Source organism: Triticum aestivum, chromosome 5B (assembly GCF_018294505.1).
Source record: "Triticum aestivum cultivar Chinese Spring chromosome 5B, IWGSC CS RefSeq v2.1, whole genome shotgun sequence".
Taxonomy (NCBI): Eukaryota; Viridiplantae; Streptophyta; class Magnoliopsida; order Poales; family Poaceae; genus Triticum; species Triticum aestivum.
Window position 1 is genome coordinate 146,107,437 of NC_057807.1, and position 144,179 is coordinate 146,251,615.

Consider the following 144,179-nt stretch of genomic DNA (forward strand, 5'->3'; position numbering starts at 1 on the left):
TTTGCATGATATCAGAGATCTAAAATATAAAAGTAGGTTCTGTTAGTATAAAGTTAGAATGTATTACTATATATTATAAATAGCGAGTGTGGAATAATGATGGGTCGGTGTGCGGAATTGTCCTAAGCAATTGTTAACAAGATCGGTAGTAATTATTGCAATTTCATATGAGGGAGACGCATAAGCTAACATACTTTCTCTTCTTGGATCATATGCACTTATGATTGGAACTCTAGCAAGCATCCGCAACTACTAAAGATCAATAAGGTAAAACGCAACCATAGCATTAAAGTATCAAGTCCCCTTTATCCCATACGCAACAACCCCCTTACCCGGGTTTATGCTTCTGTCCCTCAAGCAACCCACTATAAGGAAATCATGAATGTACTGCAACACCCTACATCGGGAATCCTCCACGTGTGCGCAGCACGGAAGGCACCATAGGAACATCAATATAAAACATACAACTCAAATTGTCGTGGACTTAACACGACAGATGTCCTAGCGTAAGGACTTAGTCGTGGAGCCATCACAACTAGGTTAGATTAAAGGGGTTAAATGGGAAAAAGGACACAGAGAGTTTATACTGGTTCAGCCCCTCGCGGTGGAGGTAAAGGCCTACTCCAGTTCGGGATTGTATTGCTTTGATTTCGATTACCAGGGAGCGAATACGCTTGACCTAGTTCTCAATCTCTTGTTTCTTGCCCTTAACTCGCCGCCGGGTCACCCCTTTATATACACAGTTTGATGCCCGGTGGCTTACAGAGTCCCGACTGGCTCATATACAACGTGTCCGGCTCGGTGACTAAATAAGCTTGTCTTACAAAACAAGTTATACATATAGCGATTCATCCTCTTGGGCCTCAAGTCACCTCTGGGTCTTGGGCCGTCAATAGGCTTGCTATGACCCGCCATCTTCATTGATAAGTCCCCAATGGTATAACCCGGCCCCTCCTGGGCGGTTCATACCCAGTAGCTATATCCCCAACATTAGGCCCCATGTTGATTTGAACTTGTTCACATCAATCTTCAATACCTAACTTGTCAAAATCTTGCATCGCCTGTTTAACGAATTTGTTGTAACACACCATGACGTCAGCTCATAGAATTATGTTAACCCGCCATGACGTCATTTCACTTTAACTTTGCACGCTGCCCAGAACATCTTTAACTGATCCATATATGTAATAATCATCCCGAAAATCAAGGCATCCATATAGCCACATGAAGATTTCGGCCTCCTCGATTCCCGTGCATACCTTGTATCCATCCTCTTATAAATAGGGACAGGGGTCTTTATCATTTCCCCCCTTGCCTCCTCGTCTTCATCTTCCTCTCACAACTCCTCTGCAGCCTCGAGCTCCGTCGCCGCTGTCCTTCGTCCGCTGCACCAACTTAGGCTGTTGCATCGAGCTGACGGGACCAGAGAACGCCGGCGCCCCACCGCTGTCCATCTGCATCCATAAGTATTCATCTCCTTATACGTCAGATCTGCATTAGAGTTAGCCTTGTTCATCGGTGTTCTTCGCCGTTCTTTGCTTTCTCCTTTAGTTCGAGTAGCTTTTGATCTGAACATGATGTGAGACTTTTGCGGTAGTAGTTTAGCATCAGAATACCTCCTCTCCATAGAAAATCTTATCAAAGCACACAAACTTTTCTACTGCCGCCACCTTAGGTTTAGAATTTTACTGCTTTTTCTGAACCGCGGTAGATCCAAAATTATTGCTCTAGCCTGCAAAATCCGTTTGTCCAACACTTCACAAAATTTTCACCGATACATTTGAAGTACCATAACTACTATGGCAGTTTGTACAATAAACCAAGACCCATCATGCAACATCAGGCCCCGTTTAAGCTGCCATCATACGCTTCATATTTTGTATAATCCGACAATCTTTCCGGCTTAACCATGCTTGCTTATTTATTTTCATAATTTGATTCTGCACCATGCACTTGGCTTTTTACCTTTGGTCGATTTAACAACATAATCCTTAACCTGATAGGTACCATTAGCCTCCTTTTAAACCGCCAATATGAATATCCGTGTACTTCAATGTTCATTGTCCGGTTCAACACATCAGTTGTTTATAGCGCTTTATTTTTGAATAACAGGTCCGTGTTAAAAGCATAATCTTAAACCGATAATATTGCTTTCTTTTAGGCCTTTTTCCTCAAAATGGTCAAAATTGTCACTGCCTGCAACTAGGTTGTTTCCCAGGTCATCGAGGAAGACTTGAACGAATATGTTCAGGCTGGCGTCCTAGCCAAAAAAGATGTCATCCATTTGAGGGTTCCAGGCACTGAAACCCCTCCTGAGCCCAAGGATGGTGAAGTAATTGTCTTTACTGATCATATGATTTGGGGCTTGAGCCCTCCCGGCTCAAAATTCTTCTGTGATGTGCTACCGTTTTTCAAGCTTCATCCCCAAGATATCGGACCAAACTCCGTTTCAAACATCTGCAACTTCCAAGTATTCTGCGAGGTGTATCTTCAACAGGAGCCCACCATAGAATTATTCTAGGAGTTTTGTTACTTAAACCGCCAGAATGAGTTCACCGATGGGCCCAGCCTAGAGCTAGGCGGCATTTCTATACAGCGATGGAAAGAAGCCACTTTCCCAGCCGCCACTCTGCCCAATCATCCCAAACACTGGAACCAAGCCTAGTTTTATTGCAAAGACACTTCACCAGAAGGGGAAAATCCTCTGCAGGGTTATCGCACCAGCCGGCTTAGCAACATGCATCGTCTTCTAGATCGCATCAGTATAGTAGAACAAAAGAAATATATGCCAGTATTTTCAAAAATCCGAGCCTTGATGGCTAATGGCTTGACTGGAATTGATCTGGTTCGATGTTGGGTCGCCTGGAGAGTCTTGCCTTTAAGCCGCCGACCCGGCTTAATGTGCGAGTACACCAGCGAGTTAAAAGATCCTCAACACCACTATCAGATTGGAATGACTGATGAAGATATCAATAATATGATCAAAACTCTGATAAATGAGAGCTTGGAAGACTACAGCAAAGTCGGATTGAATCCCTTCTACGTCCTTAACAAACCGCCAGCTATAAGCTTTTAACCAACTTCACAGTTGACTCATACCTTCCCTTCAATTGCCTTTTCATACCCATTTAACTTTTTGCAGGTCGATTCACCTTTTTGGACTAGGAAGCTGCAGGATAAGCAGGCCAAGAAAACCCGGACGAAGAGCAAAGCTATCAAAAAGCCTGCTAAGAAGAAATGCAATCCTACCGAGTTATTCAACTTGGATGATAAGGATGATGATGACAAGTCGGAGGTAACACTTGACTCCCTTGGCTCTTTTTTTGTACATCTTATTGATAATGATCACTATCAAGATGATGCGAAGAGAATCCAAGCCAATGCTGAAGAGGTAACTATCCTTTCCTCCGACTCTGAACCTCTGCCAATGCAGAAAATTCGTCAAGCAAGCCGGAAAGTAAAATTTTCCCATCCTTTAGCTTATTTGGGTCCCAACATTCTTTTGAAGAAGCAGCAACATGAAGCTCGCCGCACAACCCGGAATAGTGGCGGCGGAATTCTTTCCTCCGGCTTACCAAAAACCCAGCACCTCACAAGGTCGGCCGAAGGTTTCAAATATTTCTGATTTATCTCATCCCAAGGCAGGTCTTTTTTGACAACCTCTTAATCCGTCTGATTCAAACTATCAGGGAACATCTCATTCCTCCTCCGGCAACTCAACTGGGACTCGAATCCGGGCTTTCAAGACTGTGCTTGGGTGAGAATATTAAGTCTATTCGCTTTGAATCATGCACTTAATTGTCATACTAACTCTGTCTTATGCTTCCTTTTCAGTACTATGGCAAAGCCCAGCAAAAAGCAGAAAATTGACAAACCGGGTGAAGAGCCCAAAAATATCGATCAGGAACAACATGCCACTAATGAGACTTGGCATCAAGTGTCAGAAGCTGTTATGGATGATCCTCCTTCAGAAGACCAACCCGTTACCCAAGATGCCATAGATGTTGATCCAAAAAATGATAAACCACCAAGTCCTGCTCAGCCGGCTCAGCAATCTAATGATATAATGATCAGTGGGACGACTTATCAGGCCCCAGCCAACCATATTGCCCTGTCCAAACACAATGCCAAGGAGGAGTTCTCTGTTGTTCACAAGGGAAAATGGAAAGTTGACTTAGAAGCCTATGCTCAATTTAGTGCTCAAGAGATCCACTCTGGTTATTTGAACCGTCTTCACACCAGCCATGACTTCGAAGACGGCTTGGTCAACTTGATGAAGGAGCGTTTTGAGGTAATCCAACATAATCCTACTCATAAATATAGCTCTATCAGCCACCAAGTCTATAGAACATGATAGCATTGAATGTACTGTTGACTTTTTAGATAGTCAAAAAATATATGATCAAACTAGTAGCCCCCAAGGGCCGGATTAAATTGTCAAATTAAGCCGGTACTTCAATTAGTAGTGATCAAATTTGCACCTGTAGCCCCGAGGGCCGGTTTAAGCAGGATGAATAAACCGGGACTTATCACCATCACTGTAAATAAAATCCAATTATGTAGCCTTTATCCACTAGATCACATCATTTTGCCCAGGTCATCAGATGAACTTCTCTTTGAAAAGAGCAATAGGCATTAGCCCCCAAGTGCCAAGGAAAAATACTTGTATTGTGCTTGGGACTTCAAAAATAATCATGATTACAATACCTTCCATGTTGTTCATGTCGCAAACTGAACTAAATGAGAAGAAATCCCAAGTCAAAGATCTAAGGGGCAATATTCAAACTCAACAATCTAAGACTTCAAAAGCTAAGTGAGAGCTGAAGACTGCATTGGAAAACATTGAGCAGTTGAAATAGAGCTTCAGTGCTGATAGAAACGGATGGGAAACCGAGAAGGCAGCTTTACTAAAAAGAGCAGAAGATGCTAAAGCAGCCCTTAAACCGGTGAATGACGAATTGTCCGGTTTAAAGCATCAGATCAACAGCATGACTTCAACCATCTTCGGTAAGTAACAAAAAATACTTTGCTTTGCACCAACAGTATATCATAATCATCCTCCAGTTTACCAATAATTTTACTTATGTAGGCTCCCGAAGCGCCAAGTTAGGGTCAGACATGCGCATCAAGCTCAAAGATGTCTATACTCTGGTAGAGCAGCTATACACTGGTGCTCAATGGTCAATCTGTGCTGCTATTCATAAGAAACAGCCGTCCTCCCTCATCAAGGAAACACTTGAAAAGCTATCAGCACTGCCCCAAAGGATTGAAGATTTAAAGCGATCCGCTGCCAGAGCCGGCGCCATGACTGCCCTAAGCCGGGCAAAGGCATGGCAAGCAGACCTTGACCCAGAAGATTTGGCTAATGGTTGCCCAAGTGTAAAATAAGATATGTCTCCCTTCAGCGCTGATGACTTTGGAAAAATAGCAAGGGAAATGTGTCCAGTAGCAAGCAAACTGGCTGAAGACACAGATCTATCCCAATATCAGGAAACTTATGATGCTGATAATAAGAAGGTAAAGGCACCGGTTCATCAAGAAGTGGATCTCATCCCGCCGACTCATAAGCACACCTTCGCTCCTGACATTGATGCATCAAGTCTTATAGATGACGAGGCTGTGTTTAGGGCTTTGACTGGTATCAACTGGGCTTCGCCTGACTTCCAGCCAATGGATAACCAAGGAGAAGAAGAAGCAGTGCAGGATGACCCGGAGGCTTCGACCCGCCAAGACTAGAAGTCTTAATTTATGAGTCGGTTTACCAGTTGTAGCATTTGGATGCTATGTCTCAAAAACATTTGTCCTTTTGGGCCATCAGATGCCTTGTAATAGGCTAGTTTAAACAATTCTGATCTGTCATGCCATCGTGCGTGTTTACTTGCATAATACTTCCGATCCAGCATTTGAAGATCTGCCACTTATGCTTATAATATCATCAACTATGCAAACCATGCTTTATCATTTTTTTTCCTGCACATAACCAGATAACATGTGCCCTGGCAGTTTTCCCTAGGGCGGGTCACAATACCCCATAAAAAACCACTGATGACTAAAATAGTCCATAACCAGGGTCGGCTCATCAAAACCTCATATAATCACAACAAAATAAATATCATACCTTGTGATATTTGTTCATACTGTCGGCTTATCATACGTCGTGCAATAAGGGTAACAGCCCAAAGACAGAGCACAACACCCTGTTCAATCTTATTCATACCGCCGACTTACAACACCATAAGCAGCAAAGGGTAGCATCCCAAAAACTAAGAGCCTAGTACTCCAAGCACATAATCATCATACCCTGGCGACTTAAAGTCCAAAACCAGGCCGGGTTAATAAAACTCCGGATAAATTCATACATGAACCATAAGGCACCATGGGCCTCATCGGTTTTCAACCATGTATTAATATGTCACGAAAGATGAACCTCAAAAAATGTTTGAATCAAATATAAATCAGAAAACAAGGCTTCCATAGGCGGCCAAGCCTCAATGTCAAGTGCTATTCAAGGGCCGCACAGCCGCTGAGTTAAACCTTAATTCAAACCTGTAAGCCAAACCTCACATGACCAATCGCCGTTTTAACTTTGAGAAATTCATGGTCTTTACAAGATTGATTGTCAAGATTACGGCGAGTCATTCCAGGATTACCTAGTCAGAGTGGCAAGCAAACAAAGGCATGATAACCCGGATTTTTTAATGAATACACCTAGCGTCCAAGCCTATTACAAGGGTCAAAAAAAGCTCTGTTCATTAACAAGGAGCCCCCAAGTAATATTTCATTCCAGACGTATAAGCCGGATCAGCAGGGTAGTCATAGCTATGCTCAATGAGGAGGAAGCTCCCAAGTATTTTGTAATCATGGCGTACAAGCCGGATCAAGAGGGTAATCATAGCTATGCTCAATAAGTAGGAAGCCCCCAAGTGACCGTATGAAGTGACAATAAAGACTCATATTCTCAGAAATGAAACGACAGAGGCCCTGAATTTAGGGATGCCGGCTTTATTATATTCATCATAATATATACATTGACAATGTATGTTCATAACAAGAGCCGGTGGCTCAGGTGTAATAAGGCCGAAGATGAGCAATATTCCACGGCCAACGGGTCTCCTCCTCCGACGTGCATGAGTCCTTGTGGTCTTGAACATCGATAAGGTAGTATGATCCATTGTTCAAATTTTTCCTGACCACAAAGGGCCCTTCCAAAGGTGGGGATAACTTGTGCAGGTCATTTTGATCCTGGTGAGCTGAAGCACCAAATCTCCTTCTTGAAAGGTCCTGGTTTTAACCCGACAGCTATGATAACGATGCAGATCTTGCTAGTAAATCGCCGAATGAGCCGCCGCACGGTCCCGCTCCTCATCCAACAGGTCAAGAGCATCCTGACGTGCTTTTTCATTATCAGCTTCAACATAAGCCGCCACACGGGGCGAGTAGTGACGGATGTCACTAGGGAGAACCGCCTCTGCTCTGTAAACAATGAAGAAAGGCGTGTAACCCGTAGAACTGTTGGGGGTAGTATTGATACTCCATAATACTGAGGGTAATTTCTCCTCCCAAAAACCCGTTGTCCTCTACAAAGGGACCATAAGCCGGGGCTTGATGCCTCTCAAAATTTCTTGATTGGCTCTTTCAGCTTGGCCATTGGACTGGGGGTGAGCCACTGATGATACATCAAGACGAATATGATCTCGTTGACAGAAATCTTTCATAGCACCCTTGGACAGATTAGTGCCATTATCAGTTATAATGTTGTGGGATAACCAAAACAGAAAATCACCTTTTTGATGAATTGAACTGCTATCACCGCATCACACTTACTGGCCGGCTCTGCCTCAACCCACTTTGTAAATTTGTCAACCGCCACCAAAAGGTGGGTCTTTTTTATCCTTGCATCTTTTGAAAGGTCCAACCATATCAAGCCCCCAAACTGCAAATGGCCAAGTAATTGGAATCATTCTCAATTCTTGAGACGTCATATGAGCTCGTCTTGAATTTTTTGACAACCATCACATTTGCTGACCAAATCCTCTGCACCAGCATGAGCCGTCGGCCAATAAAATCCATGATGGAAAGCCTTGGCTACGAGGGACTTAGAGCCAGCATGATGACCACAATCTCCTTCATGAATCTCGCGTAGAATCTCACAGCCTTCCTCAGGAGAAACACAACGTTGACACACCCCTGTGACACTGCAGTGGTGCAACTCTCCATTGACAATACTCATTGATTTAGACCACCGGGTTATCTACCTGGCCAAAGTTTCATCATCAGATAACTCGCCCTGGGTCATATAAGCCAAATATGGAACTGTCCAATCAGGAATAGCATGAAGAGCCGCCACCAACTGCGCCTCCGGGTCAGGAATAGCAAGATCTTCCTCCGTAGGCAATTTGACTGAAGGATTATGCAGAATATCAAGGAAAACATTAGGTGGTACCGGCTTACACTGGGATCCTAGCCAGCTCAAAGCATTAGCTGCCTCACTTTTTCTATAATCAACATGTTCCACTTGATAACCTTTGAAATGACCAGCAATAGCATCGACCTCTCTATGGTAAGCCGCCATGAGTGGATCCTTAGAATCCCAAGTGTCTGAAACTTGTTGCGCCACCAAATCTGAGTCTCCCAAAGCACCTCACCCGGCTTAGATTCATCTCTTTAGCCATCTGAAGACCGTGGAGCAAGGACTCATACTCAGCTGCATTGTTAGTGCAAGGGAACATCAACCTTAAAACATAACAGAATTTATCACCTCGTGGGGAAGTCAAAATAACTCCAGCCCCCGAGCCTTCCAACTGCCTGGATCCATCGAAGTGAATAGTCCAATAAGTAATATCTGGCTTTTCCTCAGGCATCCGCAACTAGGTCCAATCATTGATAAAATACACGAGTGCTTGAGACTTGATGGCTATGCGAGGCATATATTTCAAACCATGGGGTCCAAGTTCAATGGCCCACTTGGCTACCCGACCAGTGGCCTCTTTGTTTTGAATAATATCTCCTAAAGGAGTAGAACTAACCAAAGTGAGGGGATGACCAAGGAAATATTGCTTGAGATTTTGACTAGCCATGAACACACCATATACTAGCTTCTGCCAATGCAGATACCTCTTCTTGGATTTGAGCACCTCACTGATATAATAAATCGGCCGCTGAACCGGATGTTCCTTGCCTGCTTCTTTCTGTTCCACCACAATTGCTACACTGACGGCTCGGCCATGGGCAGCCACATATAACAACAAGGGCTCTTTATCAATGGGAGCGGCAAGGATCGGCGGCTCAACTAACTGTTTCTTCCAGGTTTCAAACGCCTGATCGGCAACATCACTCCAGATAAAGTGATCTGTCTTCTTCATCATTTGGTACAGAGGAATTGCTTTTTCACCCGACCGGCTTATGAACCGGCTTAAGGCTGCGATACGACCTGCCAGATGCTGAACATCATTAATACACGCCGGTTTAGCCAAGGAAGTGATAGCCTTGATTTTCTCCGGGTTAACTTCAATGCCCCGTTTAGAAACCAAAAAGCCCAAGAGCTTGCATGCTAGTACACCAAAGACACACTTGGCTGGGTTAAGCATCATCTTGTACACCCGGAGATTGTTAAAGGTCTCTTTCAAATCATCTATCAGGGTTTCCTTCCTCGATTTCACAACAATATCGTCCACATAAGCATGAACATTGTTGGATTTCCGGTTCCGCAAACCCTTGATAGGTTCGAACTCTGGGGTGCATGCGGAAATCTCAACCTATCCAGCCTACCTACTCGCGATCTTCCTAAGCCTAGCGTGTCGACCTCAAAGGGGCAGAGAGACACATCAATTTATCCTGGTTCGGGCCACCTTGCGGTGTAATACCCTACTCCATCATTTTGGTGTATTGCCTCGAGGGGCTGAAGATGAACTAATATAGTGGATGAACTGGCCTCACGAGGTGAGGTGTTCTTGAGCTCAAGAGAGCTGGTGAGGTGGTTGGATGAGAAGGGATTTGATCTGTTCGCCCCCCCTCTTTGGTGGTGGCTAAGTCTTATTTATAGTGGCCCTTGTACTCTTCCCAAATGTTGGCGGGAAGGGATCCCACAACAGCCCGATTTGAAGGGGGACAAGTAGTACACCCTATCCTGACAAAAGTGGTCTCTGCCTATGAAAAGCCTCTGGTCGTGACACTGCAGTGGGCTCGGCGATGACCTTCATCCTGACGTCCTGGCGGTCTTGGTCTTGCTGCACCAGAATGGAAACCTTTGACTGATTCCTTGGGACTCCGCACCTGCCGCTTGCCTCCTTTGCACCAAAGGGGAAATTGGTGCTTTGCGCCTGCCTGGCGCCCGCCTGGCCTTAATCGTCATGGCTCACATCAGCTGAGCCTCGTGAGGTGCATCTTGCATAGAACTCTCCGCCCCTCGGGAGCCAGCCTGAGGAGGCCGATCCCCTCGGGGGTCTTGGCGTCGTCTGCCACGCAAGGCTTGGCCCCTCGCGAGGGTCTTGAGTTGTCGATGTCAAAGCTGGGCCATACCAGGCCGCCGATGGATCCGCGCGGTGGGTCGCAGTCAGGCAAGTCTGGGTACCCCCATATCCAGAACACCGACGGTAGCCCTCGGGCCCAAGGCGCACTCGGACTTGGCTTCTAGGCAAAGCCAAAGGGCAAGTGTGGAGCGCTGCGGGCCCTAACCGCCTGCGGCCTTGACCGACGCATGGTGATTGATGGGACATGGGCGTCTCCACTTCCCCATGCCGCCTCGACAACCATTCAACCTGACGGATCGATGCTGCATGCAGAAGATCATCACTGCGTGAGGTCGTCGAGGCCGGCGGCTGGCCTCCTTCCAGCTATAAATGAGAGGGAGGGGTAGAGCCCCCCTTGCTCATTTCTTCCTCCGTCTTCTCGCTGCTCATTTCTTCTCCTGCTCCATATCGCTTCCATGGTGCCGATCGGGAGGTTTTCTGCGATTGAGAAAGGAAAGGCCCCTCAGGAGGGGCCCGATCCTCTCCCCCGAAGAAGCGGTTTTGCCTTCTCACGATACCGGCGTGAGGCAGGACGTGACCAAGCCTTGGAAATCGAGGCCTCCACCCGGCTTTCCCCTTCCTCTGTATGCCCGCGCCCAGGATGAGGATGTGCATCATCGAGCTATCCCAAGCGGCGAAGGTCGAGCCGTCATTGTCCTGCCTGCCGAGCAGCGGACCCACACCAAGGGTAGCTCATGTGAGTTCGTGGTGTGGGCAGCGATGCCGCCCGACTCGTGGATCCGGCTCGCGAGGTTCTTCGCCGACGAGCTGCCTCCAAGGGGGCCTCTTGAGCTATGGCTGCTGCATGCCAGGTGTTGTAGCCCAGCCACCGGAGCCGAGGTCGAGGTGGTGCCCCCTGGGGATGTCTTCATGACGCGTGGATGGGGCGAGGTCGCTCGAGCCTACCGAGCAGTGGGGGACCTTGCGATCCACTTTGAATACGACGATGCCTCCACTCTGTTCTTCAAGGTCTTCGACGAGGAGGGCCGACGGCTGGAGTGCTGCCCCGGGGGAAGCAGCCCGCGGAACACGACCGAGGGTGCAGACCCGCTTCTGTCCCCGCCAGCACGTCCTCCTGGAGCAGCAACGACTCTTGGGAATCCAGCGATTCTCCTGAGCCCAGTGAATCTCTGGAGTCCAGCGACGACAGCTACGTGCCGCCATGCTCCCGCCGCTGTTGGAGCGCGGCAGCGCCTGCCGCTCAACATTGTCGGCGATGCGTGCTGGCCTAGTCAAAACCTTTATCCTTTTGCTTCCCTGTGCGGAATTAGAACTAGCCCCGTGGTGCGTGTATGGATCGACATGTTTTAATTCTAGCATCACTGTTTTGGTTTTATGATGAAATTGTGTGTCCCAATCTGGCATGATTCCTCCCCTTTCTTCCCCTTAGGCAGCGTAGCGCTCTACGCTGGCGGGACCCAGTCCCCAGGCAGGCTTCAGCCATCGCTAGTATGCCAGTACGCGATGCCGTGGTCAAGTCTAGGAGGTGAGCGGATCGAGGTCCATGAGAACTCGAGAGGCACGATGCTCACGAGGTCCACCTTGGCATGCAAGCAGCTGCCCAAGAAACGAAAAGGGGAGTAAAGCTGCCGGAGTGGGAGTGCGAGACTAGGGCGAGTGGGTTGCAAGTCTCATTTCACAGTGCATGCGACTTATCTTTTAGTAGACTCGTCGTGATTTCCATGACTGGTGCCTATTCATGCACCTATGGTAGCGTCACCAAGCGGGGCCCATGATGATCACCCTCTTCCCTTTCTTACCTAGGTGCTCTATGTCCTCGGGTCCCGGCTCTCGAGCAGGCTCAGCTGCAGCTGGTATGCCAGGTCGCGATGCCGTGGTCAAGGCCAGGAGTGAGGGTTGGAGAGCCTGTAGGAGCTCCTGAGGCGCGATGCTCAAGAGTCCCCCCTTTTAACGCGCAAGCGACTCGAACGGTAAAGTGGTGACCATCAGGGTCTGCCAGTAGATTGGCCTCAGGCAAACCTACAGGTTAGCTGGCAGGAGAGATTGCAATTCCTTACGGGGCAGACTGCCTGTTCCTGGACTCTTCGCAGGAAGAGGAAGGCACCAAGGACCTGGTGAGATGGTGTGCGCGAGGCGGGCTGCCAGCCAGAGCTCGGTCCTTTGGTTTGTCAGCATTGCAGGGGTGAACCCAAGCACAAGTGTCGTGCCAGTGTTGGTAGCCCCCGTTGCGGGACGGGCAAATGACAAGTCAACAAGCATAAGGCGACCACGAGGCGGTTAAGATTTGACGTGAGCAGGCAATGATCATAGATAAGTTCATGAGAGATAGTTAGGTGACTCCGACTGATGCAAAAGGATAAATGCTGCAGGGATGGACCCACGCGACTTGGGGATAATGCAGCCCGAGGGGCACCCCCAGACTGAACAAACTAAAAAGATGTCACCTGGCACCATTTCTGAAGTGATGTTGGGATAGAAGAAGACGCACACCACTGAGGCCGTCCCTCATGAGCTGCCTTAGCCCTGAGCCTCGGGAGGCCCCGGGGGCCTGGGGGCTCCTGAAGGTGCATCTCCATATCCACCAGGATCACCTAATGCCTAGCCTCCCGAGCCGCCAGGACGTCCCACATGCGGTGCCGGAACACCACTGCCCCGCTCGGCAGGCCGAAGGGCATGCGAATGTAGCTGTGAGGTGGACCCTCGCATCGGCCGGTACGAGACGGCCAAAAGAGCTGCCGAGATGTGGCCCTGTTGAGCCCTAAGATGTCAATGTAGACATGGAACTCCTTACCCTCTCCAGGGTAATGAGCCGTGCCCTGTAGAACCCTTGCCTCTTGAATCTCCTAGACTGCCTTGCTGATGAACTCCTGAGCGCCCGAAGCCTTATGTCCTGCGCCTCCTCCTAAGAAGCGTGCGCTGAAGCATGCCTCCACATGGTGCCCGAGTGCCTCCCTCACGATGATGGCTAGGTCTAAGGCCCTCCAGAGGAGAGCCCCCGAGCCCAGCCTGAGAGGGGCGCCGGGCACGCCTTCCTATGCCATAGGTGACGGTGCCCCATCTAGGGGCACGAGGCTCAGTGCAGCGCTGTCGGGTGATGCTTTCTCGTGAGATCCCTGACCCAGCTACAGCTTCTTCATCTTGGGGGTGACCTCAGGAGGGAGGACACCACCCTCGTCTTCAGGGTTCTCAACTGCTGCGTCCTAGTAGGCGTGCTCGAGAGAGCACACCACCTCCTTCGCCTTGCAGGCGACCGTGATGATGCCGCCGCTCCCTGGCATCTTGAGGATGTTGTAGCCGTGGTGCGTTTCTGCCATGAACATGGCCAGTGCTGGGTACCCGAGGATGGCGTTGTATGGCAGACGAATGTTGGCGACGTTGAAGTCGATGAGCTCGGTGTGGTAGTTGTCGTGCTCGCGGAAGGTGACAGGGATACAGATTTGCCCTATCGGATGCGTGGAACCCTCGGTCACTACTGAGAACGGCTTGGTAGGCTGAAGCTGGTGATATGGCACTTGGCGTCTGTTGAACGTCTGGACAGAGAGAACATTGAGACCTGCTCCACCATCGATGAGGGTCTTGGTGACGACTACGTTGCTGATGACAGGCGAGCAGAGCATTGGGAGCGCGCCAGCAGTGGCCGCACACTTGAGTGGATTGGAGGAGTTGAAGGTGATGGCGTATTTGGACCACCTGAGCGGGCGAGTTGCCTCAGGCTTGGGGAGCGAGACGTTCACCTCGCGCGCGAACTGTCTGAAGATGCAGTGAGAGGCTGGGGCCTGAGAACCGCCCAGGATGCATGCGATGGCTCGAGGCTCCTGGAAGCCCCCAGCCCCCTCGTCCTGGTGATGATCTTCGTTCCTTCTCGGTGGTGGAGGCAGTGGAGGAAGAGAAGCGTTGCCCTGAGGACGATCCTCGCGAGGCTAGTCCCTCCAGGCGCCCTCGCGAAGCTGGCCCTGCCAGCGGTCCTCCCGAGGCTGGTCGCGCCACTCCTGGCGATGGTCTCGACCATCCCAGCGTCCTCCACCTTGGCCACCTCTGCGAGCGTAGCCTCGATCGTTGCACTCGGGGCGTCGATCGAGGCACTTCATGGAGGGCCCTGAGCTCCTGGCAGTCGTTGGTGTTGTGTTGTGGATGTGTGGAAGACGCAGAATGGTCGGTTGCCCTTGGATGACCCAGGGTGGTCGTAGCCGCACTTCATCTTTGGCTCGGCTGCAAGCACAGCTGGTCCCTTGCGCTTCACGTCCTTGGCCTTGGCTTTCTTGTCTTCTGGGTCTGTACCAGGGAGCTCGAGAAGGGAAAGGCATCCCTCCTCAGCCCTCGCGCATTTGTTTGCCATGTTGAACATCTCCAGGGCTGTGTAGAGGTTGTCGTGAATGGCGAGCTCCTCCTTCATCTTGACGTTGCGTACGCCATCAGTGAACGCTGAGATGACGGCCTCGTCCGACACCTTGGGGATCTTGAGGTGAACATTGTTGAAGCGCTAGATGTACTTCTGCAGGGTCTCTCCTGGCCCTGGAAGTTGGCGATGAAGCAGTCACGCATCTTGTCTCAAGAGGAGACAGACCCCACGGGGAGGTCCAGGAGCCAGGAGCGCGCGCCATCCTTGAGAGCCATGGGAAACTAGTTTGCCATGATCTTCTCGTCGCCGCTGGCCGCCTCGATGCTCAGCTCGTAGAGCTGCAGGAACTCGGCGGGGTCGCGGTGCCGTCGTAGCGTGGGGCAGGTCAGGCTTGAACTTGCCTGGCCAAACACACTGCGAAGCTCCAGGGTGAATGTGCGGCACCCTGCTGTGGTCATGGGAGCCCGTCGAGGAGGTGGAGCCTGGTCTTGGTGCCCGCGCGCCACCACCATCATAGGCGGCACACGGTCTTGATGTGGGGGTGCTGGAAGCATACGTGCATATTCTTGGGGCCGCTGCACCACTTGGCAGCTCGCCTCTTCATGCACAGGTGCCTGGCACGGCGGGTCGTGCCATGGTGCCACCCACCTTGGTTTGACGATGTCGCCCTGGCTGGACGTGGTGGAGGTGCCCCATGAGCCACGTCGCTCGCAGCAGGCAGCGAGCGGGCCAGCGCAGTGGAGTCTCCGGTGGCGCCGACGAGCTCGGCGATGCGCTCGAGCCACTCCTCGTAGAGGTCGTCGATTGGGCGGTAGCGGAGGAGCTCCCACGCCATGAGTAGAGAAGCTTGCGCGTTTGCTGGGCCGCGATGCGTGGGGGAGGACGAAGCAGCCGGGCTCAGTGATGGAGTGGCAGTGCGCCCGTCATGGTGCACCGAGGGGTGGAGCGATGAAGCTTGCTGCTCATGGCCAGCAGGGCCCGTGACAGTGTTGGCTGCTGGTGACGGAGGATGACGGGGACAACCATCGCCTGCCGGAGCTGTCTGAGTGACGCGAGCAGCAAGCGCGGCCCGGAGCTTTGCGCGCGCCCGACACGCATCGGCGATGGAGTTGTCAGAGCAGCGGTGGATCGATCGACGAAGAGAGGATCCGACGCACCCCTACCTAGCGCACTAAATGTTGGATTTCGGGTTGCACCAACCCTTGATAGGTTCGAACTCTGGGGTGCATGCAGAGATTTGAACCTACCCAGCCTGCCTACTCGCGATCTTCCTAAGCCTAGCGCGTCGAGCTCAAAGGGGCAGAGAGACACAACAGTTTATCCCGGTTTGGGCCACCTTGCAGTGTAATACCCTACTCCAGCATTTTGGTGGATTGCCTCGAGGGGCTAAAGATGAACTAATACAGTGGATGAACTGGCCTCAGGAGGTGAGGTGTTCTTGAGCTCAAGAGAGCTGGTGAGGTGGTTTGATGAGAAGATATTTGATTTGCTCGTCCCCCCTCTTTGGTGGTGGCTAAGTCCTATTTATAGTGGCCCTGGTCCTCTTCCCAGATGTTGGTGGGAAGGGATCCTACAATGGCCAGATTTGAAGGGGGACAAGTAGTACACCCTATCCTGACTAAAGTGGTCTTCGCCTTTGAAAAGCCTCTGGTCGTGACGCCGCGGTGGGCTCGGTGATGACCTTCGTCCTGCCATGCTGGCGGTCTTGGTCTTGTTGCACCAGAATGGAAACCTTTGGCTGATTCCTCGGGACTCCGCACCTGCCGCTTGCCTCCTTTGCACCAAAGGGGAAACTGGCGCTCTGTGGCCGCTGGCGCCTGCCTGGTGCCCGCGTGGCCTTGGTCGTCACGACTCACGTGAGCTGAGCCTCGTGAGGTGCACCTTGCATATAACTCTCCGCCCCTTGGGAGCCAGCCTAAGGAGGCCGATCCCCTTGAGGGTCTTGGCATTGTCCGCCTCGCGAGGCTTGGCCCCTCGCGAGGGTCTTGAGCCGCCGATGTTGAAGTTGGGCCGTACCAAGTTGCCGATGGAGCCGCGCGGTGGGCCGCAGGCAGGCAAGTCTGTGTACCCCTGTATCCACATAGCTGACAAATATTGCGTCCAATCTGACCATGAAGGCAATTTTGAACACACTGCTAGTAAGTCGCCTGGACACTCTAGAGCCCAAAAGGCATAAATACATAGCAGAAGGCCCCAAAGGGAGTGATGAAGGCTGTCTTCTCCTGGTCCTTAACTGCCATCTTGATCTGAGGATATCCAGAATAAGCATCCAAAAAACGCAAACGCTCACAACCCATCGTAGCATCAGTAATCTGATCAATACGGGGAAGAGCAAAAGGATCAGTTGGGCAGGCTTTATTAAGGTCTATGTAATCCACACACATGCGCCAAGTACCATTTTTCTTAAGCACCAGCACCAGGTTAGCCAATCATTCAAGATGAAAAACTTCAACAATGAACCCAGCTACCAAGAGCTAGGCCACTTCTTCACCAATGGCCTTACACCTCTCTTCGTTGAAGCGACAAAGGAATTGCTTGACCGGTTTAAACTTTGGATCAATATTGAGAGTGTGCTCAGCAGGTTCCCTCGGTACATTTGGCATGTATGAAGGCTTCCATGCAATGATGTCCCGGTTCACACGGATGAAATCGAGAGTGCGCTTTCCTATTTCAGATCCAGATTAGCACTGATACTGAATTGCTTGGATGAATTGCCAGGAACAAAATCAACCAACTTAGTGTCATCTGCCGACTTAAATGTCAACAGAGGGTCATGGTCTGTGGTTGGCTTCTTCAAAGGTGTCATATTTGCTGGGTCAACATTATCTTTGTAAAACTTCAACTCTTCTGTTGCACAAACAGACTCAGCATAAGAAGCATCGCCCTCTTCACATTCCAAGGCTATCTTCTGGTTCCCATGCACTGTGATGGTGCCCTTGTAACCCGGCATCTTAAGCTGCAGATAAACATAACAAGGTCTTGCGATGAGCTTAGTATAAGCCGGCCGCCCAAACAAAGTGTGATAAGGGCTCTTAATTTTGACCACCTCAAATGTCAATGTCTCAACTCTGGAATCATGATCATCACCAAAAGCCACTTCCAAAGCTATCTTACCCACTGGATATGCTGACTTACCAGGCACCACCCATGAAAAAAAGTGTTAGACGGCTTAAGATCCTTGTCAGTCAAACTCATACGATGAAAAGTTTCATATTAAAGGATATTGATGCTTCTGCCTCCATCCATGAGCCCCTTAGTGAACCTATAACCTCCAACCTGAGGCGCCACCACTAAAGCCAAGTGACCCGGATTGTCAACCCGGGGCGGGTGATCCTCACGGCTCCAAGGAGTTGGATGTTCAGACTATCGCAAATAATGGGGAATCGCTTGCTCAACTGTGTTTACCGCCCTTTTATGAATCTTCTGGTCTTGTTTACATAGACTCATGGTGAACACATGATACTGTCCACTATTCAACTACTTTACTCTGATAACCAGACTGCTTTTGTTGATTCCCTTGTTGGGACTGCTGATTGAAACCACCTTGATTGCCTTGGCCCTGGAAACCAGAGTTTGAACCGCCAGGACCAAAGCCAGGCTTGTGAGAGCCGGATCCTAAACCGCCATTCGGGCCATGATTGTTCTGGAAAAAATTGGAATTCCTATACTCCCTCATGATGAAGCAATCCTTCCACACATGAGTGACCGGCTTCTCGTGCGTACCATGCTTTGGACAAGGCCGATTCATCATCGCCTCAAGGTTAAATTTTGGCCCTCCAAGCCGGGGCGGCTTTCCCTTGCGATGCTGGTTATTATTCTGCGTATTGGTGTTAGCCACAAAGTCTAAATTGCCATCAGCCTTTCGCTTACCATTGCCACCTTGACCTGTCGTATTATGCTGCTGCTCCTTCATATTGTCGCTCTTCTTCCCCTTACCATCCTTCTCTTCATCAGACTCAGGGTCTTTGGTACTATCAGAGTCGGCATACTTGACGAGAGCCGCCATGAGCTCCCCCATGTCATTGCAGTGGCGTTTAAGCTGCCCCAGTTTCTGCTTAAGGGGGAGGAAACGACAATTTTTCTCCAACATCAGGACTGCTGAACCGGCATTGACACTATCCGATGAGTGTATAACACTTGAGATCCGGCGCACCCAATTAGTTGTTGACTCGCCCTCACCTTTGACACAAGAATCCAAATGCAGGATCGACATAGGCTGCTTGCACGTGTCTTTAAATTTTTGGATGAAACAAGTTTTCAACTCCGCCCATGATCTAATGGAGTTAGCGGGCAACCCTTTCAACCAAGTATGAGCCGGTCCATCCAACATCACGGTGAAGTATTTAGCACATGCAGCATCACTAACGTCCAACATCTCCATGGCCATCTCATAGCTCTCAATCCAAGCCTCAGGGGGCTGATCCACCGTGTAATTAGACACCTTACGAGGACCCTTGAAATCCTTAGGTAAGCACTCATTACATAGAGCCGACACTAAACATGGCACACCCATGGTTCTCGAGGTCACTCGTGCCTCCACCGTCGCTGATGGATAAACCGAAGATTGTTGTTGAGCCGCCAGCTGAGCCACCAGCTCAGCCTCCTGACACACTCTGCCCTGATCCACCAAGGTCTGAGCATCGACACCATCAAGCTCCGGGTCATGCCCACGTGGTTGGTTACAGCGCTATTCACTGCTCGAAACTGTTGGCGAGTCAATGTGCCTGCTATAACTCCAACTTGGTCAAGGGGTTGAGTGAATCCTTTCACGGTTGTACGAATGAGCCGCCTATTGATCTAGTGCTGTCTGAAGAAGCTCTTTGTCCCTCCATGTCTCTATCGCAGCCGAAGACTCGCCTTCAACTAGGAGAGCCGCAATCGTGTCGCCGTAGCGATCATATTATCCAAAGGGTTAGAATAATGACCCGGCAGTGTCGGAACAAGCTGAGCCAGAGTAATATTCAAACATGGCGGATCCATCGCATGAGGCTGAATCAGCGCTCCAGTCACGGGTGCCTCAGCTGCCCGGTTCACCACCGGTAGGTCACTGGTCCCTGCTCCAAGCGTGTTGAATAGGTTTCTCGCATCATAAACCGGGGGTAAATGAGTCTGGTGCCTCCTTCTTATGATTTCATTTGAAGCGTTTTGGTCCAAGGTGAGCTGGAAAGAGTCTGCCTGGATTCGTTGTGCCTGAGCATCCAAAGCAGCTCGCTCCGTGGCCATCCTAGCATTCTCAGCTGCCAGCTCCTCCTTAGCTTGAGCTATCTCATCCCGTAGCTTCACAACATCCACCTTATGGTATTCTTGAGTATCCGTGGTTATCTCCATCCCCATCAAAGTCGCCAAAAGCCTCCAACAACTCTGTCAAAACCTGAGCCGGTGGGCGCGCAGAGCCGCTAGCACCAACCGCCACCGCAGCAGTTGAGCTAGAGGTCACAGCCGCGATGGTTGTTAAACAGAGCGCCGCCCGTGTCTCGGCCATGAAGATCGCCACCCTGTTCGGCGGCTCATAGGGGTCCGGAATACTATCACCATCGGAACAGCCTCCAAGCCGGCCATCCTGCTGTTGATACATTGAATTGGTTTCACCGGTTGACAATTCACCATCAGAGTAGATGGCCGTCTTGCCGCCAGGCACATATCCTTCCTCAAATTCCGCCCCATGGATGCAACGAACAAAGGCATGCTTCACGACGGCTTGAACCTTAGCGGGTCATGCACGCTGAGCCGCCTCGATGATGTCGGTGCAGATGTCCGGCTTAGGGCCCGATTCACTGATCTTGCCGACGAAGACGTGGATTCCGCCGAAGGGGACCCCGTACCCGTACTCAATTGAGACGTCCTCGGGGCCCCAGACTGCATCGTTGATGTAGAGCTTGCCGCGATGACTCTTGGTCATCCGGCCCATAGTGTATCCCTTGATCCCTGCGAAGCTGCCCTTAAAGAACTCGAAACCACCATGCGCTGGCCCCATGGTGGGCGCCAACTGTCGTGGACTTAACACAGCAGATGTCCTAGGGTAAGGACTTAGTCGTGGAGCCATCGCAACTAGGTTAGCTTAAAGGGGTTAAACGGGACAAAGGACACAGAGAGTTTATACTAGTTCAGCACCTCGCGGTGGAGGTAAAGGCCTACTCCAGTTTGGGATGAATTGCTTGGGTTTCGATTATTAGGGAGAGAATACGCTTGACCTAGTTCTCGATCTCTTGTTTCTTGCCCTGAACTCGCCGTCGGGTCACCCCTATATATACACAGGATGATGCCCGGTGGCTTACATTGTCCCGGCCAGCTCATACACAATGTGTCCGGCTCGATGACTAACTAATCTTGTCTTACAGAACAAGTTATACATATAGCGGTTCATCCTCTTGGGCCTCAAGTCGCCTCTGGGTCTTGGGCTGTCAATAGGCTTGCTATGACCCTCCATCTACATTGATAAGTCGCCAATGGTATAACCCGGCCTCTCCTGGGCGATTCATACCCAGTAGTTATATCCCCAATAGGAACCAATCTAGATCATCAATCAACCCAAAAGACAAAAGAAATCTACTCAAAACATCATAGGATGGCAACACATCATTGGATCATAATATGTGACATAAAGCACCATGTTCAAGTAGGGATTACAAGGGGTGCGGGAGAGTGGACCACATAAAAGAGATGAGGATGGTGATGAAGATGGTGATGTTGATGAAGACAATCACCGCGGCGATGGTTCCCCTGATGGCACTCCGGCGCCACCAAGAGAGAGGGGGAGAGGTTCTCCCCCATGTGCTTCCTCCTCATGGCCTTCCCCCTAGATGGGGAGAGGTTCTCCCTCCGGTCCTTGACCTCCATGGCGATGATGGCCCCCTCCGGGATCCTCCTTCATAGCCTCCGGTGATGATGGCCCCCTCCGGCATGGTACCAGAGAGGCCCTAGATTAATTTTCATGGCTACAGAGGTTTCCGGCGGCGGAACTCCCGATCTAGGTTTCGTTGTGAGGTTTTCGGGTTTTTATACGAGGTGTTGGCGTCGGGACAAGTCAAGGGGGTCGCGAGGTGATGACAAGGCAGGGGCGCGCCCCCAACCTTGTGGTTGCCCCGGGACTCCTCTCTGGTGTCTTTTCGCACCAGTATTTTTTATATTCTCCAAAAATGTTCTCCGTAAATTTTCAGCCCATTCCGAGAACTTTTATTTCTGCACAAAAACAACACGACGGTAGTTCTGCTGAAAACAACATCAGTCCAGGTTAGTTCTAATCAAAACATACCAAAATCATGTAGAATTGTCGTAAACATGGCATGAATACTTCATAAATTATAGATACGTTGGAGACGTATCAGCATCCCCAAGCTTAATTCCTGCTCGCCTCAAGTAGGTAAAGGATAAAAGAAATAATTTTTGAAGTGTGAATGCTAGCATAGGGTATAAGTTTGATCAATGATAGTTCCAAACACTTTTTCTAGCATCATTATATATCGTAAACAATAGCTCGTCTCATAAAACTTCTCATGATCAAGTAGCAAGCTATTCACAAGTTAAAGTATAGGCCATAAAGTTTCTTGAAAACTAAAAAACCATGTTCTTAGTCATCAAATAATTGCAATTCATCTTATTTTCAGGAAGGGTCTATGTAAGAGCTTTGATTTAGGAAATTCCACATACACAACTATCATATAGTCTTCCATGATTGCTAACACTCAAAGCATATTTTTAGAACAAATAGCATCTGTTAAACACAGAGAAAGAGAGGGGCTTAATGTTTTTCCTCCCAACTTATTTATCATATAGATAATTGTCAACAATAATAATTCATGATAAAATATATTTGAATGGCCATATATGCTTGGATCTTTCCCCACCACATGATGCTTGCCAACTGAAGAATAATTGAGGTTAAAATAGGAAGGGATACTATTTCCTCCTTCATCAAAGTAAATACATGAAAGTAAAAGATAGGCCCTTCGCAGAGGGAAGCAGAGGTTGTCATGCACTTTTAAATGTTGGATGTGCAAACCCTTAATGCAAAGGAACGTCACGTTGTATTGCCCTTTGTGATAGCAACCTTTATTATGCAGTTCGTCGCTTTTATTTCTTTACCACCACAAGTTCGTACAACGCTTATTTTCCCTTACAATAAAAGATCCTACATATTTAGGAGCAATTTTTATTGCTTCTTGCACCGATGACAACTTACTTGCAGGATCTTATTCAATCCATAGGTTGATATGGTGGACACTCATGGCATGAAACTAGGTTTAAGGGTTTTGGATGCACAAGTAGTATCTGTACTTAGTACAAAATTTTGGCTAGCAAAAGATCCTAAGCAAGCACCACATGTTAGAGGATCCATAACAATATAACTTCTATGCAAATATACCCAAACATAACTCTTTACGTTGTCTTCATTGTCCAACTTCAACTGATTTGCTCAAGTTTGAAAATAATTAATGGGGCTGACAATCATAGAAGTCCAAGATAGTATATTTATATGTGAAATCTCTCTTCCTTCAATATTCTTTCATGAATTGTTCAAGTGACCAATGTTGAGTTTGCTAACTTTCAATAAATTTTACCACCTATACTTCTTATAAGTGAAGTCATTACTCCCCATGGGATAAGATCTATGATATTCAATTCATTCAACCATTTACTCATAGGATATATGTGAAGCACGTGAGTAAATGACAAACTACTCCAAAAATATATGAGTGAAGAACAACGAGTATGTCAGGACCCCGATCCTAAGCCACACCGATCTAGCATGTAACACATCATATCACTTTGCGGCCTCACGCACGATATTCCCACGGGTGCTACCTTACCTGGCCCGGGACCGTTTCCGCCTTTTGGCTCATGTATATGATTGTGTCGATAGCATCCATATGACAGAGAACCCGGGCCGACGTGACTAGTCATAAACCAAGGTGGTACAAACTTACAGGAACAAACATACATGACCCAGCAACGAACGTGTCGGTCATCAACGAGTGAATCCGGGCTGTACCAGCTGGGCTAATAGGACTCCGGAGAATCCGGGCTGTAGCAGGCTAACAGGACTCCAGTAGATACCGCGTGACATTTCCCCGAAGGGACAGACACAAAAACGAAGAAGGACACATGCCAGCCAGCCTAAGTGTTCCGGAGCAGTAGCAAGCTACCATGGCTCAGTGGAAGCACTAGGATACATTTTCCCATAAGAGAGGCTACCAAGAATAAACAACTAGGTTGTCAGATCCCACACATAGCAATACACATTACATGTACGCATAACATGCAAGTATGTGATGTACAACATGGCATCACAACATAACTCAACAACTCATATAGATAAAGACTCAGAAGAGCCATCATAGCATTTATTACAAACAGGGGTCACATGACCCAATATTCAGAGCATACAAGCAACAAGCGGAAGCATTACATGTCTGAGTACAGACATCTAGAAATGAAAAAGGCTGAAGAGCCTGACTATCTACAACATCTGATCAAGATCGTAGCTGAGGTACAAGCTACTTGTCGAAGTCGACGAGAACACTAGTAAGACCGAAGTCTCCGTTGCAAAAACATAAATAAAGCAACATGAGTACAAAGGTACTCAGCAAGACTTACATCAGATCCTATCATACATGCATTTCTATCAAGAGGGTAATGTGGGGTTTAGTTGCAGCAAGCCAGCTTTGACTCAGTGGCTATCCTGTTCTATGACTAGGAGAACTTCTTTGAGGTGAGGCAGCGCACAGGAGTCCACTATCCACCACACAATACACTACTGTGGATTCATCCCCGTCTGCCTACGAGAAGGCCATCCATAGCACTCACACTTGTCTTGAGAATTTTAGAGTATCCACTTCAAGTTGTCTATGTACCATGTGAGCATCCAAGAGTTCCATAACCGCGGACTAGGCTATATGAATAGATCATGTTAACCCTGCAGGGTTGTACTTCTTCACACGTGCTCTCGCCACTTACCTCCATGTACACATCATATATCTCGGCAACCTTCAAGCGGAAGCCCGGCGAGGGTGTCGGCCACGACCTGACTAACCACACAAGACCCTAGTCCAGGTTTATCGCCTATTCGGGTTCTATCCGCAAGGGAGTCCGGCCGAGGTTTCCATCACGACCCCAAATGATGTGTGCAGGGTTCCCGAGCCCACCATCCGGGTGCCACTCGGTACACCAGGCCACGTGTGCCTAGTCTGTCCCAAGCCCACCCTGTCGGGTGCCACTTGGTAGAAAAATAACACTACCTACAAACACTATAAACTAGTTGCGACTCCTGGACAAAGATCAAGTCGGTTAATAAGTCGAGAGGGCTTGGAGCACCCGGATCCCAATGGGTGGTAGTTGCTAGTCATTGGACAACTTACACAGAACTCAGTGCTTAAGGACGGTTCCAGTGAGACAACCCACCATGTACTCCTACATGGCCTCTCACCGCTACCTTTACCAAATCGTGTTCACACACTTTACACTCAGCATCAGAACATAGAGCACCGCACTCCAATTCATTCCCAATGAATCAGACCTGACACACTCTAAGCAATAGCATGCATGGCATGGTAGGAACACAACAATGGCTTCAATCAACTCCTACACATGCTAGTGGGTTTCAACTATTTACTGTGGCAAAGACAGGTCATGCAGAGGAATGGGTTCAGCTACCGTAACACAAAGTAGCAGTTGAATCGTTGTTGTCCTAATGCAATAACAGAGAGAAGGAACGAGAGTGTAGGATTGTATCAGAATGAAGAAGGGGGTTTATTGCCTGGTAGATCAACAAGGGAGGCACTACTTCACAGACAGGTACTCTTGAGCACTCTCCGGAGCAGGACCTATCAAGAAGGAAGGGTGTCGGCAATCAATACACAAGCATATGCAACAATATGATGCATGATCATCGCATGAAGATGTGATGTTGTTTGAGCTAATGCAACTAGCATCCATTTGGTTGAAAGTCCATTTGAACCATGAGTTCAATGCAACTCCAAGTTAAGCCTTTATAAATCCCATTTATATGTTTTCACTTATACAGTACGTATAAGTTGGTTTCAGATGGATAGATTGAATTTTTCTAATAATTTTTCATATATAAATTATTTCAATCTAAGCTACGGTTGAATTTCTATGAATTTTTGAAGTTTATATCATTTTCTGGATTTTCCTGGTTTTTTTAATACCAGAAAATAAATAACTGTGTCATGCCTGCGTCAGCAGGTCAACGGCGCTGACCTGGTCAAACCTGATGTGTGGGGTCCACACGCCAGTGTCTCTGTTAAATAACATGGTTAGTTAACACTAATATTAACCTAACTACAGATTAGCTGGGAAGGGGCCACATGTCAGTGTTAGGGGGGGGATTAGCTAAACAGTCATTAGCCCTAAGCTAATCACATGACTCACGGGGCCCACCTGATGGGCTGGCGCGGTCAAAACGGTCAACCCCACTGATGTTTAGCCGCCGGCGAGGCCGAACGCGGCGGAGGGGCTCAGGATCGTCGCTCCGGCGACCACACGCGCGGCGGAGACCACCTACGCGAAGCCCAGGCTCGCGCGCATCCAGTGGGACGCGCTGGAGACCTTGGGGTGGTCAGAGGTCACCAGAGCAGAGCTCGCGGTGGCGGCCGGAGCACGGCCAAGTGCGGGCGAGGTGCGGTGCGTGGGGAAGCGAGCGGAGAGGCTCTACGCCCTCCTAGCGTCACTAGGAGCATGATGACGTACTCGATTGTGAGCTGCGGCGGCTAGGGCGACGACAGCGACATGGACGGCGGCGAGGAGCTACGGCCGTGGAGGGGGATGGAGCTACGGTGCGCAAACGGCTAAACGGAGAGAGGAGGACGGGGCAGGAGCTCAGGGTGGTTCCAGTGGAGTCTTCAGCGAGCTCGGGGAAGGCCGGACGCGAGCGGAACAACGAGGAAATCTCCGATGGCTGGAGATGAAGACGGCGGCGATGGCGGCTCTCTAGGGCTTCCCGCGTCGCGTGGCTAGACGGAGAGGTAGACAGAGACGTGGCGGAGCTCCTGAGCTTGTCGGAGAAGCGAGGCCGTGGCAGTGGGCGCGACAATGGCGAGCGGCGGCGATGTTGGAGCTCGGGCGGGTCAAGAGAGAGGGATCCAGGGGTGGAGGGAGAACGGGAGAGAGTGAGAGACGTGCGGTGCGGCTTGTGGCGTCGCGCGGGTGTTCCAGGCAGCGAGGGGGAGGACAGGCAGGCAGGTAGCGTGGCGGCACGGTAGTGCGCACGCGCCGGCCACAAGCCTGGCCGACTGGCGCCAGGAGGACGACGATGCTGGTGGGCTGGCCCAGCTGGGCCACACAGTGTTGGGCCAGCTGAGGCGCCAGGGCTGCACGTGAGCACATGTAGGTTTTTCCATTTTGTTTTCTTTTCTATTTTTCTAACATTTGTTTGATTTAATAAAAATACTAAACCATTTTATTTTCTTATGCCAATTTTTGTAGGGGCTAGTGGTATTATTCCAGATCTCCTCAACAACTGGCATAATTTTTGGACACACACACACACACACACACACACACACACACACACACACAGATATATATATATATATATATATATATATATATATATATATATATATATATATAGGACAACACTATTCTGATCCTGGGATCAGAATAGTTATTCTGATCACGGTCCGCCCCCTATAGGGCCCGACGTGGTCTTCCCGAACCCGTTAAGAAAAACCAGAGCCACGACCCACATCCTGCACGACCCACCTCCCCCGATTGTTCCGCACCACCCGCCCCCGATAGATCCCCCACCCCAATCGGCGCCTCCGGCCGCGCGCCGCCCGGCCCCTGCCCCAACGGGCACCGCCGGCCCCGCGCCACCCACACCCCATCCCAACCGGAGCCTCCGCCCCCGCACCGCTCGCACCCCGCCCCAACCGGCGCCGGCACTGCCACCCCAACGGGCATCGCTGTAGGCCCACCCCAACCGAGCGTGCCGCCGATGGTTGCCTCGCACCCCGACCCTGGAGGGCACCACGCGCCTCCGCCGGGCCCTGCCACCTCTGCTGGCTCCCGCTTGGATCCGGTGATGCCATCGACCATCGGAACCGATGCCGCTCGCACCCCGGTCACCTCTGCCGCTAGCACACCACCGTTGCGCGCCGCCGATGCAGGACACATACTGATGCTCTGTTGCTGTGCCGCGGATGACCAAGAGTGACCTTATTCCACCTCCCCAAAAGCCGCCACTCGGGACCCCCGCACTCAGGCCCTCCCCTTGCCGCCGCAAACTTCTCCCCTACCACCGTGACCTTCTTTCCCTTGCGCCGCGACCTTCTTCCACCTTCCTCCTCCACCCTTCGGTCGTGAGGCAACGCACCAACTAGCCAAATGGGTCACCGCCCACCACCCGCACGCCATCCAACACAGATCGATACCAGGCAACATGAGATATCCCTCCTCCCAACGCGTCTCTACCATCCTGCAGGTATTTTCCCTCCCTGTCTTCTCTGAACTCTCACTTTGGGAGTATTTGACCTTCTTTGAGTATTTTTTTTGAGTTTGTTCTCTGAAAAACTAAACTTGGAAGACCCCTTTCATATATCTGATGGTGGTTTGAGATTTGAGCATAGCTAAACTGCACTTTGACAAAAAATGTGAAAAAATGCAGGTTTGTCCCATTTGTTTGGTCACGACGGTGCTCTCATTTGAGCAGCCATAGCATCACAGAAGCTCTTCAAAAAATGGACCTGATGGTGGTCCATGTGAGCAGCCATAGAAAACAATCTCTACCAGATATCTAAATTCTTCAAACATAGCAATGTGTTATCTTTTTCGTTTGTAGGCTGCTTTGTAGAATTTGTAATAGTAGCATGGTCAGATTCAGATTATAATGTGCCATTCTGTAACACACTATGTGCCATTTTTAGTTCAAAGTCTAGCAGAGTTTAGGAAAAGGTTTTTGTAAATTACAGTATGAGCCATTTCCAGCTCATGTTCAGCAGAGTTTTCAGTTTCATGAAAGATTTTGTAGAAAAGAAACGATAAGCCATTTTCAGTTCAAGTAACATGACATGTGCAGCATGAAACCTAGTTGACACAAAATGAAATGTGCGGCATATATTCCAGTATGTGGACAAATAGAGAATGACGAATTTTATGATTACTTAGTGATGCATTTGCCGAGCCATGATGGTAGAAAGTTCATAGGAAGTTCAAACAAAAAAATAGAGTAGTTCAAAAATAAAAGAGCATTTAGAAGCGGATATTCCATAGTTTCTAAAAATAAAAAAACAAGAAATTCGAATTTTAAAAATAGAGAAGTTCAAAAATCATAAAAGGGACCTTTCATCGTTTCTAGAATTAACAAAATTCTAGAAGTTCAAATTAAAAAAACGGGCGGTCCAAAATTTATTACAAAACTAGGATATTTCCATTACTAAAAGAAATAATCAAGAAGTACAAATTACAAAAATAGAGAAGTTCTATATAAATAAAAAACTTTGATTTTCCTCGTTACTAAATAATAAACCAAGAAGTTCAATTTCAAAAAATGGAGGAGTTCAATATTTATTACAAAAACTCGAATTTTTCCCGTTACTAACGAATAAACCGAGAAGTTCAGTTCGAAAATAACCAAGAAGTTGTATAATGTTTATTACATTTCTAAAAAATACACAATGAAGTTGAAATAAAAAGGTAGAGCATTTCAATGCCTATAAAAAACTCACATATTTTTGCGTAACCGAGAGAAGTTCATCTTGATAACTGTCAGAAGTTCACGTACTACACGGTGTGCATTTGGTATGAAAAAAAGAATGAAAAAGCAAATGGCTAAAAGTTTTGATGCTAGAAGTTAAAGTCATCGGCCCGAGAAAATTCAAAAATTCTTGTGTGAGAGGTTGAACAAAAATACGTGACAGAAATTCAAGGTGAAAACAACAGGGAGTTCAACTACTACATGGAATGCGCTTCACATAAGAATATAAGAATAGAAAACAAAAGGCTTTAAAGGTCTGTTGCAAGAAGTTCACATGCTCCTCCGTGCAAGGTTCGGAATTTATATTGCGAGACGTCCGACTTCCAATTACATGTTTGAAATAAAAAAGCAAAAAATGATGTCCGACCTTCAATTGCGTGTAATTCAACGTATACACAAAAATGTGACAGAAGTTCATAGTGTAAACAACGAGAAGTGTAAGTACTGTAAGAAATGTATTTCAGGTGAGAACAAAGGTATAAAAAATAAAAGGTTAAAAGGTTTGCTGAAAGAAGTTCAGGTGCTCTGTCAGGAGAAGTTCAAAAATTCTTGCGAGAGAGGTTCACCTTGTATTTCCATGTTCGATTTTTTTCTGTATAAAAATCGAATACAATTCTTTACTCAAAATATAAAAAGGTGAAGTTCAAATTGAAATAACAGAGAAAAGGCAAAGTCCAAAATATGAACCACGTGTGTGTTTCATATGAGAAAAAAATGAATAAAAGGCAAAGTCCAATTTTTTTGTTGTTATAAGTTCAAGTCCTCGGTCGAAAAAAGTCAAAAAAAAATTATTATGAGAAGGGTTTGTACAAAATCATTTGTGTAACACTAACGAATGGATGAGAAAAATTACAAACAAAAACACTTGATAGAAGTTCAACGTGAAAATAGCAGGAAGTTCAACTACTACATTGGATGAATTTCACATGAAAAACTTTTAAAACCCTCGCGAGTATGAAAAAATGATCAACACGGGAAAGTTGCGTGTCTACAGCAGCTTTCCATCGGTATATCACTTGCTCAATTCCGGTGAGTGTTCCGGTGCGTGGATGGAGAGCCACGGGCAAAAAAAGCACGTGAAAAAGAGAGTGAAGTTCAAGGTTTCATACCGAGAAGTTCAGGTACTTCACGCGATGCATTTTTCACGAATCTGTTTCGCGATAAAGACAGAACGAATGATCTCACCATTTTCCAGATTACTTGAAAACGGCAGGGAATCACAGAAAACCGTCAACATGAAAAAGTTTCGCATTTTCCTTAGCTTTTCAATGGTATATTATTTGCCCCATTTCGATAAAATTTGTGGAAATTACAGCGAAAATACGTTTTTAGCCATTTTGAAAACTGACATAAAATAGTAAGGAATTGGGAGAAATAATATATACCAAAAAGTTTCTCATTTCCTGAAGCTTTCCAACTCCATATGATTTGTTGCATTCGGACATAGGGTTAAAAAAATACATCGAAAATACGAACTCGGTGAAACTTGTACCGTTTTCTAAATCACTTTTAAACCATTCAAAATTAGAAAAAACTTTCTACATGAAAAAGTAGTTCATTTTCATAAGCTTTCCAACGCCATATCATATGCCTCAGTTGGTTTAGCCGTTTAGAAATGACATCGAAAATATGAACTCGGCTGTTCGGTTTGTGAAATTTTACGATTTTCCAAATTACTCTTTAACCGTAGGGAATTAGAGAAAACTTTCAACATGTGGAAGGAGTGGTTTTGCAGCAGCTTTCCAACGCCATATTACTTGCCTCATTCCGATAAACGGTTTAGAAATGCGATCGAAATTACGATTCACGTTTTTTGTGTGAAGAAAAAACGGTTTTCAAAACTGCTCTTAAACCGCTTACATTTTGCGAAAAATTTAACTTGGGTCATGATACTCGTGTCCATAGCTTTCCAACGGTATATAGCAGGCCCTATTTGGGCAATGTTGTGGGAAGTTCAACCTAGCACAGGGGGAAGTTCAGGTCGAACAACTCAGGCAGTAAAATCGCAAAAAACGCGAGTTCTTCATGACCCGAGTGCAAAATCCGCCTATGAGCGAGATTCCTATCTAAAACGAGTGTTTAGTTGCTAAACGGTTTAGAAATGTGATCGAAAATACGATCCACGTTTTTTGTATGAAGAAAAAATGGTTTTCAAAATTCCGATAAAGGTCGGGTTCGTACAGAGGGAAGTTCAGGCGCGTGTACAAACAAAAATACATCACAGAAGTTCAATGTGAAAATAGCATGAATTTCAACTACTACGCTGAATGAATTTCAGATGAAAAACTTTCAAAATCGTCGCTAGTATGAAAAAATGATCAACACGGGAAAGTTGCGTGTTTACAGCAGCTTTCCATCGGTATATCACCCGCTCAATCCCCGTGAGCGGGATGGAGAGCTACGAGTAGTGAATGAAGATCTACGAGCAAAAAAATCACGTGAAAAACAGAGTGAAGTTCAGGTACACGCACCGAGAAGTTCAGGTTCTTCACGCGGTGCATTTTCGAAGAATATGTTTCGCGGTAGAGGCAGAACGAATGATCCCTCCGTTTTCGGAATTACTTGAAAACTGCTAGGAACCAGAGAAAACCATCAACATGAAAAAGTTTCGTATTTTCCGTAGCTTTTTGACGGTATATTATTTGCCCGATTCCGATAAAGTTCGTAGAAATTATGGCGAAAATACTTTTTTCACCATTTTCAAAACTGACTTAAAACCGTAAAGAATTGGGAGAAACAATGCATACCAAAAAGTTTCGCACTTGTTCAAGCTTTCCAACGCCATATCATTTGCTGCATTCGGACGCATGGTTAAAAAATTAAATACGAACTCGGTAGGACTTGGACCATTTTCTAAATTACTCTTAAACCAATCAAAATTAGAAAAAACTTTCAAGATGAAAAAGTAGCGCATTTTCATAAGCTTTCCAACGCCATAGCATATGCCTCCATTGGATTAGCCGTTTAGAAATGACATCAAAAAAACAAACTCGGCTGTTCGGTTTACAAAATTTTACGTTTTTCCAAATTACTCTTTAACCATAGGGAATTAGAAAAAACTTTCAACATGTGGAAGGAGTTGTTTTGCAGCAGCTTTCCAAGGCCATATTATATGCCTCATTCTGATAAACGGTTTAGAAATGCGATCGAAAATACGATTCATGTTTTTTGTGCGAATAAAAAACGGTTTTTAAAGCTGCTCTTAAACCGCTTATATTTTGCTAAAAATTTAACTTGGATCATGATATTGGTGTCCATAGCTTTCCAACGATATATAGCAAGCCCTATTTGGGCAATGTTGCGGGAAGTTCAACCTAGTTCACAGAGAAGGTCAGGCGCGTTACTCAGGCAGTTCAGGTTGTGATCAGAATATTATTCTGATCCCGTGATCAGAATAGTGTTTATGTATATATATATATATATATATATATATATATATATATATATACATATATATAGGACAAATGTTTCCTACAAGCAGTGATAGTTACCACCACTTGCATTTTGTATGTTGTATGTAGTATCTGTCGAAACCGAGAGTATGTACGTGTAGTATGTAGTATATAACAATGTTTAGGTAGTATATATACAAATTTTTAGGTAGTATGTATCATATTTTGAGTATGCTCTTTTTTACGTACAAATATGTACATATTTCACAAATATAAGAAAAACTATGGACTCATATGCAATTTTTTCATGTAACTTGTTTTGAAATATATCTTAGATATAGTGTACGAACATATTTAAAATAATAAAATAGTATATATAATACCGCATGGTAGTATATGAGATATGTGGGGTAACTATCACCGGGTGGTAGGATGGATTTTCCCTATATATATATATAACATATATATATCCAAGGCAAAATAATTACTAGATTAATCCAAGTGGCCAAAATAAATACTTACAAGCTCCTAAAAATATTGGTTTGATTTTTATCTCTGTCCAATATTTTCAGAGAGCAACATTAACATTTTCTTGGACCTTTTTGGAGGACTTTTTATTTGGATCATTTCTAGAAATGATTTCTGAGGGTTTCACAAATCCCCATTTCAAAATTTAAATGGAATTTAAACATGATGCACACATGACTAGCTAGCCTTGAGCATACCAGAACTAGGGATGTGACAACTTGTCCCCACTTGAAAGAATATCGTCCCGAGATTCAGGGGTCGACGGAAAGAAAGTGGGGTACTCCAGTCGAAGACGATCGTCTCGCTCCCAAGGAGCTTCCCTCTCCGAATGATGAGACCACTGAACCTTTAGAAACTTGATGTTTTGACGTCGAGTGACACGCTCTGCTTGATCAAGAATGCGAACCGGTACTCTCGGTATGTGACATTATCTTGGAGATCAAGCGTTTCATGGTCCACTCTGCGGATGGAATCCGAGAAGCAATGCCTGAGTTGAGAGACGTGGAAGACATCATGAACTCGAGAAAGATGTGGGGGTAGTTCAAACTGGTAGGCAACCTCTCCTCATTTAGCGAGAATGCGAAAAGGACCAACGTAACGAGGATCTAACTTGCCCTTGATACCGAAACGATGGGTACCCTTCAAAGGAGTTACCCGAAGGTAATCTTTATCGCCAACTTCATAAGTGATATCCTTATGATGACGGTCATACTAACTCCTTTGATGAGACTGGGCTGTTTTCAAATTCTCACGAATGATGCGAACTTTCTCTTCTGCCTCCTGGATCATGTCCAGTCCAAAGAATTGTCTTTCCCCGGTTTCTGACCAGTTGAAAGGTGTTCGACATCTTCGTCCATAGAGAATCTCAAAAGGAGGTTTCTTGAGACTGGATTGATAGCTATTGTTATAAGCTAACTCGGCAAAAGGAAGACATTTCTCCCAATCCATACAGAATGAGATAACTCAAGCTCTAAGCATGTCTTCGAGAATTTGGTTGACCCTTTCCACCTGACCACTCAACTGAGGGTGGAAAGCGGTATTGAAGGAAAGATGGGTTCCCATGGTAATTTGGAAACTCTCCCAGAAATGAGAAGTGAAAAGACTACCACGGTCTGAATTGATCTCTAGTGGAACACCATGAAGTGATACTTCAAGAAATATGTAAGTTAGCGAGCTGACTAGCAGTGATACTCTCTCGAACAGGTAAGACGTGAGACACTTTGGAGAGTCGATCAATGACTACGAAGATAGCATTATTCCCTCTCTTGGTCCTGGGAAAGCCGGTGATGAAGTCCATACCAACTTTATCCCATTTCCCCTCAGGAATAGCTAAAGGATGAAGGGTGCCAGCAGGTTTTTGATGATTTGCCTTCACGCGACGACAAACATCACAGTTAGCAATGAACTGAGCAATTTCTCTCTTCATCCTAGTCCACCAGAACCTCTAGCGTAGGTCCTGATACATTTTAGTGCTACCAGGATGAATTGTGAGAGGAGATTCATGTGCCTCCTTAAGAATCAATTTTTGCAGATGTTGATTCTTGGGTACCACCAAGCGATTCTCAAAGGAAACAACACCTCGATCATCCATAGAAAAACATCCACCAACTCCCTTCTTAATGTTTCTCTTGATCCGGGAAATTCCCGTGTCCTGCTTTTGAGCAGCGATAATCCAATCCTCAAGATCAGGTTTCGCCACCAGGGTAGAAAGAAATCCGTGAGGAGCAATGTGAAGGTTAAGCTTCCAGAATTCCTCATGGAGAAGTGGTTGGCCCTACTGCAACATGAGGTTGTTGCAATAGGATTTATGGCTTAGAGCATTAGCCATGACATTGGCTTTGCCTAAGGTGTAGGTAATCCCTAGGTCATAATCTGAGATCACCTCCAACCAACGTCTTTGCCTAAGGTTCAAATTTGGTTGGGTGAAGATATACTTGAGACTCTGGTGATCTGTGTAGATCTTGCAACGTTTACCAAGAAGGTAATGTCGCCAGGTCTTGAGTGCATAGACTAAGGCTACAAGCTCTAGATCATGTGTAGGATAATTTTCCTCATGTGGATGCAACTATCGAGATGCATAGGCAATCACATGGCAATCCTGCATAAGAATGCAACCTAGTCCCTGTCATGAGGCATCGCAGTAGGTAACAAAGTCCTTAGTGAAATCTGGTGGCACAAGTATGGGAGCAGAAGTCAGGCATCTTTTCAGTTCCTGAAAACTATACTCACACTGTGGGGACCACTCAAACTTTTTATCTTTCTTGAGAAGTTCCGTGAGAGGTTTGGCTACTTTTGAGAAGTTTTCAACAAAGCGGCGACAATAACTGGCTAGACCAGGGAAACTCCTAACTTGTTTCACTGTTTTAGGTGGAGTCCAATCAAGAACGGCCTGAACTCTCTCGGGATTGACAACAATGCCCTTACCAGAGATCACGTGGCCTAGGTAGCTCACTTCTGGCAACCAAAATTCACACTTGGAGAACTTGGCATAAAGGCGGTTGTCGGCGTTCTGGGAACGAGGGTACCCAGACTTGCCTGCCTACGGCCTGCGGTGTGGCACAAGGAGTGGCCCAGTACGGCCCATCTTCGTCAACACACGCTCAAGACCCTCGCGAGGGGCCAAGCCTCGTGGGGCGGACGACAGTAGGCTTCCTCAGGCACGGCCTCGTCAGGCTGGCTCGCGAGGAGGCAGAGAGATCAAAGCGGGGTACCTCACGAGGTGCCCGTGATGCAAGCCATGACGACCAAGGCGCATGCAGGCGCCAGGCGGACGCCGGCCTGCGCAGAGTCCTTGTTTCGCCTTTGGTGCAAAGGGGGCAAGCGCAGGCAAGGGTATCAAGCAAAGGCAACCATTTCGGTGCAACAAGACCAAGACCAGCAGGACGGCAGAACGGAGATCATCGTGGAGCCCAAGCCAGCGTCATCGTCAGGGTCTTTTGGCAGGCGAGGACCAACTTTAGTCAGGATAAGTGTACTAGATGTTCCCCTTCAAATTGGCCAATTGTTGGCGCCCTTCCTGCTCAATATTTGGGAAGAGGCCCGGGGCCTTCGCCTATAAATAGGACTAGCCACCCACAGCGTAGGGCAGCTGGATCTGGACCTGATCAGATCCACACCCAAGACAGAGAGAGAGAGAGGCGACCGAACTCCCCTAGCAGTTCATCGTCTCAACCAAGAACACACCCTCACGAGGCGGTTCTTCCCTTGTACTATCCTTCAACAGCCCCAGAGGCAATCCACACACCACAAACTGGAGTAGGGTATTACACCACAATGGTGGCCTGAACCAGTATAAATCTTGTGTCCCTAGTGTTGTTCTTCGTGTAGTTTAGATCCTAGCAAGGCGGTGAAACATGGGTAGACTGAGGGTGTGATCTCCACGCGCACCCCAGTGTTCGAACCTCAGGGTCTGCTGGAACCTAAAATCCGACATTTGGCGCGCTAGGTAGGGGTGTGCCGGAATCTGCCTTCCGTCGCCTCGTGTTTTTGCCGCCCATGCCATCCATGTCAAACGCACGTCGTGCCCGCGCCGAGCGCCGGGCCGCTCTCGCCGCTTGCGTCGCCCAGACAGCCCCCGTCGGCGGGCGTCCCCGTCGTTCCCCGTCGCCTGCCGTCAACGCCTGCCACCGGCCCGGTGGGGAACGAGCAGCAGGCGTCGTCCCTGCATCCATCGGTGCGGCGAGAAGGCCGCACCGCCACTCCGTCGTTGACTCTGGCCGGCTCCTCGTTCCACGCCCGTTGCGACCCTGCGGACGCGCACGCCGCGCTGCTCCTAGCACGGGAGCTCCTGCACTACCGTCCCGTCTATGACCTCTACGACGAGTGGCTCGCCCACATCACGGAGCTCATCAGCGCTGCTGGGGCTCCCCTGCACCGTCCCTCTCGTTGCACTGCGCACTGCCCTGCGCGGGCGACGAAGCTCCGGGGGCGCCTTAGCCGCCTCCACCTCAAGAAGGCGCCTTGGCTCCAAGGCGCATGGCCCCTGGGCGGAACCCGCTCCGTCCGGCGCCAACACAGCAAGACAAGAGCTGCCAAGAGATCCCTCGTCCTCAAGAAGCCTCCCGTGTGCTCCCCGCACCGGCTCGGCACGAGCACGCGCCTGCTCCGGCGCATCAAGACCCCGCGCTGCACCTCGCCGCAGCGCATAGAGACCTGCAAGGTCAAGCTCTCCATCACCAAAGGGCTCCCGCGGCCATTGCAGGCTGCCATGCCTTCTCCTCCGAGCTGCGCAGCATGGCCTGGCCGGGCAAGTTCAAGCCAGACCTGCCCCCGCGCTACGATGGCACGGCTGACCCTGCTGAGTTCCTCCAGCTCTACGAGCTGGGCATCGAAGCCGCCAACAAAGACGAGAAGGTCATGGCGAACTAGTTCCCCATGGCGCTCAAGGACGGCGCCCGCACCTGGCTCCTGAACCTGGCTCCTGGCACGATATCCTCCTGGGACGAGATGCGCACCTGATTGATCACCAACTTCCAAGGCACTCGCGACTGGCCCCCGGCCATGAGCGACTTGCGCCGCATCAAGCAGCAGTCGGGGGAGACCCTGCAGAAGTTCATCCAGCGCTTCAACAACGCTCGCCTTAAGATCCCCAAGGTGTCTGAGGAGGCCATCATCTCAGCCTTCTCCGACGGCGTGCGTGACGTCAAGATGAAGGAGGAGCTTGCGATCCATGAAGACTTGTGCACCTCCCTGGAGCTGTTCAATCTGGCGACCAAGTGCGCAAGGGCTGAGGAAGGGCGCCTGTCTCTCCTCGAACTACCAGCCGCTGACCCAGAAGAGAAGAAGCCCAAGACCAAGGACGTGAAGCGCAAGGGGGCTGCCGTGCTTGCAGCAGAGCCAGACACGAAGCGAGGCAGGGATCAGCCTGAGTCATCCAAGGGCAGCCGGTACTTCATGTACCACGACCTCCACACCCACAACACCAACGAATGCCAAGAGCTCAGAGCCGTCCGAGATGTGCGTGCCGGCCGACGCCCTGAGCGCAGCGACAGGGGCTATGGCCGAGGAGGAGGAAGAGGTGGAGGACGATGGGAAGACCGTGGCCCTCTCCAAGGGTGGCGTGACCGACCTCGCGAGGACCGCTGGCAGGACCAGCCTCGTGAGGGAGGTTGGAGGGACCCACCTCGCGAAGGGGGTTGGATAGATCAGCCTCGCGAGGATCGCCCACAAGGCAATGCGGGCCTCCCTCCTCTGCCACCACAGCCAAGGAGGAATGAAGACCATCACCAGGACGAAGGGGCTGGAGGCTTCCAGGAGCCGCGCGCAATCGCTTGCATCTTGGGCGGTGCACAAGCCCCGGCCTCTCAGCGCATCTTCAAGCAGTTCGCCCGCGAAGTGAATGCAGTCCTCCCCAAGCTTGAGGCCACACGCCCCCTCAGGTGGTCATCGTGCGCTATCACGTTCAGCTCAGCGGATCAGCTCAAGTGCGCGGCCACAGCAGGAGTCCTCCCGATGCTTTGCTCCCCAATCATCAGCAATGTGCAAGTCACGAGGACCCTCATCGATGGCGGAGCAGGGCTCAATGTCCTATCCGTTGAAACGTTCAACAATCTCCAAGTGCCATACAATCAGCTGCAGCCAACCAAGCCCTTCTCAGGAGTCACGGATGGTTCTACGGTTCCGATAGGGCAGGTCCACCTTCCTGTTACCTTCGGGAAGCGCAACAACTACCGTACGGAGCTCATTGACTTCGACGTCGCTCACATCCGTCTACCGTACAATGCCATCCTCGGGTACCCAGCCCTGGCCAAATTCATGGCCGTGACCCATCACGGCTACAATGTCCAGAAGATGCCAGGAAATGGCGGAGTCATCACTGTGCCTTGCAAAGAGAGAGACGCTGTGTGTTCCCTGGAACGTGCCTTTCAAGCCACATCAATTGAAGACCCGAATCACAGAAACGGGAGGCCTCCCGAGGCTGCTCCTAAGAAGAAGAAGACATCGCCTGGCCCGACCCCTCGGGAGGCTGGCCCTCAGGGTCAGCGCCCGTTCAGGGGGCACCTCCATCTGTCGCATAGGGAGGCGCGCCCGGTGCCCTCCTCGAGCAAGGCTCGGGGGCTCTCTCCTGGAGGGCCATCAACTTTGCTAAGATTACGAGGGAGGCGCTCAGGCACCACTTGGAGGCGTGCTTCAACGCACGCTTCCCTCAAGAGGAGGCAAGGCAAGGAGGGCCAAACCCTTAGGAATTCATTAGCGAGATCATTCAGGAGTTGCAGGAGTCAAGAGTCATGAGTGGCAGCCGCCGCTTGCCCGCCGTAGCTCCCCATCCAGGCGAGGATGGTGGGCTGCGCATCTGCATCGACATACCAGGACTCAACCGAGCCGCCTCTCAGGAGCGCCTCTGGCCCTCACGCGTGGGGCGCTGCGAAGGCCCACCTCACAGCTATGTTCGCATGCCTCACGGCCTGCCGTACGCAGCTGCGGTGCATCAGCGCCTCATGAGGATCATCTTGGAGGCTCAGGCGGTCAGGCACTTCACAGTCCTGGCGGAGACGGAGATGGTCCGTGAGGAGCCGCTAGCGCACCCGAAGCCTCCCGAGGCCCCTGGACTTGGGGGCTTGTGAAGATCGTCTCCCGTAGCGCACACCGTCCGCTACTTCAACATCCCTCCATCTTCAGCATCATCAGGTGACATCCTTCGAGTTTCATTTTCAGCTGGGAGCGCCCCCCAGGGCTGCATCATTCCCAGGCCGCGTGGGTCCGTCCCTGCGGCGTGTATCCCCTTTAGTTCATGTTTTCAGCTTGCTTTATCGGGGGCGCCCCTCGGGCTGCATTATCCCCGAGCCACCCGGGCCAGACCCGGTGGCACGTATCCCTCTCGCGTTTATTCTGGTCGTGCATTTGACCCATCGTGATCATTGTTTGATGCTTGCCTATGGCACCCTTCTTTCTTCATGTCGGCTGCTTTCACGTTAAAGGGGGGGTACCTGAGCATCGCGACTCATGGGCTCTTACTGGCTCTCCAGCCCTCACCCTCTGGCCTTGTCCACGGCATCGCGACCTGGCATACCAGCCACGGCTGAGCCCCGCTCGAGGGCTGGGACCCGAGGACATAGAGCACCGACATCTAACCAAATCTGCAGGGACACATCACAAGTAAAGGCCCAGAGCCAGGCGCAACCTGCCTTGAGGTAGGGCCCCGTGAGTCCCGTGCTGGCTCACGGGTGCCCAGATACACCTCGCCAGGCCCTACCGTGCCAGCCATGTGTCAGGGCGGGGCTGTATACGCCCCGGGGGCTCCTCCCGGAGGGGAGCCCCCTCCCACGCACCAGTGGAAGCACCATGCTCCGCGCTGGCTGACGACACTACCGAGGAGCGGCTATGCCCGTACACATACGGAAGCGCTATGCTCCGCGCTGGTGATAAACAACTGAGGGTGGCCCCCGGCTGCATCAACCTCAGGGAGCCCAGAGCTCAATGTCCGGCCTCGTTGTAACGCCTCCCCTCGGGAGTGCCGCGTGAGGGGGCTGGGCACGGGGGCTGCGCCTGAGTCACGCCCAGGTGCACGCCACCCAGCCAGGCCCCTCGGGCCTGGTTCGTCGCACGCCTATCCCCGAGCGGAGCCAAGGTACGAAGGCCGTTTGAACATCAAGGGGACTCCTGAGCATCGCGACTCAGGAGCCTAACTGGTCACGTAGCCCCTCACCCCTTAGTTCCGAAAGGCTAACGGCGGTTGAGGTATGCGCGGGGCCGGGCTCTGCCGACGTAGAACGGTAATCTCACCCATACATTTCACCTCCCTACTTGTTGTTCGTGTGTCAAGGGGGACTCCTGAGCATCGCGACTCAGGAGCCTAACTTGTCACGTAGCCCCTCACTCCTTGGTCCCGTGCTGGTTTCCGGTCGGGGCTAACGGCGGCTGAGGTATGCGCGGGGCCGGGCTCTGCCGACATAGAACACAAGCAAGTAGAAAGGAAAAACGCAAATCTCAAGAAATTCAAAAGCAAATATTACAGTCCATAGAGTACTTTGACAACGCCAAACACAAGTTTAAATGCCTCCACGAGGCAGAATGCCTGTTCCCGGGATTAAAAGCAGGACGGGAGCCGCAAAGGAGTCACTTTTTGGTGGCGCCATCGCTGGTGACGGTGCCACGCTGGGCAGCTTCGCCTCGAGGAGCCTCAAGACCGGCAGCGCCTAGCTTCTTCTTGATGCTGAAGGCCTGGAACTTCGCCAACAAAGCCTCCGCGCGACCCTTCATGGCCTCAGCAGCGACGGCGGCAAGGTCGCTGCTCACAGGCTCCAGCAGACTGTCGAGGTCAACGCTGGGGTCGCGGAGGTAGACGTGGGTGAAGACGCGCGTCAGCGCCGCAGAAGAAAGGGCATGCACCTCAGCCTCAGCTGTGGGGCCAAGGCCGAGGGTGATATCTTCGAGGGCACGGACCAGGAAGGGAAGCAGCTTGGCGGGGCCCTCCTCGGCGCCGGCCAGCGGGCTTTCTAAGCCGCTGTCATAGAGCGACTTCAGCAGGGTGCGAGCCTTCACCTCGAGCTTCGTGAAGGCCACGCGGTCCTCGGCCAGGACCCGCGCCTTGCCATCCAGCTCGATCTTCTTCGCCTCCAATGCCTGCTCCAGCGCATCCAAGCGGCCTTGGCGTTCGTCAAGCTCAGCATCCCGGTCCTTGGCGGCAGCCTCGCGAGCCTTCATGTCTTCCTCCTTCTCCTGGCGGACACGGGCCTCCTTGACAAGCTGGTCGTGCAGGCCTTGCAGTTCGCTCTCCATCACCTTGTAGCGGCCCATCCGCAACCTCACCCAAGGCGGTGTTGCAAGCAGCCTTCGCCTCGAGGATGGCCCGCTTCTCCTCGTCGCAGGCTGTCATGGCCTGGGCCAGTGCCGCTCGGACTGAAGCATTGGAGCGGACCCAGCCAGAGACCAACTCCAGGTGCCCGACCACCAAGCGAGGGTCGGTGCCCAGAAGATCTTTCCACAGCCGGTCCAGCTCAGCAGCGGCACGATCTAGAACGGTAGGAGGAGCCGGAGAGATAGCGGTTGGCGGAGTAGGAGGCGAAGACGGTAGCGTGATCACAGCACCAGGGGTCAGGACCTTCCGCGCCCCAATGACTGCGGCAGTGACGTCAAGCACGGACGCCTCGGGAGTCGCCTGGGCCATGGGGGCTGAGCTTGCTCCAGCTAGCCCAGCCAGGCCTCGCGAGGATGACCGGGTAGGAGAGGCCCACATCTTGTCGTCCCCTTCTCCCGTGGATGGGGGTGCTGCCTCGACGAAGCCTCAGGAGCCCCCTTCAGCCTCTTCGCCGCAGGCACCAGCCTAGCCAAGGAATATGGACGTCAAGCCTCAACAATAAAACAGGAAGCAAAACGAGAGTCGAGCACTTACTCGTCGCCGCCAGCAGGCTCAAGCAACCTCCGGCAGAACTTGAAGCCCGAGAGCCGGATGCTGGGTTCAACTTCAAGAGGCTCGGGAGCAGGAGGCGTGTCTGCGGATCGCCTCGGAGTCGAAGCGGACCCACGGGGAACCATCCCCGTCCTGTCCTTCTTCGGAATCAGGGGAGAGCTCTCGCCACCCCACTTGTTGCCATCCTCGTCATCATCCGGCATGAGGCGAAGAGTGCGGGACCTACACCGAGGGACGAGCGTCCTCGACTCCCCGTCGGTCGCCTCCGAATCGGGCTCCTCGTCGTCCTCCTCCTCCTCCTCATCTTCCTCCTCTCCGCTGGAGTCACTGGAGGATACATTCACCGTTGCCAAGGCCGCCGGGGCCTCAGGAACCTCCGCGGGCACAGGCCCACCCTCATTGGAATCGGACATGGAGTTCACCACCTGCTCCCAGTCACCCCGAAGGAACAAGGGCACGGGAGCATTCTCCAACCTCGCCACATTTCCCCCAACCAAGGATTGGAGGACCGCGGCCAGATCCCCGTCGGCCAGGGCTTCGGGGTTTGAGCGGAGGGTGGCATCAGCCCTCCCAAGCTTCCACAGTGGGAGCGGATGTTCCCGGAGCGGGGCCACCCGATGCTCCAGGAACTCCCTCAGGAGCGACGCCCCGGTCAGTTACGCCGTCGCCATGTTGTCCGGCCACAGGTCCGCGTCCATCTTCTCCAGCACCGGCCTCGCGCGAGGATTGACGAGCTCCGCGCGGGCCCAATCGTCAGCAGACTTGGGCTGCCCCGTGGGCAGAATCAGCCGGGAGTGGGTGCGCCCAGCATCCACCATGACCCACTTGCTCCTGAAGCCCTCAATTCTCTTCCCGGGCTTTGAGATGGTGTTAGAGCTGCCGTGCGCGATAAAGCTCGCGCACGCGGTGATGGAGCCATGGGAGACTCGGAGGTAGAAGTAATGGCGCAGCAACGCCATCGAAGGCCTCACCCCAACATGAGCCTTGCAGTAGTAGGAGAAAATCGCCAGGAGAAGACCGGAGTTGGGATGGAGGTGCAGGGCTTGCAGATTGTAATGGTTAAGAATGGAAAGGAAGAACTCGAAAAAAGGGGGCACCAGACTGGCGGTGATGGCGCTCACGAAGAGCGGGTAGAAGGTGCTCCCTCTGCCCTCAGGAAGGGCGGTGCCGACCTTGAGCGCGGCCGCCCCGTCGTGGCCTTGCGTCGCCATCATCTGGCGCGTCCGAGCAAGACTCTTCTCCGACACATTCGGAGGATCCAAAGCGGGCGAGTACCATGCTCCGGCTGGGGTCTGGCGAGGCGCCATGCCTTGCTAGGATGCAGAGTTGGAGTGGATTTGGAGATTTCGGAAGCAAGAAGGACAGGAGCAAGAAAGGGGATCTGGGCAGTGAAGGAGAAGGCAAAGAAGGTAAGCCTGGACAGGTACCGCTCCCTTATCAGCTTATGCAGTTGCCGAGGCATCATGGGGGAGCCAGGACACCCACATCCAATCAACCGCCACGCGGCGCCCAAGGCCACAGGCTATTGGGGCCCGCGGAGCTTCGCACTTGCCTCTTCGCTTCTCTGCTAAGCCAAGTCCAAGTGCGCCTTGGGACCGGGGCTACTGTCGGCGTTTTGGGAACGGGGGTACCCAGACTTGCCTACCTGCGGCCTGCGGCGCGGCACAAGGAGTGGCCCAGTATGGCCCATCTTCGTCAACACACGCTCAATACCCTCGCGAGGGGCCAAGCCTCGCGGGGCGGACGACAGGAGGCTTTCTCAGGCACGGCCTTGTCAGGCTGGCTCGCGAGGAGGCGGAGAGATCAAGGCGGGGCACATCACAAGGTGCCTGTGATGCAAGCCATGACGACCAAGGTGCAGGCGGGCGCCGGCCTGCGCAGAGTCCTTGTTTCCCCTTTGGTGCAAAGGGGGCAAGGGCAGGCAAGGGTATCAAGCAAAGGTAAGCATTTCGGTGCAACAAGACCAAGACCAGTAGGACGGCAGAACAGAGGTCATCGTGGAGCCCAAGCCAGCGTCATCGTCAGGGTCTTTTGGCAGGCGAGGACCAACTTTAGTCAGGATAAGTGTACTAGATGTTCCCCTTCAAATTCGCCAATTGTTGGCACCCTTCCCTCTCAATATTTGGGAAGAGGCCCGGGGCCTTCGCCTATAAATAGGACTAGCCACCCACAGGGTAGGGCAGCTGGATCTGGACCTGATCAGATCCACACCCAAGACAGAGAGAGAGAAAGAGAGAGGCGACTGAACTCCCCTAGCAGTTCATCGTCTCAACCAAGAACAGACCCTCACGAGGCTGTTCTTCCCTTGTACTATCCTTCATCAGCCCCAGAGGCAATCCACACACCACAAACTGGAGTAGGGTATTACACCACAATGGTGGCCTGAACCAGTATAAATCTTGTGTCCCTAGTGTTGTTCTTCGTGTAGTTTAGATCCTAGCGAGGTGGTGAAACATGGGTAGGCTGAGGGTGTGCTCTCCATGCGCACCCCAGTGTTCGAACCTCAAGGGTCTGCCGGAACCCGAAATTCGACAGCGGTGCTCTCGAAGTTTTTCTAACACAAGTCTAAGATGTTCGACATGCTCTTCCTCGTTCTTTGAGTAAATAAGAATATCATCTAGGTAAACCACGACGAATTTATCTAAGTACTCCATGATGACCGAGTTCATCAAGTGGGAGAATGTAGCTGGAGCATTGGTTAGACCGAAGGACATTACTGTGTGCTCGTACTGCCCTTAACGAGTGACAAAAGCCATCTCGGGGATGTCCCCGTTTCTGATCTTGATTTGGTGGTAGTCTAACCTCAAATCCATCTTAGAGAAGACTGAGGATCTAGCGAGATGATCATACAAGTCGTTGATCCTGGGAAGCGAATATTTGTTCTTTATCGTGACCAAATTAACGGGACGATAATCTACAACCATCCAGTCCGTACCATCCTTCTTCTTGACGAAGAGGACGGGGCAAGCTCAAGGAGAAGAACTGGGACGGATGAAACCCTTTTGCAAGGACTCATCAAGTTGTTTCTTAAGCTCAGCTAGTTCTAAAGGTGCCATCTTGTAAGTTCTCCTAGAGATTGGAGCGGTTCCTGGGATAAGATCTAAGACAAACTCTACATCTCTGTCAGGTGCAACACCTGGCAGTTCCTCTGGAAAGACATCCGGAAAGTCACGGACTACCGGGATATCTTCAAGGTCTGGAAGGGGGCTGACATTAAGAGAATAGAGCTGACGCTTTGCAACTCTAGTGGAGACAGTGACTATCTTGCCAGATGGGTGTGTAAGCTGAACAGACCTAGTGTAACAATCAACCTTGGCATGATGAACTGTCATCCAGTCCATACCCAAGATGATGTTAATATCTGAGGACTTGAGGGCTACAAGTGATGCAAGGAATACAAGTCTGTCCACAAGGATTTCATTACCATAGCTTATTCTGGTAGTTTGCCATCTAGACCCTGGGGTTTGGATTTCAAGTGGAGTTGGCATATCACAAAATGACATGTCGTGCAAACGAGCATAGCCTTCAGAAATGAAGGAGGGAGATGCTCTAGTATCGAACAGAACCGATGCTGGATGACAATTTACAAGGAGTGTACCAAGAATGACATCTAGATCATCATGAGCGTCTTTAGTTGAGACGTGATGCACATGTCCACGTTCAGTGCGTGCTAGCTTGGCATTGATCGTCTTGCTTGATGGCTTAATACAGCCAACAGACTTCTCGGGTTGGGGTGGAGCATAACTAGCCTGAGAGCAGTCACGTGCATAGTGTCCTGGCTTCCCGCATGTGAAGCAAGTCCCTGAAGTTGGACGTGGACCCGCATTGACAAGCGGTCTACCAGTAGGCCTGGGTGGAGCATACGACTGAGCTGGGTGAGGCACCACATAGGATGGTCTCGGTGAATATCCGGAAGGAAGAGCGGAGTTCGGAACCCAAATCCGGCACTTCTGAGGGCTAGAGCCGGAGGAAGGTCCCAAATCACGGGTGTGCTTACGAGACTCCTCGTAAGTGAGCTGAGTTGTCTCTGCATTAATGGCCTTGTTCACAAGAGCTTGGAATGTATCACAATGATGCAGGTGGAGATCACGATGCAACTTGGGGTTGCGACCCTTCCGGAACCTAGCCTGCTTCTTGGCGTCCGTGGACACCTCTTCTGAGGCATAGCGGGCGAGGTTCTCAAACTCTCTACTGTAAGCATCAACAGCCATGTTACTCTGGGTGAAATTACAGAACTCTGCTCTCTTGCGATCGATGAGGGCCTGGGGAATGTGATGCTCGCGAAAAGCCTCAGTGAAATCCCTCCAGGTAGGAATCTGGCAAGATGGAAGCATAGCCTCATAGTTCTGCCACCAAAGACTAGCAGGACCTTCCAGGTGTTATGTGGCATAGGTGACCTTGGCAACTTCAGCTACGTTCGCGGAACGCAGCTTATGAGTGATGCTATGGAGTCAGTCATCTGCATCGAGTGGCTCAATAGAGTGATGAAAGGTGGGTGGGTGCAAGCGAATGAAGTCATGAATGGTCGTGGACTCTTTGAACTGATGTGCGGTGTTCTCCTCGATACGTGCCAACAAGCGGTTAGACTCACGCTTCTTTCTCTCCATCTCTAACATGAACTCTGCCAACGAAGGCAGGTCGGGAGAATCCTCATCCCTACCATCTCCATGGTTCTGGCCACGAGCAACAGAACTTCGCTTAACTGATGACATCCTGAGAAACGAAACCAAGGACGAAATCAACATCAACTATAGGCTGTAGAATGTAGGACAAGGAAATCAGTATCCTTCGAACTCCTAGGGCAATTCCGGCAGCATAACAGCAGTAAGATGCTCAGAATGAGACATCCTGCCAAAATGGAATAGTACATCAACTCAACATCACCACTCAGGGTTCTGAGATAATACTAAACAAACTACACCGGAAGTACTCGAAAACTGGGGTATGACTTTGATCAAGCAATCCTATGGGACTACAGAGTAGTAACACGTGATCCTGATAGACGGAAGAGAAAGCCTAGTTCCTTAACCCCGTAGGAAAGGTAGGATGACTCAGATCAGAAGGCCATGAGGTATAAGGAGTAAAAAGAGCCTTACGTTCCTTCCCACAATCAATTCCCTTACATAACTAAAGAATTTCTAGACTCAACTTCGACCAGTTTGGCTTGGTAATACTACAGGCAGTCAGGCTCTAATACCAAAGCTGTCAGGACCCAAATCCTAAGTCACACCGATCTAGCATGTAAGACATCATATCACTTTGCAGCCTCACGCACGGTATTCCCACGGGTGCCACCTTACCTGGCCCGGGACCGTTTCCGCCTTTTGGCTCACGTATATGATTGTGTCGCTAGCATCCATATGATAGAGAACCTGGGCCAACATGACTAGTCGTAAACCCAAGGTGGTACAAACTTATAGGAACATGCATACATGACCCATCAACGAACGTGTCGGTCATCAACGAGTGAATCCGGGCTATAGTAGCTGGGCTAACAGGACTCCGGAGAATCCGGGCTATAGCAGGCTAGCAGGACTCCGGTAGACACTGCATGACATTTCCCTGAAGGGACAGACACAGGATTGAAGAAGGACACATGCCGGCAGCCTAAGTGTTCCGGAGCAGTAGCAAGCTACCATGGCTTAGTGGAAGCACTAGGAGACATTTTCCCATAAGAGAGGCTACCAAGAATAAGCAACTAGGTTGTCGGATCCCGCACATAGCAATACACATTACACGTACGCATAACATGCAAGTATGTGATGTACAACATGGAATCACAACATAACTCAACAACTCATATAGATAAAGACTCAGAAGAGCCATCATAGCATCTATTACAAACAGGGGTCACAGACCCAACATTCAGAGCATACAAGCAACAAGCGGAAGCATTACATTTCTGAGTACAGACATCTACAAATAAAAAGGCTGAAGAGCCTGACTATCTACAACATCCGATCAAGATCATAGTGAGGTACAAGCTACTTGTCGAAGTCCACGAGAACACTTGTAAGAATGAAGTCTCTGCTGCAAAAACATAAATAAAGCAACGTGAGTACAAAGGTACTCAGCAAGACTTACATCAGATCCTATCATACATGCATTTGTATCAAGAGGGTAATGTGGGGTTTAGTTGCAGCAAGCCAGCTTTGACTCAGTGGCTATCATGTTCTACGACTACGGGAACTTATTTGAGGTGAGGCAGCACACACGAGTCCACTATCCACCACACAATACACTACTATAGATTCATCGTGTATCCCTACGAGAAGGCCATCCATAGCACTCACACTTGTCTTGAGCATTTTAGAGTATCCACTTCAAGTTGTCTATGTACCATGTGAGCATCCAAGAAGTCCATAACCGCGGACTAGGCTATATGAATAGATCGTGTTAACCCTGCAGGGGTGTACTTCTTCACACGCGCTCTCGCCACTTACCTCCATGTACACATCATATATCTCGGCAACCTTCAAGCGGAAGCCCGACGAGGGTGTCGGCCACGACCTGACTAACCACACAAGACCCTAGTCCAGGTTTATCGCCTATTCGGGTTCTATCCGCAAGGGAGTCCGGCCGAGGTTTCCATCACGGCCCCAAATGATGTGTGCAGGGTTCCTGAGCCCACCATCCGGGTGCCACTCGGTACACCAGGCCACGTGTGCGTAGTCTGTCCCAAGCCCACCCTGTCGGGTGCCACTTGGTAGAAAAATAACACTACCTACAAACACTATAAACTAGTTGCGACTCCTGGACAAAGATCAAGTCGGTTAATAAGTCGAGAGGTCTTGGAGCACCCGGATCCCAATGGGTGGTAGTAGCTAGTCATTGGACAACTTACACAGAACTCAGTGCTTAAGGACGGTTCCAGTGAGACAACCCACCATGTACTCCTACATGGCCTCTCACCGCTACCTTTACCAAATCGTGTTCACACACTTTACACTCAGCATCAGAACATAGAGCACCGCACTCCAATTCATTCCCAATGAATCAGACCTGACACACTCTAAGCAATAGCAGGCATGGCATGGTAGGAACACAAAAATGGCTTCAATCAACTCCAACACATGCTAGTGGGTTTCAACTATTTACTGTGGCAAAGACAGGTCATGCAGAGGGATGGATTCAGCTACCGCAGCACAAAGTAGCAACTGAATCATTGTTGTCCTAATGCAATAACAGAGAGCAGGAGCGAGAGACTAGTATTGTATCGGAATGAACAACGGGCTTTGCTTGCCTAGTAGATCAACAAGGGAGGCACTACTTCACAGATAGGTACTCTTGAGCACTCTCCGGAGTAGGACCTATCGAGAAGGAACGGTGTTGGCAATCAATACACAAGCATATGCAACAATATGATGCATGATCATGGTATGAAGATGTGATGTTGTTTGAGCTAATGCAACTAGCATCCATTTGGTTGAAAGTCCATTTGAACCATGAGTTCAATGCAACTCCAAGTTAAGCCTTTATAAATGCCATTTATATGTTTTCACTTATACAATACGTATAAGTTGGTTTGTCATGCATGAAAATGGTACATATGGATAGATTGAATTTTTCTGATAATTTTTCATACATAAATTATTTTAATCTGAGCTATGGTTGAATTTCTATGATTTTTTTGAAGTTTATATCATTTTCTGGATTTTCCTGATTTATTTTAATACCAGAAAATAAATAACTGCATTAGCACTGCGTCAGCAGGTCAACGGCACTGACCTGGTCAAACCTGACATGTGGGGTCCACACGTCAGTGTCTCTGTTAAATAACATGGTTAGTTAACATTAATATTAACCTAACTACAGATTAGCTGGTCAGGGCTCACATGTCAGTGTCAGGGGGGATTAGCTAAATAGTGATTAGCCCTAAGCTAATCACCTCACTAACAGGGCCCACCTGACGGGCCAGCGCGGTAAAAACAGCCAACCCCACCGGCGTTTAGCTGCCGGCAAGGCCGAATGCGACGGAGGGGCTCGGGATTGTCGCTCCGACAACCAAACGTGAGGCGGAGACCACCTACGGGAAGCCCAGGCTCGCGCGCATCCAGTGGGATACACGGGGGACCATGGGGTGGTCGGAGCTTGCCGGAGGAGAGCCCGTGGCGGCGGCCGGAGCACGGCCAAGTGCGGGCGAGGGCTGTGGTGCACGGGGAAGCGAGCGGAGAGGCTCTATGGCCTCCTGGCGTCACCAGGAGCACGGTGACGCGCTCGGTTGTGGGCTGCGGTGGCCAGGGTGATGGCGGCGACATGGACGGCGGCGAGGAGCTACGGTCGTGGAGGGGGATGGAGCTACAGCGCGCAAATGGCTAAACGGAGAGAGGGGGACGGGGCAGGAGCTCACGGCAGTTCTAGTGGAGTCTTCAGCGAGCTCGAGGGAGGCCGGACACGAGCGGAATGGCGAGGATGATCTCCGGAAGCCGGAGATGAAGACGGCAATGATGGCGGCTCTCCAGGGCTTCCTACGTTGCGTGGCTCGATGGTGAGGTAGACGGAGATGTGGCAGAGCTCCTGAGCTTGTCAGAGAGGCAAGGCCGTGGTGGTGGGTGTGGCAACGGCGAGCAGCGGCGACGGTGGCGCTCGGGCGGGTCAAGAGAGAGGGATCCAGGGGAGGAGGGAGAACGAGAGAGAGAGAGTGAGAGACGTGCGGGGCGGCGTGTGGTGTCGCGCGGGTGTTCCAGGTGGCGTGGCAGCACGGCCGTGCGCGCGCGCCGGCCACACACGTGGCCGACTGGCGCCAGGAGGATGACGACGCTGGTTGGCTGGCCCAGCTGGGCTGCATAGTGTTGGGCCAGCTGCGGCGCGAGGGCTGCAAGTGGCACAGGTAGGTTTTTTGATTTTGTCTTCTTTTCTATTTTTCTGACATTTGTTTGATTTAATAAAAATACTAAACCATTTTATTTTCGTATGCCAATTTTGTAGGGGCTAGTGGTATTATTCCAGAGCTCCTCAACAACTGGCATAATTTTTGGACATATTATATATATAATATAGATATATCCAGGGCAAAATAATTACTGGATTAATCCAAGTGGTCAAAATAAATACTTATGAGTTCCTAAAAATATTGGTTTGATTTTTATCTCTGTCCAATATTTTCAGAGAGCAACATGAACATTTTCTTGGACCTTTTTGGAGCACTTTTTATTTGGGTCATTTCCAGAAATGATTTCTGAGGGTTTCACAAATCCCCATTTCAAAATTTAAATGGAATTTAAACATGATGCACACATGACTAGCTAGCCTTGAGCATACCAGAACTAGGGGTGTGACAGAGTAGTCAAATAATTAACTAGCCATGGGAGGACTCTCTCTCATTCAAGATTTCAGATCCAATGATTTTATTCGAACAGCAAGTAAAATGAAAATACTCTCTAAGCAAAACACATATCATGTGACGAATAAAAATATAGCTCCGAGTAAGTTTTACCGATGGTTTTGAAAACGAAAGAGGGGATGCCTTCTGGGGCATCCCCAAGCTTAGGCGCTTAAGTCTTCCTTTATTATTACCTTGGGGTGCCTTGGGCATCCCAAGCTTAGGGTCTTTCCACTCCTTATTCTCCTCATATCGATATCTCACCCAAAACTTGAAAACTTCAATCACACAAAACTTAATGAAACTTTGTGAGATGGGTTAGTATGATAAAGAGAAAATCATTCACTTTGGTACTGTCAAGATAAGATTCATAATTGTTCTCACACCATGTGTCATGGAAATATCACGTCAGATGTCCTAGCGGAAGGACATAGTCGTGGAGCCATCGCAATGAGATTAGCTTGAAGGGGTTAAACCGGACAAGGGACACGAGAGTTTATACTAGTTCGCCCCCTTCGATGAAGGTGAAAGCCTACGTCTAGTTGTGATGGAATTATTGGGGTTTCGATGACCAAGGAGCAAATACGCTTTGCCCGAGTCTCGAGCTGTTGTCTGTTGTCCCTGAACCGCCGCCGGGTCGTCCCTTTATATACACAGGTTGATGCCCGGCCGGTTTATAGAGTCCCGAGGCCGACTCATACAAGTGTTCGGCTCGGTCTCTCCCTTTCCCTAACTTACAATACAAGTTACACAATTATGGCGGTTTACCACTATGAGCCCTAATCCGCCTTTGGGCTGTGGGCCTCTAAGCTTTATCAATAAAGCACCATCTTGTCTTCATGGGCTTCAGTATAGTTGAGCGTGAACTGGCCCCTCCTGGGCGGTTTACACTCAGTTGTTATATCCTCAACATTAGGCCCCAGATTGATTTGAACCTGTTCATGTCAATCTTCAATACTTAGAAAAATTCTACGAGTGTCTTCTAATGATTCTTGTAAACCGCCATGTTGTCATCTCCCTGTAAACTTTGGTGAACCGTCGTGACGTCATCTTCTGACACAGCAGTAAATCGTCATGATGTCATCTCTGCATAAAAAGATTTATGAAGATTCCCTTCTCTTAATTAATTCCCGAAGATCGAGGCGACAGTTGCACCCTCTTTTGCCGCTTCAGGCCCCTCAATTTTCGCGCCTGCCATTTTATCCTCTTGCCCTTATAAATAGGACCGAGGGTCCTTCCATTCCCCCCCTCACCTCTTCTCATCTTCTTCTTCCTCGCGACTCTAAAGACCTCGAGCACCGCCTCCGCCGCCATTGATCCTCGAATCTGCACCGACTAGGCCGCTGCATCACCATGTTCGTACCAGAGATCCTGCGATACTCCTCCGCTGCTGCGTGGCCCTGGTAAGCTTTCTTCCTGTAACCCTAGATCCCCTTTAGGGCTTCGGGTTCATCCGTGTTCATCAACATTCATCAGTGCTTCTCCGCCTTTCCCTTAGCCTCTTTACTGAATCTAGCTATGCCTGATAGTTTCCTTTTGCGGTTAGATCCATAACTTTAGTCTGCCGCACCACGGCGTCTTACTGTTCCTGGACAAAACTCCATCTGGACCTTCTCCGTTCCTCTTAGCGCCATTGTAGGGCTCAGAAAATTTTTCTTTATTGAACCACAGTAGATCCAAAGTTATACTGCCATATTGTGAAACCTGTTTCTGTAAACACTTAGTAGATTTCAGCTCTGCCTCTTCTGTTTAAGGGCGGTTTAACCTTTAGTAGTTGATAATCCGCCATATGCCATTAGCCCTCACTTAAACCGCCATCTTGACTTGAGTAGTAATTTCCCGTTTAATCACATATATGCCTTGATCAAATTCCCTGGTTTAACACCGATTAGTGCACATCAACCTTGAATCGTAAACCGGCCTTTACTTTTCCTTTATAGTTTGTTTTCCATAATGACCAAGCAATTCACCGCTTTCAACTGGGTTCCTTCCCGGATCACGGAAACACAAATCAATGGATATGTTCTGACTGGCGCTTTAGCCTCAAAAAATGTCCTTCATTGGCGAGTCCCTGGCCGTGAGTGCCTCCTGAACCTCAAGATGGAGAAGTGATCATGTTCATGCAGCATCTAGATCGGGGATTTAGCCCTCCCGGATCAAAGTTTTTCCGGGACGTCCTTGCTAGCTTTCAACTCCATCCACAAGATACTGGACCGAATTATGTGTCCAACATATGCAATTTTCAAGAATTCTGTGAAGTTTACCTTCAAGAAGAACCATCTGTTGAGCTCTTTAGGGACTTCTTTCACTTGAACCGCCGTACTGAGTTCTCTGATGGTCCCAACACTGAACTTGGGGGGTGTCAATCCAGAAGAGGAAAGAAGTTGATTTCCCCCATGCAAAACATCACAGCCGCCCCAAAGATTGGAACTAAACATGGTTCTATTATCAGAACACCACTCCTGTTGATGAAAACCCTCTGCCGGGTTACCGTGCTCACCGCCTTAGTAATGGCCATCCACTACCTCAATAGCTTACGGCTAGAGAACGACAAGCTTATGCACCTCAACTTGCTAAGCTCCGGGCCTTCCTAGCAAACAGTTTAACCGGTGTCGACCTTGTTTGCTGCCGAGTTTCATGGGGCATCCTGCCTTTAAGCCGCTGCTCCGGGTTGATGCATGAGTACACTGGCAACATCAAGGATCCTCAATGGTACCATGAAATGGAAATGACTGATGATGAAGTCACTGAATCAGTCGAGAAGATGCTGGACGAACCGATTGCTGAATGCAGCAAAACTGGGTTGCGCCCTTTTTATGCCTCCAACAAACCGCCAACGGTAAAAACTTTAACCTTGTGCTTTTTGATCCGTCTCTGCTTTAGCACTACTATAATAATCCTTTGTTTTAATTTTACAGGCCAATAACTCCTTCTGGAAGAGGCAAACTTCAGACAAACCGGCAAGGGCTCCTCGTGCCAAAAGGAAAGTAATAAAGAAACCATCCAAGAAGAAAACCGGCGAATCCGCTGATCCACCCGAAGATATTGAGGAATCGGACCAAGAGGTAGGACTTGACTCCCTTGGCTTATTTTTCGTACACCTTATTGACAATGATTATTATCAGGATGATGCGGAAGCCAGTCGTGCAGATCATGTAGAGGTAATCTCCCTTTCCTCCGATTCAGATCATGTGCCGGTTCAAAAACTTCGCCGTGCAGTTCGAAAAGTAAAATACTCTCACCCTCTTGCTCATTTGGATCCACAATTTTCTTTGAAGACACAGCAACATGAATGTCGTCGCACTACCCGGCACAGTGGCCAACAAGTCATTTCCTCCGGTTTACCAGACACTCCACCCGAAAACGTCGTCCAGAGTTCTCTTCCTCTTTTGCAAAACCTTGTCCCTTGGTGGGTTGCTTCCGATACCCACTTAATCCATCGAATTCAAATTATCAGGTGACATCTAATTCTTCGTCTGGCGACTCATCAACCACGCAATTGCCTCCCCTCGAAACCGTCGCTGGGTAAGTATGCTTCCTTTCAGCTTTCTCCTTCATGCGTCGGTTTATCATACTAATCTTTGTTTGATATTATAGTGCCAAAGGCCGACTGAGCAAGAAAGCCAAAACCAGTGCCCCCACTGACGAAGTTGAACCGGAGAAAACCCAGAAGATGCTGGTAAAGATGCTGATGTTGTCATGGATGACTCTGCCCCACAAGATCCAGCCACTGATGCTGATCCGCCGGAAGCTGACCCGGCTACTCATGTCGATCCATCAAGCCCACATGCTACTCCTCCAAGTCCAACTGCTAATCCACCGAGCCCAGCTGTTGATCTGCCAAGCCCAGCTGTTGATCTGCCAAGCCCAGCCAGGGACATTTTTAATCTGCCGAGCCCATCAAAAGGTGGCGATGATGATGTTATTATCACCGGTACTGCTCATACCGTCCCAGGCAATCCGGTTGCCTTATCAAAGCATACTGCCAAGGAGGAATCTGCTGCTATGGGCAAGGGGAAAGGGAAAACATATTTATCCAGCGATGTTAACCTTTCTGCCCAGGAGCTTCATTCCGGATTCTTAAACCGCCTATACACAAGCCGAGATTATGAGGCCGGTTTGCTGAACATGATGAAGGAGCACTATGAGGTAATCTTAAACACTTCAATCCTTCTTGTTCTGTATATCTACTTCATTGCAGCCCCCAAGGTCCGGTTTGTCTCTTGAAGATAAACCGGGACTTTTAAGATAAAGAACACTTGAACTGAGTAGTCCCCAAGGGCCGGTTTATCTGTCTAAGATAAACTGGGATTTTTATGTTCCATACAGCATTTTGTTAATTCCATTGCCTGTGTATTTTCTTATCAAACACACATTAGCCCCCAAGTACCAAGATTAATACTTGTATTGATCCTTGGGACTTCAAATAATCAGCAGTAAAGAAGCAATCCGCATTAGCCCCCAAGTGTCAAGTGTATAACTGGTTATATGCTTGGGACTTTTGAGAAAAATATTAACTTCTTCATCATCTAACTGTTGCAGGCTGATATAAACAACCAAGGATCCCAAATTTCTGATCTTCAAGAGAATATCAAGTCTCAGCAAGCAGAGACCTCCAAGGCTAAAGAGGAGCTAAAAGGCGCTTTAACAGCCATGGAACAACTGAAGGACGGTTTTAAGACTGAATGTGCCAACTGGGAAACTGAAAAGGCTGCTTTGTTGAAGCGGGCTGAAGACGCTGAGGCAGCTCTTAAACCGGTGGCAGAAGAGCTAACCGGGTTAAAACATCAAGTAAATGCCATGACATCTATGATATTTGGTAAGTACCTTGTGTACAGAGCTTGATTATCCATCTCTAAAATATCCGGTTTAATAGTGAATTCTTAAACTGTTTCAGGTAGCCGTGTTGGTCATCTGGGTGCTGACATGCGGATGAAGCTTAAAGTAGCATATACATTGATAGAGCAATTGTATACCGGCGCCCAACGAGTTATCTGCGCAGTCTCATACAACAAACCGGCACCAACTTTGATCAAGGAGACACTAGCCAAATTGTCAATGACACCGGCGCAGATAGAAGAAATGAAGCGATCTGCTGCCAGGGCTGGCGCTTTGTTGGCACTGACTCGGGCCAAAGCATGGATAGCTGACCTGGATCCAGTTGATATTGCCAAGGGCTATCCCGGTGAACAAGAAAACGGGTCAGAGTTTGATAATGAAGCCCTCAAAGTCCTGACAAAGGATATGCGTCCGCTGGCAAGTCAATTGGCGGAAGAGGCTAACTTGACTATTCATCGGTCCTTCTATGATGCCAACAACCAACGGATTGACACTGCTGTGAAAGAAACGCAAAACCTTATCCCGCCAATCCGTAAGCACACTTATGCCCCTGACGTTGAACCGTCCGAACTTATAAGTGAAGAGGCTGTCTTTCGAGCTTTAACCCAGATTGACTGGACCACCGTTGACTTCCAGCCACTGGATGGGGAGGAGGAGGTTGAACCAACGCCAGAAGATCCATCAACCTCTCATCAACCCGGCGATGAGTCTTAATCTGGCATCCGAGTTGATAGTCACATGTTGTGTTCTGTTTAAAAAACAATCACTTATTTTAGGCTTTAAAACGCCTTGTAATAGGCTAGCTGGCATACTTTGATCTACTGCCATCGTGCACCGATATATGTCTTTGTTTGATCCGCCATGATATTTGCGGTGCTGGCCTTATTTGCCTTGGTATTCCGTATAAATCCTGCTTTCTGCATGTTAAACACTTAAACATGTCCTGGCGGTTTACCGCTGGGCGGGTTATGATACCCAATACAGAAACAAAATCCTCCTAACCAAGGTTATAAAGTGATAAAATATGAATCATATCATACCTGTGATATTAAATCACTGTTGTTGGTCCATCAACTCGCTTAGTAAAGGTGAAAACCCAAACTTTGGATGTTGGAAAGTACCCACCATATTATGCTGGTGTGCAATAAGCCATACCGGGTATTGATAAACACCGGACGATCATTCTGGCGACTTATAGTCAATGTCAGGCCGGATTGAAAGATGTCGGTTCACCCTTGATTATACACTTAATAGCTGATAACTGAAAGCCACACCGGGTTTGAAGAAACACCGGGTTAATGATGAAGATATATAGTCTGGTCCGGTCAAGAGACGCCGGTTTACTTTAAAAGTTGATCAATAAAAATAAAACTTGTAAAAGCAAAAGCAAATAAAACTTGTAGTCGAGGCTTTTCGAGGGCTGCCAAGCCCAAATTCGAGGCTTTTCGTGGGCTGCCAGGCCGCTGAGTTAAACCATTTGACAAAGCCTTTTAAGATGGGCCTCCAACTAACCAATTGTCGTTTTAACTTTGACAAGTTCAGGGTCTCAATGAGAGTAACTTGTCAAACGTTCGGCGGGTCATGCCAGGATTACCTGGATAGGAGTGGCTTACTTGATGAAGGCAGGTTAACCCGGGGTTTTAGGTGAATACACCAGGCTTCCAAGCCGTGGGTCGATACCCGGTTACAAGGGTCCTTTCAAACTCTTTGTTACTTTACACAAAGAGCCCCCAAGTAACTTTTGTGAGTTGTGCTCAATGGGTGCCTATGTTTGAGTCGCGCTTTTAGCAACAGAACTCTCTTTGGACCCTTGGGTGTGAAGCTCCCAAGCTGTATGATGGCATGATAGCCGGTTTAACAGGTAGAACTCCGCTTTGTCAGCTGAAGCCCCCATGTGACCAAAAGATATTGGAAAAAACAGCAGAGGCCTTGCTTATAGCAAGGATGCCGGATTATTATATTGAGCATAATATATACATTGTTGAAATATGTACATAAGGAGAGCCTAGAGCTCAGGTGTAGTAAGGCCGAAGGAGAGCCATGTTCCACGGCCGCCGGGTCTCCTCCTCAGAACTGCGTGAGTTTTCTCGAACGTCAGTGAGGTAGTATGATCCGTTGTGCAGATTCTTGCTGACCACAAAGGGCCCTTCCCAAGGTGGGGATAACTTGTGCATATCAGTCTGATCCTGGATGAGCCGGAGCACTAAGTCGCCTTCTTGAAAGGTTCTTGTCCTAATCCGGCAGCTGTGATAATGCTGCATGTCTTGCTGATAAAGTGCCGAATGAGCCAATGCCATGCACCATTTCTCGTCAAATAGGTCCAGTGCTTCTTGACGTGCTTGCTCGTTGTCTGCTTCAACATGATTGGCAACCCGGGGCGAGTCATGACGAATGTCACTGGGGAGAAACGGCTCTGCTCCGTAGACCACGAAGAAGGGCGTATAACCTGTAGATCAGTTTGGGGTGGTGTTTATGCTCCATAACACAGATGGTAGTTCTTCCACCCAACAACCCGGCGTCCGCTTCAAAGGGACCATGAGCCGGGGCTTTATACCCTTTAAAATTTCCTGATTAGCTCTCTCAGCTTGACCATTAGACTGAGGGTGAGCCACGGACACTACATCAAGCCGGATGTGCTCTCGTTGACAAAATTCCTCCATCTCACCTTCGGAAAGGTTCGTGCCATTATCTGTGATGATGCCATGTGGAAAAGCAAAACGGAAGATCACCTTCTTGATGAATTGAACCGCCGTGGCGGCGTCACATTTGCTTACTGGCTCCGCTTCAACCCACTTAGTAAATTTGTCAACCGCCACCAAGAGGTGGGTCTTTTTATCCTTGGACGCTTAAAAGGACCCACCATATCAAGCCCCCAAGTAGCAAATGGCCAAGTTATTGGAATCATCCTAGCTCTTGAGCCGGAACATGAGCTCGGCGTGAAAACTTCTGACAAGCATCAGACCACTTTACCAGGTCCTCAGCATCGGCATGAGCCGTCAAGCAGTAAAAACCATGACGAAAAGGTTTAGCCACCAAGGATTTTGAACTGGCGTGATGACCACATTCTCCTTCGTGGATCTCACGTAAAATCTCACGGCCTTCTTCAGGAGAAACGCAACGCTGAAATGCCCCTGAAACACTGTAATGATGCAACTCGCCATTGACGATTGTCATGGACTTGGATCGCCGGACTATCTGTTTGGCCAGAACTTCATCTTTTGGTAACTCGCCCCAGTTCATATATGCCAAGTATGGAACCGTCCAGTCCGGAATGACATGTAAATCGGCCACCAACTATGCCTCCGGATCTGGAATGGCGAGGTCCTCCTCTGTAGGCAGCTGAACCGATGGATTGTGCAAGACATCCAAAAAGGTATTGGGTGGCACCGGTTTACGCTGAGATCCTAGCCGGCTTAAAGCGTCAGCTGCCTCATTTTTTCACTGATCAATGTGCTCCACTTGATATCCCTTAAAATGGCCAGCAACAATATCCACCTCTCGTTGGTAGGCCGCCATGAGTGGATCCTTGGAATCCCAAGTACCTAAAACTTGTTGGGCTACCAAGTCTGAGTCTCCAAAGCATCGTACGCGGATTAAGTTCATCTCCTTAGCCACTCGAAGACCATGGAGTAAAGCTTCATACTCAGCTGCATTGTTAGTACAAGGGAACATTAAGTGAAGAACATAATGAATTTTATCACCTCGAGGGGAAGTAAGGACAATTCCAGCCCCCGAGCCCTCCAATTGCCTGGACCCGTCAAAGTGAATAGTCCAGTATGTACTGTCCGGTTTGTCCTTCGGTATCTGCAACTCTGTCCAATCATTGATGAAATCCACAAGGGCCTGGGATTTCATTGTTGTTCGAGGCATATACTTCAAACCGTGTGGTCCAAGCTCAATAGCCCACTTAGAAACCCGACCAGTTGCTTCCCTGTTCTGGATGATATCCCCCAAAGGAGCAGAACTGACCACTGTAATGGGATGACCTTGAAAGTATTGTTTAGGCTTCCTACTTGCCATAAAAACCCCATATACCAGCTTCTGCCAATGCGGATATCTTTGCTTTGACTCAATGAGCACCTCGTTGATATAATAAACCGGCCTTTGAACCGGGTATTCCTTCCCAGCCTCCTTGCGCTCTACCACAATGGCAACACTGAAAGCCCGGGCATTAGCAGCCACATATAATAGCAGTGGCTCCTTATCAGCTGGAGCGGCAAGAACCGGCGGTTCAGCCAACTGCTTCTTCAAGCCTTCAAACGCCGCATCAACAGCATCGCTCCAGACAAAACTGTCTGTCCTCTTTAACATCTAGTACAGACACTACAAAAAAAAAGACACATCCGTGACATTTTGGGCCGAACGAATTTTTTTTCTGTCATACATATGACACTTCTATGACGATAATTGTGACAAAACCCGGTATCATCATAGATGTGGTGGGCTCCTACTTCTATGACAAAAAATCATGACAGAAAATGGGCTTTTCGTCCTGGGCGGGCCGGAGGACGCAGCTGCATGACATTCTTTGGGCCGTCCATGACGGGAAAAACCGTGGTAGAAGTGAGGGGGAGGAGAATTTCGGGGAGTTGCCGGTTACAGTGGGAGGTCGAGGGCCGAGTGATGCGTGTTTCTCTCGTACACGTGCGAGGCGTTGGCTCTAACTGAATCCGAGCGAGGCATTGGGCTCTAATTGAACCCGAGTGATTGCACTGCAGGCTATGCGTTACTGAACCCAAGCGACCGATCGATGGCTGTTAACTGAACCCGATGGAGCAATTCCTTTGCTACTGCTGCTAACTGAAGCCGATCGATTGGATGAACAGTGAGTGTTGTGGGGGGTTTGGATGAACAGTGCGCGGTGGCGTTGCCTCTGGATGAACAGGACCCCGTGGTGTGGAGGGCTGGATGAACAGTAGACGGTGGAGGGGTGGCCGTGGAGGGGTGGTTGAACAGGACCCCGTGGTGTGGAGGGCTGGATGAACAGTAGACGGTGGAGGGATGCCCGTGGAGGGGTGGTTGAACAGTAGCCGGTGGAGTAGCGTGCGGTGGAGGCTGGATGAACAGGAGCCCGTGGAGGCTGGAGGAGGTTGATGGTAGCCCGTGGAGGCTGGAGGAGGTCGACGGTGGAGATGAACAGTATCCCGTGGAGTCCCATTTTGCGGTACGCCACACCCCTCCCGATGAACAGGACCCCCATTTCGACCGTAGGAGGTCCGTTTCGTTCGTTTTGTGGTACGCCACACCCCTCTCGATCAACAGGACCCCCGTTTCGACCGTAGGAGGTCCGTTTCCTCCGTTTTGCGGTACGCCACATCCCTCCCGATCAACAGGACCCCCGTTTCGACCATAGGAGGTCCATTTCCTTCGTTTTGCGGTATGCCAGGCCCCTCCCGATCAACAGGACCCCGTTTTGAGCGTGGCCGGTCGAACACAAGGCTGTTTCCTCTGTTGTGCGGTACGCCAGGCATCGTTTCCGTCGCTTGTTCCGTCCAAGCCCTCCCGATGAACACGACCACACATTCCATTCCGACCCAACCGGTTGGCTCCCCATGAACACGATGATGATGTTGTTTCTCCGTTCCGACCCAGCCATGTACGTATGCACGATAGGCGTTCGAGACCCTGGCCATATGTATGTACGTGGCCGTATTTTCTTTCTTGCACCCTCGCCGTTGTACGTATGTGTACATGCTACATGTGCGCTTTACTACGACACGTGCGCGTCTCTACATCCACCAATATATATGTATGTACACATTCGCGACCAGAATGACAACGCTACATACGCTTCGACCAGGTGGGTCCCGACTGTCAGGCACTTCCTTGCGTGCGAAGATGTAGCTGGTGGGTCCTAGCAGTCAGGGGGGCGAATCGTTTTTTCGGACGCACTTCCTTGCGTGCGAAGATGTAGCTGGTGGGTCCCAGCAGACAGGGGGGAATGTTTCTTCGCTAAATACGGTGGCCCGTCCGGTGGGTCCCCGCTATCAGGTGGAGGAATACTTATTTTGCACGTAATAAGAAGGCACTTCCTTGCTGCGGCCGTGGACCCAGCTGTCAGCCTCTCCATGTACAGTCCACATCCAATGGAAGCCATTCCTTGACCACGTTGACCACGCCGCACCGAGAGAACCAGGGCGGTGGACGACGGCGAGGCCTAGGAAGGGGACGACGCGGAGCCGGGGAAGACGCGGCAGTAGATGCCCACGCGTAGAGGAGTATGAGGGTTCACTTGTTCGGCTGCTGTGTGAGGCTGCCGTCGCCGCAGAATAACAGGGGGGTGTGGGTGCGTAGAGGGATGGCCTGGCCAGTGGTGGGAGTAGTAGGGGGCGGTGAGGCCTCCGCGGCATCACAGCCAGCCACGGGCGGCAGGAGCAGGCGGCACGACTGGCACTGCTTTGGGCGGCTGGAGCAAGAAGACCAGAGGTTGAAGAAGCACTACGACCATTGGATGGACATCGTACGGTCACTGGAGCTAGAATCGTTCATATATTGACTAAAGTTGACAAAGGCCTCCGTCCCAGTCAACTTAGTAGGCCCACAAGTCAGCCTCCCACCAAGGTTGGTCCCAGCTAGCAGGGGTATTCATTTTTTTGTGCGTAATAAGGAGGCACTTCCGGTGGGTCCGAGCTGACAGCGGTTGGAACATTTTATTCGCGAAATACAGTGGCCCGTTCTGTGGGTCCCAGTAGTCAGGGGGAAACGTTTTTTTCGTGAAATACTGGTGGCCTGTCCGGTGGGTCCCTGCTGTCAGGTGGAGGAATAATTATTTTCTGCGTAATAAGGAGGCACTTCCTTGCGGCTGCCATGGACCCAGCTGTCAACCTCTCCACGTACATTACTCTTCCGATGGAAGTCGGTCGTTGACCACATTGACCACGCCGCGCCGAGAGCACCACGGCGGTGGACGACGGCGAGGCCTAGGAAGGGGACGATGAGGAGCTGGGGAAGACGCGGAAGTGGAAGCCTGCGCGGAGAGGAGTACGAGGGTTTACTAGTTCTGCTGCGGTGTGAGGCTGCCGTCGCAGCAGGGCCTGGCCAGTGGTAGGAATAGTAGGGGGCGACGAGGCCTCCGCGGCAGCACAGCCGGCCACGGCAGGCAGGAGCATGCGGCACGACCGGCACTGCTTTGGGTGGCTGGAGCAAGAAGAACAGAGGTTGAAGAAGCACTACGGCTGTTGGATGGCCATTGTACGGTCACTGGAGCTAGAATCATTCATATTGACTAAAGTTGACAAAGGCCCCCGTCCCAGTCAAGTTAGTAGGCCCACAAGTCAGCCTCCCACCATGGTGGGTCCCAGCTAGCAGGGGGAGTATTCATTTTTTTTGCGTAATAAGGAGGCACTTCCGGTGGGTCCGAGCTGACAGCGCGGGGAACGTTTTTTTCACGAAATACGCTGGCCCGTCTGGTGGGTCCCAGCAGTCAGGGGGGAAACGTTTTTTTCGTGAAATAAGGTGGCTCGTCCGGTGGGTCCCTGCTATCAAGTGGAGGAATAATTATTTTGCGCATAATAAGGAGGCACTTCCTTGCGGCCGCCTGGACCCAGCTGTCAGCCTCTCCACGTACAGTACTCTTCCGATGGAAGTCGGTCATTGACCACGTTGACCACGCCGCGCCAAGAGCACCAGGGCGGTGATCTGGATGACGGCGAGGCCTAGGAAGGGGACGACACGGAGACCGTGGAAGACGCAGCAGTGGTAGCCCGCGCAGAGAGGAGTACGAGGGTTCACTGCTTCGGTTGCGGTGTGAGGCTGCCATTGCCGCAGAATAACAGGGGATGTGGGTGAGTAGAGGGATGGCCTGGCCAGCAGTGCGAGTAGTACGGGGTGGTGAGGCCTCCGTGGCATCACAACCGGCCACGGGAGGCAGGAGCACACGACACGACCGGCGCTGCTTTGGGCGGCTGGAGCAAGAAGACCAGAGGTTAAAGAAGCACTACGGCCGTTGGATGGACATCGTACGATCACTACAGCTAGAATCGTTTATATTGATTAAGTTGACAAAGCCCTTGGTACGCGTCAACTTAGTAGGCCCACAGCTCGGATTTGGCAGAGAACATATAGACCATTTGTGATTTGTAAGAATGTACAACCCATTTTTCAATTCTAATGGAATTTACTATAGCCCATTTACGGGTTTGTTAAAAGTACAGCCCAATTCTAGCTAGGACAACGATTAATAATTTCAAACAACCGCTCAAAACAGAATTCAAAAAAAAAATCCCACATTTTGATGGGATCCAAAATATTTTTATCCGAAATTTCTAGTCAAGTTAAACATAATTTCAAAATAAAGTTGTATCACATTAAAATCCAATGAAATATTGCACGTGCAACAAGTAATGAAATAAAAATTTCCAAATTCCAAAAATAATATATTTTCAAACTAATTACGTGTTTGGTGCATAGTAATTGCCCAGTTATTATAATTACATCCCATTTATTATTTCATAAAGTCCGTTTTCTTGTTAAGCCTAATGCATACCTCCTAGGAAACTTTGCAGCCCAGCGGGGTGGATAACAAGTTGACCCAGATATTGTGTACAACTGTCGGCCCAGTTGCATTGCTGATGTTGAAAAAAAGGCCTGTGTAGTACAGTACAACCTAACATGGTTACTCAGCCCACATTCAGGGATGCCGAAAAGGCCCAAACAAGGCTTCTGTACAACTTTTTGAAGTCACTGAGCTCAATTAATAACTTAAGGAAAAAGTTAGATTACAGTGGAACCTAATTAAAAGCTGTCACAAGCAAATAAATAATTCAACGGGTCCCACTTGTGCGTGTGCGCGTGTGTGCGCGCGCGCGCGTGTGTGTGTGTGAGAGAGAGAGATAGAGAGAGAGACCCATCGGTCGATGCTCGTAAATACATCTTTCAGCCATATGCATTGCTGATGCTCAGTAAAAACTTATATAGTTGACACAATCATATAGAACATCATAGCACACTAAACTTGCATACAAAAATTTCACGCAGGCGGCACAATCAGGATGGAAGCAGTGGATCACTACGGGAAGGGCTATTTTGAAACCAACGAAGTCGTACATAATGGTTCATCATCTTTGTAAATGACGGGGAAATATCTTGAATGTTGTGCAAAGAAAACAGACAGACAACACAATAAGTTCTCCTAGCACATTAAGTTGACGTACAACCCTTTCTAAAAAAAGTTCAGGTACAAAATTAGAACCGGTCACAATCAAATGTACTGGCATATCAGTGCTTCAGACCCATAGCTCGGATTTAACTAGTACTATCTGACAAGATTCAGTTGTTACCTCAAATTAGAGCACATCCGGGCAACCAGCTGTAACGCCCCGGATTCGATGCGCCAGATGTCTGCCAATTATTCGCCTACGTTGCCATGTCATTTGCTTGCGTGTTGCATTTTATCATGTCATCATGTGCATTTCATTTTGCATACGTGTTCGTCTCATGCATCCGAGCCTTTTCCCCGTTGTCCGTTTTGCAATCCGGCACTCATGTGTCCTCCGGCGTCCCCCTCTTCTCTCTTTTCGTGAGTGGGTATTAAACTTTCTCGGAATGGCCCGAGCCTTGCCAAGCGGCCTTGGTATAGCACCGGTAGACCGCCTATCAAGTTTCATGCCATTTGGAGGTCGTTTGATACTCCAACGGTTAACCGGGTAACCGCAGAAGCCTCTTTTGTTGCAGCCCAACACCCCTTCCAAAGTGGCCCAAAACCCAGCAAACTCCCCTCCATGCTCCCGGTCGTTCGATCACGATCGCGTGTCCGAAAACCGCACCTCATTTGGACTCTCCTAGCTCCCTCTACCTATAAAACTAGACCTCCCCCCGAATTTTCGCGCAGATCAAACCCTAGAAATTCCTCCCCGCGCTGCCGGACGCGTCCGCCCGCGTCGGACACGTCCGCCGGCCACGTCGCCCGGACCAATCCCGGGGCGACACGTCAGCGCCGCCGCCTCCCTCCTCCACTCACGCGCCGCCACCTCACCCCGGCCGGCTCCCTCTCTCTCCTTCCCCACCGCGCGGCCCGTGGGACCCGGATCGGGCCCGCGCAGGCCCACGCGCCGCCGCCGTGCAGCCCGCCGCCGCCCGCGCGTCTTCCCCGAGCGCCACCCCGCCGCGGCTCGGCCCTGCCGCCGGCCGCCGTGCCCGCCGCCGGCGAGCGCTGTGCCCGTCTCCGCCGCCTCCGCCGCTGGCGCCGCCGCGCCCCTCTGGCGCGCTGGCTCCCGCGTAGCCAGGCCCTCGCCGGACCCCGGCCGCGCTGCCCGAGCCGCCGCGCCTCCCGGCCGGATCTCTCCGCCGCCGTCTACAGCTCCTCCCGGCTGCGCCGTCGCCGGAGTAGCTTCGCCCCGCCGCCCCTCGTCGCCGGCGCCGCCTCCCCGGCCTTCCCCGGCCCCGGATCTGCCGGCCCCGTCATCTCCTTCCACTCCGGCGCCCTGCTCCGGCGAGATCCGCCGCCGCCTCGTTTTGCGAGCCGGGTCAACCCCAGATCCGGAGGTATAATTTTGCCTAAGTCCCAGATTTTGCACATTATCATGCCATATTTGACCTGTCGTATCTCTCCATCCGTAGCTCCGTTGTACGCGTCTAATATGTCAAATTGTTCGTCTCGACGAGTAGATCATTTCATTCAATTGCATCATTTTCATTTGAGTTCATCTTGATGCCCGAAATGCTGTTGGAAGAGTGCTAAGTGATGTTAATCTGCTGAAACTGTTATAACTTGCTCATTTGTCATTTTTGCCATGATTGATGTGTGCATCCTATGAGGTTGATGTCTACATGTGTTTTGATCTATGCCATGCCATCTTTCCAGAGGTGCTATCCATGTATTTTTGTGAGTTATGTAGTGAGTGCATCATGCTTGTTAAGGAGGGTACTTGCTATTGCTGATTTTAGTCCCTGTCTGCTGTTATTTTCATGCCATGTAAACTTGATGCTACAGAGAGATCCATGCATATTTTGAGATACTTCAGTAAGAGTGTTTTGAACATGTGGTTATTGTCTATCCATTCATGCCTTTGTTTACAATTATGGAGTAGTCTAGCATGTCATTTGAGTGCTCTACTTTTGCTTCAGAATGTTTCCTGGCAGATTGTTTACTTTCTATACAATATGGCCAAGCTTGCTATAGTTGATCCTTGCATGCTATGGACTTGTTCTTGCCTTTGTTGGTTACATAAACATGTCTTCTTGATGATGCTATGCTTATCTTGTCATGCAATGACTTGTGGTGAGTGAATCGAGCTTGTGAAGTAGTGTACATGATGTTACTGTTGCTAGGCTGAATCTGTTATTTCGTGATGCTATATAAACATGTTGCTACTAATCATTCTATGCCCAATCTGGAGATGTTCTATAAATATGTTTTGTACTACATGCCATGCTCTATCCATCCATGCCCTTGGTTGCATTTATAGCTTGCTGTAGCTTATTGTTTTCATGCTCCCAAGTTGCTTCATGATGTTGCTGTCAGCCTGTTAACATTAAGTTCAGTTTTGGCCATGTGTTTTCCTAGTGATTCATGTACCCTATGACCTTACTCTTGCCATGCTTAGCTTGTTAAACATGCCTTCTTACTGTTGGTTGCCTTGCCATGCCATGTATTGCTCTGTAGTGAGTTGCACAAGCTCATCTACATGCCTTCATAATTATGTTCCTGCCATGTACGAATCTATAATATAACTTGCCATGTTCCTGATATGTCTGTAACTGTTATTATTTGCAATCTTACCATGTCTTTTTGAGTATGTTCTAGTGATTTCTGGAGATAGCTCAGTGTTCATGTTTTGTTATGCTTTACCTGTACTTCATGCCCATGCCTTTTGTTATTATGTTGAGGTGCTGTAGCTTGTTGTTTTGATGCTTGTAATATGCCTACTTGCTGTTATGGACAGATTGTTGCTATGACTTGTATAGTGTGTGTGTGTTGAACCGTTGCTCCGTTTTGAGTGTGCTCTATATGAAACTTGCTTGTTTTTGCATGTAGCTTCATATTATCATGTTGCATCCTTGTTTTGAGGTGTTTGCTTGATGTTTGGGTGCATTTTACATCAATGCCATGTTTAACTTGTTTTGCTCATATCTTCTAGACCGTAGCTCCGAATCTAATGAACTTTATATGTAACTTGACTAGAATCTCGTGTAGATCATCTTGGTGCTCTTTAACTTACTGGTTAACAACTTGAACATAAGGTTTATTCAGATCTGGACCAATTTCGAAATATGCATATGAGGACTTACCGGAATTGTTATATGTTGTTTCCGGCCTCATTTAACTTGTCTTGATGTGTTGCTTTGGTTTGCATCATCCCTTGCCACGAGTAGCTTCATGTAGCTTTGTCATGCATCATGTTTGGTTGTGCATCATGTCTTGTTCGTCTTCTTCATGGACTCGTTCTTCTTCGTTGCGGGATTTCAGGCAAGATGACCGCTACCCTGGATCTCACTACTATCATTGCTATGCTAGTTGCCTCGTTCTATTGCTATGCTGCGTTTCCTATCTTTTGCTCATCAAGCCTCCCATATTGCCATGAACCTCTAACCTTTGACACCTTTCCTATGCAAACCACTGTTTGGCTATGTTACCGCTTTTGCTCAGCCCCTCTTATAGCGTTGCTAGTTGCAGATGAAGTTGAAGATTTCTCCATGATGGACAGGATTTTGGTTGGGATATCACAATATCTCTTATATTATTAATGCATCTATATATTTGGTAAAGGGTGGAAGGCTCGGCCTTTTGCCTGGTGTTTTGTTCCACTCTTGCCGCTCTAGTTTCCGTCATACCGGTGTTATGTTCCCGGATTTTGCGTTCCTTACGCGGTCGGGTGATTTATGGGACCCCCTTGACAGTTCGCTTTGAATAAAACTCCTCCAGCAAGGCCCAACATTGACTTTTACCATTTGCCTCACCACCACCTACTTTTCCCTTGGGAGTCGCTCTCTCGAGGGTCATCTTTATTTAGCCCCCCTGGGCCAGTGCTTGTCTAAGTGTTGGTCCGAACCAGAGCCACTTGCAGCGCCACCTCGGGGCAACTTGAGGGTTGGTTTTAGTTGTACGTAGTGTTCATCTGGTGTTGCCCTGAGAACGAGATATGTGCAGCTCCTATCGGGATTGTCAGCGCATCGGGCGGTCTTGCTGGTCTTGTTTTGCCATTGTCGAAATGTCTTGTAAACCGGGATTCCGAGTTTGATCGGGTCTTCCTGGGAGAAGGTCTATTCCTTCGTTTATCGCGAGATTATCATGGGCTAAGTTGGGACACCCCTGCAGGGTATAATCTTTCGAAAGCCGTGCCTGCGGTTATTGGCAGATGGGAATTTGTTAATGTCCGATTGTAGATAACTTGACACCAGATCCGAATTAAAACACATCAACCGTGTGTGTAGCCGTGATGGTCTCTTCTCGGCGGAGTCCGGGAAGTCAACACGGTCTTTGGGTTATGTTTGACGTAAGTAGGTGTTCAGGATCACCTCTTGATCATTGCTAGTTGACGACCGTTCCGCTTGTTCTCTTCTCGCTCTTACTTGCGTATGTTAGCCACCATACCATGCTTAGTCGCTGCTGCAGCCTCACCACTTTACCCCTTCCTTTCCCTTTAAGCTTTGCTAGTCTTGATACCCATGGTACTGGGATTGCTGAGTCCTCGTGGCTCACAGATTACTACAACAACAGTTGCAGGTACAGGTTATGCGATGATCCTGACGCGAGAGCGATGCTTGCTTGCGTTGAGTTCTTCTTCTGCTTCTTCTTCGATTAGGGGATAGGTTCCAGGTCGGCAGCCTGGGCTAGCAGGGTGGATATTGTTCGAGTTTCTGTTTATGATTCATCCGTAGTCGGATGTTGTTCTTGTATGTTGTATTGTTGTATTCATGTGGCATTGTATGCCTTATGTATTGGATGTATCCCCACTATTATGTAATGTTGATGTAATGATATCCACCTTGCAAAAGCGTCCCAATATGCGGGTCTATCCTTGGTGGGACCTTCGAGTTCCTTTTGGATAGGATCGCATATTGGGCGTGACACCAGCCCTGCCTCTTCTCCCAAAGAAGCAGTGGCCTCCACCGCGCGATGGAGTAGGCCCTGTGCCATCCATCATTCTGAGCAACACGGGGAAAGTCTGACATTGACTCCTGTAATGGATGTCGTCGACGGACCCTGGCACCAGCGGCGGCGGCAGGACTTCGATTGATGGATTGACCACTTCTTCGACATGCACGAACACTCGATACAGGTACATCCCTAACATGGTCCGCGGCGGCCTTGGTGGCGATGAATAGTACAACCCCGATTCTTGCACCGGTATCTCAACACCAATCACCTTCGGTATGGTGGACGGCTTCTTCATCCATGCCATAACCGTCATAGCCCAGCTGTCTGGAGGAACAAACATACTTACGAGCTCACCTCCAAGGTCGTTCATGGACTCGCTATTCCAAGCACGTCGAGGCATGCCATGGAAGGTAAGCTTTGTTAAAAACTCAAGCTCAGAGGGCACCGAGCCCCATCCTGGGTGCCACCGATCAAAGCTCACCAACGCGCCATTGCAGAACAAACGCCGGGAAGATTCGAACACACGACTGCAGTCGAAAGTTGTTCAGAACCTGACAAAGAAATCAGCCGGTGGCAGACAGACTTCGATGAGCAAGTCACTTATTTGGATGCCGTGCGCAATGCCAAGAGCGTTGACAAGGTTGTCCGGCGAGACGGGAGGATGGTCGCCGTTGATGGTTAACATCAGCACTTTGCCGGCAAACTGGTCATCAAGCGCCGCCATGCCACTGTTGAGCGACAGCACGCAGCGACCGAAGGCAGGACGGACCTCAGGATCTCTGGCTCGGAGATCCGCGTTGACCGGCGACATGATAGTGCGCTTGAGTACATGAGGGGGATTTTGGGGAACTGGAGTAGGAATCGAGATTCCAAAGGTGGGGGAGGGGCGGGAGACTGGGGATGAAAAGGTAGCATGAATTTCAAGCACGCGCCAATATGCTCTCGGTGCGCAAGCGCACGAAAACACCGGTGGCACCCACATGTCGGCCTAAGAGTCCTTATTCTTTCTTTTTTGGAGAGCCCGGCCTTTTTTTTCAGGATCTTTTGAGAGCCCGGCCCGAGAGTCATAATTGACCTGTTTGGCATTGCGTTACTACTCGGCCCATATTCAACGACACCTCACTGGCCCAAAAAAGTGTACATCATCGAAAAGACAGTGAGCTCAAATTATATAACTTGAAAAAAGGAGATATACTCTGAACACTGGAGAATTGTGATGCCCTCATTTAGCCCACCAGTAGTTCAAGACAATAAACAGTTCGAAACAACGATATATACAACATTCACACACTGACTAGTGACTACTACTGACATGAACAGCAAGACATGATAGTTCATAAGAAGTCTTGCTACACCACCAAAACATACCCATTTGCAGCGCTCAGACTCTCGTGATCCAGACGAGAATGACATTCTAAACAGAAGCAACTATTACATAGAAAGAGTGACATAGACGAGGATGACCAAATGACAAGGAATATGCATAACAAAAGAAAGAACTACCCATCCAGAACCAGCAGCAAAGACAACAAATTCATTCGAAGAGATGATCCAACACCATCATAATTTGCAGCCCCGCTTCAGCGACCAGTGATCCGGAGACACCAGTACTCCACCCTTTCGATGCAACAACCCAATTACCTATCAACCTGAAGGCTTGAACCACATCACTTCCTGTCGTAATTGAGGCATCCAAGGATCAAAGTTAATACGGATGCCTTTGTCATTCTCACCTTCTTTTGGCTGCAGGCTGTATCGTTGACAATCAGGGGAGTATGCTCCCGAACTCCTAGGGCTCGCCATGTAGACACAGTTTTCCATAGCAAACAGAGCCTCTCTACCATCAATGTCCTTGCCAACGGTGATCTCCTGGTTAATCGGATAATTGAGTCCGAGAAACAGAGAGTGTGAACCAAGGCTGTTTACCCGCCTCCAACTAAAAAATCCTAAAGGCTCCAACAAGCTGGTATCCTGCTCATAGACGTAACTGCCACTGTCCGGATACTCACGTATTACATGGTGCTTGTATACAGTGGGGTTTTTGCAATATAACTTTTCCGGCTCAAGTGTCCGAATGATCATCAGTCTTTTGCCGTCGTCTGATCGAGCGAGGAACTAGTTGTGCTTCCCTGTTGTTGGCAAAGGTGGTGTAATTACAAAGGGCAGTAACTGTAGGGACACTGCATCATATCAAAAAGGACAGGCATTGTTAATGTAAGATCAGCATTGTTCAGAGTATGAGTAGGATAATGCAAGAAACAACATTGATATGTCCCTATTGGAACTGGGAGGAAAATACAGGGAAATGTATACTGGGTTCGAAAATATAGAAGTGCCATGCATGGTTCTACTCATGTTATCTCGCAATCGATTCTTCACAGGAAACTACCATGTCATGAATGTTATGTAATCATGTTCTGTCCTCACAAACAAATTCTTCAAGGTAACTAACAGACCATGCATTGTTATATACTCGTGTTCTGTGGGCAAAAATTTTGTGAGGATATTATTCTAGCCATTGATTGCTGAAGGGCTAATATAGGTATGTACACATGGTAAGCATTGCAGGATTTCACTACTTCCAAATATAGAGTTCTCCATATGCACATTTACTTCCCTAATGTATGGTTAGATGAAACCAACAGTGTGGTGCATGTTTCTACATCATGAAAATGAGGAAACTAACATGGCCATTGATACACACTCATATTTAGTAGTAGTATATAGATTACTGTAAAATAAGGATAATATCCATATATTCCTAACCGTTTGATTATTCATGGTACAAATTGGCTGTAATGACATGGTCACAATCGCATGAATTAACACTTTCCAAATATAGTTGATTTAGGCGTTTCTAATACATTGCCATAGTTCTACTCAAATTCTTCTCAAACAGGGATATGCCAATCATCACAAAAAGTTCAAACTGTGTCATGGCGTCATCATTAACATGAGACGGAAACAACTTACGCGTTGTCCCAGCAATACGTGGTGCCATATGCTTTGTCGATCGCATAGATAATGCCATTGTGTTCAATAGCATCACAGAAGTGTGTATCAGCTTTGATGATGATCCACTGCGAGCTGAGTTGTCTCCAGCTGAAAAAGGTACCGGTGTGAAGATAGGCGAGTCCGTGGTCGAACAAGGCAATTAGCTTGAAGTCTGCGTAACTCGCATGTCGTGTGGGTACTTGGCAGATTACAATCTTCTGCAAAACAAGGTCCGTCCAACTGACGTAGTAATCTAGATGACTTGGACCACGATGGTAATACTCTATATAATCCAACGGAGGAAGGATAATCTCATGGGAGGTCTGGAAATTCACGAGCACCAACTTTTTACCGTCTTCTCTGAAGGCAGTCGTCCAGTGGGAGTTCATGCCGACCCAGTACATACCTGCCAAGAAGTTTCGGGCGATGGTGATCGGATCGATGTCAAGGGAAATGATGTACGGCGACACACTACATACCTGCAAAGAAGTTTCGGCTAATGGAGATCGGATTGAAGTCGAGGGGCATCATGCACGCCTCCGTATCATGGTGAGCCAATCTCGCAAGACCAGATAGCAACAAGCAGGGTGTCTTGAAAAGCTTAGGCCTCGCTTCGACAATGGCCGTGTGCATGTCCCTCGAGCATGCAGCCAGCCGCAGGGCGGTCAACATATCCATACACGAACAACAGAGGTCGAGGATGTCACTGGGGAGATTGCTCCAATTGCGGCTCATATGGATGCTACACGGTTCGCGTTCGGCCATGGTGGAGTTTGGAAGGGGGCTTGATTTACGGGGGAGAAGGATGTCGGTGCTGGAGCGGCTAGCGAGGGAATAGTGGTACTGGGGGAGGCGAGTGAGGCGACGGTACACGGAGGCACAGTGACATGGAGACGGAGACGGAGATAGAGAAGGAGATGGAGATGGAGTGGTGCTATGGGAGCGGAGAGGGAGACGAGGCGAGGCGCCAATGTGCTGTACAGCAGCGGTGACAGACTGCACAGTGCACATGGTGAGGCTGACTTTGGTAACCCGAACACGCCGCCTCGCCTGGACTAGTGTCAGGCGCATGGTGTTGTCTCTTCACTGTGAGGACCGGATGAATAGTATTTTGACCATCAAGTGTACCATAGTTGTACCACTACTACTACTAGTAGTAGTAGTAGTAGTAGTAGTTGGAACATGAGTACTCCAATATTGTATAGCGGAAATAGGTCTCCCGTGCTAGCATGCCTGTTTACTTCATCATTCAGGTATCATCCATACTGCGAGCAGAACCAAATTCTCGTGCATGCCCAATCAACGCCCTGCCATGATGCATGCAGTGGTCGTTCTGGTGCATCAAGGACGGCATGCGGATCGTTCCACACTTGAGAAGAGGAAAAATAGAAAGGTAGAACGCGGCAGCAGAGGAAGAGAACGCTGGCTAACAAGGCTGGGAGGGGATCGAGCAGGAAGTTAATGCTCCACGCCTAAAGGTTTTGGGAAAACCTGATTTTCATAAGGTGACTTATATTCACCTAAACGGAGGGAGTATTCCTTAACCAGAGAATGTTGTGTCTCCCACTCACGCGCTCAAAAAAAAGGTACAACACATTTTTTATCTGTTTGCATAGGTCCCACCTATCAGGAAGGATGGACACGCACACGAACAGGTACGACTCCTCAGTCTACCCGCATAGCCTTTTCGTTTAGTCTACCTAGCCGTCTAATCAACTGCCTGCACGCCACTTCTCCCATTTACTTCTCCATCGGGAACCGATTCACCTCGGCTTCTTCACCTCCCCTTCGCCTTCATTTGCATCCAAACCCCACTGCGTTCACATTGTTTTAACCTCTTTAGATAATCATCTACTACTTCAGTTAGACTAGCCATCTAATCCTAATTATCCAAACCATAGCCCTCCGTTCCAGCGGTTCCAAATGGCGAAAGAGATTGAGATGCAGGTTTTTAGCGTCCAACATGTCCTCGTTGAAGGCTCGATGCGCATAGTTGCCACCGTCACCGTCCACCCAAGGGTTGTTCGACAGTGGATCAACAATGTATTCAACTCCCTCAAAAAGGTAGATACGAGGGTCATCGGTCTCGACGCAGAGTACACGGAGCGTGCACCTGGGAAGATCCAGCGCACCGCCGTCCTTCAGCTGTGCCTCGAAGATGATGTTTTGGTGTACCACATCATACACTCGCCCTCCATACCAGGTGAGCTTCACGATTTCTTGTCTTGGGAGGACGTATACTTCTGTGGGGCAGCCATCCAAGGGGACAAACAGAAGCTGGAGCCGTACAACCTTGATTTGAAAAGCATTGCTGACCTACAAACCAGAATCAAAATTCCTATAGAAGATTGTGCTAAATAGACACCATCCCTATTCGACGTAGCAAATTTTGTGCTCGGTACAAATCTTCAGAAGGGTGACGAGACGGTGGCATTAAGGTCGTTTGGATGGGAGAATTATCCCTTGACGTACGAGCGGATAAAATATGCTGCCCTCGTTGCCCGTGTGAGTTTCGAGATAGCTGGAAGGTCCAAAGAGCTTGTTGTGAAGCCGTCTCCCACAGAGAATGAGAACAAGAAGAAGAAGAAGAAGAAGAAGAAGAAGAAGAAGAAGAAGAAGAAGAAGAAGAAGAAGAAGAAGAAGAAGAAGAAGAAGAAGAAGAAGAAGAAGAAGAAGAAGAAGAAGAAGAAGAAGAAGAAGAAGAAGAAGAAGAAGAAGAAGAAGAAGAAGAAGAAGAAGAAGAAGAAGAAGAAGAAGAAGAAGAAGAAGAAGAAGAAGAAGAAGAAGAAGAAGAAGAAGAAGAAGAAGAAGAAGAAGAAGAAGAAGAAGAAGAAGAAGAAGAAGAAGAAGAAGAAGAAGAAGAAGAAGAAGAAGAAGAAGAAGAAGAAGAAGAAGAAGAAGAAGAAGAAGAAGAAGAAGAAGAAGAAGAAGAAGAAGAAGAAGAAGAAGAAGAAGAAGAAGAAGAAGAAGAAGAAGAAGAAGAAGAAGAAGAAGAAGAAGAAGAAGAAGAAGAAGAAGAAGAAGAAGAAGAAGAAAACGCTGCACCAGCAGGAGGGCATTATGGATGGATGAACTATCTCCTCTCTTGTAAAAAAAATTATTCCCTCTCGGTGTATATTGATATAGATGGACTATTATCGATGGTGTGCATGTCTTTGGAACAGAGTAGTAGCATGGGTCCGCTTGACTATAAGGAACTATTTATCCACATATATAGAAGCTGTTTGGTTCTAGCCCTAGCATTGCCACACTTTACCACACATTTTTGCCAAGCTTGCCTAAGGTTAGTTCATCAAAATGAGAGCCACAAGTTGGCAAGCCTAAGGGAATCTTGCCACTTTTTTTATGTGTATGCCATGTGGGGCCCAAGTATGGCTTGCCTAAGATGTGGCTTGAACCAAACACTCACCTAAGTTGATCAAACTTACCTAACTTTAGGTGTGGCAATCTTTGGCAAAGTTAGTCACAAACCAAACAGGCCCATAGCTTTCTCTGCTACTCCTTCCAGTGATCGGTATGCAGTGCATGTGTCCGTAGACATGACAGCTTGTCCATGGAAGTTCAACTACGGCGACCATCGCGTTTCATCTCGTGATTCCCATGACGCCTCTCCAACCCATGGCACCACGCCCCCCGACGTGTGCCTCACCCCTCTCGGCCGCACCGCCCCTCTGCCTTTGTCTGCATGACATGTGGGCCACCTAAAATGCGGCGAGCATCAAGTTTCTACCACAGCCACCCGCGATTCCCACGACGCCGCTCGAACCCATGAAACCACACGTCCTCCGACCTGTGGCTCACCCCTCTTGGCTCCACTGCCCCTCTGCCTTCGGGAGCATTACATGTGGACCAGTCACCTATCGGGTCCACATGTTATTAACTCAAAGGTAGGTGTAGTAAGGCGCTGAAGCTCAATCCTGATGGCCCTGAGAGGGAAATTTAACTCCTGTGCCAGGGCTTGTGGTGCTCCCGCAGCATGAACTCGTGCCAAACTCGAGATTTGTTTCTTTACTATACATGCACGCAATGATTTAATGGACATTGTAATCTCAACATGTGATGGGGAGCTCTAAATTTGAATTTGAAACTTATAAAACAAAAAGATTCAAAACAAATAAACTGGGAGAGAGGGAGTATATCATAGGATGTGTCCCATACAAAATAAGTCCCCTGGTTTGTCACCGCAAAGATGCGGTTAGAAAGGAGCACAGCGTCTTCCTACTCGTACTGCAACAAATCGGCCACAGACAGCATGGTCCGCCTTTGACCGCCATGTGCAAGGTTCGTGCTATCTTATTCGGTCTCACTGTGGTTCCATCGTACCAATTCATGCGGTGGCCCATTGCATGGCTGATCCCAATGTTGGACAAAGGTTCTACGGGAACGGTGTCACCATTGTAAATGTTGTGCAAATTGACGTTGGTACCATTCCGTACACATGCAAGCCATTCTCCACTTGCACCGAGCCTAGCCTGTGAAACAGCGGGCAGGGGGAGAATTAGGAAATGGACACGGAAGTAGTCTTTAGAATGCATTTACTACGTGATCAAACTCATCTTACCTGCTCATCGGAGGAAATCCGAGTGCCCCTCAACGTCGGCATCTCAAGGGGCGTCAACTTGCAACAACGGCCACGCCGCGCTGGAGAGACCCCCAAGGAAACATCCTCATGCGTTCCACGGAACATCAAGATGCATTTGTATGAGTAGTTTATCTTGTGAGAGAAAAGGATGAACGAGGGAAGGCCTCTAGAGATAGATATGGACACTACTACTACCCGTAGTTGGCATCGACGGCGGCCATCCACCAGCCGGTCTCCAACACCGTCTGGAGACGATCCTCGGCGCCATGCCGCAGGCCGGCGTCGTGGACCATCTGGTGCAGCCGCTGGCCGCTCACGCGCATCTCTGCCATGGGTCTGGAGCGAGCTCTTTTGCGCTTAGTGTAGGTGCTTAGGCAAGTGCTTAGGTGCGTACGATGTGGTAGATGCATTGGAATGGAGCAGGGGCACCTTTATATGAGGGCAATGAGGGCAAACTGCGTTGCATTCACATCGTGCAGCCTCTTTTCCCGGACCTCCTCCCATTACTTCCCTCATGCATTAATTGAAGGAGGATGCATTGGCCATTAAACATATCGGGAACCGCTACTCCCTCCCTCGTGTGCATTAAAGGCGTATCGGGAACTGCGCCGCCCATTGTCAAACCGAATACTCCCTCCGTGTAGGTGAGTATTAAGTCATCTTACGAAAACCAAATACTAGTAAACACATAGAGGAATCAACCAAGAAGAGATGTGGGGCTTTTATGCTTTTAATGACTTGAGACTATCAAACATGACATGCAGTGGTCAGTTCGTTGCACAAGAACAAATACAACCCACGTCAGCACACACGCATCTTATAGCATCACATCCAATGGCTATAAAAGATGAATGAGACCAAATTATATCTCATCTAGATGAGTTCTAGCAAAACTGTATTAATGATACTTAGTACTCCTGCGCCATGTATCATATAAGTATCATGTAGTACTTTATTTATTGCCATGTATGACACATAGTTCACGAGCGCTCTCTATATGTACCACATTTTTTTTAATTTCAAGTTTTGCACCATGGCGCAATCCATCGATACTACTACTGTACAAAAGTGGAGTATATACATTTTTTAAAAGGCTAGAGGGCGGGGCAGTCTAGCTCGGTCGGTTTCACGAGAGGCGAGGGCCTTTGTGATTTGATGGATCATTAATGTTGTCAAATCGAATAGTACTGCGCCGCCCGCTGCACGCCCGGCGCCTCCATTAAACCCCTCCGTTAAACCCGCATGCAAACCAAGAATCCTACTCCGGCCACACGTCCGTTCAAGAGCGGGCCGGAATTAAACGCAACACCGGCCGAGTTTGTCCCGTCCGCCCTCAATTTAAACGAGGCCAGACGCCGGCCAAGCTCCTACCGTCCACCCTCTATTTACACGAGGCCAAACAGAGAGCGGGCAAGAATCGCACCCCTCCGCCGCTCCCCCATCTCCTCCTTCACCATTTTCTCCACCCTTTCGATGGCTTCCCATGAGCCGTTCTCCGGCATATTACACGGCTGGGTGGCCCGCCGAGCCCTCCGGATACGGGCGAGGCCACTCAGTGCTTCACCAACCTCGCTTGGCACGACGGAGCTAGTTGCCGCCCCAAGCAGGCGCGTGGTTCAGCAATTCGCTGCTCTAGTTCAGCTCGATGAGGAGTGGCGAGTTGCTCCACGCTGACACGGCGGCGAGCACGCCGGTATGGGCGTCGTCGCTGCCGCGTCGTACCGCGCCACCAGTGTCTGCGGTGGCCGCGCCTCCCGTGTCTCTGGGCGCGCCTCCTGTGCCTGCGGCAGCGCCGTGCAGGCAGAGACAGAAGCCGGGTGCGTGGAGAGCGACGAGTCGGTGGCCAGCTTCTCCATGTCTGCCGCCATCATCAAGGAGAAGTAGAACACGGGAGGCCGCCGCCACTTGGGACCCATGAAGGCCACCGCCGAGGCGACGACCGAGGATTCAGTTGGTTTCTTTGCTGCTTCGTCTCTTCCGAGGACCTTCGTCGACCCCGCAAGTGTCTGACGGACATGAGGAAGACAAAGGGATCCGGGGGCGGCCATTTAGAACAAAATAAGTCTAGATATATCCATTTCTAGGACAAGTATTTCCGGACGGAGGGAGTATTAATTATACAAGAGAGCCGGATTGGCACCTCTTAGTTCATGTAAATGTAATGAAATCCATCATGTTTATTAGAAGATCCGGCTTTTTTTACGAAATCATTCATGCTTATATTAAATCAGTCCGTGTTTGCATGAATTTCATCTGGTTGGTTAGAGTTGTAAAAATGTATGCCGCTGGCGTTTGATGTCGTCCTCCGCGGAGGGAAGCGGGAGGAAATTTGCCGGCTGCCGTTGGAGATGCTCTTTATGCTGGAAATAATAGAGTGACATCCAATCCATTTGAGTTAATTTCTTATATGATTGTCCCTCTATAAAAAGTTAATTGCATGTACAGTGTACATGTGACTTGCAGGGTGGCTACAGCTTCGTACAGAAAGTTAAAAAGAAACAAGTCCATCCTTAATATTCTAAGTACTATGTGGGTTCCACTGTCAGTACAGTAGTGAAAGAAGTATATATTAAATAAGTAGAGTAATATATAATATAAAAATCTAAAGTTAAAAGACAGAATTCGAACTCATGTCATCGCGTTGCGAGCATCCGGCGCTAACCAGCCCAGCACATTTTTGTTGTAGACCATGCTGGAGATATATCTCCATGTCTACTCTTATATATACGCCATTCGTTCCTAAATATTTGTCTTTTCAGATTTCAAATGGACTACCACATACGGATGTGTATGTAGACATATTTTAGAGTGTAGATTCACTCATTTTGCTACGTATGTCTTTTCAGGAAGGGGTCAGATTTGTCCTTGATTTATTTATGAGGTATCCAGATGGCACTGCACCGCCAAGAAAAGAGGGTAACATCAAAATTATGGACTACTTTTTTGAGTATGTTGGTAAGGTCCGGTCATAGTCACTTGTTGAAATCTCTAAAAAGACAAATACTCCCTCCGTCCGGAAATACTTGTCATCAAAATGGATAAAAGGAAATGTATCTAGACATATTTTAGTTTTAGATACATCTATTTTTATCCATTTTGATGACAAGTATTTTCGGACGGAGGGAGTAGAAAACAGAGTTGGTGATGATGGTGTGCGTGCCATCCTGCAATATAGGCCGTCGGATTTATATCTAACGGATAGGAAAGAAACTATGGCAATTTTGCAAAAATATACCCACACGTCTCTCCACGTTCGCAAATAAGGCCTTCCCTCGTTCAGCCTTTTCTCTCACAAGATAAACTACTCATACAAATGCATCTTGATGTTCCGTGCAACGCACGGGCAGCTAGCTAATTTCTTTTAAAATAGTTGCTGCGATAATTGGGTTGAAGTGATATATTTTATGTCTGCCCCGAATGATTTCAGATTCACTAGTAGTAACAAAGAAAAGGTTGCCTTGTTAATTAACAGAAAACAGGGTGAAAACTATCACATGAGGCCGGTAAAAACAAGGCACACTGGGTTCAGCATCATCGTCACTACAGTTGTGCGCGCGCGAGAAGTCTACATATCGAGGGGGCTACCGAGCGAGGCACCGAGACACAATGTTTGAGAGAGAAACCAATTGACAGATTATGATCAGATCGAGTTGTCACCCTTCTGCTGTCATTGTTAGGGGGGGAGGGAGAGAAAGACGTATCGAGAGTGTGCGCGGTAGGCACAGAGGCACAACTAGCGAGTGTGTGTGTGTGTGTGTGTTTGAAAGAGGAGTAGATAGATTATTATCAAGATTGATGTGCCACCCTACTCCTTCGGTGCCGGGTAGTGTGTGTGTGTGTATGTTTGAGAGAGAATCCAGTCGACAGATTAGTATCAAGATCGAGGTGTCACCCTACTCCTTCGGTGTCGGGTAGTGTGTGTGTGTATGTTTGAGAGAGAAGCCAGTCGATAGATTAGTATCAAGATCGAGGTGTCACCCTACTCCTTCGGTGTTCGGAAGTGTGGGTGTGTGTGGGGGGGTGCAGTGACACTCACATATCTCTACTCTTATAAAAAACAGAGTTGGTGATGATGGTGTTCCTGCCATCCTGCAATATAGGCCATCCGATTTATATCCGACTGACAGGAAGGAAAATATGGCAATTTTGCAAAAAGATACCCACACCCCTCTCCACATTTGCAAATAAGGCATTCCCTCGTTCATCCTTTTCTCCCACAAGATAAACTTCTCATACAAATGCATCTTGATGTTCCGTGCAACGCACATGGGCATCTTGCTAGTAGGGAGAAGGAGTTTGTGTGACACATATCTAGCTATATTAAGGGATAGGTAGATAGCATATGTGTGAGAGACATTATTATACTTTGAGACATTAGTGGCTGTGGGTGGGCGGAATTAAAGGGGTGGGCGTGTTAGACATAGAGAGCGTGTGTGTTTCTGTGTGAGAGACTTGTAGGACGGGGTAGAAAGACGAATTTAACCCTGACGGAGGGAGAGAAATACACGAAGTGCGCGTGTGTGATTCCGATGCCCACAGGGAAATGAGATATGTATGCGTGTGAGAGAGATTGCACAATTCATTCACGTATCACTATCTAGCGATCGTGGACGTGCATCGCTTGAACATAAGTCAATATCTACTTCGTATCGTGGCCAAAGGTACAATATCGATTCAACGCTATAAAGATTGGACACTCACATATCACATTTTTTCTATTTAAATAAACCTTTTCAGTTGTGCATGCCAAAGTTACAGTGATGTTTCTTCAAACAACCAATGTAGCTATCATGCACATGCACCATTGTTACTCTTGCATTCAAATTCATTAGTCTTGGATGATTTAAGTTTCTATTTTGAAGTAATATATGTAATATTCATATATGAATTCAACGGGTACGCAATTTATGAAATGGAGGCTATGTAATCATATGAGGTAACACTTTTAAGTAGCTAACTACAATATCCATTTCTTTTTGTGCGCCTCTACACTAACACGTCAATGCATTATGTTTAAAGTAAATAACCAATGGCACTAAATTATCTATTTACACGAGAAATACATAGGCTGAGCGTTTGATCCCTTTTTTGTGAACGCGCCACTACACCCGTACGATTGGCCGCGCCCGTGTGAACGTCCAAGTTATCGGCGCATCATCCCGAGTTATTGTCTTTTTTTCTGGGGTGGACTTCACACCAGTTATTAACTGCTGATGCGTGCCCCGTGTACACAGTCTAGCATGACCTTCCCGCTAGCACGGTCCAAAATTAGTTGAAACTGGATACGAACGATCCCGCGGGCGGCAAAATCTCCCGCCTCCTTCTAAAATTTCCGCCACCTTAGTCTTTAGCATGCGAAATCCCCCTTTTGTCCTTGGTGCACGGAGACCAACAGTTACAATACCGCCCTCATCTACATGATAGGTCGGGGCTGCTTTGGTAACTTACGGTTCCCCCCACTACACGGCACCCCCATTTCCTCTCCCCCTCCCACAAAAACGACTAACTCCACAGCACCAGAGCATCTTACATCACGCCGTCCGTACTTCATCGCCCTTTCTCCCCTCCCCTCTCGAAACCCTAGACTGCTCATCCACCGGCGTACCATAGCCCATTCACTGCCAGCAGCGTCCACCTCGCCGGATCTGCTTCTGCGGCCGCATCTACCCCTCCCACCTCCCCTAGAAACAAGTAGACTGCTCATCCACCACTGTACCACAACCCATTCAGTGCCGGCCTTGTCCACGGCGTCGGATCTGCTTCGCTGGTACTCTCGTCAACCGCCGCGCATCTGCAGCGGCTCATTCGTACTCCCTACTAGAGACGCTTCGTCCACACCCCCCGGAGCCTCCCCACCGATGCCCCTGTCGACGGCCTCTCATCCTCTTCGCCGACACCTTCCTCAACCCTACCAGAGCCGCTTCGCCGACACCTTCCTCAACCCTACCAGAGCAGCTTCGCCGACACCATCGTCAACCCTACCGGAGTAGCTTCGCCTATACCATTCTCAACCCTACCGGGGCCGCTTTGCCAACTCACAAGTCCACGGCCTCAGATCCGCTTCCTCGCACCCTCATCCAACCTACCGGAGCAGCTTCTGACACCCCGTCCACGGTCACAGATCCGCATCGTCGACACCACCCTTAACCCAACCACTGGAGCAGCTTCTGACGCCCCGTCCACGGCCGTAGATCCGCATCGTCGACACCATCCTTAACTCAACCACCGGAGCAGCTTCTGACGCCCCATCCACGGCTGCAGATCCGCGTCGTCGACACCATCCTTAACCCAACCACCGGAGCAGCTTCACCTACGCCCTCGTCCACGGCCATAGATCCGCTTCGCCCACACCGTAGTCCACCCTACCGGAGCCGCTCCACAAACACCCTACTCGACGGTTCTAGATCTCCTTACCGGACCCCGACAGCCAGCACAGCGTCATCACCCTCGACGTTTCTAACCTGATTCCCACCGTCTGGAGAGATGCCAAGCACCCGCCACGGCCTAGGTACTTGTCACCTTTAAACCCGTCCAGCATCACCTGCCCGATGTACTTCAAATATACTAACCGGTCGCTGTTACCTGTTATGCAGCTGGCAAAAACTACAAGGACGATGTTTCTTCTGGATCTAACAGCTTGGCCAACCAAGATCCTGGACTGAGGCATTGCTATGATCTTGTAAGCGCGTCTCTCTCTCTCTTGTATTGTTCTGTGCCTGCCAGCGTGCTTTGCTAGGATTTTCGACCAGTAATCCCTTTGTGCAGACAATGATTTCTACTACTGGCTGCTAAATTAGATATGTAGATGTCATACATGATACTACCTCGTACCTCCGTTCCTAAATATAAGTCTTTCTAGAGATTCCACTATAGGCTACATACGGAGCAAAATGAGTGAATCTACACTCGAAAATGCATCTATATACATCTGTATGTGGTCCATACTGGAATCTCTACAAAGACATATATTTAGGAACAGGGGCAGTACATTACACAAAATCGTAGGTGGCATGTAGGAATTCCAGTGCACTACATTAGGCTCCCTTAGAGTGCCTGCTAGTCCAGCATACAGAGTCATGGCTAGTTTATGGTACGCACACAATCGTTAATTGGTGGTTTAAATATGCGCAAGGGATATGCAATGTAGTATCATGTAGAGATGTCTGAAATTAGCCGTGTCAACTTGCAGATAGGGTTACACAATGAAAAAGTACAAGATGTATGTGGCAATTTCATGGAACATCGCAAAAAAGGAGAGGCAGCGGTGAGCCTATACAGTGTGCTATGGTACGTCACTCCTCCATTGCAATCATCGTGACATGTTATTTGTATGCCAGTTCTATTAGCCAAGTTTCTTAGGGACAGTTATTACGAGTTATCCTAAGAAAATAAGCACCTGTGAATATAAGCTCCATGTAATAAGCCAACCAGTTCTTTTCATTGCGTTTTCAGCTTATCTTTGGTATGATCAGTGGAAAGTCTAGATTGCATTATATATTTTTCATTTTGCTGCCCATATGGAAATTAATTTGACTTGCAAACATCACAAATTGAACCCAGTGCAGTAATTAATATGATAGGAAAACAGACCATCACTATTTGCTCAAAATGCAAATACAAAGATACCATCTACTTGGCACAATCTACTTTGGTCAATGTTTTCCATAGAGATCCCATTGCCTAATTTAAACGAAGAACGCATGACCCACATTTAAATGAAGAACAATTATTTATTGAAATTCGATGGTCCAAGTGGCTGGTTATTATCATATAGCAGCACCACCTGAAAGCATCATATAGCAGCAGCAGCAGCTCATAGCAACTCATCATACAGCAGCAGCAGTCTGCAATTCATCATATACCAGCAGCAGCTCATAGCAATTCATCATATAGCAGCAGCAGGAGCAGCTCATAGCAATTCATCATATAGCAGCAGTAGGAGAGCTTGTAGCAACTCATCATATAGCAGCAGCAGCAGCTCATAGCAATTCATCATATAGCAGCAGCAGCTCATAGAAACTCATCATATAGCAGCAGCAGCAGCTCATAGCAATTCATCATATAGCAGCAGCAGGAGCAGCTCATAGCAATGCATCATATAGCAGCAGCAGAAGCAGCTCATAGCAATTCATCGTATAGTGGATCAGAATGAAAATTTGGCAAAAAATCAGAGAAGATCCTCACCTTGTTGGATGAGCTCATCCTTCAACAGCACCTCAAGGCCATGGCCTGGGAGGAGGGGAGGGGGAACAAGGTGCCTTCTGCCGCAGTGTGGCATCAGCCGTAGTTGTGCAGCGCCCGCCGGAGTAGTGCGTTGGACGAACCACAGTGGAGCAGCTGCTTGAGACCATGAGAATGAGGGGCGGCGCCAGATGGAGGAGCAGCCAAGGAGATTTGCCCCTTCCGCCGGCCATGTAGCCTAGCTGGACAAAACATCATCGAGGACCAGGCCAGATGGGACCAGTGGCGACGGCTTGCTGGAGGAACCCTAGTGCTGCAGGCAGGGATCGAGGTAGAGGGAAAGGGGAGAGGAGATGCAAGCGGGCAGGGCAGTGAATGCTTGCGTATTTGTTTTTACTTGAGGGTCAGGTGTGACACGGGCGTCAACAGTTGCATTTTGAGTGTAATATAGGCAGACAACAGAGTCATTTCACTATTCCCCTTCCCTTCAATTTTTAGTGAGGTTCTACCCGAAACACCCCCCTCCAAAGCGAAATTAGTTAAGCCCAAGCCCATAACTCAAAATTGACTTCTTTATATCTTTTATGGCTTATTTTGACAATATGCCCTGAAAAGGCGGAATCGAACTGGCCCTTAACCTGCAATTCAATTGTGCGTGCAATGATGAATCACTCCTGCCTGCTATCTGTACATTTAGGCATCATCATACATGGCATAACCTAATACATGTGCATTCCATTGTAGAATCTGGAATATGCAATGTTTATGTTAGTTCATACGTTGCACATGATGTTTAAATGCCCCTTAAATCTGGTCAGTCAAGTGATGGTCTTTAAGCCTCCTTCTTTGCTTCTTTTCTTGATATGTAAGATTTGCTCACACATCTGTTCAATTGCTTGTTTGCATCAGCCAGCCATACTAGGACTGTTTGCTTTGATTACTTGTTGTTCTTGACCTAACACTCTAACAGAGCTTGTCAACGATTTAAACACTAAGGGCTGCTGTAGTGGGGCCTTGTCTAACTCATAGGTGACATAAAGGTTTGGCTGTACACTACAGTAGGCTCTCCAAGAGTACCTGGAGATCCAGTTCGAAGGTATGCCTAGTTTTTACATAGTGCAGACATAGTAAATGCTCATTTCATTGTGTGCAAGTGCAAGAGATGCGGCATGTTTCATTATGTGGTGTTGTTTTGTTATAATCTCATCCTTTTGTGTTCACAGACTGGAAAGTATGCATATTTATCTTCCAAGGAGACGAGTAACTAGTTTGTGTCACCTTGCAGAGGGGGTGCAATGAAGATAAGATTGAGGATTTCCAAGTACAAGATGTTAGGAAGGAGCCTTGCAAGAGAAGTAGGAGCTGCGCTGAGCCTCTTCAACCTGCTAAGGTAAGTCACTGTATGCAACTCAACAGTTCAATTCCTTGTTTGTTTCAGGCATAGTTAATTTTCTCTTTTCAATTGCTTTATTTGTCCTCACTTAATGAGATGCCCAAATAATTATGCCTGATGTTCGGTACTTGTATCACTATTAGTTGACATAATTAAAGGCCTTACCATTTAATTACTCTGCCGAAGTGTGCCTGAAGCTTTGAAGTCTATTAACCAACTATTATTGCATGAGGCTCACAATCTAGTTTATACTACGCTAATGATTGCATAGTTTTGCCTGCTGTAGTATGTTTGTATGAAACCCTCTGCTGTTCATTATGCTCCCTAAGACTTTAATTGAGGTACAGAATGGCCAACTGCTTGCTTACTTATACGCAACGTGCTGTCTAAATTTGTAACTTGTCTGTGTTTTCGATTGGGCCCCAACATCATGCTCCTCTGGTGAGCTAAGAGGGATTTCTGTATGCAGGCTGCACAGACTATCTTTTTTATAATTTTTAAAATATCACCTGCTTATGCTTCATGACGTGTAACATTTTTTTGTGAAAGTGACGTGTAACATTATTGTTAGTCCTGTTTTGCCATGTAGTACAAAATAGTGTCTTGTTCGCTTCACTGTTGTAACTATATTTTTGCCCTAGTCATGTGTACTTACAGAAACATTTCAGGATGAAGTGACATCAACACAAAAATCTGCGAGCAGTGCGGCATGGCCGTTACCGAATGATTATGGATTGGAATTGGAATGTGCTGATGTTCTCGAGCATCAACTAGAGGTGGCAAGACAACGTGTACATGATTGTCAACGTATAATCAACAAGTTGAGACTGGACATGCAGGTATTAGATGCAGGAGTCAAAAAAATGAAACAAGACACCGAGGTAACCATGAAGGAATTGGAGATTTTGCAGACTGAAATTTGTGCTATCTGAATCCGGACCAATCCTATTTTCTGAAGAGATTATAGTTCAAATGGAGTTAAGTTGATGCCCGTCCATGATGTATGAGCTGTATTTGCCCAGTGTATGTAATTTGCTGTTTGTGTATGCTTTATTATCACTTGTGCCGAACCATAATGCCCAGTGGGTAGAATCGGCTGTAATTTCTTTATTGTATAGTGTAGGATTATTCTACCTTTCTATGCCTTGATCTCTTTGTTGTATAGTGTATGCTTTTTAGAGGTGATAGTATTGAGTAGGATAATTCTTTGAATATGCTATATCGTTCAAACGGGGGCCAACTCGCCCGACCATGGCCCTTCATGGGCCGTCAGATCCATGGGCCTTCTTCGTCTCGTAGGATCCATGGGCCTTCGACGTCTCGCAGGATCCATGTGCCTTCTACGTCTCGCAGGATCCATGGGCCTTCTACGTCTCGCAGTGTCCATGGGCCTTCTACGTATCGCACGATCCATGGGCCTTCTACGTCACGTAGGATCGATGGGCCGCCGACTCATTTATGGGTCTTGTACTGGCCTTTAATGGGCCGTAGACGGGCCTATAATGGAAATTGTACGTTTTTATGGGCTAACCATAACAGGCCGTTAATAGGCCGTATTTGGTGATGCTATGAAAATGGCCCAACAGACTAACGGACCACAAACGGGCCGACTGTAACGACGGGCTGAATTTGGCCCACAAGCAGAAAATGACAGTAACGGGTCGTAAGTAACCAAATGCTGCAAATGAGCCCAAGAATAAATGGGCCCTCAGAAGGCCGAAAGTTAACTTGGGATGGAAATGGCCCAACGGAATAACGGCCCGTTAATGGGTATAAAGTGTTACACTGTTCATTACGGGCCAGTTTCACTGCGGGCCATTAATGGGTGTAAAGTAATACACTGTTCATTACGGGCCAGTTTCAGCACGGGCCGCTAATGGGCCAAGAGTTACAAAGGGCCTCATATGGGCCGAAAGACGTCATGGGCCATACATGGGCCAGAAGTGAAAACGGGCTGGAATCATATTGGATGGCCCAGATGACGCTGCTGGGCCTAATTTGCATAGGGCGTAACGGGCCTTGGGTTAGCGGGCTGTAAATGGGCTATATGCTAATAGGTCATTAACAGGCTTTCCATGGGACGGCCCGCCAGCTTTTGACCAAGTCAAACGGGCCGGCCTTTTCACAGGAATGGGCCACTGTTGGGCCGTGCCACGTGTCGATGTATCATAGGCGCCTTCTGTCCAGTGAGTGGATGACATCTGTCCCAATGATGAGCCGACACGTGTTTCCTCCAGCCAATGATGATTTTACACGTGGAAAATCCCCATTGGTCGGGGCTGTTAACGGGTTATCGGATCCAAAACCCGACCCGAAAGCTTAACGGCGTTCCGTTACGGTGGATGCCACGTGTCGGTCACCCTTGACGAAAGCACTTCTGTGACGCGCGATTTATCATCATGGAAGTGGGATGATAATTTTGGTAATTTCATGGAACACTTCTATGACAGCACAGGTATGACTATCTCGATTCTGTCATAAAATCGTCATGGATGTACATGCATGACAAAAAATGCGACCTACTGTGACAAACACGTATCATCACGGAAGTGTATTTTTTTGTAGTGAGAGGGATCGCCTTTTCGCCCAACCTGCTGATAAACTGGCTCAAAGCCGCAATACGACCCGCCAAGCGTTGAACATCATTGATACATGCCGGTTTAGCCAGAGATGTGATAGCTTTAATCTTTTCCGGATTGGCCTCAATGCCCCGATTGGACACCAGAAATCCCAAGAGCTTGCTGGCCGGTACACCAAAGACACACTTAGCCGGATTGAGCATCATTTTATAAATTCTCAGATTGTCAAAGGTTTCTTTGCTAATCAGATATGAGTGTCTTCGCCTTCCTAGACTTTACCACAATATCATCCACATAGGCATGAACATTGCGCCCAATCTGAGTATGAAGACAATTCTGCACACAGTGTTGATAAGTTGCCTGGGCACTCTTGAGCCCAAAAGGCATAGATACATAACAGAAGGCTCCAAAGGGAGTAATGAAAGTTGTCTTCTCCTGGTCCTTAACTGCCATCTTGATCTGATGATAACCAGAATAAGCATCCAAGAAACTCAAACGCTCACAACCCGCCGTAGCATCAATGATTTGATCAATATGAGGGGGGGGCAAAGGGATCAGCTGGGCAAGCCTTGTTCAAATATGTGTAATCCACACACATACGCCAAGTGCCGTTTTTCTTAAGTACTAGCACCGGATTAGCCAACCACTCTGGGTGAAACAATTCCACGATAAAACCTGCTGCCAGGAGCCGGGTTACCTCTTCTCCAATGGCCTTGTGCCGCTCCTCATTAAAGCGGCGTAGAAACTGTTTGAGAGGTTTGAACTTCGGATCAATATTAAGAGTTTGCTCAGCGAGTTCCCTCGATACACCTGGCATGTCAGAAGGCTTCCATGCAAAGATGTCCCGGTTCTCACGGATGAACTTGATGAGCGCGCTTTCCTATTTGGGATCCAAGTTGACGCTGATGCTGAACTGCTTGGATGAATCGCCAGGAACAAAATCAACCAGTTTAGTCTCATCAGCCGATTTGAATTTCAAAGCCGGATCATGCTCCGTAGTGGGCATCTTTAGAGAGGTCATGTCTGCCGGATCAACATTATCCTTATAAAACTTAAACTCTTCCGTTGCATAGACCGATTCAGCATACGCCGCATCACCTTCCTCACACTCCAGAGCAATATTACGGCTACCATGAACCGTGATGGTCCCCTTGTGACCCGGCATCTTGAGGTGCAGATAAACATAACACGGCCTTGCCATGAATTTAGCATAAACCGGCCGTCCAAATAAAGCATGGTACGGGCTTCTGATCTTGACCACTTGAAAGGTCAGCGTCTCGGACCTAGAATCATGATCATCTCCAAAAACCACCTCCAGAGCTATCTTACCAACTGGGTAAGCCGATTTACCAGGCACCACTCCGTGAAAAACGGTGTTTGACGGCCTAAGATTCTTATCTGTCAACCCCATACGCCGGAAGGTTTCATAGTACAAGATATTGATACTGCTCCCTCCGTCCATGAGCACCTTAGTGAACTTATAACCTCCCACCTGCGGTGCAACCACCAAAGCTAGGTGACCTGGATTGTCAACCCGGGGCGGATGATCCACTCTGCTCCAGACAATAGGCTGCTCAGACCAGCGTAGATAACGGGGCACTGCCGGTTCAACAGAGTTGACTGCCCTTTTTATGGAGTTTCTGATCTCGCTTGCACAAACTAGTAGTGAAGACATGATACTGTCCACCGTTTAACTGCTTTGGGTTGCTCTGATAACCCGACTGCTGTTGATTTCCCTGATTACCCTGTTGATGGTTACCACCTTGGTTATTCTGATTGCCCTGATTATTCTGAAACCCTGAGTTTGAACCTCCACCACCATAACCCGGCCCATGGAACCCTGGACCGGAACCACCAGATGGACCCTGATCATACCGGAAAAGATCAGAGTTCTTGAATTCCCTCATGATGTGGCAATCCTTCCAAAGGTGCATGGCTGGAGCCTCCTTTGTCCCGTGCTTTGGGCAAGGCTAGTTTAACAGCCGTTCCAGATTCATTCCTCCACCGCGCTGGGGCGGTTTACCCTTACGGCGCTGCATATTACCCTGCATATTGGTGTTAGCTACAAAATCAGAATTGTCCGCTTTACGCTTACCATTATTTTCGTGGCCCGCCTGGTTATGCTGTCCTTTTGAACCGGCATTCTTCTTTCCCTTCTCCTGTTTCTCTTCATCAGAATCAGGGTCCTTGGTATTATCAGAATCAACATACTTAACCAGAGCCGCCATGAGTGTCCCCATATCATTGCAGTGACGCTTGAGCCGTCCCAATTTCATCTTAAGTGACTTAAACCGGAAATTGCCTTCCAACATCACAATTATTGTATCCGGATTGATGTGGCCTGACAGGTGCAAAATTTCTGAAACCCGGCACACCCAATGGGTTGTTGATTCATTCTCTCCTTGGACACAAGCTGCCAGATCTACAATGGACATAGGCTGCTTGCATGTATCTTTGAAGTTTGCTATGAACTTGGCCTTCAACTCATCCCATGAATTGATCGAGTTAGCAGGCAGGCTCTTCAACCAGGTGCGAGCCGTTCCTTCTAGCATCATGGTGAAGTACTTTGCACATGCCGCTTCATCCACATTTAGCATTTCCATCACTATCTCCTAACTTTCAACCCACGCCTCGGGGTGCTGATCAGCGGTATAGTTGGGCACCTTGCATGGCCCTTTGAAATTTTTGGGCAACCATACATTACGGAGAGCCGGGATCAGACACGGCACTCCCCAGGAGCTGAAGGCAAGCCCGGTCCCTCGTTCCACTAACGCCGCTGGCTGAACCAGGGCGGGTTGATGACAACCCGCATGTTGCGCTACTAATGCAGCCTCCCTTCGCTCTCTACCATTATCCACCACATCCTGAGCATTCAAACCACCGTTCGCCGGATTAGGCCCTCGAGGAGCATCACGATGCCGCGCACTGCTTGACATGGCCAGTTCGTCTATGTGCCTGCTATAACTCTTGCTCGGACGAGGGGTTGAATGTATTCTGTCTTGGCTGTAGGAATAAGCCTATTGCTGTACAACGGTGGTTTGAAGAAGATCCCTGGCTCGTTGAGTCTCAATCGCTACTAATGAATCACCCTCCATCGTAATAGCCGCCAAACGTGATATTGCTGCAATCATATTATCCAAAGGGCTAGAAAAGTGACCCGGTGGTGTTGCTACATATTGCGGCGGGTTGTCCGTCCGTCGAGGCGGGTCCATCGCCCGTGGCTGATCCAGCGCCGCTCCAGGTGCCTCGGTCCGGTTTACTCCTGCCGGATTGCTAGGCCCAGCTCCTGGTGTACCGAAGAGATTCAGACCTTCATAAATTTGCGGTAGTCGAGATCGGTACTTCCTTCTCATAACGCTGTTTGATGCGTTCTGATCCAACATTAGCCGGTAATTATGTGCTTGGATTTGCTGTGATTGGGCATCTAAAGCGGCCCGCTCTTCATCCATCCTGGCCTCCTCAGCCGCCAAGTCCGCCTTGGCCTGAGCTATCTGGTCCTTTAGCTTTGAGACATCCACATTATACTGATCTTAAGTCTCCAGAGTCACCACTGTAGTCAATAATGCCGTCAAGGCGTACAGTAAACCGGCCAGAACTTGAGCCGGCCGGCGCGCCGGGCCTCCTGCCGTGGCTGCCGATCCGGAGAGCATTGCTGCTGTAGATGAAGATTGCACGGTGGGCTGCGTACCAGCCATGAAGATTGCAACCCGGTTTGGCGGTTCAAGGGGACCCGGAATACTGTCGCCATCGGAGTATCCCTCAAACCAGCCATCGTGCAGCTGGTATAGCGACTGAGGGAGTCCTGGACTAGGGGGTGTCCGGATAGCCAAACTATCATCATCGGCCGGACTCCAAGACTATGAAGATACAAGATTGAAGACTTCGTCCCGTGTCCGGATGGGACTTTCCTTGGCGTGGAAGGCAAGCTTGGCAATACGGATATGTAGATATCCTACCATTGTAACCGACTCTGTGTAACCCTAGCCCTCTCCGGTGTCTATATAAACCGGAGGGTTTTAGTCCGTAGGATGAACAACAATCATACCATAGGCTAGCTTCTAGGGTTTAGCCTCCTTGATCTCGTGGTAGATCTACTCTTGTACTACCCATATCATCAATATCAATCAAGCAGGAGTAGGGTTTTACCTCCATCGAGAGGGCCCGAACCTGGGTAAAAACATCGTGTCCCTTGTCTCCTGTTACCATCCGCCTAGACGCACAGTTCGGGACCCCCTACCCGAGATCCACCGGTTTTAACACCGACAGTGACTCGGTCTTGCCAGTGGACGATTCACCATCTGAGTAGATGGCTGTCTCACCATCGGACACCAGTTTAGATTCCGCACCATGGATGAATCCCACGAACGCACGCATCACGGCAGGCTGAACCCGGGCAGGACTTGCACGCTGAGTCGTCTCGACGAGGTCGGTGGAGATGTCCGGCTCAGGGCCCGGTTCGCCGATCTTGCCAATGAAAACATGAATTCCACCAAAGGGGACCCGGTACCCGTACTCGATTGAGCCGGCCTTGGGGCCGCATCCTGCATCATCGATGTAGAGGTACCGCGATGACTCTTGGTCATCCGGCCTACCACGTACCCCTTGAGTCCTTCAAAGCTGCCCTTCAAGAACTCGAAACCATCGTGCGATAGCCCACGGTGGGCGCCAACTGTCGTGGAAATATCACGTCAGATGTCCTAGCGGAAGGACTTAGTCGTGGAGCTATCGCAACGAGAGTAGCTTGAAGGGGTTAAACCGGACAAGGGACACGAGAGCTTATACTAGTTCGGCCCCTTCGATGAAGGAAAAAGCCTATGTCTAGTTGTGATGGAATTATTGGGGTTTCGATGACCAGGGAGCAAATACGCTTTGCGTGAGTCTCGAGTTGTTGTCTGTTGTCCCTGAACCGCCGGCGGGTCGTCCCTTTATATACACAGGTTGATGCCCGGCCGGTTTACAGAGTCCCGAGGCCGACTCATACAAGTGTTCGGCTCAGTCTCTCCCTTTCCCTAACTTACAATACAAGTTATACAATTATGGCGGTTTACCACTATGAGCCCTAATCTGCCTTTGGGCTCTGGGCCTCTAAGCTTTATCAGTAAAGCACCATCTTGTCTTCATGGGCTTCAGTATAGTTGAGCGTGAACCGGCCCCTCATGGGCGGTTTACACTCAGTAGTTATATCATCAACACCATGCCTACTGTACCATATCATTTCTACAATTTATATTGAGCAATATAAGCCACAGAAACTAGAAAACAAGCAAACTATGCATTGAAAACAGAATCTGCCGGAAACAGAACAGTCTGTAATGATCTAAACCACAACCATACTTATGATACTCCAAATTTTTTGGAAAATTAGGGCGACCTAGTAAATTTGTATATAAATCTTGAGTGAGAAATTCAGATCAAAATCACGCTTCTGTGATTTTTTAAAATTCTTGCAATGAGCGCAAAAGTTTCTGTTTTTCAGCAAGATCAAATCAACTATCACCGTAAGCCATCCCAAAGGTCTTACTTGGCACTTTATTGACTCAAAAGCTATAAAACATGATTACTACAATAGCTTGATCATGTGAACACACAAAACAATAAGGATAAATATTAGGTTGTCTCCCAACAAGCGCTTTTCTCTAATGCCCTTTTTAGCTAGGCATGATATTATAATGATACTCTTCCGAGCCCAATTCCGATGATAGGCTTATTCATACTAAAAAATATATAAGTGAAGTTCATGGAGCATTCTATAATTAATATAGATTGAAAAATATCCAAGCTCAAAATATATAAGTGAAGCACACGAAGCATTCTATAAAGTCATACTCAAAAGATTTAAGTGAAGCACAAAGAGTATTCTATAAAGCCATACTCAAAAGATTTAAGTGAAGCACATGAATCATTCAATAAATCAATGAAGGACCATCTCGTACTATCATGGTGCATAAAGTAAAAGAAAAGAAAATTAAACACAAAAGATGCGTATCGTGTGAACAAAACAAAAACCAAGGTATACCGATAATTGTTGAAGAAGAAAGATGGGATGCCAACCGGGGCATCCCCGCTTAGATGCTTGAGTATCCTCGAAATATTTACTTGGGGTGCCTTGGGCATCCCCAAGCTTGAACTCTTGCCTCTCCTTATTCTTCTCATATTGGTAACTCCTCGTTCTTCGAACACATCATCCACACAAAACTTAACAAAAAACTTTGTGAGATCGGTTAGTATAATAAAGCAAACACTACCTTTAGGTACTGTTGTAAACTCATTCCAAATACATATTAGCATTATATCTACTGCATTCCAACTTCACCATGGTTTGTACCCCCCGATACTACCCATAGAGTCATCAGAATAAGTGAACAACACATAGAAAACAGAATCTGTGAAAAACAAGACAGTCTGTAGTAATCTGGAAACTTCGTATACTTATATAACTCCAATAATTCTAAAAAAATAGAAAAATCTAAACAAATTGTATAGGAGTACTGTGCAAAAAGTTTCAGAATATTTTGACATTCTAGTAAAATATGTAAATTCATGCACTACAGCCAAAGTTTCTGTTTTTGCACCAAACGTAGCAAACAAGCAATCCAGACATCCTAAAACCAAATCTTGGCACATTATTTTTATAATACAATTGATATATAAGCGGATTATTATTTTGAGAAACTTACATGAAAAATTCTACATTGTTTCCATGAGCATGAACACAAGTGTTCAAGGTCGACCCTCACTTCTCCAATGCATAACCTTCCAATCACTTCTCTATTTGACAAAGTTTTTAGGAATAAGAGGCATGTAATATATTTTTTGTATTTTCATTCTTTTAGTTTTTTTGTTTGTTTCACCCACAATTAAATAAAACAAAAACAAAGGGAAAACAAAATCTACTTAGTGAAGAAAGCAAACAAGCACACACAAGAATATCAACCCCACATTATTGCTCCCCGACAACAACGCCAAAAAAGTGCTTGATAATCCCCAGGTGCAAGGAATCATCGTAGAAATTTCCAAAGATGGAAGTGATAAGTATGGAGTGTCGAACCCACAAGGAGCTAAAGGTAAGATCAATATTCTCTCAAGTCCTATCTTCCACTGATACGACTCTACGTACACCTAACATTTGCTTCCATCTAGAAACGAGAAATAAAACTATGTTGTGGGTATGAAGAGGATAGCTTTGCATGATATCGGACAACTAAAATATAAAAGTAGGTGTTGTTAATATAAAGCTATAATATATTACTATATATTATAAATAGCGAGCGTGGAATAATGATGGGTCGTTGTGCGGAACTGTCCTAGGCAATTGTTAACAAGATCGGTAGTCATGCATTATTGCAATTTCATATGAGGGAGAGGCATAAGCTAACATACTTTCTCTTCTTGGATCATATGCACTTATGATTGGAACTCTAGCCAACATCCGCAACTACTAAAGATCATTAAGGTAAAACCCAACCATAGTATTAAAGTATCAAGTCCCATTTATCCCATACGCAACAACCCCCTTACTTGGGTTTATGCTTCTGTCACTCAAGCAACCCACTATAAGCGAATAATTAATGTATTGCAACACCCTACAGCGGGAATCCTCCACATGTGCGTGGTACGGAAGGCACCATAGGATAGCACCAAAATAAAACATACAACTCAAACCAATCTAGATCATCAATCCACCCAAAAGACAAACGAAATCTACTCAAAACATCATAGGATGGCAACACATTATTGGATCATAATATGTGGCATAAAGCACCATGTTCAAGTAGGGATTACAGTAGGGTGCGGGAGAGTGGACCGCATACAAGAGATGAGGATGGTGATGTTGATGAAGACAATCACCGCGGTGATGGTTCCCCTGATGGCACTCTGGCGCCACCGTGAGAGAGGGGGAGAGATTCTCCCCCTTGTGCTTCCTCCTCCATGGCCTTCCCCCTAGAAGGGAAGAGGTTCTCCCTCTGGTCCTTGGCCTCCATGGCGATGATGGCCCCCTCCGGGATCCTCCTCCATAGCCTCCGGTGATGATGGCCCGCTCCGGTAGGATGACGGAGAGGGCCTAGATTGATTTGTCGTGGCTACAGAGGCTTGCGGCGGTGGAACTCCTGATCTAGGTTTCGTTCTAAGGTTTTTGGGATTTATAGGAGGTGTTGGTATCAGGGACAAGTCAAGGGGGCCCGCGAGGTGATGACAAGGTAGGGGGCATGCCCTAGGGGGGCACCCCCACCCTTGTGGTTGCCCCGGGACTCCTCTGGTATCTTTTCGCTCTAATATTCTTTATATTCTCCGTAAATTTTCAGCCCATTCTGAGAATTTTTATTTTCGCACAAAAACAACAACACAATAGTTCTGCTGAAAACAACGCCAGTCTGTGTTAGTTCTAATCAAACCATACCAAAATCATATAGAATTGTTGTAAACATGACATGAATACTTCATAAATTGTAGATACATTGGAGACTTATCAATATGTTAGTGCAATTGGTATGAGATGATTCTGATGTTTACAAGCTTCAGGGGGAGTGTGTTCCTGAACGATAACTTGTTTGACATTCTTAGATCTTCGATATTGCAATCTTTTCCTTTATGAGTGTTTTCTATATGTATGGTTTCTAATAGAAGGTTTTTAATGAGGCTATAGTAATACATGCACTGTGACATGTCAATTTCCTCTTATTTTCCACTGCATTTCTGGAAGGGCGCTTATAGGCGCCAGTCAGCCGGCGCACTTTCGGCTGGTCGCACCCCAGCCACTCGATTTAGCTGATGTCGTCCGTTAGATCTGGTCCCGAGACACAAAAAAATGAAGTGTTGTTCCCCTATTCCCGTAGTCTAGCTCGGGAGGAATCATTCTGCTCGCATGCACATCCTCCATGATCACATCCGTCGACTCCTCCCATCGTGCTCCGATGATGACGAGCATGACAGTCAGGCTCGTCTCCCTCCCCTCGCTTATCCTTCACAAAACAATACACACACCCAACGTCTTCAGCGGGAATGCCTCCTACAGCCTGCTTGATACGTCTCTGTCATATCTATAATTTTTTATTTTTCCATGCCAATATTATATAACTTTCACATACTTTTGGAAACATTTTATATCATTTTGTGGGACTAACATATTGATCCAGTGCCCTGTGCCAGTTCCTGTTTGTTGCATGTTTTTTGTTTCGCAGAATATCCATACCAAACAAAGTCCAAACGCGATAAAAATTTACAGAGATTTATTTGGAATATATGTGATTTTTGGGAAACATAATAAATGCGAGACGATGCCTGAGGGGCCCAAAAGCCCTAGGGGCGCTCCCCTACCCTGGGCGCGCTTGGCAGGCTTGTGACTGCCTCGTAAGGTGGTTGTTGCCCTTCTTCGGCCGTAATAAGGATAATATCTGGTTAAAAATCATGTTAAAATTTCAGCCCAATCGGGGTTACGGATCTCCAAGAATTTAAGAAACAGTGAAAGGCCAAAACACAGAATGCAGAAACAGAAGGAAACAGAGAGAGATCCAATCACAGAGGGGCTCCCCCCTGCCACCGTCATGGAGGCCATGGACCAGAGGGGAAACCCTCCTCCCATATAGGGGGAGGTCAAGGAAGAATAAGAAGGAGGGGGGTTCTCTCCCCCTCTCTCTTGATGGCACCGAAACACCGCCGGGGCCATCATCGTGACGGCGATCTACACCAACAACTTCTCCATTGTCATCACCAACTCTCCTCCCCTCTATGCAGCGGTGTAACACCTCTTCTCCCTGCTATAATCTTTACTTAAACATGGTGCTCAATGTTGTATATTATTTCCCAATGATGTATGGCTATCCTACAATGTTTGAGTAGATCCGTTTTGTCATATGGGTTGATCGATGATCATGATTGGTTTGAGTTGTATGTTTTATTATTGGTGCTATCCTATGGTGCTCTCCGTGTCGTGCAAGCGTGAGGGATCCCCATTGTAGGGTGTTGCAATATGTTCATGATTCACTTATGGTGGGTTGCTAGAGTGACAGAAGCTTAAACCCGAGTAAGGGGGTTGTTGCATATGAGAGTAAAGAGGACTTGATACCTTATAATGCTATGGTTGGGTTTTACCATAATGCTCTTTAGTAGTTGCAGATGCTTGCTAGAGTTCCAATCATAAGTGCATATGATCCAAGTAGAGAAAGTATGTTAGCTTATGCTTGTACCTCATATAAAATTGCAATAATGATTACCGGTGTAGTTATTGATTGCCTAGGGAGAATTAACTTTCTTGTGACAAAAAGCTCTCTACTAAAACTAACTTAATTTCTTCTTTATCTAAATAGCCCCTAGCTTTTGTTTGCGTGTTCTTTATTATCTTGCAAACCTATCCCTTTACACCTACAACGTACTTCTAGTTTCATACTTGTTCTAGGTAAAGTGAACATAAATGTGCGTAGAGTTGTATCGGTGGTCGATAAAACTTGAGGGAATATTTGTTCTACCTTTAGCTCATTATTGGGTTCGACACTCTTACTTATCAAGAAAGGCCACAATTGATCCCCTATACTTGTGGGTTATCAAGACCTTTTTATGGCGCCATTGCCGGGGAGCGATAGCATGGGGTGAATATTCTCGTGTGTGCTTGTTTGCTTTATCACTAAGTAGATTTTATTTTCTATTCTAAGTTGTGCTCTATCTTTATTTATGGATATGGAACATGAAATACCAAAACAAATTAGGTGTACTTGCTACTCATGGAGATGGGGAACCTCCTAAAACCCTCGATGCTCGTTATGTGAAAAATATTAAACACTACTTTGACAATCCTGAGAAAACCCCATTCAACTTCATAATGGGAGACACATTGGATTAAAGTGAATATTTTAGGGATTATCACTTGCCTCAAAAGGGAAACTCTTATGGGATCAAATTGAAATGTTGCATTGGTATGCTTGGAATTTATGATTGAGATATGACTATACTTGTTGCCCTAGGATGAAGGCTCCACAGCTTCCATTTTCATGTAAATTTAATGATAATGAAACCATGTCTTCTTATTCTAATGGTATATATGATTACTATAATGTGGAACGAATAGAAGAATTTTTTGGTTTTAAGGGTGCTTATGAAATTGAATCTTTGTTTGAAAAGTGTGAAAATTATGATGATGTTGTTTACAGACCTCAAAATTATGCTAGCTTAAATATTGCTATGAGAATTATGAATATAATGCCGATAATAGTGATTTTATTGAGAAAGTCTCTGCCGTCCAAGAAGAGACTAATATTTTTCAGGAATCTATGAAAAAAGACAGTGTGAGCTCATTGGATGAAAAATATGATGAGGAGAGCGAACAACAACATGACAAGGAGCGGATTAGCTACCCATGCCCACCTTCTAATGAGAGTAACTCTTCAACTCATACATTGTTTAATTTCCCTTCGTGCTTCTCGAAGGATGAATGCTATGATAATTGCTATGATCCCTTGGATTCGTTTGAAATATCCCTTTTTGATGAAATTGATGCTTGCTATGCTTGTGGCCATGATGCCAATATGAATTATGCTTATGGAGATGAACTTGCTATAGTTCCTTATGTTAAACATGAGATTGTTTGATGCGGAGCATCCCGCGTTCATCCCCATGTACACTCTGACTACTCTCCAAGTCCCAAAAGGACATATGACAAGACCTCAACATTACGCCATTAGACACAAGGTGAACATGCTCCTCTCTGAACCTTCACTTTCTACATGTGAGACATGGCTACTACCTCCAACTTGTGTGCTATGCATGATCAGGAATTTAGAGGAAAGCCACGAAGCCACCACATCAAGCAGACGAGCTAGCGAAGGCGCCAAGTACAAGGACCAAGAGAAGAAGCTGCCTGAAGTCTACAGCCTCCGGACGACCGGACCCCGCCGGAAGTCCGACGCCTGGAGCTCCCACCAGCCTAAAGAGTCAGCCCGTGAATGCTACAGTGGCCGGACGACTGACGCAGACCGAATGTCCGACACACCCCAGGCCCCGGACGACCGAGCGCCACCGGACGACCGGCGCCACGGCAACAGAACGCTATTTAATGAAGTCCGACGACTACCGGACGTCCGGACCGTTCCGAGCCTCCGGACGTCCGACACCCACCGGACGTCCGACGCCTGTCTGTGCACAGAGTATCGGGCTGAGGCCCATGTATCCCCCAGTTACCCCTTCGTGGCCCTAGACTATATATACTCCTCCACCTCCTCCTAGTTTGGTTAGCGTTGATTTAGCTCATTTGTGAGATAGAGCCTCGCTCATCCATCCGTACCTACTCCTTCGCGAGGGACCGACACCTCTTCGGAGAAGATCCTTGTTGGATTCAAGACCTCCTTTTGGAGAAGACCATCTTCAAGACCTCCTAACGGAGAAGAACCGGTTACCCTATGTATCGTCCCTTGTTGGATTTGGATCTTGTATTACCTTGTGGCTCAATGATCTAGCGCATGTGTGACTTTATTCTTGTTGGTTGAGTGTTCTCTCGTGTTTTTCCCTCGTTCTCCTCCTCGTGTTCTTCGTGTTCCTCATAGGGATCCGCTCCAACTGTGAAAGATCGGCCTCTAGGGTTCTACCCTACATCATCTTGGTATCATGAGCCACGTTGATCACGTTTTTGGAGCCCCTACCCTTTGTTTGCTAGCTTGATTTTGTTGATTTCGTCCTAAACCCGAAAACCCCCACCAAAAATAGCCCCAATTTTTTTTATGATTTGTCGGTTTGATAATGTTTTGTTGATTTTTGATCAGCGGATTTGCTTGGTTTTGAGTGGATCTAGCATCTCCCCAAGTTTCCCCGTCTTCCATCCATCAAATCCCGCGAATTTTGTGTTGGGGAATGTAGTAATTTCAAAAAATTCCTATGCACACGCAAGATCATGGTGATGCATAGCAATGAGAGGGGAGAGTGTTGTCCACGTACCCTCGTAGACCGAAAGCGGAAGCGTTAGAACAACGTGGTTGATGTAGTCGTACGTCTTCACGGCCCGACCGATCAAGCACCGTAACTATGACACCTCCGAGTTCTAGCACACGTTCAGCTCGATGACGATCCTCGGACTCCGATCCAGCAGAATGTCAAGGAAGAGTCCCGTCAGCACGACAGCGTGGTGACGATCTTGATGTTCTACCATCGCAGGGCTTCACCTAAGCACCGCTACAATATTATCGAGGATTATGGTGGAGGGGGCACCGCACACAGCTATGAGACCAAGAGATCAATTGTTGTGTCTAGAGGTGCCCCCCTACCCCCGTATATAAAGGAGCCACGGGGGAGGGGTGGCCGAGTAAGGAGGGGCGCGCCAAGCCCCCCTCTCCTTGTCCTATTCGGACTAGGGGGGAGGGGGCACGGCCCAGCCCTTGCCTCCTCTCTTCCTCTCCACTAGGGCCCATGTAGGCCCATTAAGCCTCTGGGGGGTTCCCGTAACCTCCCGGTACTCCGGTAAAATCCCGATTTCACCCGGAACACTTCCGATATCCAAATATAGGCTTCCAATATATCAATCTTCATGCCTCGACCATTTCGAGACTCCTCGTCATATCCATAATCACATTCGGGACTTCGAACAAACTTCGGTACATCAAAACTCATAAACTCATAATATAACTGTCATCGAAACCTTAAGCGTGTGGACCCTACGGGTTCGAGAACTATGTAGACATGACCTAGAACTGTTTCCGGTCAATAACCAATAGCGGAACCTAGATGCTCATATTGGCTCCTACATATTCTACGAAGATCTTTATCGGTCAAACCTCATAACAACATACGTTGTTCCCTTTGTCATCGGTATGTTACTTGCCCGAGATTCGATCGTCGGTATCTCAATACCTAGTTCAATCTCGTTACCGGCACGTCTCTTTACTCGTTACGTAATGCATCATTCCGTAACTAACTCATTAGCTACATTGCTTGCAAGGCTTGTAGTGATGTGCATTACCGAGAGGGCCCAGAGATACCTCTCCGACAGTTGGAGTGACAAAACCTAATCTCGAAATACGCCAACTCAACATGTACCTTTGGAGACACCTGTAGAGCTCCTTTATAATCACCCAGTTACATTGTGACGTTTGGTAGCACACAAAGTGTTCCTCCGGTAAACGGGAGTTGCATAATCTCATAGTTATAGGAACTTGTATAAGTCATGAAGAAAGCACTAGCAACATACCAAATGATCAAGTGCTAAGCTACCGGAATGGGTCAAGTCAATCACATCATTCTCCTAATGATGTGATCCCGTTAAAAAAATGACAACACATGTCTATGGTTTAGGAAACATAACCATCTTTGATTAATGAGCTAGTCAAGTAGAGGCATACTAGTGACATTAAGTTTGTCTATGTATTCACACATGTATCATGTTTCCGGTTAATACAATTCTAGCTTGAATAATAAACATTTATCATGATATGAGGACATAAATAATAACTTTATTATTGCCTCTAGGGCATATTTCCTTCAGTATCCCACTTGCACTAGAGTCAATAATCTAGATTATACAGTAATGATTCTAACACCCATGGAGTCTTGGTGCTGATCATGTTTTGCTCGTGGAAGAGGCTTAGTCAACGGGTCTGCAACATTCAGATCCGTATGTATCTTGCAAATCTCTATGTCTCCCACCTGGACTTGGTCCTGGATGGAATTGAAGTGTCTCTTGATGTGCTTGGTCCTCTTGTGAAATCTGGATTCTGTCGGGGAAACTGATCCATGGACACCTATGGGGACCGGCGGACCGAGCCCCTTTCGGTTCGGCAGAGGGCGGAGGTCGCACAAAGAGCAGATCGAGGCAGTACACACGAGCAGTTTACCCAGCTTCGGAGCTCTCCGGAGAGATAACACTCCTACTGCTGCATCTATGTATATTCGGTGTTCTTGCTCGGGAGCGACGTGAGCTACCAGACCGAGCGTGGGAGCCTGCTAGCTTCGAATGAGTCGAACCCTTTCTACGTTGCGCATGGGCCTCCTTTTATACGCTCAAGGGGTCACCGACAGGTGGCAACGTAGGCTAGACGGGTAAAAATGGAAAAAGAGTGCGGTAGGTACAGCTACCTCTATTGTAGCCACAGCGTATCCTACCTAACTCTGACGGCAGGGGACAAGGGCATTGAATGCCTATCTGAGTCGCCCAAACAGTGCAAAAAGTGACCGTTAGGAGCGCCACCGTTTGCCACGATGGCCTCCTCTTCATCTCCGCTTGCCACCGCGTACCCGTGGTTGCACAGGCTCCCGCCACGCGCCCCTGAGAAAGCCTCAGGGTGACATGCGGGAGGATGCGCTGGAGCGCGGGCACAGAGTGGCAGCTGCCCCCCGGCAAGTATCTTGTCGGGGTCGTCGTCTTGTCGCGTCCGGAAGTTTGTCGCTCGCCGGACCTTGCCGGGACGCGCGGCGCGTCGCGGCAAGTTTCTTGAGGTGCCGTGGTTGGCCTTCCCGGCAAGCTCCTCTTGCTGGGGCCTTGTCTCTTTATCTTGAATACTTTGTTCTTGAATGGCTTCCCGGCAAGCTCCTCTTGCCGGGGTCTTGTCTTCTGAAGAGCCACAGAGTATCTTGGCGGTGACCTGGCGAGCCTTGCCGCGGGGTGCTGCAACTGCCCGTGCACAAGTTCGGGGTACTAGGGTACCCCTACCCTAGTACAGCGACAGATTCCTTTGCCAAGGTAATTGCACCAGTATTGTCACAGAAGATCTTCATTGGTCCCGATGCACTAGGTATGACACCTTGATCGGAAATGAACTCCTTCATCCAGACTCCTTCATTTGCTGCTTCCGAAGCAGCTATGTACTCCGCTTCACATGTAGATCCCGCCATGATGCTTCGTTTAGAACTGCACCAACTGACAGCTCCACCGTTTAATATAAACACGTATCCGGTTTGCGATTTAGAATCGTCCGGATCAGTGTCAAAGCTTGCATCGACATAACCATTTACGACTAGCTCTTTGTCACCTCTATAAACGTGAAACATATCCTTAGTCCTTTTCAGGTATTTCAGGATATTCTTGACCGTTGTCTAGTGATCCACTCCTGGATTACTTTGGTACCTACCTGCCAAGCTTATTGCTAAGCATACGTCAGGTCTGGTACACAGCATTGCATACATGATAGAGCTTATGGCTAAAGCATAGGGAACATCTTTCATTTTCTCTCTATCTTCTGCTGTGGTCGGGCATTGAGTTTGACTCAACTTCACACCTTGTAATACAGGCAAGAATCCTTTCTTTGCCTGATCCATTTTGAACTTTTTCAAAACTTTACCAAGGTATGTGCTTTGTGAAAGTCCAATCAAGCGTCTTGATCTATCTCTATAGATCTTGATGCTCAATATGTAAGCAGCTTCACCGAGGTCTTTCATTGCAAAACTTTTATTCAAGTATCCCTTTATGCTATCCAGAAATGCTATATCATTTCCAATTAACAATATGTCATCTACATATAATATTAGAAATGCTACAGAGCTCCCACTCACTTTCTTGTAAATACAGGCTTCTCCAAAAGTCTGTATAAAACCATATGCTTTGATCACACTATCAAAGCATTTATTCCAACTCCGAGAGGCTTGCACCAGTCCATAAATGGATCGCTGGAGCTTAAACACTTTGTTAGCACCTTTTGGATCGATAAAACCTTCCAGTTGCATCATACACAACTCTTGTTCCAGAAATCCATTCGGGAATGCAGTTTTGACATCCATTTTGCCAAATTTCATAATCATTAAATGCGGCAATTGCTAACATGATTCGAACAGACTTAAGCATTGCTACGGGTGAGAAAGTCTCATCGTAGTCAACCCCTTGAACTTGTCAAAAACCTTTCGCAACAAGTCGAGCTTTGTAGATAGTTACATTACCATCAGCGTTAGTCTTCTTCTTGAAGATCCATTTATTCTTGATGGCTTGCCGATCATCGGGCAAGTCAACCAAAGTCCATACTTTGTTCTCATACATGGATCCCATCTCAGATTTCATGGCCTCAAGCCATTTTGCGGAATCTGGGCTCATCATCGCTTCCTCATAGTTCGTAGGTTCGCCATGGTCAAGTAACATGACTTCCAGAATAGGATTACCGTACCACTCTGGTGCGGATCATACTCTGGTAGACCTACGAGGTTCGGTGGTAACTTGATCTGAAGTTTCATGATCAATATCATCAGCATCCTCACTGATTGGTGTAGTTGTCACAGGAACCGGTTCGTGTGATGAACTACTTTCCAATAAGGGAGCAGGTACAGTTACCTCATCAAGTTCTACTTTCCTCCCACTCACTTCTTTCGAGAGAAACTCCTTCTACAGAAAGGATCTGAATTTAGAAACAAAAATCTTGCCCTCAGAACTGTGATAGAAGGTGTACCCAATAGTCTCTTTTGGGTATCCTATGAAGACACATTTCTCCGATTTGGGTTCGAGCTTATCTGGTTGAAGTTTCTTCACAAAAGCATCGCAGCCCCAAACTTTAAGAAACGACAATTTTGGTTTCTTGCCAAACCACAGTTCATAAGGCGTCGTCTCAACGGATTTTGATGGTGCCCTATTTAACGTGAATGCGGCCGTCTCTAAAGCATAACCCCAAAATGATAGCGGTAAATCAGTAAGAGACATCATAGATCGCAGCATATCTAGTAAAGTACGATTACGATGTTCAGACACACCATTTCACTGTGGTGTTCCGGGTGGCGTGAGTTGCGAAACTATTCCGCATTGCTTCATATGTAAACCAAACTCGTAACTCAAATATTCTCCTCCACGATCAGATTGTAGAAATTTTATTTTCTTGTTACGATGATTTTCCACTTCACTCTGAAATTCTTTGAACTTTTCAAATGTCTCAGACTTGTGTTTCATCAAGAAGATATACCCATATCTGCTCAAATCATCTGTGAAGGTGAGAAAATAACGATACCCGCCGCGTGCCTCAATATTCATTGGACCACATACATCAGTATGTATGATTTCCAACAAATCAGTTGCTCGCTCCATAGTTCCGGAGAACGGCGTTTTAGTCATCTTGCCCATGATGCATGGTTCGCAAGTACCAAGTGATTCATAATCAAGTGATTCCAGAAGTCCATCTGTATGGAGTTTCTTCATGCGCTTTACACCAATATGACCCAAACGGCAGTGCCACAAATAAGTTGCACTATCATTATCAACTCTGCATCTTTTGGCTTCAACATTATGTGTGTATCACTACTATCGAGATTTAATAAAAATAGACCACTCCTCAAGGGTGCATGACCATAAAAGATATTACTCATATAAATAGAACAACCATTATTCTCTGATTTAAATGAATAACCGTCTCGCATCAAACAAGATCCAGATATAATGTTCATGCTCAACGCTGACACCAAATAACAATTATTTAGGTCTAAAACTAATCCCGATGGTAGATGTAGAGGTAGCATGCCGACCACGATCACATCGACTTTGTAACCATTTTCCACGCGCATCATCACCTCGTCCTTAGCCAATCTTTGCTTAATCCGTAGTCCCTGTTTCGAGTTGCAAATATTAGCAACAGAACCATTATCAAATACCCAAGTGCTACTGCGAGCATTAGTAAGGTACACATCAATAACATGTATATCACATATACCTTTGTTCACCTTGCCATCCTTCTTATCCGCCAAATACTTGGGGCAGTTTCGCTTCCAGTGTCCAGTCTGCTTGCAGTAGAAGCACTCAGTCTCAGGCTTAGGTCCAGATTTGGGTTTCTTCTCTTGAGCAGCAACTTGTTTGCTGTTCTTCTTGAAGTTCCCCTTCTTCTTCCCTTTTCCCTTTTTCTTGAAACTGGTGGTCTTATTGACCATTAACACTTGATGCTCCTTCTTGATTTCTACCTCCGTAGCTTTCAGCATTGCGAAGAGCCTGGGAATAGTCTTGTCCATCCCTTGCATATTATAGTTCATCACGAAGCTCTTGTAGCTTGGTGGCCGTGATTGAAGAATTTTGTCAATGACACTATCATCAGGAAGATTAACTCCCGGTTGAATCAAGTGATTGTTATACCCAGACATTTTGAGTATGTGTTCACTGACAGAACTATTCTACTCCATCTTACAGCTATAGAACTTATTGGAGACTTCATATCTCTCAATCCGGGCATTTGCTTGAAATATTAACTTCAAATCCTGGAACATCTCATATGCTCCATGACGTTCAAAACGTCGTTGAAGACCCGGTTCCAAGCCGTCAAGCATGGCACACTGAACTATCGAGTAGTCATCAGCTTTGCTCTGCCAGACGTTCTTAACATCGTCAGTTGCATCTGCAGCAGGCCTGGCACCCAGCGGTGCTTCCAGGACGTAATTCTTCTGTGCAGCAATGAGGATAATCCTCAAGTTACGGACCCATTCCGTGTAGTTGCTACCATCATCTTTCAACTTAGCTTTCTCAAGGAACGCATTAAAATTCAACGGAACAACAGCACGAGCCATCTATCTACAACAAACATAGACAAGCAAAATACTATCAGGTACTAAGTTCATGGTAAAATTAAGTTCAATTAATCATATTACTTAAGAACTCCCACTTAGACAGACATCTCTCTAGTCATCTAAGTGATGACGTGATCCAAATCAACTAAACCATGTCCGATCATCACGTGAGATGGAGTAGTTTCAATAGTGAACATCACTATGTAGATCATATAAACTATATGATTCACGTTCGAGCTTTTGGTCTCCGTGTTCCGAGGCCATATCTGTATATGCTAGGCTCGTCAAGTTTAACCTGAGTATTCCACGTGTGCAACTGTTTTGCACCCATTGTATTTGAACGTAGAGCCTATCACACCCGATCATCACGTGGTGTCTCAGCATGAAGAACTTTCGCAACGGTGCATACTCAGGGAGAACAATTCTTGATAATTAGTGAGAGATCATCTTAAAATGCTACCGTCAAACAAAGCAAGATAAGATGCATAAAGGATAAACATCACATGCAATCAATATAAGTGATATGATATGGCCATCATCATCTTGTGCTTGTGATCTCCATCTCCGAAGCACCGTCGTGATCACCATCATCACCGGGGCGACACCTTGATCTCCATCGTAGCATCGTTGTCGTTACGCCATCTATTGCTTCTACGACTATCGCTACTGCTTAGTGATAAAGTAAAGCAATTATAGGGCATTTGCATTTCACACAATAAAGTGACAACCATATGGCTCTTGCCAGTTGTCGATAACTTCGGTTACAAAACATGATCATCTCATATAATAAAATATAGCATCACGTCTTGACCATATCACATCACAACATGCCCTGCAAAAACAAGTTAGACGTCCTCTACTTTGTTGTTGCCAATTTTACGTGGCTGCTACGGGCTGAGCAAGAACCGTTCTTACCTACGCATCAAAACCACAACGATAGTTCGTCAAGTTAGTGTTGTTTTAACCTTCGCAAGGACCGGGCATAGCCACACTCGGTTCAACTAAAGTTGGAGAAACAGACACCCGCCAGCCACCTGTGTGCAAAGAACGTCGGTAGAACCAGTCTCGCATAAGCGTACGCGTAATGTCAGTCTGGGCCGCTTCATTCAACAATACCGCCGAACCAAAGTATGACATGCTGGTAAGCAGTATCACCTGTATCGCCCACACCTCACTTGTGTTCTACTCGTGCATGTAACATCTACGCATAAAACCTGGCTCGGATGCCACTTTTGGGGAACATAGTAATTTCAAAAAAAAATCCCACGCACACGCAAGTTCATGGTGATGCATAGCAACGAAAGGGGAGAGTGATGTCCACGTACCCTCATAGACCAAAAGCGGAAGCGTTAGAACAATGCAGTTGATGTAGTCATACGTCTTCATGGCCCGACCGATCAAGCACCAAAACTACGGCACCTCCGAGTTCTAGCACACGTTCAGCTCGATGACGATCCCCGGACTCCGATCCAGCAGAATGTCGGGCAAGAGTTCCGTCAGCATGACGGCATGGTGACGATCTTGATGTTCTACCGTCGTAGGGCTTCGCCTAAACACCACTACAGTATTATCGAGGACGATGGTGGAGGGGGGCACCGCACACGGCTAAGAGATCAAGAGATTAATTGTTGTGTCTAGAGGTGCCCCCTACCCCCGTATATAAAGGAGCCAAGGGGGAGGGGCGGTCGGCCAAGGAGGGGCGCACCAAGGGGAGTCCTACTCCCACCGGGAGTAGGAGTAGGACTCCCTTCTTTCCTAGTTGGAATACGAGAAGGGGGGAAGGAGGAGGGAGAGAGGAAGGAAAGGGGGGCACCGCCCCCTCTCCTTGTCCTATTCGGACTAGGGGGGAGGGGGCGCGGCCCAGCCCTTGCCTCCTCTCTTCCTCTCCACTAGGGCCCATGTAGGCCCATTAAGCCTCCGGGGGGTTCCGGTAACCTCCCGGTATTCCGGTAAAATCCCGATTTCACCCGGAACACTTCCGATATCCAAATATAGGCTTCCAATATATCAATCTTCATGTATCAACCATTTCGAGACTCCTCGTCATGTCCGTAATCACATCAGGGACTTCGAACAAACTTCGGTACATCAAAACTCATAAACTCATAATATAACTGTCATCGAAACCTTAAGCGTGCGGACCCTACGGGTTCAAGAACTATGTAGACATGACCTAGAACTATTTCCGGTCAATAACCAATAGCGGAACCTGGATGCTCATATTGGCTCCTTCATATTCTATGAAGATCTTTATCGGTCAAACCGCATAACAACATATGTTGTTCCCTTTGTCATCGGTATGTTACTTGCCCGAGATTCGATCATCGGTATCTCAATACCTAGTTCAATCTCGTTACCTGCAAGTCTCTTTACTCGTTACGTAATGCATCATTCCATAAATAACTCATTAGCTATATTGCTTGCAAGGCTTATAGTGATGTGCATTACCAAGAGGGCCCAGAGATACCTCTCCGACAGTCGGAGCGACAAAACCTAATCTCAAAATACGCCAACTCAACATGTACCTTTGGAGACACCTGTAGAGCTCCTTTATAATCACCCAGTTACACTGTGACGTTTGGTAGCACAAAAAGTGTTCCTCCGGTAAACGGGAGTTGCAAAATCTCATAGTTATAGGAACTTGTATAAGTCATGAAGAAAGCAATAGCAACATACTAAACGATCAAGTGCTAAGCTAATGGAATGGGTCAAGTCAATCACATCATTATCCTAATGATGTGATCCCGTTAATCAAATGACTACACATGTCTATGGTTTAGGAAACATAACCATCTTTGATTAATGAGCTAGTCAAGTAGAGGCATACTAGTGACATTAAGTTTGTCTATGTATTCACACATGTATCATGTTTCCGGTTAATACAATTCTAGCATGAATAATAAACATTTATCATGATATGAGGAAACAAATAATAACTTTATTATTGCCTCTAAGGCATATTTCCTTCATTTTGACCCCGAAATCTCCATTTTCCGCCCAAAATCGCACCCCGGATCTCAGATCTCACGTTGACCCCGACCCACCGGTTTACGGACGTCCGGACCCCCCCCCCCCCACGAAGCACCGGACATCTGTCATCCATCGGACGACTGGAACCGGCCAATAGAACAGAATTTATGGATTTCTGAGCCCGACCGGACATCCGTCCATTTACACACATCCGACACCTATAGTTTCACACTTCGGCTGATTTTTGTTTTGTCCATAACTAATTCACCCGAACTCCGTTTTTGACGTTCTTTAGCTCGTTTTGAAGCTATTAACATCCCCCATCCCACAAAAATACCACAAACATCATTTGACTCCATCAAATTTTCGAAATTTTGGCATATTTGCCTAGGGCTTCCACCACATCATCCGCTACATCACCATCGACTTCCGCAACCTAACCCTTTTTGTTCACCATTCCATTTGTGATTGTTTGAGTTGTGATTCGAGTCTCCTAAGGTTTTTCGGCTACTTAGGGACGGTTGCTTCTTCATCAAACACCACCACCACTTCTGCATAACCTCGCCCACCATACACTTCCACCAACCCAACTTAACACAATTGTTGTTTGAGCTTTTTTGAGTTGTAGCTTGTGTCTCCTAAGGTGTTTAGGCTACTTAGGGACGGCAACTTCAACTCCGACACGTGTATAGCCCATCATTCCACTTCCGCATTGCCAAGTGCAAAACCACCACCGCTTTTCGCTACCATCATTTGACATTTGCCTTCGAGATTTTGAGTTTGCGGTTTTTCCGTGTCGTAGGGTGTTTCGGCTAACTAGGAGCGGGTCGACATCGGCAACACCGTCTCTCATCATCACCAAGGATGGTAACCTCGACGACGCCATTGTATATTCCCCTTGCCATTGAATTGTTAACCCCTAGCCCATTTTGTGTTACTTGCCTATCGAGACTAGCCATTTGAGTATTGCCGGCAATGTAACTTGTGCACATTAGTGATCTATACTTCCCATTGCATACATACCATATCATCGTGGTGCATATCTTGGTATCATATCTTGTGTCACAAGTTTGTTCCTGCATATACGCAATTGCTATCTTGGTTTGTGCATTGTGCAAAAGTGGCCATACAAAAAAAGTAAAAAAGAATAAAGCTTTTAAGCAAAAGAAAGAGAGCAAAGAAGCTTGTAAGCAATAGCCATAGCATCATACCACATTGCATAAGATTGTCATATCTGATCATCTTGGATCATCTTGTGAGAAACACCGGGAACCATACATACATAGCATACTTGGGATACAAGTCCATATATTTTGCATCTTATAGGTTGTTCACAAGTGTCGTATCCGCCTATTGAGCAATCGTGCTAGCGTCTCTCTTGAGTTGTGCAACACGTGCGTTTTCTGTGGATTCCACATTTTGTGCTCATTCCTTGGTTGCATGACCCCATTTATCTATCCATGTGTGTGTTTCCGTGTGCCATTCATTGCTATTGGTCTACTTGTTTCGCTTGCAAATTTGTGAATCTCTTTCAACATTATTGACTCTTGCTAACATTTTGAATCAAATTTTTTGTGCCACTATCCTCACCGAGCTCCACCATAAGCTTTACTTGTGTAGGTGTGAGAACCGACAAGAATTGGTACCAATTGTGCTGTTTCCTTGTTACACATTTGAGTGATCATTGATTCATCTTCAACATCGGTCAAGGTACATTTGGTCTAGTTCTTCTCTTTCTCCCACTCATACTTGCTCGAGTCTTGTGATGGATAGGTGCTACGTCTTGATCTTGCGTTGGTTTTCCTTGAGGAGGAAAGGGTGATGCAGCAATAGTAGCATAAGTACTTCCCTCAGTTTTTGAGAACCAAGGTATCAATCCAGTAGGAGGCTCCTCAAACGCCCACGCACCTACACAAACAAACAAGAACTCGCAACCAACGCAATAAAGGGGTTGTCAATCCCTTCACGGCCACTTGCGAAAGTGAGATCTGATAGAGATATACGATAAGATAAATATATTTTTGGTATTTTATAATAAAGATAGGAAAAGTAAAGATGCAAATAAAAGTAGATTGAAAGCTTATATGATAAGAGGTAGACCCGGGGGCCATAGGTTTCACTAGTGGCTTCTCTCAAGATAGCATAAGTATTACGGTGGGTGAACAAATTACTGTCGAGCAATTGATAGAAAAGCGAATAATTATGAGATTATCTAGGCATGATCATGTGTATAGGCATCACGTCCGTGACAAGTAGACCGACTCCTGCCTACATCTACTACTATTACTCCACACATCGACCGCTATCCAGCATGCATCTAGAGTATTAAGTTCATAAAGAACAGAGTAACGCATTAAGAAAGATGACATGATGTAGAGGGATAAACTCATGCAATATGATATAAACCCCATCTTTTTATCCTTGATGGCAACAATACAATGCGTGCCTTGTTGCCCCTGCTGTCACTGGGAAAGTACACCACAAGATTGAACCCAAAGCTAAGCACTTCTCCCATTGCAAAAAAGATCAATCAAGTAGGCCAAACCAAACTGATAATTCGAAGAGACTTGCAAAGATAACTTAATCACACATAAAAGAATTCAGAGGAGATTCAAATATTTCTCATAGATAAACTTGATCATAAACCCACAATTCATCGGATCTCGACAAACACACCGCAAAAAGAGTTACATCGAATAGATCTCCAAGAAGATCAAGGAGAACTTTTTATTGAGATTCAAAGAGAGATAAGAAGCCATGTAACTAATAACTACGGATCTGAAGGTCTGTGGTAAACTACTCACAACTCATCGGAGAGGCCTTGGAGATGATGTAGAGGCCCTCCGTGATTGATTCCCCCTCCAGCGGAGCGCCGGCGAAGGCTCCAAGATGGGATCTCGCGAATACAGAAGGTTACGGCGGTGGAAATAGTTTTTCGTGGTCGCTTCTAATGTTTTCGGGGTACGTGGGTATATGTAGGAGGAAGAAGTAGGTTGGTGGACACCCGAGGGGCCCACGAGACAGGGGCGCGCCCAGTAGGGGGGCGTGCCCTCCACCCTCGTGGCCGCCTCGTTTGTTTCTTTACTTCCACTCCAAGTCCTCTGGATCACGTTTGTTCCAAAAATCACGCTCCCGAAGGTTTCATTCCGTTTGGACTCCATTTGATATTCCTTTTCTTCGAAACACTGAAATGGGCAAAAAAACAACAACTCAGGTTGGGCCTCCAGTTAGTAGGTTAGTCCCAAAAATGATATAGAAGTGTAAAGTAAAGCTCATAAACATCCAAAACGGGTAATATAATAGCATGGAACAATCAAAAATTATAGATACGTTGGAGACGTATCAAGCATCCCCAAGTTTATTTCCTGCTCGTCCTAGAGTAGGTAAATTATAAAAATAGAATTTTTGATGTGGAATGCTACCTAGCATAATTCTCAATGTAATTTTCTTTATTGTGGCACGGATGTCCAGATCCAAATGATTCAAAATAAAAGTTCTTATTGACATAAGAAATAGTAATACTTCAAGCATACTAATCAAAGCAATCATGTCTTCTCAAAATAACATGGCTAAAGAAAGTTCATCCCTACAAAATCATATAGTTAGTTGATGCTTCATTTTCGTCGCACAAAAATGCTCCCATCTTGCACACCCCCGATGACAAGCCAAGCAATTTTTTCATACTTAAACAATCTCAAACTTTTTCAGCTTTCACGCAATACATGAGCGTGATCCATGGACATAGCACTACGGGTGGAATAGAATATGATGCGGGAGATTCTATGGAGAAGACAAAAAAGAGAAAGTCTCACATTGATGAGGATAATCAACGGGCTATGGAGATGCCCATCAATTGATGTCAACATGAGGAGTAGGGATTGTCATGCAACGGGTGCACTAGAGCTATAAATGTATGAAAGCTCAACAAAAGAAACTAGTGGGTGTGCATCCAACTTGCTTGCTCATGAAGACCTAGGGCATTTGAGGAAGCCCATCATAGGAATATACAAGCCAAGTTCTATAATGAAAAATTCCCACTAGTATATGCAAGTTACAACATATGAGACTCTCTATATGAAGAACATGGTGCTACTTTGAAGCACAAGTGTGGAAAAAAGATAGTAACATTGCCCCCTTTTTATTTTTATTTTCTTTTATTTTATTTGGGCCTTTCTTTTTTTTAGAATTTCTCTTTTTTTCTTTGGCCTTTCTTTTTTTTGGCCTTTCTTTTTTTATTTGGGGACAATGCTCTAATAATCATGATCATCACACTTCTATTTATTTACAACTCATGAATTACAACCCAAAACTAGAACAAGATATGACTCTATATGAATGCCTCTGGCGGTGTACCGGGATGGGCAATGAATCAAGAGTGACATGTATGAAAAATTATGCATGGTGGCTTTGCCACAAATACGATGTCAACTACATGATCATGCAAGGCAATATGACAATGATGATGTGTGTCATGATGATAAACGGAACGGTGAAAAGTTGCATGGCAATATATCTCGGAATGGCTATGGAAATGCCATAATAGGTAGGTATGGTGGCTGTTTTGAGGAAGATATAAGGAGGTTTATGTGTGATAGAGCATATCATATCACAGGGTTTGGATGCACTGGTGCAGTTTGCACCAACTCTCAAGGTGAGAAAGGGCAATGCACGATACCGAAGAGGCTAGCAATGATGGAAGGGTGAGAGTGCGTATAATCCATGGACTCAACATTAGTCAAAAAGAACTCATATACTTATTGCAAAAATATACAAGTCATAAAAACCAAGCACTACACGCATGCTCCTAGGGGGATAGATTGGTAGGAAAAGACCATCGCTCGTCCCCGACCGCCACTCATAAGGATGCACAATCTAAGAACACCTCATGTTTCAAATTTGTTACACAACGTTTACCATACGTGCATGCCACGGGACTTGCCAATTTCAACACAAGCATTATTTAAATTCATAATCACCCAACTAGCATGACTCTAATATCACTACCTCCATATCTCAAAACAATTATCAAGTATCAAATTGATCATAGCATCCAATTCACTTCCTATGATAGTTTTTATTATACCCAACTTGGATGCCCATCATTCTAGGACCAATTTTATAACCATAGCAAATACCATGCCGTTCTAAAAGACTCTCAAAATAATATAAGTGAAGCATGAGAGATTAACAATTTCTACAAAATTAAGCCACCGTCGTGCTCTAAAAGATATAAGTGAAGCACTAGAGCAAAACTATCTAGCTCAAAAGATATAAGTGAAGCACATAGAGTATTCTAATAAATTCCAATCAAGTGGGTTTCTCCCAAAAGGTGTGTACAGCAAGGATTATTGTGGTAAACTAAAATTCAAAGACTAATACCATACAAGACGCTCCAAGCAAAACACATATCATGTGGCGAATAAAAATATAGCTCCAAGTAAAGTTACCGATAGACGAAGACGAAAGAGGGGATGCCTTCCGGGGCATCCCCAAGCTTAGGATTTTGGTTATCCTTGAATATCTTGGGGTTCCATGGGCATCCCCAAGGTTAGGCTCTTGCCACTCCTTATTACATAGTCCATCAAATCTTTACCCAAAACTTGAAAACTTCACAACACAAAAGTCAACAGGAAATCTCATAAGCTCCGTTAGTGCAAGAAAGAAAAACCACCACATAAGGTACTATAATGAACTCATTCTTTATTTATATTGGTGCTAAACCTACTGTATTCCAACTTCTCTATGGTTCATACCCTTACATACTAGCCATAGATGCATCAAAATAAGCAAACAACACACGAAAAATAGAATCTGTCAAAAACAGAACAGTCTGTAGCAATCTGTAACTCTCGAATACTTCTGGAACTTTAAAAATCCTAAAAAAATGAAGTCCTGGGAAATTTTTATATTGATCTACAGAAAAAAGATTCAATGCAAAAGCACGTTTATGTGAATAACTCAAATTATTTTCGTGCGCGCAAAGTTTCTGTTTTTCAGCAGAATCAAATTAACTATCACCATAGGTTATCCTATAGGTTCTACTTGGCACAAACACTAATTAAAACATGAAAATGCATCTAAACAGAAAGTAGATAAAAAATTTATTACTAAACAGAAGCAAAAACTAAAAACTAAAATAAAATTGGGTTGCCTCCCAATTAGCGCTATCGTTTAACGCCCCTAGCTAGGCATAAAAGCGAGGATAGATCTAAGTAGTGCCATCTTTGGCACTCAATTCATAAGTAGCTCGCATGATAGATTCATAAGGTAATTTAACTTTATTTCTTGGAAAGTGCTCCATGCCTTTCCTTAATGGGAATTGGAATCTAATATTCCCTTCCTTCATATCAATAATCGCACCAATCGTTCTAAGGAAAGGTCTACCAAGAATAATAGGACAAGAAAGATTGCAATCTATGTCAAGAACGATAAAATCTACGGGCACCAAATTCCTATTTGCAATGATGAGAACATCATTGATCCTTCCCATTGGCTTTTTAATGGTGGAATCCGCAAGGTGCAAATTTAAAGAGCAATCATCAAGATCATGGAACCTAGAATATCGCATAAAGTTTTCGGAATCGTGGAAACACTAGCACCCAAATCACACAAAGCATAACACTCATGATCTTTAATTTTAATCTTTATAGAAGGTTCCCACTCATCGTTAAGTTTTCTAGGTATAGAAGCTTCCAAATTAAGTTTTTCATCAAAAGATTGCATCAAGGCATCAACAATATGTTTGGTAAACGCTTTATTTTGACTATAAGCATGAGGAGAATTCAAAACGGATTGCAACAAGGAAATACAACCTTCTAAAGAATAATTATCATAATTAAATTCCTTGAAATCCAAGATAGTGGGTTCAATGCTATTTAAAGTCTCGACCTCTCCAATCCCACTTTTACCAAATTTAGCATCAACATCTAAGAACTCTGAATCATTGGGACGCCTTTTAACTAGTTGACTCATCTCCAGTCCCATCATTAGTAAGATTCATATTGAAAAACAAAGATTTAATAGGGGACACATCAAAAACTTTTAGATCTTCATCATTATTTTCTTGGAAACTAGAAGAACACGCCTTTACAAAGCAATCTTTCTTAGCACACAATCTAGCGGTTCTTTCTTTGCACTCATCAATGGACACTCTCATTGCTTTGAGAGACTCATTGATATCATGCTTTGGAGAAGTAGATCTAAGTTTCAAAGAATCAACATCAAGCGAAAGTCTATCAACGTTCCTAGCCAAATGATCAACTTTAAGCAATTTTTCTTCAAACAAAGCATTAAAATTCTTTTGAGAGATCATAAATTCTTTAACGCTATTCTCAAAATCAGAGGGCATCTTATTAAAATTACCGTAATAATTATTGTAGGAATTTCCATAATTATTAGAGGAATTACTAGGGAACGTCTAGGATGAAAGTTTCCTCTATAAGCATTGTTACCAAAATTATTCCTACCAACAAAATTCACATCCATAGATTCATTATTATTCTCAATCAAAGTAGACAAAGGCATATCATTGGGATCAATAGGAGCACTCTTAGTAGCATAAAATTTCATAAGTTCATCCATCTTTCCACTCAAAACATTAATTTCTTCTATAGCATGCACTTTCTTACTAGTAGACCTTTCGGTGTGCCATTGTGAATAATTAGCCATAATATTATCAAGGAGTTTGGTAGCTTCTCCTAAGGTGATTTCCATAAACGTGCCTCCCGTGGCCGAATCTAAAAGATTTCTAGAAGCAAAGTTCAAGCCGGCATAAAAATTTTGTATGATCATCCATAAATTCAAACCATGAGTAGGGCAATTGCGAATCATCAATTTCATTCTTTCCCAAGATTGGGCAACATGCTCATGATCAAGTTGTTTAAAATTCATAATATCGTTCCTAAGAGAGATGATCTGAGCGGGAGGAAAATACTTACAGATAAAAGCATCTTTGCACTTATTCCATGAATCAATACTATTCTTAGGCAAAGACGAAAACCAAACTTTAGCACGATCTCTAAGTGAAAACGGAAATAACTTCAATTTAACAATATCATTATCCGTATCTTTCTTCTTTTGCATCTCACACAAATCAACAAAGTTGTTTAGATGGGTAGCATCATCTTCACTAGGAAGGCTGGATAATTGATCTTTCATAACAAGATTCAGTAAAGCAGCATTGATTTCACAAGACTCAACATCATTAAGAGGAGCAATCGGAGTACTAAGGAAATCATTATTATTGGTATTGGAAAAGTCACACAATTTGGTATTGTCTTGCACCATCGCAACAAGCAATCCAACACACAAGCAAACAAAAAGGAAAGCGAAAGAGAGAGGAGATTGGGAAAGAAAGGGCGAATAAAACGGCAAGGGTGAAGTGGGGGAGAGGAAAACGAGAGGCAAAAGGCAAATAATGTAAATGCGAGGGAGATGAGTTTGTGATGGGTACTTGGTATGTCTTGACTTGAGCAAAGACCTCCCCGGCAACAGCGCCAGAAATCCTTCTTGCTACATCTTGAGCTTGCGTTGGTTTTCCTTGAAGATGAAAGGGTGATGCAGCAATAGTAGCATAAGTATTTCCCTCAGTTTTTTAGAACCAAGGTATCAATCCAGTAGGAGACTCCTGAAAAGTCCCACGCACCTACACAAACAAACAAGAACTCGCAACCAACGCAATAAAGGGGTTGTCATTCCCTTCACGACCACTTGCGAAAGTGAGATCTAATAGAGATAATATGATAAGATAAATATATTTTTGGTATTTTATAATAAAGATAGGAAAAGTAAAGATGCAAATAAAAGTAGATTGAAAGCTTATATGATAAGAGATAGACCCGGGGGCCATAGGTTTCATTAGTGGCTTCTCTCAAGATAGCATAAGTACGGTGGGTGAACAAATTACCGTTGAGCAATTGATAGAAAAGCGAATAATTATGAGATTATCTAGGCATGATCATGTATATCGGCATCACGTCCATGACAAGTAGACCGACTCATGCCTGCATCTACTACTATTACTCCACACATCGACCGCTATCCAGCATGCATCTATAGTATTAAGTTCATAAAGAACAGAGTAACGCATTAAGAAAGATGACATGATGTAGAGGAATAAACTCATGCAATATGATATAAACCCCATCTTTTTATCCTCGATGGCAACAATACAATATGTGCCTTGCTGCCCCTGCTGTCATTGGGAAAGGAGACCGCAAGATTGAACCCAAAGCTAAGGACTTCTCCCATTGCAAGAAAGATCAATCTAGTAGGCCAAACAAAACTGATAATTCTAAGAGACTTGCAGAGATAACTTGATAACACATAAAAGAATTCAGAGGAGATTCAAATATTTCTTATACATAAACTTGATCATAAACCCATAATCCATCGGATCTCGACAAACACACCGCAAAAAGAGTTACATCAAATAGATCTCTAAGAAGATCAAGAGGTACTTTGTATTGAGATTCAAAGAGAGAGAAGAAGCCATCTAGATAATAACTATGGACCTGAAGGTCTGTGGTAAACTACTCACAACTCATCGGAGAGGCCTTGGAGATGATGTAGAGGCCCTCCATGATCGATTCCCCCTCCAGCGAAGCACCGATGAAGGCTCCAAGATGGGATCTCGTGGATACAGAAGGTTACGGCAGTGGAAATAGTTTTTCGTGGTCGCTTCTGATGTTTTCAGGGTACGTGGGTATATGTAGGAGGAAGAAGTAGGTCGGTGGACGCCCGAGGGGCCTACGAGACAGGGGGCGCGCATAGTAGGGGGGGCCTCCACCCTCGTGTACGCCTAGTTTGTTTCTTGACTTCCACTCCAAGTCCTCTGGATCACGTTTGTTCCAAAAATCACGCTCCCCAAGGTTTCATTCCGTTTGGACTCCGTTTGATATTCCTTTTCTTCGAAACACTGAAATAGGCAAAAAAACAGCAATTCGGGTTGGGCCTCCGGTTAGTAGGTTAGTTCCAAAAATGATATAGAAGTGTAAAGTAAAGCCCATAAACATCCAAAACGGGTAATATAATAGCATGGAACAATCAAAAATTATAGATACGTTGGAGACGTATCAATAGGCAAGGCATTTCATCTCTGGTCTTCAACAACCACGACGGCATGAACAACTACATCACCAAAGCGTCCATCTTTGATCTACAACGACAAATGCAAGGCGCACATTCTAGATTGCGAGAGCGCATCGAGAACATCTCCATCGACATTCATCGCTCCGAAGCAAGGAAAAGGGACTACATCGACAAGAAGCTTTCCGCACATAAAGAAGAGAAAGATGTAAGGATGGAGGAGATTCGGGCGTTGTTCAAGTCTTCTTCCTCTTCGTCATCTTCAAGGCTGCGATGTTCACGCCACAAGTCTTCAGAGCGCGAAATGATGCAAGCGCAATTCGTCCATGTCCACATCTACATGCTGACCATCATCACGTTCATGATCCACATCGTCATGAAGGGCAAGTCACCTCCAAGCATCATGTGCACGATGACGACGAACGGCATCTACTACCAGCTCAAGCATGACAACGACATCATCATCATGAAGATGCTCCACAAGCACAAATGCACAATTCCCAACAAGCCCTACTTTCACGCCAAGTCGACGCTTGATGAGCAAAAGAGAAGACTGCAAGACGAGCACCACCAAGACGGAGCTACATCTACACCGACCACTTCAGCATCTTCGCCAAGTGCCATCAAGGCATCTTCGCCTTTGGACGTACTGCATCTTCGCCTACTTCCCGTGAGTTTGCCTACATCGACATCCTCAACAACAAGGCGACACCTACAAGTGAGGGCGACACTTCCATCTTCAGAAGCCCCTCAAGGAAGATGGCCGAGCATGGGAAATTCCCTTCGGTCATGGAGACGATCTATGAGGTGCCACATCATATGGGCCTCCCACAACAAGACGACGACAAGACGGTCGAGCAAGGGTCATCCCCTTCGACCACGGCGACGAGCGCGAACATCTTCAACAACATGAAGACGGCGCCCACATTGGACTCATACTCCGAGTCAAGCTACATGACCGCACATGGAGACATTTGCACCTCCATCTCTACGACATCCACATATGTCGATATGCCCCATTTGTCATGTGAGGAGAGCCACCACCCCATGAGTGAGATGAGTGACTCCACCATATATGACATTGAGAGCATTTCCTATGAGAGGATGAGTGTGACCACCACTAGCCCCACACATGAGAGCATGCCACACATCCTTTGTGAGGTTGAGCACCATTTGAGTGACTCCACCAACCATATGAGTGAGAGAATCCTTGAGGGAGTGAGTGAGCCACAACACTTAGCGAGTCAGGTAGTTGACACAGCATGTGAGGCCACTATGATTTCTAACAACTTAACCTCTACTCCTAGTGTGTTTTCTTCTTTGGTGCTAGGTCTCCTACATGACGACATGCCTACCCTCCACGAGTCCATCCCTCCAATGGGAAAACCGATGGCCATGGTGGACGATGATGCACCCCCCACATGGTCCCATCAAGATGAAGTTGACCACGACTTGGTCTTCAACACCTCACCTACAACACATGAGCAATGCTCCAAAGGTAACATAGGTGATGGTGCTTCTCTTGTCCCACTAGCGGACTATCTTACCAATGATTGCTTGCATGATGTTGATCCACCTATTCCCATGCTTCATGCTAGTGTGACTTCCTCATGTCATGACTTACCCATTTGTGATGAATATGATGATGAGCATGTTGAGTTGCCTAGTTGTGATACTATGCTCCATAGGATATCATGTGCAAATTCTATTGGTCAACATCATGTTTGACAATCCATTGAACTTGTCATATGCTATGAGTGAGATCTCCCATATTGCATCATTTCAATCTCAACATAGTAACTATGCATGCCCCATTAAAATAAATCCCATTTGCACTTATGGCATAGATGACGAGATGGCTTTTGTTTTAAATGTGACGATATTGCCATGCTCCCTTTACATGATTTGCGCAACTCATCTATTATGCCATGCCATGATCACATAAAACCAAACATGCTTTGTTTTGGATGTTGTCAATATTCCCCATGTGATGCTTCTACTAATGCTCATGAGGAGAACCCCATAGTTTCCTCATACATATTAGGAGATTTTGATGCATTCCATACTTTGCATGATTCCCATAATTGCGTGCACCATATGCATTCCATGAATAACAATGATCTAGGTATTTATCATGATGCATTACATCCTTTGAGTCTCCATTATGTCATACATAATAACAAACCTCTCATGATGGATGACATGTTTTTATATCACACATCTCATTTATTTGAGCATTCGATATTTTGTGCTAACCGACACATGCACGTGCACATCATGATGGATGATGTGTACATATACCACGCACACACAATTTTCCCTTTGTCTTTGTTTTGTGTAGGCACTCACGTATACTCGTCAACCTCTCAATCCCAAGAGTTGACGAAATGAGCTCTTGAGAGCAACAATGACTTGGGATCCCGTGGACTATCCTTACCACTGTTCCCTTCACGCAAGGACTACGCGCATCTCTTTTACTTGGCTCTCACACGGCTATGGGCTATATATCACTTGTCCCTTTATGCCCATACTATCGTGTTCACTTTGCATGTTATGCCTCTTTTACATGATTTTTCCATGCAATTGTGACCCTTGCTTGCATCTACCCATGATTCACCATTATGCTACTTCTATGTGTATTTACATGCTTTGTGGAGATACTTGTTTCCATTGCCATGTTTACCTCTTTCACATCCATTAGTTGCCTCTTTCACATCCACTTGTATTGAGTGCAACCATACTATGCTTATTGCTCTGGGAGACTTTGACACCTTACTTGTGATGCATCACCCATGTTCCACTCTTACTCGCTTTCTTGGGTTGATGACGTATATGTTCATGCCTCTCACATGATGTACCTTGATCATTGTCTCTTGTGTCCATTAGTTGCCTCTTTCACATCCACTTGTATTGAGTGCAACCATACTATGCTTATTGCTCTGGGAGACTTTGACACCTTACTTGTGATGCATGCTTGTTTGATTGAGCCTATTGCATTTGGTTGTTCTCGCATCCTATGCCTCCATACTTTGCAATACTCCCTTGTCCTTTCTTATGATTAGCATGATGCATACACTTGTTTGGTATCTTACCACACGAATGATAGGTTTTGCACTTCCGCAAACTTCAATTGTTTTTCCGAGTGTTTGTCATGTTCCTTCGTTTTGAAGGATTCACAAGGCATTACCATCATGAGACACATTGGTTATGTGAAGGCATACATGATGTGCAACTCCAACATCTTCAGGAACATTCTTGAGGTGAACTCCTTCTCTTTGAGCCATCCTCAAATACGCATATTGGATGGGTCACTCTTTCATTGTTGTTTCCTTCTTGTTGTCTACATGTTACATCTATTGGATGGAGGAGAGACATTGGATATTGGCTCTATGGACCTTCACATTGAGGAGCGCTCGCACTTATTGGATGCACCTTTGAACCTCCACTCTTGCCACGACATCGAGCATTGGTACACCAACACCTTCATATTTGTTGATTGTGCTCATACATGTCATGCTCGATGGACATATATATCATACTCACCACAAGTTTGCACCCCATGCATGGATTGACTCACATTATGATTGCCTTGTTGCATCTTGTATTCCCATGTCATCCATGATATATGAGCTTGTGCATTTCCTTAGCAAATTTGTTGTGATCTTCCTTGATGGCATATTCATACATCATGATCATATTGTCCACCATCAATTGCATGATAGTTTACACATATTGAGCATCCATTGCAATATTCATGCTATTGATGAACCGTCCCTCTATGACATAATTTTGCACAATAGTAGAATTTGTCGCTTTGTGCACCATGCTAATTATTCCATGAATGCTTTGCATATCAATCTATATCATCTTGATAAGCTTCATGCGCTTTGTCACGCACTATCCCTTCGCACGGACTCACGCTTAATTGATGGACATTTTGTGTGCGCTAACCATTGTATTTCCGAGTGTCGCTTGTGTTTGCTCATTTTGCATGTACCACATACCGGAGACACCTTGGAGTACTTGGATTGGGTCATGCCTTCAACCCCGTCCAACTACAAGTCCATCCACGACAACCGTTTCCATGGTGATGAGGATTGATAACCCACAAGTATAGGGGATCGCAACAGTTTTCGATAAGTAAGAGTGTCGAACCCAACGACGAGCTAAAGGTAGAACAAATATTCCCTAAAGTTCTATCGACCACCGATACAACTCTACGCACGCTTAATGTTTACTTTACCTAGAACAAGTATGAAACTAGAAGTACTTTGTAGGTGTTTTCGGGTAAGCTTGCAAGAAAGTATAGAATACGTAAATAAAAGCTAGGGGCTGTTTAGATAAAGATGCAATAAATTAAATATAGCGAGTGTGGAAAAGTGGTGGTAGGAGTTGTGGAATTGTCCCTAAGCAATTGACTATGTTACTAGACCGGTAATCACTATTGCAATTCTATTTGAGGGAGAGGCATAAGCTAACATACTTTCTCTACTTGGATCATATGCACTTATAATTGGAACTCTAGCAAGCATCTGCAACTACTAAAGATTCATTAAGGTAAAACCCAACCATAGCATTAAAGCATCGAGTCCCCTTTTATCCCATACGCAAACAACCTACTTACTCGGGTCCGTGCTTCTGTCACTCACGCCACCCACCAAAAGCAAATCATAAACATATTGCAAACCCTACAGTGGGAATCCCTCACGCTTGCGCTACACGGAGGGCACAATAGGACAGCACCAATAATAAAACATGCAACTCAAACCAATCATAGCAATTCATCAATCACCGATAGGACAACGAAAATCTACTCAGACATCATAAGATGGCAACACATCATTGGATAATAATATGAAGCATAAAGCACCATGTTCAAGTAGAGGGTACAGCGGGATGCAGGAGAGTGGACCACTGGATATAGATGGGGGAAGGTGATGGAGATGTTGGTGATGATGATGGAGGTGTTGGTGAAGATCGCGGTGATGATGATGGCCCCCGGCGGCGTTCCGGCGCCGCCGGAAGCAAGGGGGAGAGAGAGCCCCTTCTTCTTCTTCTTCCTTGACCTCCTACCTAGATGGGAGAAGGGTTTCCCCTCTGGTCCTTGGCTCCCATGGCTTGGGAGGGGTGAGAGCCCCTCCGAGATTGGATCTATCTCTCTGTTTCTGCGTTCTCTGCATTGGCAGATTCTACCCCTTCACCGTTTCTTTTATATCCGGAGATCCGTAACTCCGATTGGGATGAATCTTTCGCTCAGATCTTACGTGTAAAATTAGCTTTCTTTCTCCAGAAGGAGAGCATCAACCGCCTTATGAGTGGACCACAATGGTCAGGGGCGCGCCTGGGGGGGTAGGGCGCGCCCCCTACCTCGTGCCCACCTCGGATACCGTTTCGTGTTGATTTTACTTCCCAAAAATCATAAATATTCCAAAAAAAATCTCCGTCCGTTTTTTTCCCGTTTGGACTCCGTTTGATATTGGGTTTCTGCGAAACAAAAAACATGCAACAGACAGGAACTGGCACTGGGCACTGGATCAATATGTTAGTCCCAAAAATAATATAAAAAGTTGCCAAAAAAGTATATGAAAGTGAATAATATTGGCATGGAACAATCAAAAATTATAGATATGAGGGAGACGTATCAGCATCCCCAAGCTTAATTCCTGGTCGTCCTCGAGTAGGTAAATGATAAAAAAGAATAATTTTTGATGTGGAATGCTACCTAGCATAATTTTTATCATATATATAATCATGGCATGAATATTAAGACACGAGTGATTCAAAGCAATAGTCTACCATTTGACATAAAAACAATAATACTTCGAGCGTACCAATAAAGCAATCATGTCTTTTCAAAACAACAAGGCCAAAGCAAGCTTATCCCTACAAAATCATATAGTCTGGTTGTTGCTCTATCTTCATCACACAAAGTATTTAATCATGCACAACCCCGATGACAAGCCAAGCAATTGTTTCATACTTTAATAATCTCAAACTTTTTCAACTTTCATGCAATACATGAGCGTGAGCCATGGACATAGCACTATAGGTGGAATAGAATATGATGGTAGGGGTTATGTGGAGAAGACAAAAAGGGAGAAAGTCTCACATCAACTAGGCGTATCAATGGGCTATGGAGATGCCCATCAATAGATATCAATGTGAGTGAGTAGGGATTGCCATGCAACGGATGCACTAGAGCTATAAGTGTATGAAAGCTCAAACTGAAACTAAGTGGGTGTGCATCCAACTTGCTTGCTCATGAAGACCCCGGGCATTTGAGGAAGCCCATCATCGGAATATACAAGCCAAGTTCTTTAATGAAAATTCCCACTAGTATATGAAAGTGAAAGCATAGGAGACTCTCTCTATGAAGAACATGGTGCTACTCTGAAGCACAAGTGTGGTAAAAGGATAGTAACATTGCCCCTTCTCTCTTTTTCTCTCATTTTTTTATTTTCTTTTTATTTATTTATTTATTTTATTTTTTTGGTGGGCTTCTTTGGCCTCCTTTTTTATTTGGGCTTCTTTGGCCTCTTTTATTTTTCATAAAGTCCGGAGTCTCATCCCGACTTGTGGGGGAATCATAGTCTCCTTCATCCTTTCCTCACTGGGGCAATGCTCTAATAATGATGATGATCACACTTTTATTTACTTACAACTCAATATCTAGAACAAAGATATGACCCTATATGAATGCCTCCGGCGGTGTACCAGGATGTGCAATGATCTAGCATAGCAATGACATCAAAACGGACAAGCCATGAAAACATCATGCTAGCTATCTTACGATCATGCAAAGCAATATGACAATGAAAAGCTCAAGTCATGTATATGATGATGATGGAAGTTGCATGGCAATATATCTCGGAATGACTATGGAAATGCCATGATAGGTAGGTATGGTGGCTGTTTTGAGGAAGGTATATGGTGGGTGTATGGTACCGGCAAAAGTTGCACGGCACAAGAGAGGCTAGCAATGGTGGAAGGGTGAGAGTGCGTATAATCCATGGACTCAACATTAGTCATAAAGAACTCATATACTTATTGCAAAAATCTACAAGCCATTGAAAACAAAGTACTACGCGCATGCTCCTAGGGGGATAGATTGGTAGGAAAAGACCATCGCTCGTCCCCGACCGCCACTCATAAGGAAGACAATCAATAAATAAAATTGTGCTCCAACTTCATCACAAAGCGGTTCACCATACGTGCATGCTACGGGAATCACAAACCTCAACACAAGTGTCTCTACAATCCACAACCACCCACTAGCATGACTCTAATATCACCATCTTTATATCGCAAAACTATTGCAAGGAATCAAACATATCATATTCAGCGATCTACAAGTTTATGTACGATTTTATTGACTAACCATGTGAATGACCAATTCCTGTCATCTCTCTAAATAGATATAAGTGAAGCAAGAGAGTTCAATTCTTTCTACAAAAGATATGCCCATGCTCTAACAAATATAAGTGAAGAAAAAGAGCATTCTACAAATGGCAGTTTTCTATGTGAAGAGAAACAGGCAATCCAACTTCAAATGATATAAGTGAAGCACATGAAGCATTCTATAAAGCCACACTCAAAAGATTTAAGTGAAATGCAATGAGCATTCTACAAATTAACCAAGGACTATCTCATACCAGCATGGTGCATAAAAGAAAAATAAAAACCTAATTGCAAAAGACGCTCCAAGACTTGCACATAATGCATGAACGAAACGAATCCGAAACATACCGATACTTGTTGAAGAAAGAGGGGATGCCTCCCCAGCATCCCCAAGCTTAGACGCTTGAGTCTCCTTGAATATTTACTTGGGGTGCCTCGGGCATCCCCAATCTTGAGCTCTTGCCTCTCTTCCTTCTTCTCACATCGAAATATCCTCGATTAGACACTACATCCACACAAAACTTCAACAGAAAACTCGGTAAGATCCGTTAGTATAATAAAGCAAATCACCACTCTAAGTACTGTTGCAAACCAATTCATATTTTCTTTTTGCATTGTGTCTACTGTAATATAACTTTTTCATGGCTTAATCCACTGATATAAATTGATAGTTTCATCAAAACAAGCAAACTATGCATCAAAAACAGAACAGTCTGTAGTAATCTGAACATCCACCATACTTCTGGTACTCCAACAATTCTACCAAAATTAGGAAAAATAAAAAAGTTGTATAGCAAGACAGTGCAAAAAGAATCAGAACCAATTAATGTTCCAGTTAAAAATGTAAAATCGAGCACTACAGCCAAAGTTTCTGTCCTGCACCGTACAAACCAACAAGCATTGTAAACATCCTAAAGGCAAACCTTGGCACATTATTTTTATAATACAATGGAATTGTACAAGGGGATAATTATTTTTGTTGAAAAGTTTCTGTAATCAAGATTCACAAAGTTTCTGTGAGCATGAACAAAGTTCAAGGAGCTCCCCCACTTCAACAATGCTTGTGTTTCTCACTTTCACTTTCCTTTTGAAAAGTTTTGGGTTCCCCTCTTTATTTTTGTTGTTTTAAACTATATGAAAGCACTCAACAGAAATAAATGACTCTCTAAAACTTCCGGGTTGTCTCCCTGGCAGCGCTTTCTTTAAAGCCATTAAGCTAGGCATATAGTGCTCAAGTAATGAATCCACCCGGATCCCAAGGTATATCAAAGCCAATTTTAATTAACAATGATTTGTAATTTAGTAGTGAGCACAAAGTAACATATATCAAGCAATGACGAAGTCTAACTCTCTTCCTATGCATCAGCATGTCATAAAAGAACAAGTCACGCACACCAAGTAAAGGCCAATGCATAGTATAAGCAGATTCTTGCAATTCTAACGTATTGGAAACATAGAGAGGTGGAGATATAGTATATTCATCAAAATCATCATGTGCAATGGTAAAAGGCAACCCATCAATATAATCCCTAATAAGGGCAAACTTCTCCGATATAGTATATTCGGGAGAATTCAAAAAGATAATAGGACTATCATGCGTGGGTGCAATAGCAACAATTTCATGTTTAACATAAGGAACTATAGCAAGTTCATCTCCATAAGCATAATTCATATTGGCATCTTGGCCACAAGCATAGCAAGAATCATCAAAAGGGATATTTCAAGAGAATCAACGGGATCATAATAGTCATCATAGCAATCATCCTTCGGTAAGCATGAAGGGGAATTAAACAATGTATGAGTTGAAGAGTTACTCTCATTAGAAGGTGGGCACGGGTGATCAATCCGCTCTTCCTCCTCTTGTTCTTCGCTCTCCTCCTCATATTTTTCATCCAATGAGCTCATAGTTTCATCAATTTCTTCTTCCACAGATTCCTGCAAAATATTAGTCTCTTCTTGGACAACGGAGACTTTCTTAATAAGTGCATTACTTTTGTCCTCATAGTTTGGTATGTGCAGTGCAAAAACAGAAACTTTGGCTGTAGTGCATGAATTTACATTTTTTACTGGAAAGTCAAAAGTTTCTGAAATTTTTACATGGTACTTCTATGCAAATTGTTTATTTTGTCCTAATGTTTCAGAATTTTTGGAGTTGAAGAAGTATTGTCAATGTTCAGATTGCTACAACGTGTCCTGTTTTTGACAGATTCTATTTTGATGGAACTGTGGATTTTATCGTTGTATAAGACATGGTGAAGTTAGAATACAAGGTATAATGGAAAAATAAAATATGAATGGGTTTGCAATAGTACTTAAAGTAGTGATTTGCTTTATTATACTAACGGATCTCACGAGGGTTTTGTTAAGTTTTGTGTGATTGAAGTTTTCATGTTTTGGGTGAGATCATGATGGATGAAGGAATAAAGAGTGTGGCAAGAGCCTAAGCTTGGGGATGCCCGAGGCACCCCAAGGTAATATTCAAGGACTTCCAAGCAACTAAGCTTGGGGATACCCCAGAAGGCATCCCCTCTTTCTTCTAACGACCATCGGTAATTTTACTTGGAGCTATATTTTTATTCCTCACATGATATGCACAAATTCTTGGAGCGTCTTTTGTTTTTATTTTATGCACCATGCTGGTATGAGATAGTCATTGGTTGATTTATAGAATGCTCTATGCACTTCACATATATCTTTTGAGTATGGCTTTAGATAATGATTCATGTGCTTTACTCATATCTTTTGAAGTTGGATGCCTGTTTCTCTACATAGAAAACCGTTATTTGTAGAATGCTCTTTTACTTCACTTATATTTGTTAGAGCTTGGGACGGTATTTTGTAGAAAGAATTAAACTCACATGCTTCACTTATATCTATTTAGAGAGTTAACAGGAATTGGTCATTCACATGGTTAGTCATAAAATCCTACATAAAACTTGTAGATCACTGAGTATGATAAGTTTGATTCCTTGCAATAGTTTTGCGATATCGAGGTGGTCATATGGGGGCATGCTAGTAAAATAATTAAAGTTGAGTATTAATAATAATGTTAAGGGAAGTAAGTCTTTACGCAAGTAAATCCTCACGCATGTAAAGTGGTGGCCGCTCACATTAGCGGTGAGGTCGGAGCATCATTTATCCTTGATTTAAATCCTTTGTGTTGTCTAAATCGGGGGTGCGCGATGGTTAACTCCTATCAACCTCCCCCTAGGGGCATGCAAGTAGTACTTTGCTTCGAGGGCTAATAAAACTTTCACAATAAGTATATGAGTTCTTTATGATTAATGTTGAGTCCATGGATTATACGCACTCTCACCTTTCCGCCATTGCTAGCCTCTCTAGTACTGCGCAACTTTCGCCGGTGCATAAACCCTCCTTATACCTTCCTCAAAAACAGCCACCATACCTACCTATCATGGCATTTCCATAGCCATTTCGAGATATATTGCCATGCAACTTCCATCATCATCATATACATGACTTGAGTGTCCATTGTCATATTGCTTTGCATGATCGTAAGACAGCTAGCATGATATTTTCATGGCTTGTCCGTTTTTTGACATCTTTGCTATGCTCGATCATTGCACATCCTGGTATACTGCCATAGGCATTCATATAGAGTCATATTTTTGTTCTAGTATCGAGTTGTAATTCTTGAGTTGCAAGTAAATAAAAGGGTGATGATCATCATTATTAGAGCATTATCCCATGTGAGGAAAGGATGATGGAGGCTATGATTCCCTCATAAGTTGGGATGAGACTCCGGACTTAAATAAATAAAAAGAGGCCAAAGAGCCCAAAAAAAGAGGCCAAAGAGCCCAAAAGGAAAAAAAGAAAAAAATGAGAGAAAAAGAGAGAAGAGACAATGCTACTATCCTTTTCCACATTTGTGCGTCAAAGTAGCACCATGTTTTTCATATACAGAGTCTCCTATGTTGTCACTTTCATATACCAGTGGGAGTCTTTCATTATAGAACTTGGCTTGTATATTCCGACGAAGGGCTTCCTCAAATGCCCGAGGTCTTCATGAGCAAGCAAGTTGGATGCATGCCCACTTAGTTTTCAGTTTGGGTTTTCATACACTTATAGCTCTTAGTTCATCCATTACATGGCAATCCCTACTCCTCGCATTGATATCGATTGATGGGCATCCCCAAAGCCTGTTGATCCGCCTACTTCTCCTATTGATCCCTACCACCGCATTCTATTCCATCGATAGTGTTATATCCATGGCTCATGCTCATGTATTGAGTGAAGTTGAAAATGCTGAAGCGCGTTAGAAGTACAATCCAATTTCCTTTGACACCAAGGTGCTCATGATTTATACTTTACACACAGAAGATTGAGTGTGTCATGCTTACCACAATTAAGTGCATAGAGGTTGTTTCATTTAGCTCCATTATTATGAAAGGCGATGATGAATTACATGCATGTCTTCTATCGTTCTTTCGATGTCAAATTGATAGACTATTGCCTCGAATCACCCGTGTCATAATATTCATGCCATGATTAGATTATATGATCAAGATTATGCTAGGTAGCATTCCACATCAAAAATTGTTATTTTTATCATTTACCTACTCGAGGACGAGCATGAATTAAGCTTGGGGATTCTGATACGTCTCCGTCGTATCTATAATTTTTGATTGTTTCATGTCAATATTATATAACTTTCACATACTTTTGGCAACATTTTATATCATTTTTTGGGACTAACATATTGATGCAGTGCCCAGTGCCAGTTCCTGTTTGTTGCATGTTTTTTTTGTTTCACAGAATATCCATACCAACCGAAGTCCAAACGGGATAAAAAATTACGGAGGTTTATTTTGGAATATATGTGATTTTGGGGAAAAAGAATCAATGCAAGACGATGCCCGAGGGGCCCACAAGCCCTAGGGGCGCGCCCCTACCCTGGGCACGGCTGGCAGGCTTGTGGCCACCCCATAAGGCAGTTGGCTCCCTTATTCGGCCGCAAGAAAGATAATATCCGGTTAAAAATCGTCTTAAAATTTCAGCCCAATTGGAGTTACGTATCTCCAGAAATTTAAGAAACAGTGAAAGGCCAGAAAACAGAACGCAGAAACAGAAGGAAACAGAGAGAGAGAGATCCAATCTCGAAGGGGCTCCCGCCCCTCCACCGCCATGGAGGCCATGGACCAAAGGGTAACCCCCCTCCCATCTAGGGGGGAGATCAAGGAAGAAGAAGGAGGAGGGGGATCTCTCCCCCTCTCTCCCGCTGGTGCTGGAACACCGTTGGGGCCATCATCATGACGACGATCTACAACAACAATTTCGCCATCGTCATCACCAACTCTCCCCCCTCTATGCAGCGGTGTAACACCTCTTCTCCCTGCCGTGATCTCTACTTAAACATGGTGCTCAATGCTATATATTATTTCCCAATGATGTATGGCTATCCTACGATGTTTCAGTAGATCCATTTTGTCATATGGATTGATTGATGATCATGATTGGTTTGAGTTGTATGTTTTATTATTGGTGCTATCCTATGGTGCTCTCCGTGTTGCGCAAGCGTGAGGGATCCCCATTGTAGGGTGTTGCAATATGTTCATGGTTCGCTTATGGTGGGTTGCTAGAGTGACAGAAGCTTAAACCCGAGTAAGGGGGTTGTTGCGGATGGGACTAAAGAGGACTTGATACATTATAATGTTATGGTTAGGTTTTACTTTAATGATTTTTAGTAGTTGCGGATGCTTGCTAGAGTTCCAATCATAAGTGCATATGATCCAAGTAGAGAAAGTATGTTAGCTTAAGCCTCTCCCTCATATAAAATTGCAATAATGATTACCGGTCTAGTTATCGATTGTCTAGGAACAAATAACTGTCTAGTGGCAAAAAGCTCTCTACTAAAACTAACTTAATTGCTTCTTTATCTAAACAGTAGCTTTTGTATGCGTGTTCTTTATTATCTTGCAAACCTATCCTTACACCTACAAAGTACTTCTAGTTTCACACTTGTTCTAGGTAAAGCCAACGTAAAGTGTGAGAAGAGTAGTATCGGTGGTCGATAGAACTTGAGGGAATATTTGTTCTACCTTTAGCTCCTGGTTGGGTTCGACTCTCTTACTTATCGAGAAAGGCTACAATTGATCCCCTATATGTTGACACCAGATTTTGGCACGGTCAATAACTTATTTAAGATGGCCTCAAATGGAGAAGTGATCTTCATGAAAGAGTTCTGTATTGTTGATATGAACATCTTTGAAGTTTGGGTCATCGCCGTCCGATTTCATCTCGAAGGCCGAAACTATGCTCAAAGTACTAAGAACTTATATTCAGAGTACAGTTTGGCCGATTAAGCCCCCAAGAAGACCTCAAATGGAAAAATGATCTATACAGATTGTCTTCGTCTCGTCGAAACGATCGATTTTGATATAAAAATCGTCCAAATCCGAGTTCGTATGCAAAAGTTAGAGCAATCGGAGTGCAGCCCTGTCACGAGGCAAAATATGGCGCGCCCCACCAGACGCCATGTCTGATTGGTAGCGCGAGTAAAGAGATCTTTTGCGCGAGTTATTTGACCCTCAAGATGACCTCTGATCAAAAAACATTCAACATGAAAGTTGTTCGTATCATCGAAACGGTCAAGATTGCTTTTGGACTCGTTTTCATCCGAGATCGTTTACCACCACAAAAAAGACCCACAAGGTGCAACCAGTTTAAACCGAACAGTTTTGGAAAGTTCGGACAAGACCAATCTGAATTTGACTAGGGTTTTGGACGTGAATCCAAGCCTTTTCCTTGCACGGGAAGTCCAGCCGCCTCTTATATACCTAAGGGGTGACGGTCGATTGAACAACAACACACAATCGAACAATCAATCTACTTTTTACCCTAGTTTTACATCTCTCCCTTGTTCTTTCTCTCTCGTTCTTCGTTCGTTCTTCATTGAAGGGCAGCGATCCTCGAGGCTCTAGGGGCGGGCGAACCGACCTAGGGCATCCCATAACCGCCGCGCGTCCAGACGGGGTCCCTCCCGGGCGCGTGGGGTTTCGGGTGCTCAAAAGCACCCGCCGGATTGCCTGCGTACCGCGCTTCCGGACGGGTCTCCTTCGACGTGAGCTGCGGTGCATCTCCCTCGGCGTTGGAGGTACACGGTGACGTGTTCGTGTGCGAACACACTTTTTGGCGACCACGCCGGGACGAAAGATCAAGAATCATCATCAACTATGTCTAATCTCCCCAAGCCCTCAGAAGTTGACGCCGATAACATCATTAAGCCCGGTCTTGATGAACTATCGGATGAACATCGCCAAGCCTATGAAGCGCGCAAGAAGCAGCATGAAGAGGCTTTTGAGGCGCTCAAGAAGAAGCGCGATGAGGAGGATTTGGAAGCATTTCTGTCAAGTTTCAAGAAGGACCGTCAAGGCAACATCACTCCGGTTGGAAACGTCAATTTTCCTCCCCTCATCGAGGAACAAGATGTAATCACTGTGAGTAAAGTTTTTTCTCCAAAGCAAGTGGCTGTGATTGAAAGTCTTGTTAGTAAGGGTAATGTGATGGCATACAATTCTTTTGTGGCTAGTGCTAATGCTCAGAAAAATATGCCTCCATCATCTAGTGGTACTGTTGGTATATCTGAAAACCCTAGTCCAATTTTACCTATTTCATCGGCACCACCTATGCAACAACAATATAATATGCCATTGAATTTTTATCCTACTCAAACCAACCAGCTTGTGGCTGCACCTACATACCCTAATCATATTATGAGTGTGCCCAATTCGGCGTCAACGCCGAATCACTTTGTCACACCACCCATAGGTGCAAGCATGTTTGGTCTTCCGCCGAATTATGGTTCGGCGCCCATCCCACAAGTTGCACCAATAGCTAGTACTCAGGTTGCTCCTATGTCATTTCCACAAACATCTTCATCTACATCGGATCCAATTTTAGCTAAATTAAGGGAGGATTTGCATAATATGTTTCTAGAAACTTTCGGAAACGAGCCGAAAGTAAAGAGTCGTGTGTATCAAAAGCCTTATCCTGAACACTTCGATGCAATTTCTTACCCTCAAGGTTATAAGGTTCCTGATTTTGTTAAATTTAGTGGTGAGGGTACGAAAACAACTTGGGAGCATGTGAGTCAGTATCTAGCACAGTTGGGTGAAGCAGGTTCCATAGAAGAGTTGGAAGTACGTTTATTTCCCTTATCTTTAACTGGCACCGCATTTTCATGGTTTGCTGCTTTACCACATGGCTCAATTCTCTTATGGTCGCAATTAGAGCAAAAGTTTCATGATCACTTTTATAGCGGCGATAATGAGCTAAAGTTGTCACATCTTACATCGGTTAGGCAAAAACATGATGAATCGGTCACCGATTATGTCAAGAGATTTAGAGACATAAAAAACCGATGTTATAGCTTAGTGATAACTGAGAGAGACTTGGCAGATCTTGTTCTTAATGGTTTGAAAACTCACATTAAAGAGAGGCTAGAAAGTTATGAGTTTTTGAACATCAATCAAGTCTTACAAAAACTTTGGCTCAAGAGAGTCGAAGTAAAGAGATTCATAGGTCTACAACCGATCGTCCTAGAATGCATATGGTTGAACACAATGATGATAATTCGGATGATGAGGTTGATGTTTATACTACTGAGTTTGTTTGGTCCTCAAAGGCCAAGCCCTATACATGCAATGCTCTTAAACCGATTCGCAAGAATCATGATGAGGAGATGAGGTTTACATTTGATATATCTAAGTGTGATAAGATATTTGATGCTCTCTTGCAGGATAAGATGATTAGAATATCACACACCATACCGCCGTTTGATGAGCTGAAACGGCGTGCTTATTGCAAATACCATAATTCATTTTCCCATGCTACTAACGATTGTAATGTTTTTCGATGACAGATACAATCGGCCATTAAAGATGGACGATTGAATTTTGCTGAGATGCAAGTTGATAAACAGCCCTTTCCGATGAACACCATGGACATGGAGGGAAAGAAAATGTTAATTCGGCCTAGCATAGCCGAATCTGCTAATAAAGATAATGTTGTTATTGGTGAATCCAGGAAAGGCAAGGAGGGCGACAAAGTCTTGGGAAGAGTGTTGTGCTTGATAAGCAACCCGATGGCAAGGAAGTATTGAAGATCACCATAAAAAATCCCGTACTCGGGGGGCAACCACAAGTACAAGAAGATACTCATGTTAAATTTATCAAGCCCAAGAATTCAGAAGTTGGCAAGTGGGGAAAGAGTGAAGCTAAGCACAAGCGAATCAGGCCAACTTTTGATATGCTGCTATCCAAATATGCAAGTCAAGCGGCCGGTTCTAGCTCTAATCGGCCATCACATTCGAAGCGTTCAAGATCGCTTCTGGAGCAAGAGTGTCGACGCTATGCAAGGCCATATGGGTCATGGGCACCGACACCATGGATGTCACAACCCTCCTATGCACCATATTGCATGAGAGACTTCAATGGAGGATGGGGGCAACCCCCAATGGCTCCTTATGCTTTCCATATGGGGTGGACAACACCTAGAAGGCTTGCTTGCGAGAGGCTTTATTATCCCACCCAAGGCCGTTTGAGTTATGGTGCTAATCGGCCAACAAAAAATTCTCCAAGTAAGGCCAATAAAAAAGTGTGGCGTGTTAAGTCACCTAATGCGGAAATTTCAGAATGCGACAAGCAAAAGGAGATCAAAAAGCCGGTTGTTGGTAATCTGGTTACTTCTAATGGTGATATTGTTATTGTTCAGCAGGGTTCCATGGTTGATGATCATGAGGCGAGCACAAGCAAGGCCAAACCAAGGGATCCCAAATATACTCAACCTAAGTGGTGTCCTCCCGGTTTAACTAAGACCATGAAAAGGAGGTTACAACGCATGAGGAACCACGAGAAGGTAGAACACAAAGAGGAGAGGCAAAGGGACGAATTGTTTAGTGAAATTCGGCCCATAGCACTCATAAAACAAGTGTGGAGGCCTAAACAAAAACAAAACACAGATGCTTCTACATTAGCTGTAGCAACACCTTCACCACCAAAAGAGGATGATGCGACCCCTATTACATCGTCTACACTACCTGAAACATCCCCTTCAATTGAGGAATCTTTAAGCCCAATATACACATTGGGAGATGAAGATGAGATGGTGGATTATGAATCTACGCCGGTTCGGGAAGGTATGGATATTAATATGGTATATTACTTACCTGCCGAGTTTCGTGCTATAGGTGAAGAAGGGGAGGTAGCCCAGCTGAATTTTGGTCCTAAGAATGCTATTTTCGAGAAGCCAAGAGAACCGGTGAAACACTTGAAGCCATTGTACCTCAAAGGTCATATTAACGGATTGCCGGTTGCTAGGATGCTCGTTGATGGTGGTGTTGTGGTAAATCTTATGCCCTACTCGGTCTTCAAAAAGTTGGGGTTAGATGATGATGCATTGATGAAGACCAATAGGTACTTAATGGATTCGAGGATAAAGAAAAGACAGAGGCCAAAGGTGTGATGTGCATGGAACTCACCGTGGGAAGCAAAACTTTGGCAACCACATTCTTCATCGCCGAGGTGCAAGGTAACTATAATGTTATATTAGGTCGCGATTGGGTTCATGCTAACCAATGTGTACCGTCTACCATGCATCAATTTTTAATACAATGGATCGATGATGAGGTAGAAATCATTCACGCGGATAATTCGGCTTGTGTTGCTTTGGCCGATGCATTAGTGGATTGGAATCATCCCGATGTAACTTTCTTAAAAGGGTGTGACCTCTCGGAGTTTGATTTCCTTAGTGCTACAAGGAACGGGTTCATTCCCTTCTCTTTAAAGCCGATTGGTGGTAATCGGTTACAAGGTATGATGTGAACAAGAAGTTAGAATCAACGGCCGATATATAACTATCGCCCTTAGCATAAACATGGCCGATACATAATTATCGTCCTGAGAAAAATAAATGGCCGATGGAGTGTTAGACATCGTCCTTAGAACAAATACATTGCAAATTATTTTTCGGCACGCAAGTTTTGCCGAAAAACAGGGGGGCATGTGTTGACACCAGATTTTGGCACGGTCAATAACTTATTTAAGATGGCCTCAAATGGAGAAGTGATCTTAATGAAAGAGTTCCGTATTGTTGATATGAACATCTTTGAAGTTTGGCTCATCGCCGTCCAATTTCATCTCGAAGGCCGAAACTATGCTCAAAGTACTAAGAACTTATATTCAGAGTACAGTTTGGCCGATTAAGCCCCCAAGACGACCTCAAATGGAAAAATGATCTACACGGATTGTCTTCGTCTCGTCGAAACGGTCGATTTTGATATAAAAATCGTCCAAATCCGAGTTCATATGCAAAAGTTAGAGCAATCGGAGTGCAGCCCTGTCACCAGGCGAAATATGGCGCGCCCCACCAGACGCCATGTCTGATTGGTAGCGCGAGTAAAGAGATCTTTTGTGCGAGCTATTTGACCCTCAAGATGACCTCTGATCAAAAAACGTTCAACATGAAAGTTGTTCGTATTGTCGAAACGGTCAAGATTGCTTTTGGACTCGTTTTCATCCGAGATCGTTTACCACCACAAAAAAGACCCGCTAGGTGCAACCACCGAACAGTTTTGGAAAGTTTGGACAAGACCAATCCGAATTTGACTAGGGTTTTGGACGTGAATCCAAGCTTTTTCCTTGCACGGAAAGTCCAGCCGCCTCTTATATACCTAAGGTGTGACGGCCGATTGAACAACAACACACAATCGAACAATCAATCTACTTTTTACCCTAGTTTTACATTTCTTCCTTGTTCTTTCTCTCTCGTTCTTCGTTCGTTCTTCGTTGAAGGGCAGCGATCCTCGATGCTCTAGGGGCGAGCGAACCGACCTAGGGCAGCCCATAACCGCCGCGCGTCCAGACGGGGTCCCTCCCGGGCGCGTGGGGTTTCGGGTGCTCAAAAGCACCCGCCGGATTGCCTGCGTACCGCGCTTCCGGACGGGTCTCCTTCGACGTGAGCTGCGGTGCATCACCCTCGGTGTTGGAGGTACACGGTGACGTGTTCGTGTGCGAACACTATACTTATGGGTTCTCACCACTCGCAAACGAGACTCAGCTGACCACATCGGTCACAGTGTTGCTACCTGGGCCACGCGTCGCCGTTGACTGCTCGTAGCATCTCCATCCGGGGGTATGCAGCATTGTCGATGTCGCCTAGAATTGCCTGTTGTAGCATGCAACAGCTGGAGTCGCCCAACTTATAGAATCCAGAGTAGCTGGTTGTAGCAAATGGCGCAACCGGTAGTAGCAAACGGCGTCGCTGGTTGCAGCACACAGTAGCCGAAATCGTCCCATTTATAGAATCCAAAGCCACTGGTTGTAGCAAATGGCGCCACTGGTAGTAGCAAATGGCGTCGCCGGTTGCAGCACTCAGCAGCCGAAGTCGTCGCGCTTCTAGCAATCATAGTCACTTGTAGCAAATGGTGTCGCCCATTGTAGCAGCCGGTGTCGCCGATTGTAACACGCAACAGTCAAAGTCGTCGTAGCATCGCCTGCTTGCGTTTATGGCCAGGTTTTTGCAGCGACCGCAGGCTGCTTTGCAGCGCCCTGCCACGACATGAAGCACCGCAGGAGGGGTGGAGTGGGTGCATGGAGCTGCTACTGGAGCGCCGTTCGCTACCCAGGTCATTTGTAATCCAGAGCTAATCATGGGCGGCGACGTCCTGGGCGGCGACGCAAGGCCGCCTGACGCGCTACCGCCGGGCGCGCAGCCGACCGACGCACTTCGGCCGCCCGGCACGCAGCTGACCGGCGTGCTTCGGCCGCCAGTCGCGCGGCAGACTCCATCACCTCCGTCGGTGATCTCAGAGGATATCACCGGGGATGATGAGATCCGGGTCATGGCGGATCAGTGGGTGGTTTGTTTCTCCGATCCGATCCGAGGATGGATCGAGGGACGGCTACAGCACTCTCCATCATCGCGCTGGACGTCACTTCGTGATATGGATAACGACATCCTTGCCGGCGACTACCTGGCGGCGGACGTTCAGATCGAGGTAGGGATGCGTTTTATTTTAGTTGACTTCGATGTCCATGTGTTGTCATGTTTGCAGGAGGTTCAGAGAGAGGAGATCGAAGTGATCGATTTGACGACGATGCACGAGGCGATGCGGGAGGCGCCCGCGGCCATTGCAGTGAGTCGGCCTTCTTCGTCTATGAGATCGCCGGGGAAATACTCACTGACACCGTCCGACGTGGTAGTGGAGGCCTTCAGCCCTGGTCACTCGCAGCAGGAACCCCACCTTCCGAGCGACCGGGGCGACCGGGGCGACGCAACCGCCCGGCCGGCGAGCGCCGGGACCATGCACTCGGGGGCAGTGGCTCGGGTCGGCGGCCGGTTTTGGGCGCTGGCCGGAGCCGACGAGGATGATGCGGACGGAGACGGCGACGATCCGGACGCTTCTCCACCAACGCCGACTCCCTCCGACCTATTCTGCGAATTCTTCCATGCGGGCTATGATGAGGACGAGGTGGCCTCGACGGTGGATAGAGTGCTGCCAGTTGAAGATCCAGCAAGGGTGGGGCTTCATGCGGGAGAGAGGAAGGAGATGGTCCGGTGA